We start from the raw sequence: 144,179 nt of genomic DNA, 5'->3' as shown, positions 1-144,179 counted from the left end.
GGTAACATAAAATATCCATAAAGAGGCTACCAAGCAGTCCTTGATCTCATTTATCCCTCCTGGGGACCATGAATTGAGACCAAGGCACACTTGCTGCCACAAAAGCATTGTTTTTGCCTTCCAATGCAATTGCTAGTGTTAGATTTTGATTTGGAATAGTTGATATCAGTTGTGTTCTCATGTTTAGATCTATTCTTGCTCAGTTTACATAGCTCTCTTGCATGATTTTCTATCTATAAACCTTTGTTTATCACATTTCTAGTTTTTAGGGCAGATTAGGTCAAAATAGATAAATCTCTGTTTTTTTTAGTCTTTGTTTGGATCAGTTTTGGAAAGTAGTATGCATAGCACCTGTAAGACATTCCTACCTACCCTTCCTACATCATACAACCTACTCCAGTCCCTCACTCAAGATTTCTTTCCTTCATTTTCCACACTTTCCCAACTTGCCCTAATTTCGACATTTTTGTGCAACATTGCTTTCTTCATCCTTGAACAAATACAACCATCTTCATCACTCCCGAGCTTCATTTACCAGGTCCTAGATCCCTTAACATCCTTATCCATCCTTCATTTCCACTTTCCCACCATTTTTCCACCATCAACCCTCTAAAAACCACTTTCGGCCTATTCTTGTAGAATGTCCTATAGATCCCCTGCAACCTCTTGTTGAAGTTCACGCGAGTGATTTTTCGAGATCTGAGCGTAGTGGAAATCTTCAAAAGGGTGCTAGGGAGCCCTTAGGTCCTCTCCACACCATCCCAACCTCCTGAAAATTCACACGCCATTCCCTTTCCCCAATAAACCGATGCACAGTCAAAAATAGTTAAAACACATGCATAATAATTCTGCATAAAATTACTCAAAAATACAAAAAGATGATTTTTACGTGTTTACCTTCAAAAGTAGCTTAAACACATGCATTCTACCTTTGCAATAGTCAATGGCATCCATTTCAGTAGCTTACATATCTTTTCTTGCACAAGTAGGGTTAGTCGGTAAAACTAGGGTTTGTGTTTTCTTTCAGCTTTCATCTTCTTTATGCAAGTAGACTAGCCTCTTTTGAGTTAGCTTTCGTCTATCACAGTTAAAATCTTCTTCTAAGAACTCATAAAATTTTGCTTAAGCTCCTAGTGAGCTTGTTCCAGCTGATCAAGTGACAGCCTGCAGTAAGAGCTAGTACTTGTGCATATAGCACCGTCACTTCCAAGTTTGTTACGAACTACTGGGTTGATAAAAGTAAAATAGGGAGTCCCAGGAGTTGCAGCATCATTGCTGCAATACTGGAGTTCACCACTCTTGTATAAATAAACATGTAAAAGATCTCATGAATATTCAAATTTTGTTTTCAGGTAGGTAGTAATTGAGATCAAGTACTTGGCACTATTATTTTTTACTATTAAGTGATGTATTAGACATTGATGCAATGATAATGAGAAGTTTCTTATTGTTTCTTCACTAAGTTAGTTCCAGAGGGATGAGGCTCTTGGGTTTGGCCCCAACCCCAATGTCTTAGGTACCTCTTGTGTATTTCTACCTCTTTTTAGTTTAGAGTCCTTATTATTTTCTTTCACTGTTTTGAAGACAATCCCTTCTATGGATGTAAGTGATCTCTTTAGTCCTGTGAGAGGATCTAGCAACAAACCAGACAAACAAGTGCATGCTTTCCTATTTTATGTTGGAAAATGCAAAGTAAGATAGATAACCTACCTCACTCTGATGCTAAGCATTCATTGATGTCATTCTCAGCCTTCTCGCTTCTGGGTTCAATCCTCTTTATACCATCGTGGATGAGTACCTGCAAAGAATATCAAACAAGAGAGAAAAAAGAATACATAACCTAGTTCACTCTAACATAAACTACATGAAAGATCAAGGAGCGTCATGCTAAATGAATACTGATTTAAACACTTATGGAAAATAAACACCAGATGTATTTATTAATAGAAATGAGGGAAGCATACAACCATAGGTTCCTTGATGCTGGAAGCCTCCTTTGTGGTGGATTTCCAAATCCAAGCCAAGACCATTCAAACACTCCTTCTCCTTAGTTAGATGGGAAGCATTTAGGCATAGTTTCAACATAGGAACGCAACCAATCAATGACCAACCAGTTGGGGGTAGAAGGGATTTCCTTTACAAGAAAGGAGAGGGAGTTAGGGATCCACAAAAGAGGGAAGAAGGTCCACATCTCAAGGGGAAGATCCCCAGAGGCAGGATCAAGGACTCAAAATGGGAGAAATCCACCATATCCTCGTTCAACAATATCCAACTCGTCATTCTCCAGGCTTCTAGTAAGAGAAGCTTCTCCTCCACTTTAGGAAAAATTGCCATAACACGTTCAGTGTAGGTTTTCCTATCAAAAATTGCACTAGAAATGCTAGGTCAATATGCTGCAAAACTCCATTAGCACAGGCCAGCAGTAATGAAAAACACATTGATCCTGAAAACCAAGGTTTTAGGCAAACGTCTTCAGAATTATCTCAGGGAAACTTTTCTTCTCTTATTCAGGGATATTTTTTATGTGTTTCATGGTGATTACACTAACATCTTACGTCATTTTGATGCTTTAGGATATGGGATGGGAAGTGTGAAAAAACACCGTGTAATAGATATCGCCAAAATCATGAAGGTGGAACAGGGAGTGATGGGTTAAATGCTTTATAAGTCAAGGAAAAGACCTGCAGAAACATCGTCAAGAGACCTACAAATCAAGCATGATACAATATAGATATCTGACATCTTTGATGTAAATATGCCTAAAAATACATCTCTGAATAGGCATCTAACAATACATGAATCCATGGCATGGACACAACCATCTGAATAGAAGTGATCATGTGTAAGGATTAACGGCATGGACACAACCATCTGAATAGAAGTGATCATGTGTAAGGATTAACGACATGGACGCAACCATCTGAATAGAAAGGATCATGTGTAAGAATCCACGACATGGACATAGCCATCCGAATAGAAAGGATCATATATATGGACCCACGGTATGGTTGCATCCATCCGTATAGAGGGAATCATGTGTACAATCATGAATAGCTCAAAACTCTACGCAACCTAGATTTATCAGATGAAACCCAGGGTCTTCACCTCCATCTTGATCCAATAAATCTATGAATTATATCATGTGAATAGATGTGTCGGGTTCGAACATGATATAAAACCACCTAATTACTGGTCAATGATGTAAATTATTAACAGACACGAGAGCAACCACCAATAATGAAAATGGCTCTCAAGGTACAATAGCACAATCCACGAGTGTGAGAAATGAAGCTGAATTTGAACACTCGTAGAATGATTTGATGGAAGGCCAATGATGTGAACCTATCGTCGAATGAGAAGAACCTCCCATTGAGGCATGCAAGCTCCAATGTACTGAAAGGGAGTTTCTAGATCATTTTCTTGGATAATGAGTTGAAGTCGACAGGAAGTGATCCATCGAAGGAAGGCCATAATGTATCCCACATCATCGACATGAAGAAAAAGATATAGCAAAGTAGGTAAGAGTGATTCAATATTGGCACAGAAAGGTAAGACAAGGTATAGGTGGTAAAAATTGGAGATGGGACTTCTCTTGAACATATACACGACATGACTCCAGAGTTTGGCAACATTTGACTCAACATGGGATGAGGAGTCATGATGAAAATATGGTATAATCAAATGAAAGCCAATTGGATTCCCAAAACCAAGGAAAGTCATGAACTGAGGATAACCCAAACCTGACACGAGCGACAAATAAGTGTCATGTTCAAGAGCGACTTGTTTCCTTTATACAAAATACAAGATGTGTTCACTTTCATTTTTCCCCAATATTTCTAGCGAGTACCTCTTTATTTTTTATTACAAGCTTGAAGAGGATAGCGTATGCCTATCGTATAAGTTCATCATTCGAATGAATCCATCCTAGTAAGTTTAATGATTCAAAGGAAGGATAAAGTCGATCTCATTATGGTGACAAGTCCTATGTCGTTTAAGTTTTATGAGTCCGACAGAGGGGTAACTCGACATCTTTTTCATGTTTATAGAGTTTGAAAAAGAGGCAAAAAGGAAAATCCAAAGGTCCCTTTTCGTAAATAGTCTCTTGAATCTGAAAAGGTAGAAAACAATATCCAAGAGAACCTCTTAGCCATGTGTGACTAAAGTATTCCCTTTTTGTACAATAGTCTATCTCCGTCCGAAAAAGGGTTAAACTTATACTGAGTAAACATCATTTAATTTACTTTAACGAGTTCGTAACAACAAGTACTCAACAATATTTTCATATCTTGAGAGTTAGAAAAGAGTTGAATGATGACTTCAGGGGTTCCTTTTTCATTTATTTTTAATGAGTTTGAAAAAGTGATAAAATAAAACTCGTTGATTCAATCAAAATTAATCAATGTCACCATTTATCCATGACATGACACTGCACAAGTGAATGCACATTACTGATTTTCGAGAAAAATATTAGAATAAAAGAAAAATGTGCCCTAAATGGTAAAAATATCTCAAAAAACTTATAGAAACTCAAAAAGTAAAAAAATATTACCATTTGACATTTGGTAATTTGGAGAGCACTTTTTACCCCAATTTTCCCCAATCTTAAGGCAAGGAGTGCAACCAATCCATGACATTGTTCATTGATCCATTTGTTGTAGGTAAGAGATCTGTCCTTCCTCTTCATTCTAGTTGTAATTTTAGGTGTTTTCATCCATAAAAAAATGGTAAGGAGGACTGGTAAAAAAATTATGTCGAGGGTGATCAGCAAGGGTTTTACCCATCTAAACTGCACTGCTCACCTTAAGCTCAATTGTGTTAGCACACTGGAAGAAAAAAAAATAGGGAAATAGATACACTGGCGCAGAGACATAAAATTTTCGAAAAATCCTCCATGTTTAATGACTTTGTCCCGAATTTCTTTCCATAGAAGCTCATAAAATCTTGGTTTATGGATGTTCCATAGGTTAATCAGTGAAAAATTGTGATCAAATGGAATGACAGAGGGAATGAAGTAGAAGATCATCAGGAAGCCTAAGACCCAAATTACATAGTGGCCCTTCAGGCATGTGGGTTACTGAAATTCTTCCGTAATCCTGGGATTAGGACCCAAATTGAATTATTGCAATATTTGGTTGGTTGGTGGGATGTAGACAGTCAATTGTTTATAAATGGGGACCAGGAACTTGAGATAGATATTGCAAACATCTATTTCATTAGGGGTTTTTCTAGAAGGGGACAACAAATTTTGATATCTAGTCCTCATACTAGACGGGGGAGTACATATATGTTGATCGTGAGACATTGCCCAGGCTCTCAGAAAACTAAGAGTGGGAAGATAGACATACAAACTATCACAAATATCCTGCTAAGAACAATTCTCCATACCATGGCTCGAATAATAGGAGCTCATGCCTTGTATGAAGTGACTAAATCTCATTTCCAGTATGCCATAGATTGTCTAAGTCCCATAGTTCTTAATTGGTGTGAAGGATTGTTGGTCATCATGAAGGACCAACTCACGAAATGCAAGACATGGAAGTTGAAACGGTTTGGCTATGGATATATCTTGGTGAAATTATTCTTAGAATGTGTACCATTGTTCACCTATCAATGAATAGAGGTGGAGGCTCCAAGGCCCAGGGATCCACGGTTGCTTAGGTGGGGTGATTTGATGCCTCAACATGGAGGTGGTCAGCAAATTTCTTTTCCTCGAGCATTCTTTGTATGGTTGCATCAATAGCGAATCATGGTAGATGATTGGGCATATGTCGGTATATATTTCTGGGGAGATCCAAACCTCCACTTCTACCTAGTACATAGTGGACTGATGTAGGTAAAAAGATATTTTTTAAGTTTTTCAAGTTTTTGATGTTTTTTTTTTATGTAAACTGAGATTTGAAACTTATGATTTTTTGCAAATGTTAGACCAGAGAGACCTTCAGGGGTTTATCCAATAGCTAGGAGGGTGGCACGATAGATCAAGGATGCACCCTACGAGGAAGGAGCTGACCTGATAGTAGAGGTGGAATGTAACCTGGAAACCTTAACAAGAGGCATTCCAGAGTATGCGTCTATTGATGAGGTGCAACTGCAGTATGAGAGGCATATTATAGGAGTGTCATCTAGACTACATCAGTTTTTTAACTGACTCATCATATTTGTTTTGTCCTACCAAGAGCACCATGTTGGCGGATTTGAATCTCTAGTTTTCGTATTTCTGCACTTATGTAGGCCTGAGAAGCCATGTCTCTCAGAATACAGATTTTGATATTTTGATGTAATAGACATTGTGTAAACTCTCTCTCTCTATATATATATACATGATTTTAAGGGTTATTTTTACTGTTCCTACTATGTGATGGTTTTTTTTACATATGTCGTAGATGTATATCTAATACATAATTTGCCAATGTATCTGTTAATGAATTTAGATGTCCTGGAATATGTTGATAAGTAATGTAATCAAAATATATTTCCAAGAGATGAACATGTAAATACATCCTTAGAATATTAGGGTTTATGACAGAATAATTCTCGTTTAACTGTAATACAATGAGTTGCGAGTCAATTTGAACAACTAATGCCCTAATACCAAGGGCAATAGCTTCCGAAAATAGTTTGATAATCGCACTATATGCAGAAATATTTTTAGTTGTATGACCTAGACATATGCCCTGTAAACTCACTAACTTACCATCGAGAGAATAGAGTTCCCATGCAGCGGAAGAGAGATTTTGTATACTACGAAAAGCGTCATCAGTGAAACCGATATGAGGAATAAGGTTCGTCGACATCTGCAAACCAAGTGGAACACACAGTAAGAAGGGAAAACATGTTCACAAGAATGCAAACATTCATGCCAAAAGAAACGCACTAATGAAAAACACGCTAATGTATAAGGTATCTATGCAAAATCTAGGCATAATATTTTTTGAGGTAGATCCCATTGCGGGACTCAAACAACTGATTTCCATCATAGTAAACTAACTCGTATGCACCCTTTTGTAATACATGTTTAAAAATGTAGGGTCCATGCCACACATGCTCAAATATCTCGGCTCCTAATTTGTCATTAACCTAATAATATAACAGGACTAAGTCATCTTCTGCATATGAACGAGGGGTCACAATTTTGTCATACTGAATTTTAACTCATTTTTTTCTGAGGCTCAGTTACTAATGCAAAAATTTGACGAGCTTCACCAAGATGTTATAAATTAAGTAACCACTCTTCCTCACATAAGTACCAAGAAGTAATTCTACAACTAGTTTTAAAGATGGGATTTCACATTTGATATGTAGGGTGGCATCCCTACCATAAACCAATTGAAAAGGTGTGAATCCAATCATCATCTTGGCAGCAATTTGGTATGCCCATAATGCCGAAAAAATCATGAGATATCAGTTCTTTTTTTGCATCCAAATGGTTCATTGAAGCATTGTAACCAAAACTTTGGTAACAATCTCAACTTGGCCATTGGCCTATGGGTAGTAAGGAGTTGAGCTATCATGACGTAATCCCCACTGAGCAATAATTTTTGTCATCATGTGATTTGGAAATGGAAGCCATGGTTGGTGACTATGTCTTGTGGTACACCAAACCGAGCTATGGCATGGTTGAATAAAAGGAAAACCTCAGTTTCACCGTAGGAAGAGTAGGTAGGCATCGTCTCAGCCCATTTTGTAAAATAATCAATAGAAACGACGATGTATCCATGCCCCGCAACCGAGTGAGGGTTACATGTCATAAAGGTAATTCTTCATTTGGAAAATGGGACAATAGTGATAACTAAGTGTAAAGGAGTAGGTGGGGTTCGCAACTTCTAGTTGTAAATATGGCAAGCATGGAATTTTTGGACTGTAAGAGTGCAATATTTGAAAATATATGGCCAAAAATAACCAGTGTGAAGGATCTTTTGAGTAGTAGCATATCCTGAAATATGACGGCCACAGGATGCAGAGTGGCAGTCATTCAAATCTTTCTCAAATTCCTCATGCGTTAGATACCATAAAATTACTAAATATACGCCAAGTCAGTATAAGGTATCCCCAATAATGCGGTAGGGTTGGGAGTGGTACCGAATTTGATGCCTCTTAGAGAAATATAACTTTGATCGAAAAGTATGAGTTTGGAGGTATATGATGATATATCCATACCATGGATCAGGGATTCTAATGAGGAAGAGAAACTCGTCAGGAATAAGCTCATCAGACCCAGTAGTTTTGTTTGCAGAGGGAAGGTCACAAATTAACTCAACAAAAACGAGTGATTTCTTTGACTTAGCTTTGGTGAATTCGAAGTCAAACTCTTGCAGGATAACAATCCATTTGGAGGATTTTCCCCCAAGTGACTAATGAGACAAAATGTAGGTCATGGGGTTTCAATTAGAGACCACTATAGTTTTGTGCAGAAGAATATAGTGACAAAAACGTTGGACAACATGAACTGCAACCAACGCCAAATTTTATACATGAGCATATAGAGTCTCAACATAAAAAAGGTTATGAATCAAGTAATAAATAACATTCTCATTTTTTTCATCATCATCTTGAACCAACACCATACCAATGGTCTTATTAGCAGTGACCAAGTACAAGAGATAATCATGATGATAATTTGGAGGATGCATCAAAGGTGCACTAATGAGGGAAACCTTCAAAGCATCAAAAGACTTCTGAGAAATGTCATTCCAAATGAATGGGACTCCTTTCTTCAGAAGGCAAGCAAAACCATTGGCAAGCTTGACATAATTAGGGATGGAACGACGAAGAAAGTTTTCTTTACACTACAAACTATGGAGTTGATGTAAGGAAGATGGAGGTGGAAAATTGATAATGGCCTCCACCTTGAGAGGATAAATGTGGATTCCCTCTTTAGAGACTACGAAGCCTAGGACACGACCTGATTCCATGCAAAAGACACACTTATAAGGATTCAAAGAATATTGTAGTGTTGATAGTGAAGAAAAATCGCATGAAGGTGAGCTGGATGGTCTTGACATTTAAGCGAATGTGTAGGTAAGTCATCAAGATATGGTTGATCGATATTTTTAATATCATGGAAGGCATAAGACATAGCTCATTGGAAGGTTGCACGAGTGTTTTTCAAACAAAAAGGAAGGTTTTTGCAGGTGAAAGTCCCCCAAGGATAGATAAAAGTAGTTTTGTGATGATCAACAGGAAGGATATTAATCTGAATATATCCTGAGAATCTGTCCATGAAGGAAAAAATTTCACTCCCAACACATTCATCGATAATCTGGTAAATGAAGGGACTAGGATAATTTTCTTTAGGACAGGCTCGGCTGATATCTCGATATTCAACACAAACTTGTATGGTTCCTTGTTTTTTAGTTACCGAAACGATGTTGGAGACCTAATCTGTCAGCAGAATAGGATAAATAAAGCAAATTTGAGAAGTTTTTCAACTTCTCCCTCCATGGAAACTACCTTCTATGGGTACACTGGACGAAGACGTTGTTGTACAGGTTTCACATCCAGATAGGTGGGAATCTCATGTACCACGATACTAGGTGTTACAGCCTAGATTTGCCTCAGGCTGAAAAGGAAAGGTTCTAGGTCCACATCAAACCACGCTCAGGCTCATAGCTAGCCCTACGAGGACAGGAGAGGGCTCTCTCCGGGTCAATCTCAGCGAAAGATAATCGATGGGGCTTGAGATGACTGAAATACAAACTAATTTTAGGCTAGGTATGAAGTGCAAAGATTTGATTTATGTTTTTAAGGGTTTTGTTGGAAAAAAGGGAAAGGCAAATTTGGGTCCGGGGATGAGGCCAAATTTTTGCAGAGTTCTGGTTGGGGCGAGGTAGGCAGTAGGTTTAATGCTTCAGATTAAATGAATGGATGGAAAAGACCGTTGAGGAGCTGAAGAGGGCGTGAGGGTATCAAGAATCCTCCTCAAACTGAAGAAAACATTGAGAATTAAACAAAACTACAGGCAGAGCACAACAAACTCATGGATTCTACATTTGTCACTTAATTTGTTTAATTCAGAAGCAAAGAGAAGGGAAATGGCATACATAAAATATCAATAAACTTACAATTACATGAAGAAACACACCATCAAAACACAGAGCCACAAGGATCCCAACAAGTGCTGCAAAACCCTGGTCTTTCCTTTGCCAAAATTGCAGAAATGAAATGTCCAATAGGGTGCCAAGCAATCCCAAGTATCCAACCATGAAAAATGACTGAGAAATTACATGATATAGACAAGTTTAACTCCTTCCCATGCCTCTAGGGTTCAAGCTTATCATTCTAGGAGTTGTTTCAACCATATCTAAACAAGGAACTGAAAAATAGGCAATGAAACAACTTGCCCCTATATGAAAGGAAACTGATTCATTCAGTTGCTTTTCACTTTTTAGTGAATGAATCTACCAAAACAAGTAAAAATGTGCCCAAAATTACATCATGGCCATCAAAGTACATCATGGTAGATCAATAGTTACATCAAAAAGTAAAACTAGTCAAAACTGGGTGAATTTCTAAGCTGTACAGTGAAAAAATGGGAAAAAATCCTCTATGCACCGCGCCTGATTCTCTATGTGTTGCGCCACTTTGAAGCTAAATTTGAGGCTCTTTCCAGAGTCCACATTGAGCCCAAGATAGCTTGTTGGAAATCCCTGCCTGTCTACTTTCCAACCCAAGTGGAATTTCTGAATTTGGATGTCATTTGCCCCTCCAAAATTTCAATCTCCCAAGACTACTTCCTATGTGTCAAAATAAGGGCAGTGAGGTCATTTTTTGAGTGTTTTTGACCTCTCGAGGGCTCAAAACCTGCCCAAATTTCTTGGCCATGCACGAGCAACCATAATTTTTCATGCCAAATCCAAAAATGTAAAGTTTTTGAGATTTGGAGCCCTCTAGCAAAAGCGAGCGCCACGTGGCGCGGCGCATTGGGAGGCAAAACCTGTTTTTTAGTGCAAAAAATTTCAAAATGCCAAAAATTTCTCCAAATTTATTGAAATTTGGACTAAAGGTTTATCATTGAGTTTCATGCTCAGCCAAAGAGGGTTCGCCCAAGATTTGGAGCCTATCATCCTTTTTGTGTCGTCTCAGTGCCTTCTTCATCCATGTTGCCAGAGGTAAATATGAAGAGTTTGGTGTCTTGTTTTGATTTCCAAATGTGTGCCAAATAGAAAAGGACCATGAGCAGTGGGTGCCATGGAATTTTTTCAAGTGAAAATTGGAGTGTGGGGACAGTCACTTGACTGTTTGGGAACTTTGGGCTTTAGGGATCTTTTATAAGTGAAATAGGAAGTGGTAGGGTTTAGGGATAGGGACTTTCAAGAATGAGTGATAATGGGATTATAAGGGAATAAGAGAGGAATATTAACAATGATGATATTACAATGACGGGGAACAAAACCATAGGTGAGGAATGGTTTTTGAGCTATTTGGCACAAAAATCAAACTTTTGAAACTTGAAATCCAAACCATAAGGAGCAGTTTAAAACAAGGTAATAGGGTTTGCAATTTGACATCACAAACTCTCATAATCCACTTCAATGAGTACCAAACATGTTAATGGCAATTTCATAAACTTCTTGGAGCGAGAAGAACCAAGTGGATTGGAGTTTTTGAAACAAATGACAAAAATTTGAGTTCTGGCTCTGTGCACCGTGCAACAGCCCAACGCGTCGCACATGTCATGTGTGCCACGCTAGTGTATTTTTACACTGCGGAAAACTGCCCAATGCGCCGCGCACGCCATGTGTGCCGCGACACTCAGCCTATGCACCGCGCTCTGCAACTGCAACACATTTTCGGCCTTCAACGTGATTTCTTCACTCCTCCATGATTTGTCTTGGTTTCACTGATGTATCTTGGCATGAAATTGGATTATTGGAACACAAACATATCTCTTATGACAGGGATTTTGATTTTTGATTTGGGCACACCCACTTTTTCAATTTTTGAAACCTTTGACACTTCACTCTAACTCTGTTTTGCTTGATTTGTGATTTTTTGACTTGAATGATGAATCTTGTCTATTTTTGAAGGGATAGATGGCATGGTGTAGTGATGAGATAACAGTGATGGGAGATGGGAAGAAACAAGGTGGAAAGGTGGGATGATTGACACCAACAAGTTGCAAAACCCTAAGGAGGCACTTCTCAACAAGATAGTAGGGTTTAGTTTTGTACTCAAATCTTCATAATCAAACACATAATCAACACCAAGCACGCATTATGAGCAATAGAGGAGTGGCTTTGACTTACTCAATCATGGAGAAACCAAGAAAATTTGATGGGTGAAAGGAATGGCAAAAATCTTGTGTTCTGGCCCAATGCGCCGCTCATAAACCCAATGCGCCGCGCATAAACCCAATGCGCCGCACCACCAAACCCTGTGTGTATCACATCGTTCAGGAGACATTTGGAGGCCTTCCTAGTGTCTAAATTGGGTGTAGGATAGCTCGTTGGAAAGCTATTTCTGTATACTTTCCACCAAACTATAATTTCTCAATTTTGAGTTCATTTTCCCTGTCAAAAATTAAGTCTCCCAAGACTGGTAAAAATGTGCCAAATGAGGCTGCCTCAAGGCAGAGTGCTATTGCAGGCAACCTTTGAAGGTCTTCTTCAACTCCAAATTGAGCTCATGATAGCTCATTGGAAATATATTTGTGTCTAGCTATCATTTGACTCATCAAGAAAGTCATTTGGCCAACCAAGCTAGGAGAAATCTTGATTTTCCCAAGGTCACTTCAGAGGTGCATTCAACTCTCCTGAGGCAATGGTAGTTTTGACATTTCTCTAAAACCATGACACCTATGTAAAACGTGAAGGAGATTTTTCTTCCTTGGCCTATTTTGGAAAAAAACCTCTCTCAAGTTTCCCAAATTCATCTTTTATTGCTCAGAAACATCATTTGAGTGAAACCTACCTTAATGTGTGGAACAAGGGATTTGTTGAAATGGATCGAAATGAAAGGGATAAGGGGCTTCTAAATCTTGAGAAAATTTTGGGAGGTGGGGAGGGATGTTAGGAAGCAGGAGAAAGTGGAATTTTAGAGATTTAGTGAGGGGAAGGGGTCCAAAAGGGCAAAACACAGGCCTAGCCTAGAAAATTGCCAAATTGTAGCAAGAAACTAGGGTTTGTGCGAAAATGAGGAATTTTGGGAATTTTAGTGATGGGAAGTGTTTAATAAAAGGATAGGGGAAGGTGTATGAACATCAGGATACAAGTTTTACTGATGGTTTGACCATCCAAGAGAAATTACCTCCAAAACCCTAGGAGAGGGAAATGAACCTTACCTAGGCACAACTAAAGCATGAATAAGGTGTAAAATGACCCATTGGAACCTGACATGATGATGACAACCATTTGAATGATGGTACACTCAGTTGAATGGTGACATGGACCGACATTTGGACAACTTTGAAAAGAGTGAAAACAAACCCTAGACCTAATACCTAGTGACCAAATTTTTCTTGAAAACTCACTAAAATGACAAAATTTGACCTTGACACCTTAAAATCACTTTGTAAGAGCAAGTTTGATCACTGGACTAAGGCTACAAAGACTGACACTAACATTGGCTCCAATGGGGATGGTAGCTCCTTGGATGTGCCAAGAACCGCAGAGCTTTGGGAGAGCAGACCAGTGCCTTATCCATTGGGCAATGGAGTCAAAACCCAAGCTGAAATGCATGATTGAAAACTGATGACTTGATGACACAAATTGACTCTCACTCAATTATAAACTGACTCGATACTTAAAAACAACCGACAAACTGGAAAATATGCTCAAAATGGAGCTTATTCATCAAAACATACTCTAACTGTTCTATTTCACTACTAGATCAAGTGAAATGAAACAGTCAATGCAACCATGTTAGCATCTTCGTTGTTATTTGTTTTCTTCCCAAATGCTTTCTGATGCGCAGGAAAAGGGAAGAATCGAAAGGCAACTCCCATGGAAACTTGGAATCAAGTTGACTGCTGATAAACTTGCAAAGCATGAATTGACTGGATGTCTTCAAGAATACTGCGAAAGGATCTTCATAAACATTTCTATTGATTTCCATTAACACATTACTGCTCTGGTCCAAGTAATCTTCATATCTGGATATTAAGATTTTCCTCACATCTGTGTTGTCTTTCTTTGGTGATTGTAGCAAGCTGCCAAAAGGGTCCTGAATTTCGTGAATAACCAAACTCTGTTGCTGATTCCAAACAGAACAAAAATCTCCTTTATCAATCTCCTCATATGACTGCAAACCTTGGTATGGGGTATGCAATGAACAATCTGTTAAACAAGACAATGAAGGCGACTTTTGAATAAGATTATTATCAACATTCTTTTCTGGCACATGGTTAGCCAATGGGGAAGAACTTTTACAGCAAACATCATCCAACACACGAGCAATAGGATCATCAAAAATTTGAGAAGACTGTTGCGATGTATCCATTAAAACTGTATGACATCCTACTGGTTGTTCATCTTTTTCTTTAGAGATATTATGAAGATTCTGCCTTATAAACTGAAATGCTTCGAAACAAAAGGGTACAGAATCCTCTTGCATCATTAAATCATGTATTTCGGCTACCACACCTTCATCTGTAATCTGACCTTCATCCTCAACATTAAAGCTGAGAGATTGTTGATTTCCTACAGGCTGCTCTTTCGAAGATTTACTATGCAATTTACCCTTCAAAAACTGAAATGATTCAAAACAGAAAGGTAGGGAATCATCCTGTATCGTTTGATCATATGTGCCAGCTTCCATGTCTTCATGTGCAAATTGACAATCAATGGCATTTGGGGGCTGGAAATCTGAATATGAGAGGTTTTGAACAAGGTTTTTATTGCCCTCAAGATGGTCCAGATCAAGACTTGTTGACAGTTGATTTCTGATTGCATGGAAATTGTCTCTGATGAACTGAAATGAAGCAAAACAAAAAGGCAAAGATCCTTCACTTACTTCAACATTTGCTGCACTTTCCTTGTCATTTTCATAGCTAATATTCATCATTTGATCATTGTACTCAAGCTGCTGTAAGTGAACTTCCTCCTCCCACAAACTAGCTGTTGATTTGTCTGCAAGATTTGCTTCTGTTTGGAGAACATAATCATCATCATACTAATCAAACTGAGGCAAATCGTCAATATAAAACACATCATCAAGCATAAATGTCATATCAACAGATCTCTCTTCTCCAAGATGATCTATAAAACAATCACTATGATGTTGGTCACTTTAATTGTTTAATAATAAAACAGTCGAGTGCCACATTAATTATCAACCCGGGAAAGTCTGATTATTCCCAAGGTGACTACGTACTGTATGTACGCAATCTTAATGGTATTAAAAGTTGTAGTATAAACAGTCTACTTATGAAATGAAATCCCTACTCTGTGTTACAGTAGTCACTGTAGTTACAGCCTATTGCAGAAAATGGAGTAAGAACAAATAAATTAAAGGAAACAAATCTGCAAAAGGAAGTGATGGCTGTCCTGCAACAAAGGATCAGGACCCTATCCTCAGAGTAAGGACTTTCAACACCTGCCTCTGTTGTCTAGTTCACACATACACTCTGTAAATCCTAATCACCGGTGAGGCACTCATATGCAACATCAATCAGCTAAAAGGAAAACAGAGTTTCAACAAAAGTGAATATCATTAGAAGCAGTAACCGTAATATAACCAGAAGTCACACACACACCACACAATAGAAAGAAGATGGGTGAATCTTGTGATGAAGGTGGGCCCTGTCCTTCTCACAAGATTCCCTAGAACACAGGGATTAAAATAAAATACTCATAATAGGATTGTATTCATCTGCCAATAAACCATATTACAAAAAGAGATTCAGTCTCATCCCTTCACTACAAGTTCTGTGTTACAATATGTTTCCCCTCCTTTTTCCCCCCTTCTCTAATGTAGATGTCTCCTCTTTATAGGGGAGACATCTATTATAATAGATTTTCATACATTCGGATTCAACCCTTTTGTACCAAAAATAAGAAAGTCAGTTCTTGATAACAAAATATTGTTACATCCATGAGGATCATGATCATTACGACCAATATAGTAATCGGTCAGACTCCTTTGCCGATGCAGATTTGTTATGCAAATCCCAACTGTTCCTCAAAGTGCACATGTTGTTTGTGCTGTTTCAGCATTGAGGTTCATGTTGTTCTTACTGTTTCAACTTCACAGTTTGTGCTGTTTCCGTTGTTTCAGCAACGACAAAATGTGATCCTGCCAGTTAGGCAGTTTCAGAAATTAGTCAACACTTTAATCAACTTCAGGGAATAATTATAAAGATAGCATGATTACGTGTTAAATAATTAAACATGTAGCAATGAGGAAAGTTATTTTGTACCTTTTGGAGTGATTAAGCTAAAACACTAGCAAAGGCTTTCACTTAAGGGTTGAAGAGGGTAATACAATGGCAAACATACAGTCAAAAATAGACAAAATGGGAACCTAACATATGACAACTAGGATAAGAAACAAAATGTTTTGGATCAGCCACTTGTTCATGAACGTCATTTTCATTTTTTGCAGTCATCTTTTGCACCATCTCTTCTACTACACTCACCAAAATGTCAAGCTTTTCCTCTGAAGGTGTCCATTTCTCTGGATCCACATTTTTCATCTCTTCTTCCTTCAACCTTGCGCTTCTGATCAGAAAATGAGCCTCTACATTTACTGCACTGTTCTGCATCTCTTCAAGTGTTACGACATTCCTTTCCCTCAGCTGAAACTCCATTTCCGGATCAAAGGCACCCAGATAGTGCAAGAGAGCAGATCTAGGAGGAGGCCTTATATCAACTGGCATCGAATAATAAACTTGATTAAATATGGCAGAAAAATGTTGTAATGTCTCCCCTAGCAATCTTTTCAGCTGGTTATACTCTTCTATAATCAAGAAAGGGTTCTGCCCAATCACCCACCTGTTGAGGAAAGCTTTGACGAACTGCTGGAAATCTGAGATGCTCGCATCAGGCAGGGTTTTGAACCAACTCTTGATTTTGCCTTGCAAAGAAAGAGCAAAAAGCCTTATACTAACAACTTCTTCATCAACTTCAAAAAGATCAAGAAAAGTCTCAACATTCTGCACCTGTTTCTCAGCGTTGACATTCTTACATTCACCGTCAAATCTCGGCAAATATAGATCATAGTTTTTGGGTAAAGCATGGAGAACATAAGGTAAAACAAGATTTTTATACCTATCTGGGACTATAAAAGGTGTAGGAGTATATTCAAGAGCTATGGGATCAGTTTTGTTTTCTTTAGGCTCATCACGCTGAAGAGGGTCATCATGAGATGTGGGAAAAGTAAGGAGGCCAGGATCAAAGGGAAACTCAGTATTTACACTTTTTGAATAGGTCAAGGGAAGATTTTGATCACCTTTATCATACAACAAATTCTGAAAAACTTTCAGGACAGCTTCAAGAACAGCAAAGAAGTAATTTACAAGAAAGCAAACTAGATCCTGAATACCATTCCACTTTGGATACCCGAACTTTGTGTAAGATCCTTCCATTTTCTCAGAGAAAGAGTTAGTCCTCCAGTGGAGTCTCTACATTGAGTTGGAGTCACCAGGTGAATGATTTCAGCCTTCTTATGTCTGATCGTTGTCCACCATCAACCATCAGATCTGAACTTGATACATGTACTAGGGTGATCGTTTAGATCAGATGTTCAGCTTATAAGACTAGACTGGAGATTGACTGAAGCAGCTTTTATCTACTTGCGCTAATGCAAAGAAAAAGCGTTTCGAAGGCTACCTGGCTAATCTTTAGGCTCCGTCTGTAGTCTACAAAGCCAAACAATGAAAATAAACTTTCTTCCCCAGTATGGTCGCCACTATGTTAGAGCCTAGATTTGCCTCAGGCTGAAAAGGCAAGGTTCTAGGTCCACATCAAACCACACTCAGCCTCGTAGCTAGCCCTACGAGGATAGGAGAGGGCTCTCTCCGGGTCAATCTCAGTGAAATATAATCGATGGGGCTTGAGATGACTGAAATACAAACTAATTTTAGGCTAGGTATGAAGTGCAAAGATTTGATTTAAGTTTTTAAGGGTTTTGTTGGAAAAAAGGGAAAGGCAAATTTGGGTCCAAGGATGAGGCCAAATTTTTGTAGAGTTCTGGTTGGGGCGAGGTAGGCAGTAGTTTTGATGCTTCAGATTAAATGAATGGAAGGAAAATACCATTGAGGAGCTGAAGAGGGTGTGAGGGTATCAAGAATCCTCCTCAAACTGAAGAAAACATTGAGAATTAAACAAAACTACAGGCAGAGCACAACAAACTCATGGATTCTACCTTTGTCACTTAATTTTTTTAATTCGGAAGCAAAGAGAAGGGAAATGGCATACATAAAATATCAATAAACTTACAATTACATGAAGAAACACACCATCAAAACACAGAGCCACAAGGATCCCAACAAGTGCTGCAAAACCCTGGTCTTTCCTTTGCCAAAATTGCAGAAATGAAATGTACAATAGGGTGCCAAGCAATCCCAAGTATCCAACCATGAAAATCACTGAGAAATTACATGATATAGACAAGCCTAACTCCTTCCCATGCCTCTAGGGGTCGAGCTCATCATTCTAGGAGCTGTTTCAACCATATCTAAACAAGGAACTGAAAATTAGGAAATGAAACAACTTGCCCCTATATGAAAGGAAACTGATTCATTCAGTTGTTTTTCACTCTTTAGTGAATGAATCTACCAAAACAAGTAAAACTGTGCCCAAAATTACATCATGGTAGATCAATAGTTACATCAAAAAGTAAAACTAGTCAAAATTGGGCGAATTTCTGAGCTGTACAGTGAAAAAATGGGCAAAAATCCTCTATGCGCCGCACCAGATTCTCTATGCGTCGCGCCACTTTGAAGCTGAATTTGAGGCCCTTCCTGGAGTCCAGATTGAGCCCAAGACAACTTGTTGGAAAGCCCTACCTGTCTACTTTCCAACCCAAGTGGAATTTCTAAATTTGGATGTCATTTGCCCCTCCAAAACTTCAATCTCCCAAGACTACTTCCTGTGTGTCAAAATAAGGGTAGTGAGGTCATTTTTTTAGTGTTTTTGACCTCTCGAGGGCTCAAAACCTGCCCAAATTTCTTGGCCATGCACAAGAAACCATAATTTTTCATGCCAAATCCAAAAATGTAAATTTTTTGAGATTTGGAGCCCTCTAGCAAAAGCGAGCGCCACGTGGCGCGACGCATAGGGAGGCAAAACCTGTTTTTTAGTGCAAAAAATTTCAAAATGCCAAAAATTTCTCCAAATTTCTTGAAATTTGGACTAAAGGTTTATCATTGAGTTTCATGCTCAGCCAAAGAGGCTTCGGCCAAGATTCGGAGCCTATTATCCTTTTTGCATTGTCTCAGTGCCTTCTTCATCCATGTTACCTAAGGTAAATATGAAGAGTTTGGTGTCTTGTTTTGATTTGCAAATGTGTGCCAAATAGAAAAGGACTGTGAACAGTGGGTACCATGGACGTTTTTCAAGTGAAAATTGGAGTGTGGGGATAGTCACTTGACTGTTTGGGAACTTTGGGCTTTGGGGATCTTTTATAAGTGAAATAGGAAGTAGTAGGGTTTAGGGATAGGGACTTTCAAGAATGAGTGATAATGGGATTATAAGGGAATAAGATAGGAATATTAAGAATGATGATATTACAATGAAGGGGAAGAGAACCATAGGTGAGGAATGGTTTTTGAACTATTTGGCACAAAAATAAAACTTTTGAAACTTGAAATCCAAACCATAAGGAGCAGTTTAAAACAAGGTAATAGGGTTTGTAATTTGACATCACAAACTCTCATAATCCACTTCAATGAGTACCAGACATGTTAATGGCAATTTCATAAACTTCTTGGAGTGAGAAGAACCAAACGGATTGGAGTTTTTGAAACAAATGACAAAACTTTGAGTTTTGGCCTTGTGCACCGCGCAACATCCCAACGCGCCGCGCATGTCATGTGCGCCGCGCCAGTGTATTTTTACACTGCAGAAAACTATCCAATGTGCCGCGCACGCCATGTGCACCGCGACACTCAACCTATGCACCGCGCTCTGCAACTGCAACACATTTTCATCCTTCAATGTTTTTTCTTCACTCCTCCATGATTTGTCTTGTTTTCACTGATGTAGCTTGGTGTGAAAGTGGATTATTGGAACACAAAAATATCTCTTATGACAAGGATTTTTATTTTTGATTTGGGCACACCCACTTTTGCAATTTTTGAAACCTTTGACACTTCACTCTAACTCTGTTTTTCTTGATTTGTGATTTTTTGACTTGAATGATGAATCTTGTCTATTTTTGAAGGGATAGATGGCATGGTGTAGTGATGAGATAACAGTGATGGGAGATGGGAAGAAACAAGGTGGGGAGGTGGGATGATTGACACCAACAAGTTGCAAAACCCTAAGGAGGCACTTCTCAACAAGATAGTAGGGTTTAGTTTTGTACTCAAATCTTCATAATCAAACACATAATCAACACCAAGCACGAGTTATGAGCAATAGAGGAGTGGCTTTGACTTACTCAATCATGGAGAAACCAAGAAAATTTGATGGGTGAAAGGAATGGCAAAAATCTTGTGTTCTGGCCCAATGCGTCGCGCACCAACCCAATGCGCCGCGCCACCAAACCCTATGCGTAGCGCATCTTTCAGGAGACTTTTGGAGGCCTTCCCGGTGTCCAAATTGGGCGTAGGATAGCTCGTTGGAAAGGTAATTGAGTCTAATTTTCAAATCAACTAGAATATTTCGATTTGGATTTTATTTTCCCTATAAAAGAGTAAATCTCCCAAGACTGGTCAAAATGTGCCAAAAGAGGCTGCCTCGAGGCAGAGTACTGTTGCAGTCAACTTTTGAAGGTCTTCCTCAACTCCAAATTGAGACCAGGATATCTCATTGGAAATATATTTGTGTCTAGTTATCATTTGATGCATCAAGCAAGTCATTTGGCCAACCAAGCTAGGAGAACTCTTGATTTTCCCAAGGTCACTTCAGAGGTGCATTCAATTCTCCTGAGGCAACAATATTTTTGACATTTCTCTAAAAACATGATACCTGCGTAAAAAGTGAAGGAGGTTTTTCTTCCTTGGCCTATTTTGGACAAAACCCTCTCTCATTGTTCCCAAATTCATTGTTTATTGCTTAGAAAGATCATTTGAGTGAAACCTACCCCGATGTGTGGAATAGGGGATTTGTTGAAATGAATTGAAATGAAGGGGATAAGGGGCTTCTAAATTATTGAGAAAATTTTGGGAGGTGAGGAGGGATGTTAGGAAGCAAGGGAAAGTGGAATTTCAGAGATTGAGTGAGGGGAAGGGGTTCAAAAGGGCAAAACACAGGTCTAGCCTAGAAAATTGCCAAGTTGTAGCAAGAAACTAGGGTTTGTGCGAAAATGAGGAATTTGGGGAATTTTAGTGATGGGAAGTGTTTAATAAGGTACATTAAGGATAGTGGAAGGTGTATGAACATCAGGATACAATTTTTACTGATTATTTGACCATCAAAGAGAAATTACCTCCAAAACCCTAGGAGAGGGAAATGAACCTTACCTAGGCACAACTGAAGCATGAACAAGGTGTAAAATGACCCATTGGAACCTGAAATGATGATGAAAACCCTTTGAATGATGGTACACTCAGCTGAATGGTGACATGGACCAACATTTGGACAACTTTGAAAAGAGTGAAAACAAACCCTAGACCTAATACCTAGTGACCAAATTTTGCTTGAAAACTCACTGAAATGACAAAATTTGACCTTGACACCTTAAAATCACTTTGTAAGAGCAAGTTTGATCACTGGAGGAAGGCTACAAAGACTGACACTAAAATTGGCTCCAATGGGGATGGTAGCTCCTTGGACGTGCGAAGAACCACAGAGCTTTGGGAGAGCAGACCAGTGCCTTATCCATTGGGCAATGGATTCAAAACTCAGGCTGAAATGCATGACTGAAAACTGATGACTTGATGACACAAATTGACTCTCACTCAATTAAAAACTGACTCGATACTTAAAAACAACCGACAAACTGGAAAATATGCTCAAAATGGAGCTTATTCATCAAAACGTACTCTAACTGTTCTATTTCATTGCCAGATCAAGTGAAATGAAACAGCCAATGCAACCATGTTAGAATCTTGGCTGTTATTTGTTTTCTTCCCAAATGCTTTCTGATGCGTAGGAATAGGGAAGAATCAAAAGGCAACTCCCATGGAAACTTGGAATCAAGTTGACTGCTGATAAACTTGCAAAGCATGAATTGACTGGATGTCTTAAAGAATACTGCGAAAGGATCTTCATAAACATTGCTATTGATTTCCATTAACACATTACTACTCTGGTCCAAGTAATCTTCATATATGGATATTAAGATTTTCCTCACATTTGTGCTGTCTTTCTTTGGTGATTACAACAAGATGCCAAAAGGGTCCTGAGTTTCATGAATAACCAAACTCTGTTGATGATTCCAAACAGAACAAAAATCTCCTTTATCAATCTCCTCATATGACTGCAAACCTTGGTATGGGGTATGCAATGAACAATCTGTTAAACAAGACAATGAAGGCGACTTTTGAATAAGATTATTATCAACATTCTTTTCTAGCACATGGTTAGCCAATGGAGAAGAACTTTTACAGCAAACATCATCCAACACACGAGCAACAGGATCATCAAAAATTTGACAATACTGCTGCGATGTATCCATTAAAACTGTATGACATCCTACTGGCTATTCATCTTTTCTTTAGAGATATTATGAAGATTCTGCCTTATAAACTGAAATGCTTCGAAACAAAAGGGTACAAAATCCTCTTGCATCATTAAATCATGTATTTCGGCTGCCACACCTTCATATGTAATCTGACCTTCATCCTCAACATTAAAGCTGAGAGATTGTTGATTTCCTACAGGCAGCTCTTTCGAAGATTTACTGTGCAATTTAACCTTCAAAAACTGAAATGATTCAAAACAGAAAGGTAGGGAATCATCTTGTATCATTTCATCATATGTGCCAGCTTCCATGTCTTCATGTGCAACTTGACAATCAATTGCATTTGGGGACTGGAAATCTGAATATGAGAAGTCTTGAACAAGGTTTTTATTGCCCTCAAGATGGTCCAGATCAAGACTTGTTGACAGTTGATTTCTGATTGCATGGAAATTGTCTCTAATGAACTGAAATGAAGCAAAACAAAAAGGCAAAGATCCTTCACTTACTTCAAAATTTGTTGCACTTTCTTCGTCATTGTCATAGCTAATATGCATCATTTGATCATTTTACTCAAGCTGCTGTAAGTGAACTTCCTCCTCCCACAAACTAGCTGCTGATTTGTCTGCAAGATTTGCTTCTGTTTGGAGAACATAATCATCATCATACTAATCAAACTGAGGCAAATCGTCAATATAAAAAACATCATCAAGCATACATGTCATATCAACAGATCTCTCTTCTCCAAGATGATCTATAAAACAATCACTATGACAACTGGGATAAGAAACAAAATGTTTTGGATCAGCCACTTGTTCATGAATGTAATTTTTTGCATCATCTCTTCTACTACACTCACCAAAATGTCAAGCTTTTCCTCTGAAGGTGTCGATTTCTCTGGATCCACGTTTTTCATCTCTTCTTCCTTCAACCTTCCCCTTCTGATAAAAAAATGAGCCTCTACATTTACTGCACTGTTCTGCATCTCTTCAAGTGTTGCAACATTCCTTTCCCTCAGCTGAAACTCCATTTCCGAATCAAAGGCACCCGGATAGTGCAAGAGAGCAGATCTAGGAGGAGGCCTTATATCAACTGGCATCGAATAATAAAATTGATTAAATCTGGCAGAAAACTGTTGTACTGTCTCCCCTGGCAATCTTTTCAGCTGGTTATACTCTTCTATAATCAAGAAAGGGTTCTGCCCGATCACCCACCTATTGAGGAAAGCTTTGACGAACTGTTGGAAATCTGAGATGCTCGCATTAGGCAGGGTTTTGAACCAACTCTTGACTTTGCCTTGCAAAGAAAGAGCAAAAAGCCTTATACTAACATCTTCTTCATCAACTTCAAAAATATCAATAAAAGTATCAACATTCTGCACATGTTGCTCAGCGTTGACATTCTTACATTCACCGTCAAATCTCAGCGAATATAGATCATAGTTTTTGGGGAAAGCATGGAAAACAGAAGGTAAAACAAGAGGTTTATACCTATCTGGGACTATAAAAGGTGTAGGAGTATATACAAGAGCTATGGGATCAGTTTTGTTTTCTTTAGGCTCAACACGCTGAAGAGGGTCATCATGAGATGTGGGAAAAGTAAGGAGGCCAGGATCAAAGGGAAACTCAGTATTTACACTTTTTGAATAGGTCGAGGGAATATTTTGATCATCTTTATCATACAACAAATTCTGAAAAACTTTCAGGACAGCTTCAAGAACAGCAAAGAAGTAATTTACAAGAAAGCAGACCAGATCCTGAATACCATTCCACTTTGGATACCCAAACTTTGTGTAAGATCCTTCCATTTTCTCAGAGAAAGAGTTAGTCCTCCAGTGGAGTCTCTACATTGAGTTGGAGTCACCAGGTGAATGATTTCAGCCTTCTTATGTCTGATCATTTTCCACCATCAACCATCAGATCTGAACTTGATACATGTACTGGGGTGATCGTTTAGATCAGATGTTCAGCTTATAAGACTAGACCGGAGATTGACTGAAGCAGCTTTTATCTACTTGTGCTAATGCAAAGCAAAAGCATTTCGAAGGCTACCTGGCTAATCTTCAGGCTCCATCTGTAGTCTACAAATCCAAACAATGAAAATAAACTTTCTTCCCCAGTATGGTCGCCACTATGTTAGAGCCTAGATTTGCCTCAGGCTGAAAAGGCAAGGTTCTAGGTCCACATCAAACCACGCTCAGCCTCATAGCTAGCCCTACGAGGACAGGAGAGGGCTCTCTCCGGGTCAATCTCAGTGAAAGATAATCGATGGGGCTTGAGATGACTGAAATACAAACTAATTTTAGGCTAGGTATGAAGTGCAAAGATTTGATTTAAGTTTTTAAGGGTTTTGTTGGAAAAAAGGGAAAGGAAAATTTGGGTCCGGGGATGAGGCCAAATTTTTGTAGAGTTCTGGTTGGGGCGAGGTAGGCAGTAGTTTTGATGCTTTAGATTAAATGAATGGATGGAAAAGACCGTTGAGGAGCTGAAGAGGGCGTGAGGGTATCAAGAATCCTCCTCAAATTGAAGAAAACATTGAGAATTAAACAAAACTACAGGCAGAGCACAACAAACTCATGGATTCTACCTTTGTCACTTAATTTGTTTAATTCAGAAGCAAAGAGAAGGGAAATGGCATACATAAAATATCAATAAACTTACAATTACATGAAGAAATACACCATCAAAACACAGAGCCACAAGGATCCCAAAAAGTGCTGCAAAACCCTGGTCTTTCCTTTGCCAAAATTGCAGAAATGAAATGTACAATAGGGTGCCAAGCAATCCAAAGTATCCAACCATGAAAATGACTAAGAAATTACATGATATAGACAAGCCTAACTCCTTCCCATGCCTCTAGGGGTCGAGCTCATCATTCTAGGAGCTGTTTCAACCATCTCTAAACAAGGAACTGAAAAATAGGCAATGAAACAACTTGCCCCAATATGAAAGGAAATTGATTCATTCCGTTTTTTTTCACTTTTTAGTGAATGAATCTACCAAAGCAAGTAAAAATGTGCCCAAAATTACATCATGGTAGATCAATAGTTACATCAAAAAGTAAAACTAGTCAAAACTAGGTGAATTTCTGAGCTGTACAGTGAAAAAATGGGCAAAACTCCTCTATGCACCGCGCCTGATTCTCTATGCGTCATGCCACTTTCAAGCTGAATTTGAGGCCCTTCCCAGAGTCCAAATTGAGCCCAAGATAGCTTGTTTGAAATCCTTTCCTGTCTACTTTCCAACGCAAGTGGAATTTCTGAATTGGGATGTCATTTGCCCCTCCAAAACTTCAATCTCCCAAGACTGCTTCCTGTGTGTCAAAATAAGGGTAGTGAGGTCATTGTTTGAGTGTTTTTGACCTCTCGAGGGCTCAAAACCTGCCCAAATTTCTTGGCCATGCACAAGCAACCATAATTTTTCATGCCAAATCCAAAAATGTAAAGTTTTTGAGATTTTGAGCCCTCTAGCAAAAGCGAGTGCCACGTTGTGCGGCGCATAGGGAGGCAAAACCTGTTTTTTAGTGCAAAAAAATTCAAAATGCCAAAAATTTCTCCAAATTTCTTGAAATTTGGACTGAGGGTTTATCACTGAGTGTCATGCTCAGCCAAAGAGGCTTCAGCCAAGATTCGGAGCCTATCATCCTTTTTGCGTTGTGTCAGTGCCTTCTTCATCCATGTTGCCTGAGGTAAATATGAAAAGTTTGGTGTCTTGTTTTGATTTCCAAATGTGTGCCAAATAGAAAAGGACTGTGAATAGTGAGTACCATGGACTTTTGTCAAGTGAAAATTGGAGTGTGGGGATAGTCACTTGACTGTTTGGGAACTTTGGGCTTTGGGGATCTTTTATAAGTGAAATAGGAAGTGGTAGGGTTTAGGGATAAGGACTTTCAAGAATGAGTGATAATGGGATTATAAGGGAATAAGAGATGAATATTAACAATGATGATATTACAATGAAGGGTAACAAAACCATAGGTGAGGAATGGTTTTTGAACTATTTGGGAAAAAAATCAAACTTTTGAAACTTGAAATCCAAACCATAAGGAGCAGTTTAAAACAAGGTAATAGGGTTTGCAATTTGACATCACAAACTCTCATAATCCACTTCAATGAGTACCAGACGTGTTAATGGAAATTTCATAAACTTCTTGGAGCGAGAAGAACCAAGCGGATTGGAGTTTTTAAAACAAATGACAAAAATTTGAGTTCTGGCTCTATGCGCCGCGCAACAGCCCAACGCGCCGCGCATGTCATGTGCGCCGTGCCTGTGTATTTTTACACTGCGGAAAACTGCCCAATGCACCGCGCATGCCATGTGCGCCGTGACACTCAACCTATGCGCCGCTCTCTGCAACTGCAACACATTTTCGGCCTTCAACGTGTTTTCTTCACTCCTCCATGATTTGTTTTGGTTTCACTGATGTATCTTGGCATGAAATTGGATTATTGGAACACAAACATATCTCTTATGACATGGATTTTGATTTTTGATTTGGGCACACCCACTTTTGCAATTTTTGAAACCTTTGACACTTCACTCTAACTCTGTTTTGCTTGATTTGTGATTTTTTGACTTGAATGATGAATTTTGTCTATTTTTTAAGGGATAGACGGCATGGTGTACTGATGAGATAACAGTGATGGGATATGGGAAGAAACAAGGTGGGGAGGTGGGATGATTGACACCAACAAGTTGCAAAACCGTAAGGAGGCACTTCTCAACAAGATAGTAGGGTTTAGTTTTGTACTCAAATCTTCATAATCAAACACATAATAAACACCAAGAACGAGTTATGAGAAATAGAGGAGTTGCTTTGACTTACTCAATCATGGAGAAACCAAGCAAATTTGATGGGTGAAAGGAATGGCAAAAATCTTGTGTTCTGGCCCAATGCGCCGCGCACAAACCCAATGCGTCGCGCCACCAAACCCTATGCGTAGAGCATCATTTAGAAGACATTTGGAGGCCTTCCCGGTGTCCAACGTAGGCACAGGATAGCTCGTTGGAAATTTCTTTGAGTCTAATTTCCATCCCAACTACAATTGTTCAATTTGGAGTTCATTTTCCTTGTCAAAAATTAAAGCTCCCAAGACTGGTTAAAATGTGCCAAATGAGGCTGCCTCAAGGCAGAGTGCTGTTGCTATCAACTTTTGAAGGTCTTCCTCAACTCCAAATTGAACTCAGGATATCTCATTGGAAAGATATTTGTGTCTAGTTATCATTTTACGCATCCAGCAAGTCATTTGGCCAACCAAGCTAGGAGAAATCTTGATTTTCCCAAGGTCACTTTAGAGGTGCATTCAATTCTCCTAAGGCAACGGTAGTTTTGACATTTCTCTAAAACCATGACATCTGTGTAAAAAGTGAAGGAGGTTTTTCTTCCTTGGACTATTGTGGCCAAAAACCTCTCTCATTGTTCCAAAATTCATCTTTTATTGCTCAAAAACATCATTTGAGTGAAACCTACCCCGATGTGTGGAATAAGGGATTTGTCGAAATGAATCGAAATGAAGGGGATAAGGGGCTTCTAAATTCTTGAGAAAATTTTGGGAGGTGGGGAAGGATGTTAGGAAGTAGGGGAAAGTGTAATTGCAGAGATTGAGTGAGGGGAAGGGGCCCAAAAGGGCAAAACACAGGCATAGCCTAGAAAATTGCCAAGTTGTAGCAAGAAACTAAGGTTTGTGCGAAAATGAGGAATTTGGGGAATTTTAGTGATGGGAAGTGTTTAATAAGGTACATCAAGGGTAGGGGAAGGTGTATGAACATCAGGATACAAGTTTTACTGATGATTTGACCATCCAAGAGAAATTACCTCCAAAACCCTAGGAGAGGGAAATGAACCTTACCTAGGCACAACTGAAGCATGAACAAGGTGTAAAATGACCCATTGGAACCTGACATGATGATGAAAACCCTTTGAATGATGGTACACTCAGCTGAATGGTGACATGTACTGACATTTGTACAACGTTGAAAAGAGTGAAAACAAACCCTAGACCTAATACCTAGTGACCAAATTTTGCTTGAAAGCTCACTGAAATGACAAAATTTGACCTTGACACCTTAAAATCACTTTGTAAGAGCAAGTTCGATCATTGGAGGAAGGCTACAAAGACTAACACTAACACTAGGATCAATGATATGCATCTATTCGTAAGACCAGGCAAAGACATCATGAAATTCTTTGAACAAGGTTGTGTAAATGTTAATCTCATCAAGAGAATAGGCAGCTCCTATGTGAATTTTTTTGACAACCCTAGGTTTAACCGAGATGTAAATGGGCATGGTTGATGAAATGTTGCCTAAATTACCTTACGACAACACTTCATGAAGGAAGATAGGTGTCTGAAATGGAGTAGTTATTTTAGAAGAAAGAAAAGTACCTAAACAAGTAGGAATTGACCTAGGGCTAGGGAGAAAAGAGGAACGATGATGAATATCATTCCAAGGGGTTTCTTCTATCGACATGACTTCAAAAATGCTTTCGTTAGTAAGGAACATCTAGTTCAAAGGATCTTCGGAATTAGAAGAACCAAGCCAAGGATTTTGTAGATATGAGTCTAGGGAAAACCTTAATTTATCATGAGTTGTGGATATAACCATAGAAGCCAAAAGGATAGTTTGAGAAGCTTGCTCAACTAGGCTAAGCGGCATGGTGTTAGCAAAATCATTGATCTGTTCAGGACTAGGAATAATCCTTAGGTCATAATGAGATGAGATCTTGTTAATTAAGGCAACATTAGAGGGAGAAGGACGGGAAAAAGTTCCCATTAAGGCAGGATCCTTGAAAAGACCTGCTCCAACACTTTCGTAAGGGATGTTGGTTTTCCCAACATAAGGCACATTACCTGTTGTAGAATTAGATGAAAATAAAGCTAATTGATCAGCAGTGACTATTTTCCCTTAGTGGGGATAACAAAGCACACTGAAGAGAGATGAGACCACACAAAACATTGCATGAGTCTAGCTCTGACCAAGTAAAAGTTTGTAATTGATATTGGCGTCAACAACGTCGACTTATAAATTAACTGTCTTTCCCTCCAACCGAATGGGTAAGGAGTTGAGAATACCATATGATCGGAAACCTCGACCATAAAAAGCTTCTAAAGTGTTCAGGGATTGGTTGAGAGGAGGGCATCCAATGGCTTTCCAACATGAGATGGACATGATGCATGTGGATGCTCCTTCATCAACGACAGTCCGATGGGTAGTCTTTCCCTCAATTACAACTTGTATAAGAAAATCAAGTTGAGGTGGAAATATAGGAACATGGTTTTCGAGATCAAAAGTAATCATATTAGATTTTGTGGGATCAACTCCTCCAATAGTGGATAACAAAGCCTTCCTTTGTGATAGACACATCTGAAGGACTTCCAAATCTGACATCGCAAAGGTGCTTGAGCCAAGTATTCTGCACTGATGTAGTGTTGGGTAGCTCAAGCATTTAGATTATAGGACGATTTTTGAAGAACACCTTTAGGGGATGGTCGGATGATGGAATTAGTGCTAGGTTTCTCAATGTGGAGAGGACCGAATTTGATGGAGTGGAGGAAGAGGGTACATCAATGGTATCTTTCTCCACCACAGGTTTCTCGAGAGGTGGATAATCTTTAGATCACGTGGCTACAGAAATCTGTTCTGAGCCAGTCATAAACACTTGAGAGCTTCCAGAGGCTTGGGCATGGGCTTTGTCTACCAGTTGTGTCTACTAAGATGGGAAAGGTTCCTTAAGCATAACTTCTATCCTTGTAGTGCCTTTCAGAATATGACTTACTTCTGCATGATGAGGGAAATCCTTGGTATAATGGTCTTCATCACATATCAAGCAAGGATATTTAGGCTTTAGTTTGGGTGTGTCATCAGTCGACTGTTTTTGGGAATCTTGTTAAGGGTATCTTGTTTATTTTTTCCTTACCCTTCTTCTTTCCTTTTGAGGATTTATCTGTTGTGGTAGACTGGACAACATTTACCTCAAAGGCTTTACAAGGATTCTTAGGAGTATCAACAGTTTTTGAAGTTGCAACAGCCATAGTAGATATAGGTTTTGAATAAGTAGCCAGAGCACTACTAGACCATTGTGCCACAGATCCAATGATGCCATCAGTAGGTGGTGAATATGCGGGTTGGGAAGAGGCAGGGCCAATTGAAGGTCGCTAGGTAATAGGTAAAAGTTCATATAATGTGCTAGATTGTGAATGAACCAAATCCAAATATTTGGCATGAGTGATAGCTTGTTCCTTAGTCACACAGCCACCCATGGCTATATCTTTGGCAATAAGTAGGATTTAGTGAACCATTCAGTCAAGAGCTGCTCCAAGATATCAAATTTGATAAGATGATGCCTACTCCTCAATTCATGGATGTGGATCACAGATGTGAGAAGAATTCGTCTATTGCGAAGACGTTAGGAGATGTGTTCCAGTTTCATACTGGACCGGTAATTGGAAACAAGTGAGGAAAGCCATGGCTAAAGTATTGAAGTATTGAAAATCACCATGACGGAACTCTATGTACCATTTAGTAGAAACATCTGTTAAAGTGCGTTGGAAAAGACGTAATCAAATAGAATCATCGACCTAAGAATTAGAGGAACACCATAAATGGTAAACCATAACTTGTGCTTGGGGGTCTTCTCTAGATTTACCTTTGAATTTGGGAAATTCAATATGAATTTTGGTTGGTACCAGAGGCCAATACGGTGAGTAAAGTATTGGGTCATTCATGAGTCTTGACACATTCGGTAATTCCAATGTTTCCAAAAAAGGCAGGAGTATAGGGTCTCTAGTATGTGCTAAACTGATTATTCCAGCCTTGCTGAGTTTTGGTTGGCCCCCATTGAGGTAGATTTTTCCCATAAGGACTTTGACCATAAGGATTTTGACCATATCGAGTTTGAGCATAAAGAGGTTGAACATAAAGAGATTGGCCATACTGAGTCTGGTGACCATATGGGACGTAAGGATTTTGTGAAGCAAATTGACCATATTGTTGTTAGTAAGGTCCTTGTTGCATCTACTGTGACTATTGCAATGGTCATTGGTAATATCCCTGTTAGGATTGGTAAGGAATATGTTGTTGCGAATGTGAGTAAGGTCCTTGCTAGGGTTGAATAGGATTTTGTTGTTGGGGTTCATGATAACGTGGTAAGAAACCTGTTGTTATGGCTATGAGTAAGATAGATGCGGCTGTGGCTGCAGGTAGGGTACCTGTTGCAGTTGAATAGGAATTTATGGCCATAGAGGAGGATTACTAGTCCCATAAGCATATTTCATTTGAGGACCATACAGCATTTGAGGACCTTCTTACCGATATGGAGTTTGGAGCTATTGTGAGCCTATAGGAGTATAAGTCTGCTGATAAGAAGGTTGAGAAAAAGGGACTTGCTAACCTTGTAAAGGTGTCCCTCCAACATTTCCTGATACAGATGGAATTGATGTTCCACCTGGGTTAGAAACAACACCAATGGGTTGACTTTTCCCCGGAGGGGGTGTGTAGCTTACACTAGAAGCAACAGGTGTATAGGGTGGAGGATATTTCCCCCCAGACATTGGGACAGATGAATTTGTATGTTACCCACTCACATTATGAACCACAGTTACTATGGCTACAACAGGAGGAGAAGAATAATTAAGGGGAACATGAGTTTCACTTACTGACTGTTGGCTTAGGGGGTCTTGATCCAGGTTCTTAGTTAGTTGCACCAAACAAATCCATACACTACTAGCCCTTTCAGCATCAAACCATAGTGCACAAACTGAAGTCTCACCCGAAGAAGTATGGGGGGGTGTTGGAACCAGGTTTCCGCACCCAGAGATCAGTGTGATGTCTTTTTGGTGACCTAGATCTGCCTTCGCGTAGACCTCTATGCTCCTGCAAGCTATTGTTGTAACTTCCTCTAATCAGCCTATAGACATCTGCGCGATCAGCTTTTGTGGACCCTGAATAGGAGAATTAGCTACTTACGTGCACCATAGATTACTCTTAGACCATTATTTGCTCAGATCTACTTAAGTGTTCAATAACTTTAACATAATTCGTTATAGTCTTCGCCTAATCACTTAACATTAATTGTGTTCAGATAACAATGTGAAACAAGTAAAGTCGTGCATGAATACATAACAGAAGTTAATAGATAAAACACAGGAATTTCTGCAACAATCTTCTTTATTGATATTCATTTAAGCTTATATAATCAATACTTCCCTACGCACTTAGTTGCGGACACTACTCTAGGCCTTTGCGCACTCAACTGCAGAGTCTTTCCCTCCTCTAAGACTTCTACTTCTACGCTAGAATTATTCGCTTGTACCCATAGAATTCTTCTTACTTGCCTTAGACATTCCTATGACACACCTATTTATACAATCCCATGGTCCATGGACCATGTGTAGATCTTCAAAGCCTACTCAAGTTACATAAAAGAAGGGTAAAACTCTTTTTTATTCTTTAAATAACTACATGATCCACGACCACAACTTGTGGAGACATTACATCTTTTTACATCAAAATTTGGGCATTTACCCCAAAACTAACCAGGGGACCCCATCCCAATAGGACCCCAACACAAAGATCGTGACTCGCCCTCGATTCACTCAGCTAGTGCAAAGATCTTGTTGCGAAAATCCCCCATCTCAACTTGAACCACTGGTACTTCAGCCACGCTTTGCATGGCTGCCTGCTTCACCTATTCGACCAACTGCTCTATGGCTGGTCCTTTGTTGTCCTACTTGATATTCTATTATGTAAGCTACAGGTTTTCCAACTTGTCCTGTATGTTGGCGGAGACTCATTAGGCTTCTTCCAACCAAGGGTCCAACTGTACCTTAAGGAATGCCTCTTTTTTCTGTGCGACTTCCACTTGTACAAGGAGTTTCTCATCCTCTTGCAACTTGGCGAGGTGCTGCACTATAGCCACTATGCGTGTCATTACCTGCACTTCATCTTACTGCTATTGAAACTCGTGGGTCTCTGTCTCTGCAAGTTTGGATCTTTCTGCAGGGCCATCACTACTTCCATGGCTTGATCAAACAACGTTGTCTAGTCCACCACCACAGCATTGACAGTAGCTAATCAATCCTTAACAACTTCTTTACGTTGTTCCCTAACTTTTGGCGGAGTCGAAGGCTGTGACCTGATTTCTAGTTCTATGATTTTCAAGTTGAGTTCGAACTAAACTCGAGCCACCTCTGTCTTGGCATCACAGACACCCGCTACAAGTTTCTTGATCTTGGCCTCAAGTAGTGCTTCATCTGGTATGTGCAACTCCAGCACTGTCCTACATGCTTATGCCACAACGACTGCCAGCTAGGCACTTTACGCCTAGATTGTCTCCTTTGCCTTCAATGCCTCTATCTTCTCGGCGAACATTTTCTCAGTGTTCATCCAATATTCACTAATGAGGTAGAGAGCGCACTGCTCTCACACTTGTAATTCCACAGTCACACATGTCTGTAGCGTGTGAAGATACTCGTTAGGGAGCGTTGTGAGGTTGAGGCCAATATTGTTCAGCGCACTTATGATGACCTTGTCATCGGTCGATTATGTGCTCAACGAACCATCTTGTAGTGCGACTTCTCGGAGATCGACCAATCTGACCATTTCTGCAACCTGACTAGTCCCTGGTGCTAATCTCGCATGTGTGGCACTCACTTGCACTATGCCCACCTAGATCCTGTTGGTATAGATCTACAACTCACACAGATTCTTCTGAAGAGAGTCCAGCGATTGCAGGTGATTTTGTTGGAACTGTTGCAATAATTCTATTGTGGTATCGCACACCTTATCTCTGATCTCGTCAAGATTGCCTTTTGTGAGTGTGATGGGATCCAAAGGTGGCTTCATTTCTTTTGACTTCTTCTGGGGCCCCTCCTTATATTGTTCCCTATACCTCTTCACCTGGAAGGGGTTTCTTTGTTCTTCATCTCCACCCCCTCCCTGATCTGACTGCTCCTCTTCCTCAGTCTGGGGCAAAGGGGTTTATTGCTCCACTCAAATTCACGCTACTCATGTTCAGCTTGCTGCTTCGCAGCATGCTATGTTTCCAGCTGGGCCTTCTCCTCGATGTACTTCCTCCACTTTTTGGCCAACTGCTAGACTACCTACTTCACTGCTTCCTTCTTCTTTTTCTCCATGGAACTCCACGCGAATTTGCTACTACCTATGGCCAGATCAGATGAAGAATGCCAATCTATCGGCCATCACTTGATAACCTCCTGAATGGCATCATCTATGGCAAGATAAGGCAGGTCAAACCATTTCTGTTGTGGATCCTTCTGTGCCTTGATATATATGTGGTGGAAGTCTTCCTTAAACTCCACGTACTTTGATAATTGCTCGAACACCATTGGGGACAACCATGGCTTTTGGTTGATGGCCATGCGAATGCTTGCCTCCATGAACACCCTGAAAACTTTGGTCTCCATGACCCACATGGATTCCTTTGTGGTGCAAATGGAGGCAAATTGTGCAGCCTCTGGCAATCCTTTCTCCAAGGGTGGAAACTAGTTGTCCTTCGGCAGCTCCCAAGCTACTAGCACGATGGAGAGAAAAAACCATGCGTAGTGGAAGGTTTTTCTGGTCACTGCAGAGGTAGCGCGACCAGTTAAACTGCATGCCTTCCGCACACTGTGCAGCTAGCGAGATTACTGGCGCTGGAACCTCGTCTGCATGGAATTTCCTCATGACCTTACCAGCGAGGATCTGTGTGGAAACTTGCACCGTGGGGTCAGTGATAGACGTGATGGAGTACCCTTGCGGCTTCTTAACTAGCTTAAACTTCTCCTTCATCCTTTCTGTCATGTCACACTCACTAGTTTTTTCAGCAAACTCCTTGGCTAGATTGAACCCTGAATGTGGCGAGAGCATGATTTGATGGATCAACATGTCTGTAATAGGGATTGGTGCACTCAGCCACAAACATCCATCATGTACCAAGGTCAGCAATTTCTTGATAATGAAGATATTGATGTTGGAGCGGTGGTAGTGCGGCACCCACAACAGGTTTAACAACCCCGACCGATTTACTCCGCGAATCAACTTGACTGGCTCCAACATAGTGATATCGGATACTTTATACTACACTAACTTCATGTAGTTCTTCGTCACGAGGTGGGGGAACCACTCATGGTTTGCCAAATCCCAGTATTCCATTTTCAAATGGGGAATTAGCACTAGACATGGGCCCTCAAAGGTGATGCCCTCTGGTAGCAGGGGTGTATTTAAGAGGAATTTCACTGAATCTGGGTCCTTAGTGACCTTCACCTTTCCCTTACATGGAGGAATGTAATACAGTAGTTTGGAGATGGGATCACACCCTCGGCATCTATATCCTATGCACCCTCTTTGACCTTCAAATCTACAACTTTTCCCTTATCCTTCGCCGACTATATATCTTTCTTCTGACCTTGGGTAGCAGAGTGCTTCCTTGGTGACTCACACACTAGAATTGGTCATTTCTACTTGTCCCTCTTGGGATTTGGATTCTCACGCACTAGAGTGGGCTTTAGCCTAGGTGACCTTGGCACTGTAGGGACAGGAATCAAAGCCTCCATAATTACAACTTCCGGAGTCACTCCCTTGGAGGCAACAAGTCCTCTGGTGCTTGCAGTCTCACCTGGTCTAGACATAGTGTTGAGAATAAACTACTAGGTATCCTTAGGAAATGTTTAAAACACAGAGTTGGCGACTAAATCTGCAAAAAACTAAGGATTCATAAACAATGGACAACACAACTCAAAAATTCTAAGGATGCAAACTGTTCTCTGTTGGACAGCCATGTGTAATTTATATGAAAATTTGAATTCAAATTCGCCTGTTGCCCACAAAATCTGTCCATAAATTCTAATTTAACAGCATATATTCAAATATTTCAGCCTTAAATGCCTTAAATGTTGCCCCCCCTCTCCTCTTAACCATATCATGGTTGTAAAATCATGAACAGTGATTGTAACAGTCATTTTCTAGTGGTGTTGCATGGTATCTCCCCTCATAGTGCAACTCCCTTTGCGCACCTTTTGATATTGTGACATTACCCTTTTCCGCGCAGCCCCTTTGACACGTAGTTCCACCAAACAGTAGTGTAGTTTATAGTCTCGTGCTCCCTTGCAGCTGCCTGGAGCGCTAAGACTATCCTGCCATCATGTAGTCATTGGGCCGGATCCCCTGTGTATGGATTCAACCAGCTTCCATTTACCCTTCCCGTTAATGGTTCTCCATTCAACTTTGCGAGCTGAACTATGCCACCATCTATAATTTCCTTGATGACATATGGGCCTAGTGAGTGCATCTGAAACTTTCCTGGAAAATTAGCAAACTTGCTATCATATAATAAAACCAAGTCATTTACCTTGAATGTGTGCAGTTTGATGTGCTAATCATGCCAAGATTTTTCGCATTCCTTCTAAACTTGCTAATGGAATCCAGCCAGAAACCTATCTTATTTGAGCTCCATTAGTTGTGTTAGACATTATTCTAAGGCTCCGCGGTCTGCCATTCCTGTGAAAACCGCTATGCGTAGACTCAACATGAAATATTCCGACGGCATTACAACCTCTACACCATAAACTAATCGAAAAGATGTCTGACCTGCTAGCTTTTTGCAAGTAGTTCTGTATTGCCATAACACCGCTAGTACACGCAGGTCCCAATCATTCCATTGTGCGTTGCATATCTTCATCAGTACATTTTACAATATCTTATTGAAAGCCTCAATTGTTCCATTGGCCTGAGGATGATATGGTGTACTTTTCTTATGGTAAACCTGCAACTCTTCTGTCAGCGTATTGATCATTTCATTGAGAAAATGTGTACCGCAGTCACTCATCAATAACTTCAGGCAACCAAACCTATTCAAAACATATTCAAACAAAAAATTTGTTTTTGTTTCCCCTGTATAGTCCTTCACGAGTTGCGCCTCCGCCCATCTGGTCAAATATTCTGTCGTGGTGTTGATGTAGCACGCACCTATTTTCTTACCTGGGGGCTAAATCAGTCCTACAAAATCAATTTCCCATTTCTTAAATGGTTGCAATAACACCTGCAGATTCAGCGGCAGCTCATCCCTCCACGACGGCCTACCCGTCCTCTGACATGCATTGCATGCCTTACAATATGCTTTAGAATCTTTATGCAGTGTCGGCCACCACAACCCAGCGTGCAAAACCTTCTGCACTATTTCTTTCCTTGCATAATGTCCTCCCATAGCTCCTTCATGAGCTTCAACGAGTATACTATTTCGTCCAAAATCAAGCACATATCGTCGAAGTATCTTGTTCAATCCCATATTATACAAATGGCCTGTAATTACTGAGAAATTGGTCGCGCACACCACCAACTCTTTCTTTTGCTGACTGGTGTATCCTTTTGGAACCGTCCCTATAGTTAAGAATTGGATAATATCCATGAAGTTGTTATCTGCTATGTGCACCGCAAAGAGCTATGCGTCAGGAAGCCCTTCCTAGAAATTAGTAGGCTCCTCCCTTGTCTCAATGCACAATAGATGGTCAGGTCCTGCATTCAACCTTCCTGGTTTCACAATTACCTCAAAATCATATTATTTGAATAACAACAGCCATCTGAATATTCCTACCCCCCCCCCACCAACACAGGCTTATTGACTAGGTACTTCAAGGTGGAGTGGTCTGTGTACATCTTGAAATGTCCACCCATTAGATAGTGCTTGAAATTTTGGAGCGTGTACACCATAGCCAATCCCTCACATTCTATTGTGGAGTAATTCTTCTCAACCTTTGACAATTTTATGCTTCCAAATGCTATAGGGTGATCGAGTTCTCCTTCCCTAGCCTATGTCTACACTGCTTCCAATGCAATACAAAAGGCATCAACGTGCACATGGAATTCTTTCTTTCAGTCTGGGAAGACCAAGATTGTCGCAGTAACCATTTTCTCCTTCAAGACATTCGGATTGTGCTGACATTCTTCATTCCAATGGAATGTAGCATAATTCTTTAGCAACTTTTCCATGGGCATGGTAATCTGAGCATAGGCCTTGATGAATTTCCGATAATACCCGGTATGGCCCAGTGTTGCGCGCAAATGTTTAACACTCCTTGGGGCTTCCAAATTGATTATTACCATGATCTTGGCAGGGTCCACCATGAGTCCTTGCCTACATACCACATGACCCAGCAAAATCATCACTTCTTCAGGTTCAGCACCATATGATACCTTCGACACGTATCCAACGTTAAGCGCAGACTGTCTACATGGTGCTTGAATAGCCCAAACACTATCCAGTCATCGAAATAGACCTCCAAAAATTTGTGAATAAACTCTTTGAATGTCGCGATGACTATGCAAGAGAATATTGCCGGTGCATTCTTGAGTCCAAATGGCATTAATGTATATTGGAAACAACCCAATTCCGTTGTGGAGGTTATCTTACTTCTAGCCTCTAGTGCGATCTTAATCTCATGGTATCCAGAGAACCCATCAGTGAATGAATATGCTTCCTGTCCTCCCACATTGTCTAGTGCCTCATCAATAAATGGTGTCGAAAAGGGATCATGGACACAGGCATCATTAAGCTCTCTGAGAGATACGCAAATCCTTATTTCATCCTTTTGCTTCTTTTCCTAAACTACCATTGGGATCACCCAATCAAATTCCTCCATTGGTTCAATAATACCTGCTTCAAGCATCTTGTCCAACTCCGAGTGAACCTTTTCCTTGTATTTGGGATTAAGGCGATATGCCCTCTGCCTAACGGGCTTCGCGTTCGGTTTCATAGTTATCTTCATCACTCCCAAATCACTTACGATGCCTTTCAAGTCTGAAAATTTTGTAGGGAATAAATCTTGATATTCGTGGAGCAACTCAACGACTTTATCTACTATAGCATCATCCCAGTAATCCCCAATCTTCACAAACTTCAGCTCTGCCTCTATGCCAATGTTTACTTGCCTAGTTTTCAATGGCGCGGTGATGTATGGATTCTTTATCTACAGTCCCTCAATGTCACAGTGGCCTTCTGCTTCTAGGATGTTAATATTTCTTGGATCCTCATCCTCTCCTTCAGCAGTCATATTATATCATTCCAGTGCATGGCACAGCTGAGTTCTCCAATTTGGTTGAATCAATTCCAAATGATCTTGCTAGATTCGGAAGATCGTTGCCTTAACCTCCTACAGCGCCCCATCAATGCTTTCGAACTCATCTTCAAAGCTAAATGTCCTCATGAACCTTCTCTTAATACATCCCACTCCACGGTGCCATGGAGGAGCTCTGTTTCCAAATATCAATTCATAGGGATTATGTCCAGAGTGCGACAGAATAAATGCACCCATTCTGGTTGTGGTTTCGTTCCATATACCTTAGTCCATTTGGCCAAATGATCGCCCAGATCATTCCTCCCATCATACTTCTCAATTACCCGTACTTTAGGATGACCAAATAACATCCTCATCATCCTTCTATAATTGTGCCATTCATCAAAGTTGTCTTTGTGTGTTACCCACCACCGAGCGGGCTAGCACGCAGTGCCCAGTCCAACACCTAAACGCAATAATCCTTTGGAACTTCTCTTTCAAAAGCATCCAAAAATTTATCCATGTCAATTAAACCATTGTAATAAGGAAAATTTCTTACCTCCGATGACACACAATACAACGATTTGGTCATCATGTTGCAGTCCAGTGTGGATACTTCGTGCAACTTATTTTGCCAATGTTCCAACTCTTCGTCTGAATCCGAGGTATAGGAACTTTCGCGGTCCCATGCAATTCGTCCATCAGCTGTCGGATTAACCTAGTCTTGGTCTTGCGTTAATATTTTATAGATCTGATCCAAATCATCATCACTCTCCTCATAGTTGCAGACCAGTTCAGTATAGCACGGTCCTTCTGCAAGGTCCAATGGTACTACAACGTGGAGTGATTTCCTTTCAAACAACATTGTCCACTTCTTCAAATTGATTACCCCATTCATGTCGATAGCCCAATCAATTCCCAAGAGCGCAGGGTATGGGTTGCTATCATCAACAATCTCTATTACCTCAAAATCATCCAGCACGTTCACACCTTCTATATCTATGGTAACTCCCTACAATCATCCCATAGGGATAATCTTCTGTTGGTTCGCCATCCTCAGTTGAATAAGAGACCATTGAAGCACAAGTCTCCCCATTCTCTCCCAAGTTTGTCTAGGCAGTATGCTCATGTCAGACCCCAAATCCAGAATAACCTGATCCATCTCATAGTCTCCTATTTGTGCGGAAAGCCTCATTTCGCACCCTGTTCTTGCCTCATGCTTACCAATATTTCTAACTACTCGTGGTCCATCAAGAGAATTATCCTTATCGGCACACTTTTTTATCAACTCTTGTATCCCTTTCATAGCCTTGTTGTCACGCAGTAGTTTCATACAAGTTTCCAAGAATGTCATAAGCACAGAGGGGTCAACCTCTGTAGGCACGCTGGTATCTGGTAGTTCGTTCTGACCCCCTGAGGTAGAGGATTCGTCGAAGCTTTTATTTGCTTCCATGAATGTTTGCTTCACATGCTCTAGATCAAACTCAACGTCCTTTTCTAGGGCCTTGCAGACCCATCCACCTTATTCGGGTTGCTTTCCCTTATCGTCACTAGTCGTGATCCCGCTTCGCAGTACAATATTCACATTCGGGTCCTCTTTGCATCATCTATAAGTTCTGGGTAGGGTGTTGAGGCTACAGCTTCTTCTCCTCCATCTTGGCCATCAGTACAAGACATTCTTCAATTATGTGGTCAAACTGAGTGCAGTATTGACATGAAGGGCATGTCTGATTCATACACTCCTATGCATAGTTTCCTGGCATCCCTCAGTTGTAACAAATGACCTACCCCCGACCCCTACCAGGTCCTCCTCCACCTTAGCCTTGTTCGTGCCCCTGATATCCTTCGTGCTTCCCCCACCACCTTGATCTGGAGGCCGATTTTATGCTTTCATTCAATACGTAGGCATTCTCTCCATCATTAATTCATAGCTCCAAAAGTGGCGCTCATCATGGCCAACCGACTTGCAGAAATCACAGAATAATTGTTGTGGTGTCTGTACAAACTTTTGTAGCAAATGACAATTGTCTGTTACATGCTTTCCAGCTACTTGAAAAATAGCATAGGCTTCGCACTTGGTCTTGCTAGAGCTTCTTGCCTTAGGGGCATAGGCCCCCTTCCTGTGATGTAATTCATGAAGACAGGGCAGTGATCTTTATCATGCCCCTAGTTTTGACACTTGAGACACCAAACTTCTTCGCATACCTTCGACCGAGTTGCTTTTTCCTTTTTCAAGCTCTGCAACTCTAAGCAAAGGTTCTGCAACTCCGCATGAATCTATTGAACTCCTAAATAAGCATCCTAAATAGGCATTTCATGCAATCTCCTCACAATTTCCAGGACTTCCACCTGAGTTCCTATCTTTTTTTGTGATAAAGTAACCCTTAGGTGGGGTAGGGGCAAGGCTACAAACCATTTGCGGAGCTGACTATCCGTGAGATTCATATTAGCTTCCCAGATCTCTCACTTCAATATTTGACCTAATTCCCAAGCACGTTTCGTTGGGCCTCATCATGATTTCCTTGAATCCAATTCCCGATTGCAATTCAGACTTAGGCTTACCGAATTCTTTGTTCAGAACGACTTGAGTGTCTGCTAATGATGCCAGTAGGTTATCGGTGCAGTACTTAATGTACCATGTCATCTTGCGATCCTATAGAGTAGTAAACAACTGCGCCTTATTTATGTTATCATCCGTAATTTGTTGTGCTGTCTAGACAGCCTTCGCAACAAACGAAAACTGATCTGGATCCTCACTTTCTAAGCCTTTGAAAATTGGAAACTTCATCGTATTCGATGTGTTAGTCAGCGGCGGTGGTGGTGGCACTGTGGGTGAAGGTGTATGTTGTGGAGGCGAAGGTGGAGGTCATGTGGGCAGATGAGATATCTACAGAAAAGCCTGCCTTATCAATTGGACAGCGCTCTGCGGTGAAGCCTGTGTTGCTCCCTCGTCATCACTTGAAGGAGGTCCAATCAATGGACTATATTCAGGACCTATTTTTCCTTGATTTCTAAAGCTTCATCCACTTCGCGTAGATCCAAACATCAAGGTAATGGCATAACCCACTTTTCACACAAGAGCATCTTAATCCAAGTATTCAAAGATCTCAAGTACTTACCTCGCGGTCCCTTGAAGAAGCGTCGCTCTGCTTCGCTGTAACTGACTGAGGTATCAACCACGAACTCTGTAACAAATCCTCTAATGACTCGATCAAGCTAGTGATCAACTATGCGCGCGATCTTATCTTCAGAAGCTTCAAACCTTCACACGAGCTCCAAGGTCCACACTATCAGACCGTCAAGCCTCCACCTTCCTTGGTCATCTGCCAATTTAGCGATCCACTCGTATAGTTCAATCGGGAAGGTGCAGAAGAAGATTTCATGTATTTCTGTGTATAAATATTTGTCCAACCATTGTTCTTTTGTCAGGCGCGGATTCCTATTTTCTTGCACTGCAAATTTGTGGATCTTTCTATCCAACCACTTCTCAATTTCCTTCTTGGTCGGATTCCATTGATGCGACATCACACATCTCTTTGTGCATATCACGGTCCCAGAAACAGAACCATTTGTTGGCTTAGGGCATCCTGACCCAGGTTAGGAGTTAGTTGCACCAAACAAATCCCTACACTACTGGCTCTTTCGGCATCAATCCATGGTGCGCGGACTAAAGTCTCACCTGAAGCAGTATGGGGGGGTGTTGGAACCAGGTTTCCACACCTAGAGATCAGTGTGATGTCCTTTTGGTGACCTAGATATGCCTTCGTACATACCTCTATGCTCTTGCAACATATTGTTGTAACTCCTCTAATTGGCCTCTAGACCTTCACAAAAGTCTACGATCGGCTTTTGCAGACCCTAAACAGGTGAATTAGCTACTTATGCGCACCATAGATTACTCTTAGACCATTATTTTCTCAGATCTATTTAAGTGTTCGATAACTTTAACATAACCTGTTATAGTCTTCACGTAATCACTTAACATTAATTGCATTCAGATAACAATGTGAAACAAGTAAAGTCACGCATCAATACATCATTATTTCATAAACCCATTATTCATCACAGCATAAAGTACATTCATACATAACATAAGTTAATATATAAAACACAGGAATTTCGGCAACAATCTTCTTTATTGATATTCAGTTAAGCTTGCAGACTCAAGACTTCCCTACGCACTCAGCTATAGGGGTCCGTGCACTCAGCTGTGGACACTACTCTAGGCCTCTACACACTTAGCTGTAAAGCTTTTCCCTCCTCTAAGACTTCTACTTCTACACTAGACTTCTTCGCTTGTACCCATAGACTTCTTCTTACTTTCCTTAGATATTCCTAAGACACACCTATTTATACAATCCCATGGTCTACGAACCATGGGTAGATCTTCAAAGCCGACTTAAGTGACATAAAAGAAGGGTAAAACCCTTTTTATTCTTTAAGTAACTACGCACTCCATGACCACAACTTGTGGAGACTTTACATATTTTTACATCAAAATTTGTGCATTTTCCCCAAAACTGACCATGAGGACCCCATCCCAACACCGACATTGTAGGTTGAGTAGGGGTTTGTGTAGTTACTAGCATGTTTGGGACAAAGGAGATGGTAATAGGCATAACACCAAAAGACCAAATCGGATTGTGAAATAGTGAACTTGCACCATAATTATCTAAAAAAGCATCGCCAAGAGAGTTATAACCCAACAGAACCAAGGGCATACTACTATAACAAGGAGGTGTACTTGGCCCCATTGTCATGTAGGGAGCAGAAACATAAGGAAAGCCTTCAGGTGGAAACAATGACAAAGGATAAACCTCTGTGTTGGGAATGTCAGTTCCAAAAGTTTCCGCTGGAATACCTTGGGTTGTTGAGACTACAGGTGGGTTATCACCTTCTGTTGCCATGATTGGTAACAAATATCGGTTGGGAACCCAAGTCGGTCTAGGAGGAGGACTCAGAGGTACGTTGGGAGTATAAAATGGACTATACATATGCGGAGGTGATAAATATAGAGAAGAATCTGATTCAAAGAGTGAATTAGGAGGAAAAAGTAAGTAATTTGAAACAGAATGAGGACCAGACAGGGGAGAGTCCTGGGATGAACCTACCGACTCTAGAGGTGGTTGGGAAGCAAGGGGTTGGATGCTTAGGACAATACCAAGTTCAACTCCTTGGTTTTCAAGAGATTCAGTCTCAACGTTATCGGTACTTACAACTCTAGGTGAATCTAGTGCATTAGTATTTCCATGAATATACGGGGTCTCATTTGGAACTCTTGGTGGTTCTTCCATGATGTATTTTCAAAGGATGAATCGTAAATGTGTGGTGGTGAATTCTTTCGGCTTAAAACCAATTTTTACAATTAATCATTAATGTTGAGGACAAAAGGAGGTTTTCATTTGAAGGGTAATTGGTGATTCCGTGGTCGATTAATTTTATTATAAAAAAAGAAATAAATAAAAAAGGGTTAAACCTAGGCATAAAGAATTACAAAGCAACCATGAACTGTTATGTACACCTTGGAAGAACCAAGGACTCAACCTACAGCAGCCAATCTCCCTGAATTCTTTGTTCGGTGTATCATGGTATACAAGGTGGCAAACTCGGTTACCTATGGCTGGATAGCAACCTATAGGAGGCTCCCAAAATATACATGATAGTACATGGGAGTGCTAATATGTAGTAGCATTATCTAATACATAACTATTCGATGAGCGTTTCCATATACTTACCATGCATGGAATGCCTCTGACATACCCAAAAGTACTGGAGAACAGTCCTATACACTTTTGTACATGGAACGGGATTTCACGCTTGGGATGCACTGCTGGAAAACAATGATAGTCGCTATGTCTTGCAATGCCAAAACAAGTCTCTAGCATAGACCTCTAGATGTTTTTCGTTAGTGAGAAATGACCCTTATGTTAATTGAATTAAATTTTAATTTGATCTTCAATTAAGTTTTGGTTTTATGTCTCAGAGATCGATGTCACCTGAACACCTATGATGCAATCTAGCATGAATAAAATGATTCTTTTCAGTTCGATGAAAGTTATCTAACATAAGGAAGAGGTTCACACAGTGATGCAATAATCAAGAATGCAACAAACAAATCTTCCTATCTTTCACTTTCACTTTCACTTTCACTATTTCAATAAACCCAAAAAAAGCAAGATGAGATTCAATCTGTTAATATGCAGCTATATGAATCTTTCACTTTCACTTTTCAATGCACTCAGCAAAGTAAAAAGGAATGTGATTTTTTTTTCACTTTTCTTTTCAAATGAATAACAATGCACTTCTTTCAGCTTCAGAATCAAGCAATGTGATCTATGCTTAATTATGGACCAAAAATGACTTTCTAATGCAAATTAACCTAATGCAATTTGAAAAGCAAATTTTGAAGTAAAAGCTAAAAAACATGCAAGTGTTTTTTCTTAATGATTTCCAAAAGAGAAAAAAATGATTAATCGACAGAAAAATCAGTATCCCAATGACACAAATAAGAAGAAAATGATGAATCCAATTAACCTAAAACCCTAAGAACTTAATCAAACCTCACTTCTAGTGCTTCAAAGAAAATGTGATAAATTTTGCAAATAATCAAGACAATCAGCCAAAACACTGAAAAATCCAAGAACACGAGATAGGGAAAGACCTTGGAGGTCAAGACACACTGGACCCTACTAACAAAACCCTAAATTTTATCAACTTTCAGGGATCAACGTCACTGTTACAGTCAAACTCATGGTGTTAGGGATTTCAATGTGGCTATTATTGAAGAATCTGCACTAGCAGCACAACTGTTCTAGGAAAAATAACAATGGATGAGAAAGACTCGGAAAAACACAAAGAATTTCAAAAAGTAGTCCAGAATTAACACTCTAAAGGAATGATCACTCAATTGTAGACCTATACAGAATCAAAATGATTGATGACTAAACGGTGGGCCAAAGTGATCAAATAGACCACATAAAAGAAAGAGGTTTAAAGGGCTATAGGGTCCCTAGTGGAGTTGCCATTTTGTTGTGAAGACAATCCCTTCTGCAGGCAGAAGTGATCTCTCTAGTCCTATGAGAGGATCTAGCAACAAATTGGACAAACAAGTGTAGGCTTTCCTAGTTTATGTTGGAAAATGAAAAGTAAGATAGATAACCTACCTCACTCTAATGCTAAGTGCTCGTTGATGTCATTCTCATCCTTCTCACTTCCAGGTTCAATCCTCTTTATGCCGTCATGGATGAGTACCTACAAGGAAGATCCAACAAGACAGAAAAAAGCATACACAGCATAGTTCACTCTAACATAAATTGCATAACAGATCAAGGAGCATCATGCTAAATGAATAATGATTTATACACTTACGGAAAGTAAACACCATATGTATTTACTAATAGAAATAATGGAAGCATACAACCATAGGTGCCTTGATGTTGCAATCCTCCTTTGTGTTGGATTTCCAAGTCCAAGCCGATACCATTCAAGCACTCATTCTCCTTAGTTAGATGGGCAACATTTAGGCATAGTTTCAGCATAGGAATGAAACCAAGCAATGACCAACTAGTTGGGGATAGAAGGGATTTCATTTATAGGAAAGGAGAGGGAGTTAGGAATCCACAAAAGAGGGAAGAAGTTCCACATCTCAAGGGGAATATCCCTAAAGGTATGTTCAAGGACTAAAAATGGGAGAAATTGACTGTATCCTCATTCAACAATATCCATCTCGTCATTCTCAAGGCTTCTAGTAAGAGAAGCTTCTTCTCAACTTTAGGAAAAACTGCCAAAAGAGGTTCAATGTGGGTTTTCCTATCAAATGTCATGTTGGCAGTGCTATGTCAATATGCTACAACAAGCCATCAACATAGGCCAGTAGTAATGCAAAATGCGCTGATCCTAAAAATAAGGTTTCATGAAAACTTCTTCAGAATTTTCTCGGGGAAGTTTTTGTTCTCTTCTTCACGGATATTTTTGTATGTGTTTCATGGTGATTACACTGAAAACTTTTGTCATTTTGACGCTTTAGGATATGGGATGCGAAGTGTGACAAAATATTATGTAACATGCATTTCACTAGAAAATAACCCATCAAAATTTTTCGATTGAAACCTCTACCTCATCTCTCCCATTGGGGCATGAATAGAAGGATCTACAATCATAGTCCAATAATACTATGTTTATGATTTCTTGGAAGAAGATTTATGTTATTTGTCTTGTTTTTCATGTGCTTACTGTAGCTTAGGAGTTGATTTATTGACTAGATCAGAGTTTTTGGCATAGATTAGATGGAATTTAAATTCAACTCATCTTTTCCGCTATTAGTTGTTTCATTTTCTCAACGATAAAAGGGTATATGCATGTGATGATTTCATGGTTACTTGGATCTTCAGGAAATGGAACCTTCACCACCTCCATCTTGGACTTCCTCACCCTCTTTTACAAATACCAAATTTTGTCTTCAAAGTTCTATTCTTGAAATCATTTTCCTAGACCACCGTGAGCAGCTCTCCTAGTGCAAAATAGGACTTCAAAATGTTCTCAGCTTGGCTAGGGGCTTTGGCCACCCTTCATCCATTTACCTAAACATCCATACACCTTGTCATCCCTTGAACCCATCATTTCTACCTCCTAAACCTTCTCGGTAGCCTTCCTGTAGAATTACAAGCCTTCCTGTAGCAATATAGGGCACCCGTAGGAGCCTCCTTTAACACACCTATAATAGCCTATTTCCTCACCTGTTTTGAACTTTTCTGCAATTGACTTAGCTTTGAAGTAGGCTTACCCCCAGCTGTGACTCCATGATCAAGGGAAACTCCTAGGCCACTCCAAACCCTCCTTTTCCTTCACTGCAAAATATAATAGTGTTAGTTTCCTTATCACAGATTTGGCACAAATGGAACATTAATTTACAAGAAAGTGTGAGCTAGATATATGATACATAGACTCTTGAGTTTTGATTTGATAGGTTAGTGTTGTTGGGAAAAGTATCCAATTCGGAATGCCCCTATCCCACTCTAAGAGGTGATAGTGCCTTAGCAACAAACAAGGAAACTTATTCGAGTATTCTTCTTTATGGAATGTAAATGAGGAAGCAAGATCTAACTAACCTGTGTCTTTCGCAAGTTTGTTGATCCAATCGCTCCTTCCTTCAGTAGCTCCCAGCTCCCAGCTCTCTCACCGGCCCATCTTCACAGAATTCCTGCAAGATCACAAGAGAGGGAAACTACAAGAAGATACAGATATACATTCATAAAAAGCTCAAGATCAGATTAAGCTAAACATGTAAGCATAACAAAACATCATTGGTATACAGCATGTAGGAGAAACTCAAATAGTTTATTGATAGAGTAATAAATTCCAAGAGGAGATACAACCAAGTGAGGCCCGATCCAGCATCTACCTCCCAGCAAAGGAGTCCCTTCCTCTCCTCCAACAAAGCATAAATCACCCAATGTACTAATCTCAATCTCAAACCAACAACAATTCTCTGCAAATACCCAATTCCAGCCTCCTGAACCTCTGGGTGAGAGATCCATATATAGATGTGAGCAGAGAGGATGAGTCAGCTCATGTTTTGACTTGTGGCTTCTCACTGTCAGTTCTTGCTTCCACTTGGAGGTTGAGAACCTCTTACTCATCACTAGTCGAATTCATTGAGGCAAGTGTCATTGAGGAAGATTCTGGAAGCTTCCAGGGTCTTTCCACCTCGTTGAATGAACTTGCCATTTGTCAATTCCCGCTCAGTGCACCCTGGTAGTGCTTCTACCTGCGTTGCAGTGCAGGTAGCCAGTGCAGACTTTGCATTTCAGCGCAGACAGCTAGCGGAGCTCTTGAATTGATCCTGATTTGACCATTTCTGAGTGGTTTTTGGTGGAGAACTTCTAGGAGAAGCTGTCATTGGTTGACCTTGTTCTTTTAGGGGTAGGAACAACTCATTTAGGGACTTTGGATCCCTTGGATTATGGACATTTCATGCTCAATGCTGTAAGGCACAAAAATGTCTATAACAGTTGCCCCCTAAAGTATGAGGCCGTTTATCGGGTGAAATGCTTTATTAGGAGGATCCGAAGTTCTTCCAATGCTGGGAGGAGACCTGTAATAAGATACAATACAATACATTATTTTTCATACTGCTTTCATGATCTAGCTGAGGCGGGCATTCCCATGCTCAGCTTTATAAATTCATTTTTCTGTACATAGAACAGACAATCGTCTGATGGTAGACTGATGATTTTGATGAAATCATCATCCTTTTGGTAGGATGATTATCTGCTGTAATGCTGTACATGTCAATGTCTTTATTTTTTCTGAATATATATCGCAGCCCGGATGGATGAAACTAGATCCGGGGTCTTCAATCTCGTCCGATCTTCACTCTAAGTACAAGTCAATCCATGTGAGAAATGTTCTGAAGTCGAACATGGAAAGACATCGCTTGATTACCGGTCAATGATGTAAACCGTTAACAAGCGCGAGAGGAATCACCGATAATGATAATGACCCTCAAGGTATTGCAGTACAATTCACGTGGTGTGAATAAAGGACTTGGCGTCGAACACCACGCAAAATCTTTCGGTCGAAGGTCATTGATGTATACCTGTCGCCGGAAGTGAGAAACTTGCCATTGAGGCATGCAAGCTTCAAAGTACTGAAGGGGGTGTTCCTAGATCAACTTCTTGGATAATGAGCTGATGTCGACAAGAAGTGATCCGTCAAAGGAGGGCCTTAATGTATCCCACATCAGTGACACGGAACGGAGCAAATGATTTTGATGGAGGTGAAAATGATCTGATGATATATGGTTCAGGGTGGCGGTCATGAAAGAATGAAGGATAATGTATGGTAGTGGATGGGACACGGTTGACTTCTCTGGATGACTTCTCTTGAACATATTGGCGACACTTATGTGATGGATTGGTAGCATTTACCCCAAAGATGGATGGTATGGCGAGACCATGGCGATGTGACCGGTGAATGAAACAACCCAACCCGACTCAGGCGCGGAGTGGAAGTGTCATGTTCAAGAGCGACTTGCTACCAATAAAGTTCTTTGAGTTTCTTCCCAATTTTTCCCCAGTCATTGCTGACCAGTACCTCTTTATTTTTGTCAAGCTTGAGGAGGATAACATATGCTTGTTCTATAATTTTCCCTTCGGGCAAACCCATCGCTATGTTTTAACGAGCCTAGCGATAGTGAAACTCGTTCTTGTCTAAAGACAAGTTTGTCGCTATTAATGTTTTTTAACGAGTTTAACGACAAAGATAACTTGGTCCCTTTTCATTTTTAGAGAGTCTAAAAAGGTACGTAAAGATAACTCCAAAGTTCCTTTTTCGTCATCTAATCCCTTAAGTCCGAAAAAGTATAAAACAATACAGAAGGGATGAGTTTTCGATAGTTTTAACGAGCCGAATAAAACAAGCGCTCGATCTTTTTGTGCAATAATCCCTCAGGTCCAAAAAGATTAAAATCTAGAGGAGGGATAGCACTTCCGGTTGCTTTAACGAGCTGGAAGGCCAAAACTCGGCAATCTTTTCATATTTTACGAGTCATATGAAAATAGCTTAAAGAAGACTCGTCTTTTGAGGAACGAGTGATAAACGGGTTAGCAGCTGATTCCAGGTAAGGTTTGGAATTTTCCAATCACGGCAGTGTCACAAGGATGGCTAAGTGAGATCACTCTTCGTAGCTGTTCCTCAAAATGGGTAAACAATCAAATGGAGGTGAATGATCGGCCAATGGAAAAGTGGAGGTGATGGTGCAAACACGACCAAGGCTTTAATGGCTGATAACTCTACATTCGCAGTGGTTATTTACCGGGTAGTTCATTTTTTAACGAGCTTAAATGCAGATTGAAACACTTGCTCGATTTTATGTTTATTTTTTAACGAGCATGAACTATACGCTAAAACTGCTCGATTTTATGTTTATTTTTTAACGAGCATGAACTATACGCTAAAACTGCTTGATTTTATGTTTGCATGCCCCTAGCATAATAATGCAAATTGAGGTGCATGCCCCCCAAGCTTCATTGCATTCAACTCGATGGTTGGAATGAAGGCTTACCTTTGAGATTTGAAAAGGGGATTTGTTTCATTTTTTTAATGAGGTTGACACAGCAAAAGAACTATCCTCATGACTCCTTGTTTCATTTTTTAACGAGGTTGACACGAGATAAGAACCGTCCTCGGAGCCCACTGTATTTACAGTATTTGATAAAAAAGCGAAAATTGAAGGATGATAAAGGTCATCTTGAGTATCTTCTTCATATTCTGGAAGAAGGGAACGATGGTGGCAATCATTCCATGGTGCCCCCTCAATCAACATTGATTGTAGAATTCCTTTGTCGGTTCCATGCACTCTCGACCAAGGATTTAAAGGGGTACCATATTCTCTAGACCTATCTACCAAAATGCTTGACGAGCGTTGATTTGGTTTCGCCTCCCATGCCCGAAACATTGATTGCTACAATATTTCTATTGGGCTTGGGGGCAACACCATTGCATGATCCATGTTGATATCGTCTTCTGAGATCTTCGTGGAAGATATCATATTGCAGGTACCTATCGACGCTACTTCTGCCAAATCAATTGGAGGTGGAAGAGCGAAAGTTCCCATCAATATAGGATCTTTCAGTAGGCCTACTCCGATATTCTGAAGCGAATGGGGGCTTCCATGGATCATGGGAATGCTTCCTGTAACTTGTGAACCATTGGGGAGGAAGTTTTGTTGGTCGACGATCGTAATTCCCCCTTGGAAGGGGAATGCGATCTTTCTAAAATAGGTCGACACAACAGCTGCCATGGCATAGATCCACGGTCTTCCTAGTAGGATGTTGTAATCAAGATTCCCATCGATGACTTCAACATCTATTTCTACTGTTTTTCCCCCTAGTTCAACCTTCAAGTTATTTAGGATACCATATGGGGTATATGTCCTTCCGTCGAATGCTTTTAATGTTGTCGAAGATCGTGACAAGGTTGGAGATCCTAAAGTTTTCCAGCAACTCATCGACATAATACATGTAGATGCCCCCTCATCAATAATCGTTCGGTGAACAGTTTTGTTGAGGGCTTTCACTTGAATAAGGAAAGCTAGTTGAGCTGGTAACTGAGGATCGTATCCTTTGTGGTCAAAGGATACAAGATTGGAATCCTTAGGATCAACCCCACCAATTGCCGATAACAAAGCCTGCCTTTGGTGTTGGCATTATGATTCAAGTGTTGTCCTTGATGGCAACTCACTCAGAGGTTGGTACAGATGCTCAGAAGTTGGTACAGGTAATGGCAACTTAATCAGAAGACAGATCCTAGTACAGCTTACCAAGGAAGTTCATACACGCAGGTTTGTTAAGCCCAAGTCGCGTGTACACGCAGGTTGGCTTCAGAAAAAGCGCGTGTATGTGGAAAAGTACCTTTGGTCCATGGCGGTTAGTCCTTGGAAGTTGTGCCTATGGTTTCGGACCATTGTGTCTCGACGGGCGTGTCGATCCCTAGTTTTGAAGTTGATGGTATTGTGTTTCTATGGTTTTGGCTCTTGGTATTGAACAAGGCCTAAGGCTATATAAGGAGAAGATCACTAGGCAAAGAGAGGTGTGTGGGTGTCTGACGCAGTGAGAGGATCTGGTATTGCTGGTTATCTGTTCGGGACGCTTGGCAAGGGTCGGATCTGACAGCAAAGGCAGAAGTAATCATTTCTAGATCTGCACGCGGGTTTCCTTTGGAGAAAGCGCGTATACACGCGGTTTTGGTACAGTGAAGTAGCGTATGCATGATAAGGGTTGATATTTCAGGTTGTTGCTGATTCTGGTGGTTGTTGCAGAGTTCTAGATGCTGGTTTGGGTTCTGTGTTCTTGATGACAGGGTTTCAGTGATTCGGTATTGGGTTGTTTAATGAATTATGATGCAAGTATAAGTTGATGATTGTATTGCGGTAATGTTTGCTTTGTACTCTTGGATCCAGTCTGAAAATTGATGAAACGTGGTCCCTGAAGGTTGTAGGGTCAGCACCTACGTACTAGTAAATGGATCAGCTAGTACAAGAGCTGAGGGAGTTGTAGCTCCCTTCCAGAAGTAGTTGGAAAACGAAAGAGAGGGTTGTAGCCCTCTGCAGGTTGTAGCCTGCATACTGGTAAAGGACTGCACCAGTATATTGTAAAAGAAGTTTCTCATTAAAGAAGAAAGAGACGAATTGCAGCAGGTGGTTTTCACCCACATTGGGTTTCCACCTTATATCATGGTGTTCATGTGTGTGGCTCTTGTGTGATGTTCTGTTCTGTTATACTGCACCTGTTTACTGTTAAATTGCTTAATAATGTTCTGATGCATTTACTGAAGATAAGATTAACTAAATCATAAGATATCTGCATATACGCTAGTTGCTTTAGACACAGTCGCGTGTACACGCGGATTCACTTAACTGAAGTCGCGTATATGTTTCTGAGTATGAAATTGAAAAGGTTTTATTGATCTGATAATACTGATTCACCCCCCCTCTCAGTATTATTTCCAACAATTGGTATCAGAGCAGGTCCTTCAGAGGAAGCTTGATCGCTTGAAGGAAAAGATCCATCAAAATGGCTAATCCAGAAAGAGAGGCACACATCAGGCCACCAGTCTTTGACGGGAACAATTTTACTCACTGGAAGATAAGAACCACTGCATATCTACAGTCTCTTGGAGCAGAAGTTTGGGGACTCGTAGAAGGAGGATACAAATTCCCATCAGCAACTCCTACAGATCCAGCAGAGAAAAAGCAATATGAGCTCAATGCCAAAGTAGTTAATGTCCTATTGAGTACTTTGACTCAATCAGAATTTATGAAGATCATGCATCTCAAATCAGCTAAGGAAATATGGGACAAAATCGTTACAAGCTACGAAGGAGATGATCAGGTAAAAATAGCGAAGCTTCAAACTCTCAGAATCCGGTATGAAACTCTTAAGATGCGAAGTAATGAAAGCGTAGCTAATTATTTCCTGCGTATGGATGAGATTGTGAATTGTATGAGGGATCTGGGTGAAGAATTTGAGGAAGTTGTCTTAGTTCAAAAGGTTTTGAGATCTCTGTCTACTAAATTTGATTCTAAAGTATCTGCCATAGAAGAAAAGGAGAATGTGCGGAAAATTACCATGTCACAGCTTCACGAGATCTTAACTGCTTTTGAAATGCGACAAGAGGTACCACCAGAGGCCGCATTCGAAGTGTCAGAGGAAGAAGATGAGGTAAATTTTGTCAAGAATCTTGAACGGGGAACTGGACGGTTCAAAGATAAGCTGCCTTTCAAATGTTTTCTATGTGGTAGAGTTGGTCACTATGCTGCTAGATGTCCTCATAACAAAGAAAGGATATATGAAGAAGATGGTAGAAGCTATTATTCCCATATTAAAAGTTCATTAAATGATAGTGAAGATATTAGAAGTCTCATGGCGCACAAGAAGAAGAATGCTTCATCCAATAATAGCGAGGATATTAAAAGTCTCATGGCACATGAAGAGAAGAATGCAGAAACTGAAGAAGCTGCCAAATTAAAAGAACTATTGGAAACAGAAACCAGGGTAAGGGAGAGATTGCAGGATATAGCAAAAGATCAGAGCACAACTATTCAGAGACTTGAATCAAAGATCCTCTCTCTAAAAGAAGATCTTGAAGATCAAGAACATGAAGTGATCAAACTAAAGCGACAAGTGGAAGAAGGGAGAAAAGTTGAAGAAGACCTAAGGAAGCAGTATCTGAAAAAGGAAGAACAACATCAGGTTGAGGTAAATATCTTCAAAGGTAAACTAGAAGAAAAGGATAAGCTCTTACGATTTCAAGATAGTTCTAAAGTCTTGGATGATATTCTTAATAGTCAAAGATCTCCTGCTATCAAGACTGGTCTTGGTTTTCATGAATATGGTGAAGGTGAATCTAGTTCACAAGGTGAGGCAAGAAACTCTAATGAGAAATCTGAAATGCTCAAGGAACAACCAAGGAAAGAAATTCCTCAAGGAAGATCCTTTACTCCTAACTATGGACGTGATAGACGATTATTTCCTCCGCTGAATAATGTTGAATGTTATGTATGTCATAATCTTGGACATGTTGCAGCCAGATGCAGAAGTAGAATGGTTCAAGAAAGATCATCGCATCCCAAGTATTTCAGAGGGTATTGCTTTGCCTGCAATGCATATGGACACAAAGCAATTGATTGTGATAGAAGGAACATGAAAAATATAAGGTGTTATACATGCAACAACTATGGGCATAAAGCAAGGGAATGCAGGAGCAGATTTCAAAATTCAAGACAAGGGGACCATACATCATCACAGTTGCAGGAATTGAAGAAGACAGAGACAGAAAGGTGTGGGACAACTCAGTCAGCTGACATAACAGACACAGGGGAATCTGAAAGTGATGAGATTCAGTATTCCATCCTGCATACGCTGAAATAATGAAGACAAGTCGCGTATATACGCGAGTTACAGGCTGCAAAGTCGCGTATATGGAGAAAGGGCAGCAGAACAGACTCAGGAAATGGTTCAGACATGGTTGGCTCACACTCAGGGGGAGAATATTCTTCAAATAATGCATTGTTGGCATTATGGTTAGAAGTTGTTGATAAAGTCTATGAAGCTAAATGATACATCTTACTGTTTAGGAATGGGATTGCAGGCTGATGCTTATGGTACAGATCATGATGCTGTTGGTGGCTTTCATAAGTCTTGGTCTAGATATTTCGTCTCTATGTCATGTATCTCTTGTGATATCTCTTTTTATGGTGTCAAGGTCATGTAACGGCCTATGTTGGTTTCCCCACTATGCCTGGGATGAATGATGAATGTATGTTGAGTCTTTTGGTGATAGGAAGGTCTTCTATGATGTATAAGTCCTTGTTCTTCTTGAAGAACATCTTTTGCAGATCTTGCCTACAGTCAAGGGGAGCATGAACAGCACAATTCAGCAAGAGCAGGATGGATAGATTGGTACACTTTGGCATACACAAAGGGGGAGCACAGTTGGAGATTTCAGCAAGTACTCAGGGGGAGTATGGACAGCAGAAGGTATACCAAAGAAGAGAATATCTTGGTCCGCCCTTTGCCCTTGATGTCAAAGGGGGAGAGTGACTTGGTGTAGTGGTTGCCATCAAGTCCAAAGGGGGAGATTGTTGGCATTATGATTCAAGTGTTGTCCTTGATGGCAACTCACTCAGAGGTTGGTACAGATGCTCAGAAGTTGGTACAGGTAATGGCAACTTAATCAGAAGACAGATCCTAGTACAGCTTACCAAGGAAGTTCATACACGCAGGTTTGTTAAGCCCAAGTCGCGTGTACACGCAGGTTGGCTTCAGAAAAAGCGCGTGTATGTGGAAAAGTACCTTTGGTCCATGGCGGTTAGTCCTTGGAAGTTGTGCCTATGGTTTCGGACCATTGTGTCTCGACGGGCATGTCGATCCCTAGTTTTGAAGTTGATGGTATTGTGTTTCTATGGTTTTGGCTCTTGGTATTGAACAAGGCCTAAGGCTATATAAGGAGAAGATCACTAGGCAAAGAGAGGTGTGTGGGTGTCTGACGCAGTGAGAGGATCTGGTATTGCTGGTTATCTGTTCGGGACGCTTGGCAAGGGTCGGATCTGACAGCAAAGGCAGAAGTAACCATTTCTAGATCTGCACGCGGGTTTCCTTTGGAGAAAGCGCGTATACACGCGGTTTTGGTACAGTGAAGTAGCGTATGCATGATAAGGGTTGATATTTCAGGTTGTTGCTGATTCTGGTGGTTGTTGCAGAGTTCTAGATGCTGGTTTGGGTTCTGTGTTCTTGATGACAGGGTTTCAGTGATTCGGTATTGGGTTGTTTAATGAATTATGATGCAAGTATAAGTTGATGATTGTATTGCGGTAATGTTTGCTTTGTACTCTTGGATCCAGTCTGAAAATTGATGAAACATGGTCCCTGAAGGTTGTAGGGTCAGCACCTACGTACTAGTAAATGGATCAGCTAGTACAAGAGCTGAGGGAGTTGTAGCTCCCTTCCAGAAGTAGTTGGAAAACGAAAGAGAGGGTTGTAGCCCTCTGCAGGTTGTAGCCTGCATACTGGTAAAGGACTGCACCAGTATATTGTAAAAGAAGTTTCTCATTAAAGAAGAAAGAGACGAATTGCAGCAGGTGGTTTTCACCCACATTGGGTTTCCACCTTATATCATGGTGTTCATGTGTGTGGCTCTTGTGTGATGTTCTGTTCTGTTATACTGCACCTGTTTACTGTTAAATTGCTTAATAATGTTCTGATGCATTTACTGAAGATAAGATTAACTGAATCATAAGATATCTGCATATACGCTAGTTGCTTTAGACACAGTCGCGTGTACACGCGGATTCACTTAACTGAAGTCGCGTATATGTTTCTGAGTATGAAATTGAAAAGGTTTTATTGATCTGATAATACTGATTCACCCCCCCTCTCAGTATTATTTCCAACATTTGGGATGGACAATTTTGTAGTACTTCAAGAGTTGACATAGCGGATGGCGATTGTGCCAAATCTTCCACTATGTTATAATGTTGCACCGCTCTGGCGCGAGGATTAAATGTCGACTTGTGTACTACTCCCTTTGGCGGTTTTATTGTTAATTCAGGAATGATGGGTGGTACAACTTCTGTCGAAGTTGTTGTCGAACTACTAGGTTGATCTTTACCTTTGTTGTTCGACAGCTGTGGATTCCCGTAATCTTTGTTCCTTGTCGAAATCAAAGGATCATTTTGTTGCTTGGAAATCGACAACATTAGTACTTGCGACGGGGAAGCATTTCCACTATCAACCAGATTTGTGCCTGGATTTGGAAACGGATCAGTCAACACAGCTGAGGTTTTCGAACTTTTAAAGAATTTTTTAAGCTCAACTCTGTATGGACAATCGGCTGTCCAATGATCCTCATCACATATGTGACATCCCATGTAGGGTGGTTTCCTATTTCCAGGAGGGTTTGAAGAAGTTTTTTCAGGAGATGACTCTCCTTGTTTCTTCTTCTTCCCTTTGCTTTGTTTCTTCTTGCTTCCTGGTTGTTTGGTTTCTTTGCCTTTATCTGCTGATACGGCATTTACTTCCGAAGCAAGAATTTCGTCTTTTGCATTTTGATCTGAAATCTTACGGGCTTTCTTTGACGAAGCCTTTGTCGATTTCACGTTTGTCATGCCAATCACGCCGTCGCCGGCATGAGAGTCATTATTTGATTTAGGAGGAGGAGGAATTGATAATTCCGGTTTAGGGGCGTCAGGTATTTTGTCGTAGAGAGTGCCAGACTGGGTATAGACCAAGTCTAGATATTGTGCACGAGCGATAACTTGCTCTTTCGTTACGACTCCCCCCTTCGCCACATCTTCCGTTATGGCAGGAAGTAACGACTTGATAAACCATTCAGCTAATAGCTGATCGGGAACATACGTTTTTACCATCCTACGACGACGTCGCCACTCATGTATATGATCAGATATGTGAGTGGCCGTTGTCTGTTTGAAGTTGGTTAAGATTTCGGTTCCCGTTTCATACCTTATCGGTAATTGAAAATGGGTTAAGAAAGTCGTGGCTAAGGTGTTGAAATTGTCGAACGAAGCTCTAGGTAATTCAATATACCATTTTGCCGCTGGACTTGTTAACGTCCTCTGAAAAAGGTGAAGCCTTATCGAGTCATCGTTTAGGGTGTTTGATGAACACCACAGATGAAATGTCATTACGTGATTCGATGGGTCTTCACCTGGATTTCCATTAAATTTAGGAATGTCCGATGGAAGTTTGTGACGAATCGCTGGCCACCAAGGGGCGTAAGCAATTGGATCGTTTGTTAACTGATGTAAATCGGGTAACTCTAAAGTTGCCACAAATGGTAACTGTTGATTCAGGTTAGGTGAAGCATACCCAGGGTACGATGGAATTGCCTGAACAGTTGGCCTTTGCATACCAGGATAATGTAATTGATGCTGGTATGACTGATACGGTTGGTGGACTTGACCACTGTAAAGTGGTTGATTTTGACCATTTTGGAAGTACGGTTGTCCACTGTTCGCAAAGATCTGCTGCTCAGAACCTTGGTACACTTGTTGGAATTGTGGTTGTTGGTATTGCACCAGCCACAGTTGTGAAGCCATGTTCTATTGCGCTATACTAACCGCCGGACCAAGATGTGGGGTAATTGTACCCGTTTGAACCTGTGTTGCCCCACCAGTTGGCGATTGTGGTTGAGTCACAGGGTCAAGGGGCTGTTGCATTACAACCTGAGAAATCTGAGGTTGACATACAACAGGCATCGTTTGAACTTGTGACACTGTTACAATAGCTGGCGTTGTCAGGATGTTCGACATAGGTACACATTGTTGCATAGAATACACAACTCTTGGTTGTTGGGGTAGCATAGGTACCCAACCACTCGTCGTAACTCCAGTATAACCTGAATACTGTTGAGAACTCCCGTATGGATATCCTCCCGGAGGGGGTAATGAAAGGGCATACTGCCCCCCGTACGGTGGTAATCCGGAGCTCAAGGGGATTGATTGCCCTTGGGGACTGGATGGCCCAAATTGACCTCCAAATGGATCAATTTGTCGAGTCTCAACATAAGAGTTGCCGGATATTATTCCGGAGGAACAAACAGGAATGGACCACACTGTCGAAATAGTCCCTGGATGGACTCCTTCTAGCGGTTGTGAGCTAGTCGGGACAGATGGTATGCCGAAAAACATTGTCGGAGTGACGTCAGGGAGTTCTGTTGTCGTTGTGTCATTCGGCACAGTCCTAGATGTTGACGGTTGTTCAGACATTTTGAGTCTATCCAATAGATTGCCTAGCGATTCTACAGGAACTTCCACTTGTGGTAGACTAACTTCTGATGTCGAAGGAAATAGAGTGACCCCGACTCCAAAATGTGTTGGAGTACTTGCTTGCGGATCTTCTATAATTTCCTCTATCGCAATCAAACTAGGTGGAAGGGGAAGACCGTCAGGTCCGTAAAATATTTCTGGTGCCGAAGAAGGGGTTGAATTGACAGCGACAGATGTTTGAGGAGCAAGACTCTCTGAACCGGTTGCGGATGGAACTGGTTCAGTAACGCAAGTAATTGCTCTCAGACTAGGATCAATATCACTATCCCTCTGTGGCTGTTGAACTTCTTCTATAGGGGCAGGGGTCCCAGAAATGTTTGGAGTAACCGGAATCTCAGATGTCGTTGGAACACTTGTTCTAACTTTGATAGGAGATTTTGAACCGGTTAAACGAGTTCGCTTTGTCCGTACTGTTTTCGATTCTGGAGACAAAGACGGTTGACTCGTAAGCCTCCGCGAACGACGGGGTTTCAATTGACTTTCTTCCACGATTGCGGATTACTCGATCAACCAAAATACAAAAAAGGGGAAAATGTGTTTCCGAATTAAATGAATTTTTAGACGCTTTAGACACAACTTGCTTTTTCACTTTTAAAGAGTCGAGAAAAAGCTAAAGATGACTCTAGTCTCCTTCGATGTTTTAACGAGCCCGAAGTGACAAATGCTCGGATGGACTTTTTCCGTTATAGAGTCTGAAAAAGGCCAAAAGGAACTGCTCTGGAGTTCTAGGTAAAGGGTGTGCCAAACTTTTCGCAAAACCGCAGAATACTTTTTAAGGTACGGGCGGTCAATCTTCCTGAATGCTGTGTTCAGTGCATTGCGATCAGTAGGGCGGCCGACACGGCTTCCTAAGGATAAAGGTTTTATGCCTATAGGGGTCTCCCAATATATACTTGACGGTACGTGGGAGCACAATCCGTACTGGCGCTATCGTCCCTCAGGAGGAATCACCCACCATCAGCGAGATCGACAGTCACCAGGCTTTACGACGCCGGAACACGTCTCTAGCCTAGACCTCTATGTTGTGCGTTAAGTTACAAAGCGTTATTAAGTTCATTCAATTTATTTTAGGTTGATCTTTCTTAGAAGTTTGCCTTTTTGGATCACCACGAGATGTATGATACAATTCCTAAATGCAGTCTAAAGATGATAAGCAAGCTTTTATATCTTTTCAACAATGAAAATCCTAGCTACAAGGGGAAAAGAAAGACACCATCTTTTCTCAAAGAGCATATAGCACACTGTAATGCACTTTTCCTAAATCAACATGCAAACTATCAAAAAATGCAAATGCACAAATGCATGTATTTCTTTTCGCTTTCTTAATATTGATGCCTAAAAGAAAGCTGTTGTACAAATTTGAATTCGATTTCAAGTGAAAACATAAACAAGTTCCTTTTTCAAAATCAAAAAGACGATTACGACACTTTATGATTTACTTGTTTCGACACTAGAAATGCATAAATTCAAACCAAAAGACAAAAGTAAAAGCTAAATCAACTGTGAACAGCAAACAAACTCACTCCTAAGATCAAAACGACACTTACGACAGGTCTAGATCTAAGGGCGACAGTATGACCAATTTACTTTTGTAATGGGAAACTGCAAATGATGTAACAAATACACAAAGAACAAATACAGTTTCTTTATACAACTGAGGCGGAATTGAGGCAAAGAAAAGGGGTTTCAGATAGGCACACTGACTGATAACAGGCTGCAAAAATAGAGATAAAACTGAGCAAAAGGAAGCAGGGAACCACAACTGCACAGGGCAATGACTGATCAGCGCACTCCTAACACAGAGGTTTTGACATTCAGCGCAGGTAGCCTTCACGGGACCTGCGTTGAAATGCAGAACCTCTTCATAGAGTCTGCGCTGAAGCAGAAACGAGAGTTGTTTCTGGGTTCTGGGTTACGGTTTGCAGTTTTTTCTACAGTTTTTGGCCGGATAAAAGCTATCAATTAGGTACAATTAGGAGGATGATTTATAGGAGGACTAAGATCTATCACAAAGGGCTGTTAGAGCACTTGTGGATCAGCTTCTCAGATCATAAACAGGCCCAGTGGGAGGGCTAGAGTAGCTGATCTCTACTTTGCATTTGTAAATAGCAAATGCAGTTCGATTCAACACTCTTGAGTTTATGGAATGAATAGCAATAGAAACACAAGTAAACCAACAAGATACTCTCCCCAATGGAGTCGCCAATTTGTTTTTGGGAAAAGTATCCAATTCGGAATGCCCCTATCCCACTCTAAGAGGTGATAGTGCCTTAGCAACAAACAAGGAAACTTATTCGAGTATTCTTCTTTATGGAATGTAAATGAGGAAGCAGGATCTAACTAACCTGTGTCTTTCGCAAGTTTGTTGATCCAATCGCTCCTTCCTTCAGTATCTCCCAGCTCCTAGCTCTCTCACCGGCCCAGCTTCACAGAATTCCTGCAAGATCACAAGAGAGGGAAACTACAAGAAGATACAGATATACATTCATAAAAAGCTCAAGATCAGATTAAGCTAAACATGTAAGCATAACAAAACATCATTGGTATACAGCATGTAGTAGAAACTCAAATAGTTTATTGATAGAGTAATAAAGTCCAAGAGGAGATACAACCAAGTGAGGCCCGATCCAGCATCTACCTCCCAGCAAAGGAGTCCCTTCCTCTCCTCCAACAAAGCATAAATCACCCAATGTACTAATCTCAATCTCAAACCAACAACAATTCTCTACAAATACCCAATTCTAGCCTCCTGAACCTCTGGGTGAGAGATCCATATATAGATGTGAGCAGAGAGGATGAGTCAGCTCATGTTTTGACTTGTGTCTTCTCACTGTCAGTTCTTGCTTCCACTTGGAGGTTGAGAACCTCTTACTCATCACTAGTCGAATTCATTGAGGCAAGTGTCATTGAGGAAGATTCTGGAAGCTTCCAGGGTCTTTCCACCTCGTTGAATGAACTTGCCATTTGTCAATTCCCACTCAGCGCACCCTGGTAGTGCTTCTACCTGCGTTGCAGTGCAGGTAGCCAGTGCAGACTTTGCATTTCAGTGCAGACAGCTAGCGGAGCTCTTGAATTGATCCTGATTTGACCATTTCTGAGTGGTTTTTGGTGGAGAACTTCTAGGAGAAGCTGTCATTGGTTGACCTTGTTCCTTTAGGGGTAGGAACAACTCATTAGGGACTTTGGATCCCTTGGATTATGGACATTTCATGCTCAATGCTGTAAGGCACAAAAATGTCTATAACAGTTAGCTTCTTGTATGCAAGTAGATTTGGTAGCTAGATGGTTGATTGCAAGACAATGTAGTTTCCTTTCTTCAAGTAGTGTAACTCTTATCTTTTCATGAATTGATTCAATAGCATTTGCAAGTTGAAGTTCATATCATTTTCCTTTTCATGGTTAGAGGTAGCTTCAAAATTAAACCTTCATTAACTAGTTTTCATTCTAATTTAGTAGGAGGAATGGTCTTGGAGAACTATTTATCAAATGTCCTAGTTCAGGGTAGCATGAGTGGAATCACATCTATTGTGCATATAACATTGTCACCTTGAAGTTGCAGCACTATTGGAGCAATACCAATGCTCACTGGTATGCATAGTTTTGAAGCCTCCAAAGCCACATTAATAGCCGACCAATAATGCCTCCCTCTTTCCAAAAAACACTAGACCCACGCACAACTAGAATCTATAACACTCACAAAACTTAAGTGTATATGGTTAAAATTCCCCATCCACCAACAAATAACTAGACTACCCACCTTTCTTAATGCAAACAATAAATGCACACTATTGTTGAACGACCACTTCCCCCAAACATACATGGTGAATCTAAATAATTTAATCATGAACTTAACTAACACAAATTTAAGAGTTAGGCTTAGAGCTTTATACCTAATATGGATAACCCACAACAACTCCATAATCGAACCTAGAGAGACAATATTAATAATAGAGTGTGTTTGTTCCTTGAGAATTCTTCAACTACACAACTTAATTCCAAGTTTCCAATTACCCTCACACTAAAATTCCTGCTCACTCTAGCATTAAGGGAAAAAATTTCTCTGAATTTCCCTTACTGCCATTGGACTAGTACAAGGAGCCTTCCCCTCATACTTCTTTGCTCACCTCCACATACGAGCATATAAACTAACATTCACCCTCCTTCCCATTTTACCCTAAAACATAAGCCATCATCAAACATACCATCAGTCACTCCTATAATACAAAACACCAATGAACAACATGAATAACCTTAATAAAATTAATTTCCATCCCACAGTGCATTGGGGCTTCATACGAGAGTGCATGCAAGACATTTCTTCCGAAACAACTTAGAAGATGTTGAGAAGATGCGTGCAGCGGTGAACCCCAACTACAAGCCACAAATCCCTATGATCTCACACCCCCATCAAGGACTCTCAAAGAATATTTCAATTGAACTCTCAATTAATATTTTTCATGGTTAAAACTCCAATGTAGAGTTTATTTAACCATTAACGAATATTTTTGACATAAAAAAATATTTATTAATAGTTTAAATAAACTTTCAATCAAGAAATAATTTGAATAAGAAAATATGTTGACTATAATTTTTGGTCAACCATAGTAGCCAAGGTTAATCTAATTTTTAGAAAGACACAACTTTGATAGAGAGATTGTTTAATGTTTAAAGATCTTATGTTAGATATGCTATTAGTGAATTATCCTAGATATGCTATTAGTGAATTATCCTTTAGATCTAGTTTGTAATAATAGAAGAATTTGGCCCGTAGAAGGGTAGATTCGTTGCCGATTAACTGTATTATTAAGATTCTCCTTGTGACGTTGCTCGTTCAAACTCGCTTGAACCAGGTGTCATTATTGTGGGGTGGGTATTTTCACCTAGAGTTTATAGTGGTAATAATTGAAATCAACCCCATATCATGTGAGTAAAAACGCGACCTAGTTGCTAATTCCTTTAGTTAAAAAAAATAAAAGGAATAATTTAATATTTTCATAGGAAATTATTATTTTTTCTTAAATTTATGAGTTAAGAAATCTACTCTTTATTGAATAAAACCTAAATAGCATTCAAATCACAAAAAAAACAATCATCTCACTCTTCCTTGCATTGTCATTTTCTGTGGCCAATTGAGCTATGGAGAGTTCTAGTGTAGTTGTGTTGAACATAGGGGATACTCTCATTCCATGTGTGTAGATGCTTGGAGTTGTATATGTGCCAAATTTCCATGATCATCTTGTTGACAACCTCTATCTTGTCAAGTGTAGACACCCATTGGATGTGGAATCAAATTCCACATACAAGAAGTACCCACTTTGCATACTTCCGAGTAAACCCACATCAAAAAAAATTGAAATGCATAGAAAAATATGTTGATATTTTGTCTTTTTTATCAGTATCATAAAACAAAAAATTAAGAATAACATAAATATATAAATACAATGCAATTATTTTTTACTCTATTCTCAAAAATAATAAATAATATAACTTCCATTAATTAAAAAAATAAATAAAAAAATTATTGAAATCCCAATTGTAATTTGTGTAGATTTATTTACCCTTAAAAAAAATAGATATCTCGGTAAAAAAAATGTGATTAAATGTCTCTAAAAGAATTTGATTATCCTTAAAGCTTTATATATATAATCTTATTTGTATAGTAAATTTAAATTTCCAATTTATATATCAATTTTGATCACCTAAATTTAGCAAATAATGGCTTTTGCCAAAGAGTGTTACTCATTTTCATGAGTTCATCCCTAGGTAGCTTGAATTAGGTTCAAAGCTAAGTTTTTTGGACTCCATTGAATCTCAATGATGCTTATAAAAAGTTTATATAGGATTTTCATATATTACTTACTCTACATGTGTGAGTTGTGAGGCACTAACATTAGTGACACTTGGACTTATAGAAATAAATTACATTTTACATTAGTAACACTAGGACTTATAGAAAATAATTACATTTTACATTAGTAACACTGGGACTTATAGAAAATAATTATATTTTACCTTGTAAAAGCATAATGTTTTCCTATGAACTTTGATTAACAAAATTGACCAACTACTAAAAGGTTATCAATGGTAGAATTTGGCGACAACCTATAAAACATAAGTCCCTAAATTTGAAACCAAAATTTATATTTGTATGACTCTAAACTAGAGGTTTTCTAAATTTTGATTTATGACTATATTTTTAAAATAGAATACAACTCAACCTTTCTTAGTGATTATCCTTAAAACTTTAAAGTAGATGCAATAAATAAAGAATAATTTTTCCAACTTTATATATATGGAGGCAACATAGTTCATAAATCTTCTTTTATCGTAAACTTAAGATTTCAATTTATATATCAATTTTGATCACCTATGTTTAGGAAATAATGACTTATTCCAAAGAACATTACTCATTTTCATGAGTTCATCCCTAGGTTTTATATAGCTTGAATTAGGCTGAGAGCTAAGGTTTTGGGACTCCAATGAATCTCAATAATGCATATAAAAATTTATATAGGATTTTCATACGTTACTTACTCTACATGTATGAGTTGTGATGCACTAACATTAATGATACTTGGGACTTATATAAAATAATTACATTTTACATTGTAAAAGCATAATGCTTGCCTATAAACTTTGTTTAACAAAAATGACCAACTATTAAAAAGCTATCAATGGTAGAATCTAAAGATGACCTAGAAAACACAAGTCCCTGAGTTTGAAACCAAACATTCTATTTCTAGGATTCTAAACCAAAGGTTTTCTTAATTTTGATATATTACTATATTTTTAAAATGGAACTCAACATTCTTAGTGATTATCCTTAAAACTTTAGAATAGATGCAATAAATAAGTAATATTTTTTTCCAACTTTACATGTGTGTGTGGAGGCAACATAGTTCATAAATCTTATTTTTATTGTAGAACTTAACTTTGCAATTATATATCAATTTTGATCACCTAAGTTTAGGGAATAATGGCTTCTACCAAAGATTGTTACTCATCTTCATGAGATCATCCCTAGGTTTTATATAGCTTGAATTAGGTTCAAAGCTATGTTTTTGGGACTCCAATGAATCTCAATGATATTTATAAAAGTTTATATATGATTTTTATACATTACATACTTTACATGTGTGAGATATGATGCACTAACATTATCGATGCTTGGACTTATAGAAAATAATTACATTTTACTTTGTAAAAGCATAATGCTTGTTTATGAACTTTGTTTAACAAAAATGGCCAATTATTAAAAGGCTATCAATGGTAGAATATGGTGACGACCTATAAAACACAAGTCTTTGAGATTGAAACCAAAAATTCTATTTCTATGACTCTAAACCAAAGGTTTTCTCAATTTTGATTTATGGCTATATTTTTAAAATAGAATTCAACTCAATCTTTCTTAATTTTGAATTCTATATTCCCTGCGCTATAACGTATAAAATTACATAATAATTATGCAAATTTATTTTAAATCAGGCATGAGTATAGTCTTTCTTTTTTCCCAAATTTACTTTATGAATTTTCTCAAATCAAAACTTTTATTTATGAAAGACATAGTCTAGCTAACAGATGAAATGGTAATTTATTTATTTATTTTGCTAGAATTCAATAATACAATATACAACAAAATTATGATTTCTTATTATTTAAAATACATTTTTAAATATATAAATAAATTCAACACCTTAACAAATTTCACAAAACACTTGAAATTTTACAAATTAAACTATACTTAATTTTTTTAACCAAATCCTAAAATTTTTTACCAAAAACACGTCATTTAGTAATATAACTACCATATTATTATTTATTTACCACGTATAACATGCAATAACATTTTCAATGCTTAATAATCACAATTTTAACATGTCAACTTCATGAGGACAATTTTATCAGCATAACTTTACCATTGATAACATTTTTCTAGTAATGCCTACACGATTAATAATTAATAGTTATGGGAATGAACCCATGCCCATTTTCATAATGTTTTGAACAAGACTAATGAACGACCACATGCTCATGTTCATAGCTTACTTTTCCTAGCCAGTTTTCCTTTAGGACCACTTACTTTTCCAAGTCTTTTTCCAATGTTACTAGGAGTCTTTTCATGGACATTGAAGGCAAATATTTACACAAAAAATATCATAGAAACTATTTTAATATTATTTTATTATTGGAATAAAGTAACTTAAAAAAAATTAAAAAATGATTTTAGTCATTAGGGTACAATCACATGCTCATGTTCATGGCTTACTTTTCCTAGCCAGTGTTCCTTTATGACCACACAAAATATATAAATCGGACCCATTGTTTTATATATGAATAGCCATTAGGGTAGGACAACAAGTGAACATGAATAATCATTAGGACCACTTACTTTTCCAAGTCTTTTTCCAATAATGTTACTAGGAGTCAAATATCATAGAAACTATTTTAATATTATTTTATTATTGGAATAAAGTAACTTTAAAAAAATTAAAAAATGATTTTAGTCATTAGGGTACAATCACATGCTCAGCTCGTGAACATGAATAATCATTATGCGAACACCACTTACTTTTCCAACGTTATTAGGAGTCTTTTCAATTACATTGAAGTGAAAAATATCATTATAAAGTTCATAATATTATTATATTTATTGCAAACCAGTTATATTGTTTTTTTAAGTAAAAAAAGAGATTGATTTTTATTTAGTTTAATTTTTAAATAGATTTTATAAAGCTTATTAAAGTTTTGAAAAATTAATATTAAATTAAATATTTTGAAAATATAAAATAAAGTCTAAATTTTTTTAAATTTGAATTTTTATTTTCTGATTGGTTTATTTATATGAAATAACTAATTTTATGGTGTTTAAGATTGAACTAAGAAAATAAAATTATTTATTTTTGTATGTTTTTATATGAAAAATATTGATGTTGCATTTTAAAATTTTAAAATTTTTAATTTTTAATATAATTTTTACATAATAATAATTTAATATTAAGAGATATAAATATGATATTATATGTAAGACTATTTTAAATTGGGGCCTACGATTAATATGTAGCATACTTTATATATACATGGTTTTGCAGGTTTTTAACTATGACCTTTCTCTAACTATGACCTTTGAAGTAGATGGAGTCTGAGTTATACAACCATTGGATCCTTATCAAGGTCTAAGGTTTACAGAGCTTGTAGATGATGGTGAAGAGCCTAATCTTTTGGATTAGTTATATCAGCTCACAGTGACAAAAAGTGAAGATTATATAAATCCTACAACAAATGGTTCTATCAGTTGGAGGAGTGTTTAGAACACAAAAGATAGTTTAGACGTCATGATAGACGATTGGAAACAAGGAGATCATGAGTTGCACTCTAGACGTTGTGTAGTTGTTCGTTGTGGCTACTCGATTCATATTGAGCTAAGGGATTACCCTACTTTCAATGGTATTGGATTTGTTTCTAAATTTATTAGAGAAGTTGATTCGAATATTGAAGAGATCTAAATAATTCCTCTATTGGATGTTGCTCTACAAGCAACCCCCGCGAGATGGTGGGGAGCTCACCACAACCAGCTTCAAAACTGGGAATTAGTCAAGTTTTCTATGGCATGTCAGTTTGTTGTTCCAATGAAGTCTTCAAATATGATTATTTTATAGGAAGGGTATACTAGTCCACATAAGCATGTTCAGACTTGCAGTGTTTTTTGGACAAAAAATGGACTTCCTATTGAAATGTGGACACATCAATTTATCCATACATTGGGGACATTTCTGCAAGCCTATTACTTCAAAAAAGAAATGAAAAGATAGCCAACTAACAAGGAGGCATTGGTAGCTCAGTTGAGGAGTTAATACATCTAACATTTAAAGAGTCTAAAGGTGAAAGGAATATCAAATATGACCCTGTTAAAGATGCTTTACATCTAAAACCTTTGAAATTGCGAAAGCATAATATCAGGGCTAAGGAAAAACCTAAATTAGCCTCTATGTGTGAATATTGTGATCCAGGTGGATATTGGTGGCCATCCTCCTATTCCACTTGAACCCCCAACACTGTCTCTTCCAGTTTTCCAGTTTCCTTAATTGTAGCACAATTTACTATTTTTGGCAGTTTTTTGGGTCCTCAACTTTTGGAGCCGTTCTGATGCCCTAAAAGACGTTTTGAGGGAAAATAGAGAAACCAAAAATATCCCAAATCTTCAAAACGAGGTATTCTAATAGTCAAACGGAGACCGTATGCCAAAGTTATGACCCCGGGAAATTGATGTACCAATTTACCCAAACGGAGCCCACAGTTTTGGCACCTCGTCTCCTAGGGTTAGGTTTATGCACGTTTAGGGTTTTCCATTGCTTATCAATAATAAATAGGCCTTGGAGCCTCATTTTAACACAGTTCAAAGGCATATAGCCGCCACATCTCTTCTCAAAGATCAAGCTACCATCACCCGAGCTAGTTTATTTCCTCTCTGTTTGTAAGCATAGTTCAGTATTTTTCTATTAATGAAATGAAGTGTTTTTTTGTTGCATCTCTGTATTTATGATTATATCTGTAATTTTTTGTGTTCCTTTTTAATTTTGGATCATACTGGGATGAGCAAACCACAAAGAGATTTTTTATCTGTTAAAAGAATATGAAGATTTGTTCCCTGTAATAGTTTCAGAGCTTAAAGGAATCAAAGGAGATTTGGGAGAGATGAAAATAGTTCTAAAACCAGATGCAAGGTCAATTAATCATCGCCCATATCATCTAAATCCAAGAGTGAAGGAAAAATTTAAGAAGGAGATAGATAAAATGTTAGTTGCAAGTCTTATATTTCCAGTTGATGAGGTTGAATGGATTAGCCCTATTGTCATTCAAGACAAGAAATATTCAGATGAAATTAGGGTGTATGTAGATTACAAGAGCCTTAACAATGCTTGTGTCCATGATTCATTCCCGACTCCTTTTAGCGAGGAAGTGTTGGATAATGTTGCGGGTTAGGAAGCCTATTCTTCTACAGATGGGTTTTATGGTTATCATCAAGTTATTATTGAGGAGGATAAGAAGAAGCCCACATTTGCAACTAAGTGGGGATCCTACGCTTATCATGTTTTTTCATTCAGTCTTAAGAATTCTCTAGCTGTGTTCTCTAGAATTATTATTGTTGCTTCCAAAGATTACATTCATAAATTCCTTGAAGTCTACATGGATGATTAGATGATTTATAGCCTTCTAAAGGACCACTCTAGCTTATTGCAGGTGATGATTGATCATTACTGACAGTTGTAGATCTCATTGAATCTAAAGAAATGAATCTTTTTTATACCCTTTGGTATGTTGTTGGTCCATATTGTTCACAAGGATGGTGCATGTGTAGATCCATCCAAAGTTGCGGTGATTTTAAATATGTTTTCACCAACAACTCTTAAATAGTTGTAGTCAATGTTGGGACATGCAGGGTATTACAGAAGATTCTTCTGCAACTATGCTTTAATCATTGCGCCTTTAGAGAAGCTGTTGAAGAAGGTTGAGCACTTCATGTGTACTAAGGAATGTAATGCTACTTTTGATCTGCTAAAAGAAAAGCTTGTTAGTGCACTAATCTTGATTTATGTAGACTGGAAGAAAGAATTTCACGTTAATATAGACACCTCTGGTATCACTTTGGGTGCTATTTTGGTGCAACCACGTGAGGGTAACCTTTATCATCCCATTTGTTTTGGTAGCAAAAAGATCTCTAATGTTGAGATAAAGTATACGAAAACCAAGTGAGAAGCTCTAGCTATGGTTTACTCACTTCAAAAAATTTGACATTATCTGCTTGGAGGTCTATTTAAATTATTTGCTAATCACTTCACATTAAAATATCTTATTTATAATCTCGTGCATGAAGGAAGGATTTGCATGTGGTTATTATTATTTCATCATTTTTGTTTTGAAGTTTTTTTCAAGCCAGGTCAAGCTAATGTGGGTCCAGATCACCTTTCTTGCTTTGAGTATGGAGAAGCAGGAGGATCTCTTGACGATCAACTACCTGATGTGTTGATTTGTATAGCTTGGGAGGTACCCCAAGCCCTAGGGTTCAGGGTTTGAGGAAAATGTGCCACAAGGGTCACTTGTGGACTTGGAACCAAGGATGGGCTTTTTCACCCAATCATGTTTGGGGCAATTCTAGAAGAGCATTTCTACATGTGATGGCATGAGATGATAGAGGGCAGAAAAGAGAATCCAATGCTTTGAGAATCTTCGAATTCCAAATTATATAAGTGGAAAAATGAATTTTTGAAGTTGACAGGTAATTATTGGTTTTTAAGTCATGTAGGCTTGAAGTAAAATTCCTCCAATAGATGTGTCTCTTCATCAATTCGTGGAGCCCCTTTATTGGATATAAATAAAGGGTGAAGGCAAGTTGTTTTAGCTTCCACTTGGGAAATACATACCTAAGAAAAGAACTTGGATAGATATTATTTGAGGATGCCGCTTGAAGGCCAATATAGCGAGGAGGAAGAGTATTGTTCACAGCTAAATAGGGGTCCAAAATATTCTAAAGGAGGTTGGGTTGTTGTGTGTGGGTGCAGATTGTTTTAAGGGTAATGCAGGGCCATTAAAAGTTTTGTTTTGAAGGGTCACAACCCTATTTGTGGAGGTTGTAACCACAGGAGGAGCAATGAAGAAGTTTTGAGCTATTGTGGAGGATGGACAATCCTCACTAGAGGCTATCACAACCCTATATTGGACTGCTGAAGGGTGTCGCAATCCTCTTAGGGTGAGAATCCCATGTTTAGGGTTGTAACTACCCTAGGAGAAAAGCACAAAGGAGAAGCAACACTTGGAGGAGGAATCGTAGCAAGAGGAGAAATTTATGGGCTTGTTTCTTGGGTGGTCAGGGACTATGATCAGTGCCCTAACCAATCCAAGAAATTGCAGCATTGCAGGAGTCACAATAACAGTGTTTTGGTATGTGTTGGGTCATAGTTTGGTGATCAGATTTGGATCATTGAAGCAGCTTGTGGAAGCCAATTTGGAGGCAAAATTGGGTGATTGCGTGTCTTCATCAGTGCAGATTCCGCAGTGGTTGGATTGGGTGCCATTGATCTGATTGGAGGGCAGGGGATACCCAAAGTATCCTTAGAGTAGCATATAAGAAGGCGTTGTTTGGTGCGTGATTGGGTGAAGCTTGTAGCCTTATGAGTAGCTCTTTGATGGACGAAAGAGGCTACTAGAAGGAAAATTGGAGCTCAGTAATTAGGCCTACCCAGAGAGTAGATTTATGAGCTCGTGTACATGCAACATTGTTAGGTGGCAACCCTCCTGGAGTCTCGATGTGTTTTCTTTTGACGAACTAAGGGGAAACTACTGAGAAGTACAGAAGTGAAGGACCCACATGACAAGATACAACATCAAAGCTGCAACGAAGCTTGTCATTGTATCTTGTATACCATAGACTGTTGTATTATTCCAAAAAAAATAATATAACAAAGATTGGTGATTGTACATATTTTACAATTTTGTTAAAAACTGTGTATATTTGTGTGTATGTGATTTACTACTTTATATTTCCGATGTGCAAAGTAGTTTATGGTTGAGATTCTTGGTTTGGTAGCATCAGTGATTTTAAGACTCTAACCTAGACCTACGGTCATGGAAATTCAACATGGTATCAGAGCGTGTCTGAGCTACTTTGGAAGTCAGTGAATCAAATTTAATGCACAATGAAGTACAACGTGAGAGGGAGTTGGTCACATTGTAACTGAAGGGCTCACTACAATGTCAAAATTGCAGGTAGGTCTCAGGTAAACAGGCCATGGGAGTTCGCCGAGAAAGAGATCAAGAATCCAACCAACCCTAAGGAGCTGGAAATATATGAATATTTGGATGCGAGGGCGAGATTGATCATCCTAGATGGTGTGAAGGATGCCCTAATACCTCATTTGTTCGGGGAGAACAATGTACATGAGATATGGATGGCTCTTCAGAATTTGTTCCAGAATAAGAACGAGAACCAGGTACTAGTATTGGAGGATAATTTGAAGTCGACCAAGATGATAAAGGGTGAAGGTGTGACATCGTATCTAACGAGGTTGCCTTAGGTCAAAGATGAAATTGTTTCAATCGGTGTGACTATCTCAGATGGAGATATGGTAACAATTGCATTGAAAGGGTTCACCGAGGAATGAAAGCCCTTCATCAAAGGAATCGTTGCCAGGCAGAAGCTACCAGACTAGGATAGGTTGTGGGATAACTTCATTCAGGAAGATTTGCGAGATCAAGATCTTTATCCAAAGAAGAAGTCTTTCGATGATCACGTGGCACTTGCAGCATGAATGAAGGGTAAGCATAAGGACTCGAGTAAAGTAAAGTGTTTCAACTGTGTCGATATGGGTCATTATTCGTCAAGATTTTGGATGAAGAAAAAGGGAGATGATGAGAAGAGGAAAGGAAAGTAGGCCACTGGTGTTTCCACTTCAGCTGAGATAGATGATCTCTCTAGGAGATTGGAAGAAGAGGACTTTTCTATGATTTCTCATTTCTCGGAGGGTACTATCAATGAGTATGGATGGTACGTGGACAGTGGTGTGACAAAGCATATGACAGGGTCACAGGAGGTTTTTGAGACTCTAGCTGAATGGGTCTCGAAGTTGGACATGGTTTTGGGTGACAAGAGTCAGTTGGAGATCCGAGGATTGCGAGTTGTGCCATTTAGGATCGAGACAAGACTGGTGATGTGGGTCCAGGATGTAGTCTTTGTACTGGGACTCAAATATAGCATGATTTTCACCTCAGAGATTGAGAGGAAGGGGTTTGAGGTCTTGTTCAAGGATGGGAAGGCAAGACCCAGGCCCAGAGGCTCTAAGTCTGTTGGGATTGTACTCAAAGTTAGAGAGTGTTTTCACCTACTGTAAAATATGCTTTCAGCTATCAAAAGAGTACAAAAGAGAAGATACGTTTGCAGTCATCCTCCAAGCCTGCAAAGGACTCAAAGTATAAATCAAACCCTCTCCATTGAAAAGTTCTCTGAACAAGATTTCCAACGATATGTGGAAGTCTGAAAATGGACTCTTAGATCAAAATTTATGGTCTTTTGAAGTTCAAGGATTAAAGTCTAAGGAAAGAAGGAAAATCGGAGGTTCGATATCGAAGATCGCATATCAGAGGTAATGCAATTGTGGTACATTGGCAACTCACATGTCAGAGGTGCAACATTGGAGATTGTAATTAGAGGTCCCAGCAACATGGCATATCAGCGCATCAAATATCAAAGCTCTGATATATCGGAGGTCGAGCAGCATAGAATATCGGTGATCACAATCAAAGGTTCCAGTAGTTAGGCATATCAGGGATTAGTGATCGCACATCAGAACTACAAGCACATCGACATATCACATTTCAGAAGTCTGATATATCAGTAATCGAAAATAGAGAAGGAAGTATCAGAGTTCGGTGGTTGGCATATTGCAACGTCAAGAAGATTGGCACATCGACGATCGGAGGATCGCAACTCATGAACGCATGAACCTTGAAAATGTGCCAATAGTGTAAAATTATCGGGGGACACAAAAAAAATTACAAAGGATTTCCCCACAAACCCAAGGGAGGACGAGCCATTTTCTCTCTCCTCCAGCAAGACGTGTGGTAGCATTTGGTTAGTCCCGATAAGCTACATGTGGCATCACAAGATTGGCTGCAATAAGGACATGTGGAAGATGACATCAGTATGATGTGAAAGTACAGAAGGACACATGTCATGTAGTTTTGGCATTTTGAAGGGGCCTATGGGGGTATATCTGGGTGACACATGTCACCACTCAGGAAGTGCAATGTTGCAGTGATTGTAGGTTTTAACCTCGTAAACGATGGTGAGAGCATAACACATAAAACAAATATACACAGAGATTTCCCCCTAGATCCCAAAACCAGGACTACCAGATTGATTTTCCATTATGTTCCTTTAAATGTTATAATACATATATATACGTGATGAAGCATCCATAAACCCCAATCCATTAACCCTGTATTAGAACATAACTGTATTTCCCTTGACCAGATCTACAAAATACCATGGACTGAAAACCATCGTGCCCAAAACCATGTGTGAAATCCATGCACAAAACCATACGTAGGTCCTCCCACCTAATATAGGTCTAAAAACAAATTCCTGGGGCATTTTCCTCGACCCTGTAGAGGGGGGCTACCGGCCCCCTCAAACCCCCTGACAGGGGGGATTCCATCCCCTCGCTTGACTACTGGGGCTAGTTGTGGAAAGAATATAACACAACCCAACATTCTCCCACTTGTTGTTTTCTTTCCACAGGGGGGCCACAGGAGAGCTTAGTCATTGATCCAGCCCTGCAGCACCCATTGTTTCTCTACACCAAGAGAACTTTTCAGAGCTCATAGACTTTTCCAATGCATCTACAGTATTCTTCAAAGTCCACCTTTACCAACAACACCTTTTTGTCTTCTACCATATCCCTCACAAAGTGATATTGAACATCAATGTGCTTTGTCTTTGAATGATAAGAAGAGTTCTTTGCCAAGAAAATTTCAATTTGGCTATCACAGTCTATCCTTATAGCTCGATCTACTAACCCCATACTTGAACATAGTCTCTGCAACCAAACTGCTTCCTTGCTTGCATGAATGGCTCCCATGTATTCTGCCTTTGTAGTTGACAGTGCCACTATAGATTGTCTCTTACTCATCCAACTGACTGCACCTCAAAATAGGTTAAATACATACCCACTTGTAGATATTCTCTGATCCATATCTCCAGCCTAGTCTACGTCAACAAATCCACAGACGTCTCAAACTCTCTCCAATCTTGGTCTTCCTTGGTAGCACAAACCAGAATCACTAGTGCCACGTAAATACCTAAAAACCCACTTCATTGTTATCCAATGTTCCTTCCCTGGTTTTGACATAAACCTGCTCAATACTTCCACTGCATGTGCAATGTCTAGTCTAGTACAAACAATCGCACACATCAGGCTACTGACTGCACTTGCTGATCTGAAAATCACTCATGAGTGATATCAGTTAATTAATTAATGAATGAAGGTATTACAGACTCATGTGTTGGTGTGTGTCTATGTTATCTTAGGCAACATATTGATCAGATTGCAAAATACACAGACACTGGAAAATGGAAAACAGTGAGAGAAACACAGTAAGAAAATACAAGAACACAACAAATTAATAAGGAGTTCACCCAATCCTCCTGGGCTACGTCTTCGGTCCAGCTTTCAGTGGTGGCCTTTTCTTATTGTGTCTTTAAAGCAGAGTTTTTACAATGAGGAGCTCAATTTGAGTCTCCTAAAATAGATAATTCTTAGTAGGGTGGTTCTTGGATTCCCCAAGCCACTAGAGTGCATAAACTCTTCCTTACTAAGTCTTGACCTCAACTGGTCTGAATGGGATGAGTCCAATCTGGTACTCAGTTCCTAACAAATATCCTCACAGGGATCGCTTGAACCTCTCAAGCCTGGTTTTGTCTGCTCGATGCTGCCTTAAGTCAGCTCGGCTCTCTGTTTTCTGCTTCTTGCTTTTTCTCTGTTCTGTCTCTCTATCTCACTGTCTCCTTCTTCTTACAGTGCTCGCTTGTCTTTGTTCTCTATTTGTTCATGGTTTAAAGCCAATACGTCCTTGACTATTCACTTCCTCTTCCGCCTCTTCAGATCGTCTACTGCTGTTCACTTGGAATTCTCTGCCTCTACATCATCGCCACTGTGTAATGCCTCATAGGGAAGTGGCCACTTGTCCTCTCACGAACTGCGCCAGCTCTTCCTCAAACGGTTCAGTATTTCGGTTACGCCGTGAAATGATTCATCTGCCAACTCAGCGGTGAAATCGGACTTTAGAATTTTATATGCCGCAGCTTAATTCCCACTCCAGATCCAGTTTATCCTCGGGCACAATCTCTGTCGTTAGATCTGGAGCCCCCAGATCCTACGATGTTCCCACTTATCATGCGGTTGACTTGCTCGAACGTTAGCCCACGATGAGAGCAGTTTTCTCTCTCATCCGCTGGACACGCGTCATGCAATGTGTGGAATCGCTCGTTCTCCTACCAAATCCACTTACCGCCCAAAATGCCTCCGATATTCCACCGGTTTTTTAGCGCGGGACCCGCCTTTCACTTTTAGTGCTTTTCCCATGGTTTTTGGCTTCCCTTGTGACCGAGCACTCAGGGCCTTTCCACTTCGAGGGGTTTTGCCCAGCGATGTGCAATTAGCACCAGAAACGGCCTCCGTTTTCTGATTCAGACTTCCTAACTGCTAGTTTGCATCCTATGCGATCTCCATGGGCCTCGTTCAGCGCGCTTTGACCGAGGTCCTCGTCGTTCCTTGCTGGCTACAAACTGCCACTGTCCAGAGGTCCTTCCTGATAGCTCTTTGTTCACAAGTTTTTGAAGTCTATCATGATTTGATACAATCATAGAACTTTGATAATTTTCATGGATCCAATTCGGATCACTTACATATGGAACAGGAGACATGTCCTCTTCCTCTTCTTGTGTCTTGAGACACTATTTAGCAGATAACTTTACACCTACAGGAATAGGAATCTTCACTGGTTTACTATCCAGCACATTAAACCTCTGCAATATTTTCTCGACATACTTCCTCTGGTTTAACTACATCTTCCTCTTTTCTCTATCTCATTTAATTTCCATGCCCAAAATATAGTTTGCAACACCAAGAGATTTCATGTAAAATTTGGAGGAAAATTGGGTCTTCAAATCCTGGACAATTTCTTTGTCATTTCCAACCAACAATTTATCATCCACATACAAAACCAGATAAATAACACGGTCACCAATTAATTTAAAATACACACATTGATCTGCTTTTCTTCTGGTGAAGCCAAGTCCCCATATAAATGTATCAAATTTCTGATACCACATCCTTAGTGATTATTTTAACCCATAAAAAGAATTTTTTAACTTGCATACCAGTTCTTTCTTACCCTTCACCGCAAAGCCTTCTGGTTGCTTCATGTAGATCTCTTCTTCCAAATCCCCATGAAGAAATGTTGTCTTCACATCCATTTGTTCTACCTCAAAATCAAAAACAACAACAATAGATAAAAGTAATCTAATAGAAGCTACCATGGCAACAGGATAAAAATTATCACCAAAATCAATTCCCGACACCTAGGAATAACCTTTTGCTACCAACCGAGCTTTGTATTTCTCCACCTTTCCTTTTGCATTCATATTCTTCTTGAACACCCATTTGCTTCCATTGGGTTTCCTTCTAGCCGGCAACTCCACCAGATCCCAAGCCTCATTTTTGTGCAAAGATGCCATTTCATCAACCATGGCCTTTTTCCAGAGTTTGCCATCCTCTGAATCTACTGCTTCCTTCACAGTTGTGTGATCATCATCAATAATATATAAAGCAAAATTTGAACAAAAAGAAGATGGACTATACCTTTTTGGCTGCCTTCTTTCTCAAATTGATCTTCTCACAACCGGAGTTTGTGGCTCTTCATCTTCTGATTCCTCTTCTGCTGTAGAGTCTAATTCTTCCTCCTTTAGCTCAAACTCTATCTTCTCAGGTTCCTTTGGTAGGACTTCATGTTTAATAACATCTTTCACCTCTCTAAACACCACATCTTAGCTGTACACAACCTTCCTTGTTACTGGGTTCCAAAGCTTATAACCTTTTAAACCATCCTTATACCCAATAAAGATGCACTTTTTAGATTTACTATCCAACTTTGTTCTTTTCTCCTTTGGAACATGTACATATGCATCACATCCAAATACCCTCAGATGTGAAAGAGAAGGTTTCTTACCAGTCCATACCTCTTGTGGAGTCTTATCTTCCAACGTTGATGAAGGTGATCTATTGACTAGGTAACATGCAGTCTCCACCACCTCTGCCCAAAATTCTTGTCCTAACCCAACACCACTGAGCATGCTTCTTGCCCTTTCCATCAACGTCTTGTTCATTCTTTCTGCAACTCCATTTTTCTGAGGTGTGTATGGAGTAGTCTTTTGTCATGATATACCACACTTCTTACAGAACTCTTCAAATTACTTCTAGAAAAACTCTCCACCATTATCTATCCTCAACACCTTTATCTTCTTCTTAGTCTACTTTTCCACCAAAGCCTTAAATTATTTAAACCTGTCAAAGACTTCATATTTCTTCTTGAGGAAATATATCCATGTATTCCTTGAGAAGTAATCTATAATTGATACATACTACACAGAATTATCCAGTGATGGTACCGACACAGGTCCAAACACATCACTACGCACAAGCTCTAACATATGTTTCGCCCTCTTACCACCAGAGGAGAAACTCACCTGATTCTGCTTCCCATATACACAATTTTCATAGAAATCAAATCCAGAGAGCTATTAGACATACCTTCTACCATACCTTTACCATGAAGTATTCAAAGGCCCTTCTCTCCAATATGTCCAAGCCTTTGATGCCATAGCATGGTATTTTCTCCAGAGACCACTAGATTTTCTACTCCACTTCCAGGAACCACAGAACTGTTGCACCCATCAATAACAATGCTACCTTGCAACTTGTATAGAGTTCCAATATGAACTACCCGCATCAATACCAGTGCTCCCTGAACCATCTTGCAGGTATCTTTCTCGAACACTATTTTTACATCTACATCATCCTGCTTGCTTACAGAAATCAGATTTATGGCTAATGCAGGAATATGCAGAACACCCAAAAGTGTTCTAATCCTTCTACCTTGCAACTTCAACTTGAATTTTCCATGACCATTGATTCTAGCCTTCTTTTCATCCCCTAAGAAGACATCACCACCATCATATTTCTCATACTCACATAACCACTCGCTATGGGGAGTGAATTGAAAGGATGCACCTGAGTGAATCAACCATGCCTCATATCTACATGTGTACTTGAACAAGAAGCCAAGTACACATCCCCACCTTCTTCTGAGGTGGTTTTTGCCTTTGTAGAAGGAGCATCATCAAATCCTTTTCATTCCTCCAGAGCTTTAGATTTACAGTCCCTTTTGTAGTGCCCTTCCTTTCCTCATTTCCAACACACCTTTACAGGTTTTCCTAGAGATTTATATCTTCCTCTAGATTTAGATCTCCCACTCGAGGACTTATTTTTGTTTCTGCTCTGGGAATGTCCTCGTACAGACAAGGAATCACCATTATAGCTCTCCATATTTTTACCATCTCATGTTCTCCGTTGACAAGGATGAGACTATTTCATCAAAGTACAAGGCAGTTGCATTGCTACCTATTGCAACAACTAGACTATCCCACGAATCTGGTAGAGAACACAACAAACTGATGCACTTATCTTCATCTAAAATTTTAATATCAACAAATAATAACTGGCTTACCATAGTATTAAATGCATTCAAATTCTCTATCACCAAGTCTCCATCTTTCATCCTCAGGTTATACAACTTTTTCTGTAAGAACAATTTATTCACCAGAGACTTAGATTGGTACAAAGTCCCTAACTTGTACAACAAATCCTTCATCGTAGCTTCCCTTGATACATTCAACAATACTGAATCTAAGACACACAATTGTATTGTGATTTTTGCCTTTCGGTCCAACTTCTTCTAGTATTCATCGAAAATTTTTGTTAGTTTAGTACCCAGATCTACTGCAATCCACTGATATTTATCCACCAATAGATCCTTCGTCTTGAGTTTCCACAACTCAAAACTCTAACCATTAAATTTCACGATCTATATATTTCCACTGCTTACCATCTTCTTTCACCACAAGGATCGATCCCGCAGATATCCCACTGAATAGGGTCTACCATAGGCCCGAGCAAAACCCGTCAGCAGTAAAGGTGTCCCCTTGAAGCCAAAAAACTCTGATACCAAATGTAGGTTTTAACCTCATACATAACTTACCTACATATGAATTCTAAAAACAAAAAATAAACAATGGCGAGAGCATAACACAAAAAACAAATATACACAGAGATTTTCCACTCGATCCCAAAACTGGGACTACCATATTGATTTTTCATTATATTCCTTTCAATATTACAATACATATATATACATGTCGAAGCATCCATAAACCATAGATTAGAACATAACCATAGTTCCCTTGACCGGATCTACAAAATACCATGGACCGAAAACCATCACGCCCAAACCCATGTGTGAAATACATGCACAAAACCATAGGTAGGTTCGCCCACCCAATATAGGGTCCAAAAAAAAATTTCTCGAGCTGCTACCCCAGACCTCGTAGAGGGGGGCTACTGACCCCCTTTAACCCCTTGACTTAACTACTAGGGTTAGTCATGGAAAGAATATAACACGACCCAACAGGAAGGAGTAGATCTTGCAAGTGAGGACTCATCCGTGGCAAGATGAGGCTCTCCAACTTTCACAGGAACTCGATGGAAGGCTCAAGAAGTTAAAGGAAAGGGAGAAAGAAATACTGGAAAAGACTGTTGTTCCAACTACAGAGGAATTCCTAGACGAGGTGCGCCAAGAGGAGAAAAAAGTAGCAGAAATAGTCCAACAGTACAACATAGTCTACAATGGTATTGTAGCGAAGATCAAGGGCATCGTAGCTGAGTGACTCAAGACGCGTCACACATGAGTGTTGGGGGCCTATTAGGTGCAGGCCAACTTGGTCTAGTTTTGGTCAAAGACTTCGTATTTTGAGGAGCAGAGCGTATGGATCCCGTGAAGTTCTATTCATCGCAAAGTTTTTAGGGGCTTTGGGGTGGGTCAAAGCCCCTTATTTTGTAATGGGTATTGAGTGTTCATTCAATTTTTTTTCGAATCCATGGTATGTGGACCATGGTCTTGTAGTAATGCAATTTATATAAGGACATATAGTGCCTTGTCGAAAGAAGTAAGAAGACGAGAAGTCATAGGTGAATCATTGATCATATATTATGTCTTTAGTCTATATTTTTGGGCCTGAAGGGAAGGCTCTACAACTGAGTTCATGGAGGCATGGGAAGAGTTTGCAGCTGAGTGCATAGACCACCTGCAGTTGGGTGTGCAGGTAAAAAGTTGTATATATTAAAAGATCCATATTAATAAAGAAGAAGAAGTTTTGGCGAAGTGTTATGTATCTTTGGCTAGAGATTATATTAGTGCATGATGATCAATCACTTTTGCTAATGTATCTAACACAACTTTCATTAAATTTCTTGTTTTAAAGATCAAGAAGGTGGTAGTACAAGCGATTCATCTTTAACAAACATGATTTATGTAAGGAAAACTCATTCTTGGTACAATATTGACTATATGTGAAAGTATAGAATGGGATACGGATACTAATTGAGGGATAAGGATACTCACTTTGCAGCCAATCAACCATTATGTTAATATGAGGCACCACTCCCTCATGGATTTCCCCATTACCATGAGGATCATGGTATATCAGGGTATGTTTCCAAAGGCTAATCCCCTCAACTAATGTGGATAATAAGTTTTTTAGGTAGGAGGGTATATAGAATTACTTTGGACAAATCCATCACAAAATTAGGATGCCCTAAGCTCCTTACTAATATGTATTGGTTGTTTATGCCTAGGGTTACATATGTGATGTTGTTAGAGCCCAAAGTAAAAGTAGGGGTATATATATTCTAATGAAGTGAAGGGATTAACAATAACTTAATTGTTGATTCTCTTCACTCTCTTGAAATTTTCTAGTACTTAGTTGACGAAGTGCTAGAATGTTTGGACACATTCTCCATGGAAAAAATAGTAATGGTTAGTGATTCCAAGATGAACTTTTCATTCATTGATATTGAAAGCCAAATCAACATGGTTGAGGATGCCTTGTCAACACACAAGGAATGGTAATAATGTTAATTATTTGGGATTTCCCTTTGAGGTTAACCTTTCTCTATCATCCATGTAAGAATGGTGTCTATAGAGACTTCAAGATAATTTGCGTGTATAAAGATCTTCCTTTGGGTGGAAAAATCACAATTGCCTTGAAAATTCTACAAACTCTTCATATTTGATATGTTTATTGTTAATCCCCTTAGTTGCTCATTTTAGTAAGCTAGAAAAAATAGAGGGGCTTACTATGGTCCAAGTTTTGGAGTAGCCACCCACTTCCTTTAATGCCTTGGAGATTTCATGCTATAACTAAACAAGGAAGCAAGGTGGAGCTTATTGTTATTATACTTCAAGGGGTTATCTTATCAACAAAATGGTTAATGAGATGTCTTTTTGGTGTTGAACCATGTAAATTACTATTTAGAAAACAAAATTTCTAATGGGAACACCAGGACATCATCAAGAGCCGCTTTTTGCTCAATGATTTTGTTATTGCTCCATAAGATTTCAATCTTGATTGATCACTTTCTTTAGGAAGTATGTGGAAGATTAAAAAAGGTTTGTTAATGCTCTCTTAGCATTGGAAGTGTCCTAAGAGAGGATTAGACATTGCTTGTCACTCCATTTGGACATGGAAGATTCAATGTTATACTCTTTCTTATGTGGAAAAATGACTCGCAAAGAGCTTATCCAAGAAAGGGATTTTTAGTTGGAGACATCTTTGGGATGAAGCTGTTAGATCATGGAAGAGTTGGTATATCTCTCACACAAATTTGTCTTGGTTTGGTGTGATCATCTTACTATCCAAGTTATACAACAACTTATTTCATTCTATGAGATATATAAACATAATATGCTTACTCTAGGTCCTTTTTGATGAGATACTTAGATGTCAAAGTATTTATAAATACATTTGATTCTCTAAACTTGAGAAGATATATAAGTATCTTAGAATACACATCTCTACTCAAGATAAGTTGAATAGTTGTTACAACCTTTGGGTGTAAAAAAAGAGAGGGTGGATTATCTAAGTACGATGTGGTCTTTCATATGAACCTACAAGTTGTAGGTATTTGAATGGATGCTAGTTTTCTAGGGCTTCCCATTTAAGGAACACCTTTTTCAATTGGGATTCACTAATTATACTTGTTTTCCTTGTAGTAATGTGGAGACTATATGATTTAATTTAGAAATGTAATGCCATTTGTGAATGTTGGAGCTTCGGTTATCCTTCCTCTAGACACATTTTCTTTTGTTATATCCATTTAGAAAACAACCCTCTTACATTAAATTAGCTCCATTTCTCCCCTATAACATAGAGGAGTGTGACATGGTATTAAAGTGCCCACTTTGTTTATTATATGGAAAATGTGGAGTGAACATGTGTTTAATGCTAGTGCATTTTGTTTTGTATCCTTTAGAGTGCTAGTTGGATGATCTATCCATGTAATTTATAGTTAAAAACACTCTCATTCTATGAGATGCACATGGTTATTCCATTGAAACACAATCATACCTAGAGGTTATTCTTTTGTCCTTTAAGAGGTTATACATATTGTCATGAAAAAGAGCCACATACCACAAAATTGGTGACAACCCAAGTTTCACAACCAAGCCTATGAGTAAACTCAATAGCAATGTACAAGACAAAAAATAGTTATATAATTCTAACTACCCCAAAATACAAGGAGTTCCTAATACTAAACACACACACAAATCAATAAACCTTTTAAAGGTTAATGGATATAAAAAATGTACATTTTAACCGTGTATAGAAATTACCTGCAAACAAATTCTTAAAACAAAAAAATACAACGGTGAGAACATAAAAAAATACACAGAGATCTTCCCCTGGATCCAAAAACTGGGAATACCAGATTGATTTTCATTATATTAATTTCAATGTTACAAATCATATATATACATGCCAAAGTGTTGAGAAGTGTAGCAAGAAAGTTTCAATTTGACTTTGCCTTGGTCAAATTGAGAAAATTCGAATTTCCACATCAACAGACGACTTAGAGGTAGTTAACTGAAGTGACATGGCTCTTGTCACTCATTTACCTTAGTAAATCCGAGTTATAGGGTTTGGAGTTCAATTATGCATGTGTGATTGCTAATAGCAATCCAGTTTAGTTATTTCCAGTTATATTCAGTTAACATAGTTGTAACTGTTGATAATAGCAATTATGCATGTGTGATTCTGGTGCCTTCTTCCACTTGACAGGGTGTAGAGAGTTTTTCAGTGACTTGGAGGAGAAAGATCTCCAGATGCATATTGAGCTTGGGGAAAACAGAAGGTAAAACTCTACCATGATTGGTACAATAAACTTTAAGAGGGAGTCGGGATCCCATTTTCACCTCAAAGATGTCATGTTTGTTCCAAGCCTAAAGAAGAACCTCATCTATGTAGCAATTTTGGAAGACCGCGGCTATGATGTAATCTTTAGTAAAGGTAAAGCCTTTTTGAGGCACATAACTACTGGACATGTGAAGAAGATCGGGGTTCGTGTGAAGAACCTATATAAACTTGATGTGGACGATTGTGTTGCATTAACCAGTAAGGCAGAGAGTGTAGAATCACGATGTCAGTGAGCTCTAGCACAGGATATTGGGCCATTTTCATCATGGCACCTTAAAAATTATGTAGAAAATAATAGCAAGCCTCCCTAAAGGATCACTTGAGCATAAGATATCTGCAAGGGTTTTACCTTGGGGAAGTATGTGAAATCCACATTCCATGATAGAGACAGAAAAGTACATGTACTCCTCAAGAGAGTCCACCTTGATGTTTGTGTACCCTTCTTGACAACCTCCACTGCGAGATGTAAGTATGATGCTATTTCTATTGATGATTTCTCAAGAAAGTGTTGGATATTCTTCATGCGGAAGAAGGATGAGACATTCTCAAAATTTGTAGAATTCAAGGCACTAGTTGAGAAAGAGACTGGAAAGAAGGTGAAGGCTCTCAGGAGTGAAAATGGAGGTGAGTATGTTTCGTTTGACTTCAAGGACTTTTGTGCCAAAGAAGGAATTCGAAGAGAACTGACAACTCCCCACAACCCACAATAGAATGGGATAGCTGAGAGGAAGAACCAAAACATTGTGGGAGTTGCAAGAGCTATGCTGCATGACTAAGGCCTACCATTACATTTGTGGGCAGAGGCATGTAACACAATGGTCTACTTACAGAATCAGAGTCCTCATCGGATTCTTGGTATGATTACACTAGAGGAGGATTTATCGGGGAGAAAGTCGGATGTGTCTCACTTCATAATTTTTGGAGCCTTTACTGCCATGTCTCCAAAGATTCAAGGAATAAACTTGAGACGAATAAAAAAGTTGGTAATTTTTGTGGGTTACACCAAAACTCCACACAATTACTGGGTGTACTTAATTTCCCTTAGAATGATAGTTGTGCGAAGGGATGTAAAGTTTGATGAGGAGAAAGCAATGAGATGCTCTCTTGAGAGGGATCTTCAGATCCAACCAGAAGAGGAGCTTTTAGCTCCAAAGGAGGAGCCTTAGGAAGTTGTCGAGCATCCGTAAATGGAGGATCAGAGAGGAGGTAGAGTGGAGACATACACTCAAGAAGAACCATCCAAAGAAGGTAGAAAAAGCACTAGGGAAGCTGATAGATTGGTCCAATATGTGAGGGATAATGTGGGAGCTCCTTCAAATTTGCATAGGCAAAAGAGGTCACATGAGAGGTACACTGGCTACATGGATCTAATGATTGATCTTGTAGAGACTGAGCCAACCTATTTTGAGGAATAAGTTGAGAAACCAGTTTAGGTTGATGCAATGGTGGAAGTATATGAATCCATCATGAAGAAAAGTGTTTGGGAAGTGGTCCCAAGACCACTAGATAAATCAGTTGTGAGTTCGAGATGTATCTTCAAGGTTAAGCATGCAGGAGATGGAACAATAGAGAAGTGTAAGGCTAGATTTGTGGCCAAAGGATTCTCTCAAGTTGAGGGAATTGAACATGAGGAAACCTTTGCTTTTGTATCAAGGTATTCATCCATCAAATCAATTCTTACACTGGTTGCGCAAATGGGGTGGAAGATCCACCAGATGGATGTAAAAACAACATTTCTCAATGGTGTTATTGAGGAGGAAGTGTACATAAACAAACAAAAAGGTTTTGAGACATTTGATTGAGAGTCTCTTGCATGCAAACTCAGGCAAGCATTGTATGGTCTCAAATAGGAAACCCAAGATTGGTACACTTGGATTGACAATTATCTCACTGGATTGGGCTTCACTAAAAGTGAAGTAGATGCAAACCTCTAACAAATTTTGGTAGAAGGTAATTTTCTTATCATTATTTTATATGTTTATTATTTAATATTAACAGGTGATGAGAAGTTGATCAGCTCTTGCAAGGGGGACCTTGCAAGGGAATTTGAAATGAAAGACATGGGTCTCATGCACTACTTGCTCGGGCTAGAAGTATGGCAAAGTGATGAGGAATTATTTGTGTCTCAAGGAAAGTATGCCACCAAGATACTGCAAAGATTTCACATGGAGAGTTGTAAACCCATGGAGATACCTCTAGAAACCAACTGGAGGAAGGAGAATGCACTTTAGGTGAAGCGGTTGATGCTACCATTTACCGACAGCTAGTGGGTTCACTAATGTATCTTGTGAATACACGACCAGATATGTGCTATGTAGTCAACAAACTGAGCCAAGTTATGGTTAGGATGACCAAATTGTATTGGAAGGCAACAAAGCATGTTTTACGGTACCTCATAGGCACTACCCAATATGGATTATGGCACAGACAGAAAGAGGGAGTGAAGATATATGGCTTCACAGATGCAGATTGGGTAGGGAGTCCATCTGACCAAAAGAGTACATGAGGTGGAATTTTCAATGTTGGGTTTGCAACAATTTCCTAGTAAAGCAGGAAGCAGAGGTCCATGGCACTCAACTCAGCAGAAGCTTAATACATGGCTACAAGTCAAGAAACATGCGAGGCTATCTGGATGAGAAAGATACATGTGGGAATGTTTGGTCAAGATATGGATCCAACTGTGATCTATTGTGATAAGCATAGTTGCATTAATATCTTTGAGAATCTGGTATTTAGTGATTGATCCAAGCATATAGATATCCAATATCATCATTTACAAGACTGTGTGCAGAGGAGAATAATGTTTCTACAATACATTCCAATAGAGGAACAAGATGTTGACATATTGACAAAGGCTTTATTAAGAGGGAAGTTCGAATTCAAGAGGTGCAGGATAGGGGTGGTTGAAAATCCATTTCTTGCTAAGAGGGAGTGTTGAGAAGTGTAGCAAGAAAGTCTCAATTTGACTTTGCCTTGGCCAAATAGAGAAAATTCAAATTTCCACATTAGCAGACAACTTGGAGGTAGTTAATTGAAGTGGCGTGGCTCTTGTCACTTAGTTAGCTCAGTAAATTCAAGTTAGAGGGCTTGGAATTCAGTTATGCATGTGTGATTTCTAATTTGTAGCAATCCAATTCAATTATTTCCAGTTGTATTCAGTGAAACTAGTTCTAACTGTTGATAGAACTAGTTGGAGGTCACTTTTGCAGTGGGACAATAGTCTAACTCAATGATCATCTAGTTAAATGATCAATCATCCAAAATATTTAGCGCATGCAGAGAATTCGAGTTCCCTAGATGTGGTGGAGATTCCAAGGCAGTGTACCATTAGTTATAGACTAGTATTGAGTGTACAAGTGTTGCATGTAGTCAAAGATCCAACCTTGGTAATTGTGCGATCAATTGGAGGAAAATTCCTAAAAAATAAGGGCCTAATTCCTCAGGATTTTCACAAAGAAATAGGGGCTCAAGCAGAGGGATAAATTAACTAATTCTAGGCCAGAGCTTCTCATTGAGTAGAGAGAAAGGTTATTCACTTACAAGTTAAGCTCAAAGAAAGCAAGCAATTGTAATAGATTCTCTATTCATCTAATTAATGCAAGAAGTATTAAGGGGTTTTTACTAGTTGGTTTCTTCTAGATAAATTTGTGTACTTGTGTATGTGATTTATGCATGTTTGTGAATGTTGTTCTAAATTGAAAATTAATTTCCATAGATAAGTAGAGTAGAATTGTGTCTCTTGATTTAGATTAAATTTCTTGAGAAATTGTAATTATATCACCATATTTCTACATGAAACATTTGTAAACCCCAATCCACTAACCCTAGATTAGAACATAATTGTAGTTCCCTTGATTGGATCTACAAATAACATGGGAAAAAACCATTGTGCCCAAAAAACCATGCGCGAACACCATGCACAAAACCATGGGTAGGCCCGCCCACCATCTTTGGGTCTGCCCCCCATCCTTGGGTCCACATAAAATAAAAAAATTTGACCCCGTGACACTTGGAAAAAATATAACGCACACCCAACATTCTCCCACTCGTTGTTTTATTTCCACACCGGGGGTCACAAGAGAGCTTAGTCATTGGTCTAGGGCCACAATGCCCATTGTTTCTTTACACCAAGAAAACTTCTCAGTGTTCACAAACTTTGTCAATGCATCTGCAACATTCTTTAGAGTGTCCGCCTTTACCAACAACACCTTTTTTTCTTCAACCCTATGCCTCACAAAGTGATACTGAATATCAATGTTCTTTTTCTTTGAATGATAAGTAGGGTTCTTTGTCAATAAAATTGCACTTTGGTCATCACATTCTATACTTATAGCTTGTTGTATCAAACCCATACTTGAACACAATCTCTGCAACCAAACTGCTTCCTTTCTTGCATGAGTGGCTGCCATGTATTCAACCTCTGTAGTTGAAAGTGACACCACAAGCTGTCTCTTGCTCATCCAACTGACTGGTCCTCGAAATAGGTTAAATACATACCCACTTGTAGATCTTCTCCGATCCAAATCTCCAACCTAGTTTGCATAATAAAAGCCATGTATGCCCAAATATCTATCCAATCCTGGTCTTCCTTGGTAGCACAAATCATAATCACTAGTGCCACGCGAATACCTAAAAACCTGCTTCACTGTTGTCCAATGTTCCTTCCCTAGTTTTGACATAAAACTGCTCGATACTCCCACTGTACGTGCAATGTCTGGCCTGATAAAAACCACTACATACCTTAGGATACCAATTGCACTCATTTATGGAACATGAGAAATGTCCTCTTCCTCTTCCTATGTCTTGGGACACTATTCATTAGATAACTTTACACCTACAGGAAAAGGAACCTTTACCAGTTTGCTATCCTGCAGATTAAACATCTACAATATTGTCTCAAAATACTTCCTCTGGTTTAACCAAAGCTCCCTCTTTGCTCTATCTCATATAATTTCCATGCCCAAAATATAATTTGTAGCACCAAGATCCTTCATGTCGAATTTAGAGAACAATTGGGTCTTCAAATCTTGGATAATTTATTTGTCATTTCCAATCAACAACATATCATCCACATACAAGACCAAATAAATAATATCATCACCAATTAATTTAAAATACACACAATGATATGATTTTCTCCTTGTGAAGACAAGTCCCCGTATATATGTATCAATTTTTTGAAACCACATCCTGGGTGACTCCTTTAACCCATACAAAGAATTTTTTAACCTGCATACCAGTTCTTTCTTACCCTTCACTGCAAAGCCTTCTGGCTGCTTCATGTAGATCTATTCTTCTAGATCCCCATGAAGAAATATAGTCTTCACATCCATTTGTTCTACCTCAAAATCATAAGCAACAACAACAAATAAAAATAATCTAATAGAAGCTAACTTGGAAACATGAGAAAAAATATCACCAAAATCAATTCTTGGCACCTGGGAATAACATTTTTCTACCAACTGAGCTTTATATTTCTCCACCTTGTCTTTTGCATTCATCTTCTTCTTAAACACCCAATTGTTGCCAATGGGTTTCCTTCCAGCCAAAAACTCCACCAGATCCAAAGCCTCATTTTTGTCCAAAGATGCCATTATATCAACCATGGCCACCTTCTAGAGTTTTCCATCTTCTGAATCCACTGCCTCCATGACAGTTCTAGGATCATCATCAGTAATAGATAAAGTGAAATTTGAACAAAAAGTAGATGGACTATAGCTCTCTAGCTACCTTCTCTCTTGAACTGATCTTCTCAAAACTGGAGTGTGTGGCTCTTCCTCTTATGATTCTTGTTCTGTTGTAGAATCTGATTCTTCCTCCTTGAGTTCAAACTCTATCTTCTCAGGTTCCATTGGTAGGACTTCATGTTTAATAACATCTTTCACCTCTCTAAACACCACATCTCGGCTGTACACAACCTTCCTTGTTTCTGGGTTCCAAAGCTTATAACCTTTTAAACCATCCTTATACCTAATAAATATGCACCTTTCAGATTTACTATCCAACTTGGTTATTTTCTCCTTTGGAACATGTACATATGCATCATAACCAAATAACCTTAGATGTGAAAGAGATGGTTTCTTACCAGTCCATACCTCATGTGGAGTCTTATCCTTCAACGTTGATGAAGGTGATATGTTAAATAGGTAACATACAATATCCACTACCTTTTCCCATAATTCCTACCCTAATCCAATGCCACTAGGCATGCTTCTTGCCTTTTCCATCAATGCCCTGTTCATTCTTTCTACAACTCCATTTTGCTGAGGTGTGTATGGAGTAGTCTTCTATCATGCTATACCCCATTTCTTACAAAACTCTTCAAACTACTTCTTGCAGAACTCTCCACCATTATCTATCTTCAACACCTTGATCTTCTTCCTTGTCTAATTTTCCACTAGTGCCTTAAATTCTTTAAACTTGTCAAAGACTTCAAATTTCTTACTAAGGAAATATATCCATGTATTCCTTGATAAGTCATTTATAAATGAGACATAGTACATAGACTTACCCAGTGATGGAACCCAGATAGGTCCAAACACATCATTGTGCATAAGCTCTAACATCCCTTTCGCCCTCTTAGCACCAGAGGGGAAGCTCACCTGATTCTGCTTCCCATATACACAATGTTCACAAAAATTGAAATTCCGAGAGAAATTAGACATACCTTATACCATACCATTACCATGTAATATTCAAAGATCCTTCTCTCCAATGTGTCCCATTCGTTGATGCCATAACATAGTCTTTTCTGCATAGACCACTAGATTTTTTGCTCCACCTTCAGGAACCACATAACTGTTGCACCCATCAATAACAATACTACCCAGAAGCTTGTACAAAGTTATAATCTGAACTCCCCACGTCAATATTAGTGCTCTTCGAACCATCTTGCAGGTATCTTTCTTGAACATTGTTTTTATACCTGCATCATCCATCTTGCTTACATAAATTCAGATTTCTCGCCAATGCAGTAATGTGAAAAACACCAGGAATTGTTCTAATCCTTCCACCTTGCAATTTCAGCTCGAATTTTCCACATCCTATAATTCTGGCCTTCCTGTCATCCCCTAGGAAGTCATCACCACCATCATATTTCTCATACTTGTAGAACCACTCCCTATGGGGAGTGAAGTGAAATGATGCACCTAAGTCAACCAACTATGCCTCATGATCTACATATGTATTTGAAGAAGAAGCCAAGTACACATCCCCACCTTCATCTGAGGTAATTTTCGCCTATGCAGAAAGAGTATCATCAAATCCCTTTCTTTTCTCAAGAGTTTTAGATCTATAGTCCTTTTTGTAGTGCTCTTATTTTCCGCATTTCCAGCATACCTATACATATTTTCTTGGAGATTTAGATTTCCCACTTGAGGACTTACTTTTGATTTTGTTCTAGGATCATCCTCTCACAGACAAGGCATCTCCATTCCGACTGTCCATATTTTTCTGTCTCATCTCCTCTGACAATAAGGATGATACTATTTCATCAAACTTCAAGTTAGTTGTATTGCTACCTATTGCAACATCCAAACTATCCCACAAGTTTGGTAGAGAACACAACAAACTGATGCACTTATCTTCATTTGAAATTTTAATATCAACAAATAACAACTGACTTACTACAATATTGAAGGCATTAAGATGCTCTGTCACCAAGTTTCCATCTTTCATTCTCAGGTTATACAACTTTTTCCACAGGAACAATTTTTTCACCAGAGACAGTTAGATTGATACAAAGTCCCTAACTTGTCCCACAAATCCTTCGCCGTAGCTTCCCTTGATATATTCAACAATATTGAATCTGAGAGACACAATTGTATTGTGCTCTTCGCCTTCTGATCTAACTTCGCAGTATTTTGTTGACATTCTTGTTGGTGTCATACCTGGATCTACAACAATCCATTGATCTCTATCCACCAACAAATCCTCCATTTGGAGCTTCCACAACTCAAAACTTTATCCATTGAATTTCTTAATCTCTATCTTTCCAATGTTCGCCATCTTCTTTCACCGCAAGAATCGATCTCATTGATTTTCCACTGTAACAGGGTCTACCATAGGCCCGAGTAAAGCCCCTCAGCAACAAAGGTGTCCCCTTGAAGCCGAAACATCTTTGATACCAAATGTAGGTTTTAACCCTGTACAAAAATTTCTTGTAAATGAATTATCAACAAAAAAGAATATGCAATGGCGAGAACAACAAATATACATAGAGATTTTCCCCTGGATCCCAAAACCGAGAATATTAGATTGATTTTCATTATATTCCTTTCAATGTTACAATACATATATATACATGCCGAAGCATTCATAAACCCAATTCCACTAACCTTGGATTAGAACACCACCGTGGTTCCCTTGATCGAATCTACAAATACCATGGGAAAAAACCAGCGTGCCCAAAAAACCATGCACAAAAACCATGGGTAGGTCCGCCACCATCTTTGGGTCCGCCCCCCATCCTTGGGTTTGCCCAACTATTATTAGATCTGCATAAAATAAAAAAAATTCATGGGCATTGCCCTGGACCCCATGATTCATGGAAAGAATATAACACACACCCAACATTGCCCAAAAAATTCAAATTGAGACATGCAATTAGATTATCACAAAGTTATGTATTAATCCATAATTCAACTTTTAACTTTTTCCACCAACAAAATCTCTTTTTCTTTTTATTAGAAAATAATTGAAATAATCCCTCAGGTGCGCTCTATTGGCCAGTGAACATGCTGCTAAGGCGTTTGTGCCATTGTGCAAGTCACAAGTTCAATCCTTGGCTTAGCCGTGTGCCGTGCTTGGGGGTGGTGCGATTTCACTTGGAGGTTACAGTGGCAGTTGTTGGGGATCGACCCCGTGTCACACAAGTATGAAAACCACTACTACTCAATTAAAATATTTGAAAAGAACATATATGATTCAAAGTTATCACTTTGAAGTAGCTTCCAAACATTGAAGTGGGGATAACGTGAAGCAATATAAGTGCCTTCACATTAGTGCACTTAAAAGGTGTTTAAGGGTTGTGAGAGGTTGATGAGAAATACACTTTGCATGCGATTTGCAGTGGTAGTTAGTGAGAAGGGACTAAGATTATTAGACAATTTTAAATAATAATAAATCATTTTAGTGGGCTTAATGGTTAAGAGCATGTGTTTCCTCCTAAGAGATCACACGTTCAAAACCAAAGGGGGTAGAGTATGTATGCCTTCATAGACTTAGCAGTCAAATCGATGCTCGGAGATAGGTCTCTTGTCCCACAAACAAGGGGGTCTCATACACCAATTTGGTGTCTGACTTAGTCGTGACCTTAATATTAGATAACAATAATAATAAAAAAGAAACAATCACTTAAAAGGTATTTAAAGATTATGAGAGGTCAATGACAAATCCACTTCAATGCGATGTGGTTGTAGTGAATAAAAAAAGACAAAGATTATTGGACATTTTTAATAATAATAATAATAATTATAAAATACTTTGTGGTGGTAGTTAGTAACCGTGGTTAGGATTATTAGAATTTTTTAATAATAATAATAAAATTAATCAGGAAAAACTTCAATCCCCACTGGGAAGGAGGAAGTTGGTAATCTTACGGGAGGCAACAACCTACAAACATATGGAAAGACCCAACACAAACTCACATATATACACTTCAAGCTTTTCGTTTTTGTTTTTCTTTACCATTCCTTTTTTGAAGCTTGTTATTAGCACTCGTGGCTACTAGAACAAAAGTGCCTTAACCAAAGTCAGAGAAAGGGTATTTAGTACTCATCAAACATATTTAGAAGAAAAAATGCATAGGTAGAGGAATGGAAAAGACTATGATGGGAAGTATTTTTTTAATGTAGGAATATGTCGAATATGTCATTATCTATATATGGAGTATTCATATTGGGTTAAAATAGGATTATAATAATGTGTCACTATCTATTTTCATAAAATAGGATTATAATAATGTGTCACTATCTGTTTTCGTAGTTTTAAAAATTGTTAATAGTAATGAGTGACCATATATATAAAATTCAGGTGATTTTAGATTTTTTTTCCCAAAAATGATATGTTTTTTTTTTAAATTATATATGAATTTTGAAAGGAATCAAATATGTAGAGCAACTTGTTGTTTATAAATATTAATGTGGGATTAATAAAATGTTATTATATTTTATTATATTTATAAATTATAAACGAAGATCGATTATATTTCTCAAACACATCTAAATATTCAGAATTTTTAAAATTCTCATTATAAAAATTATAATAACACTAAATTTAAATGTATAATTTAAATAATAAAATAAATTTAAAAATGAGTTGATATTCACATCTTAAAATTGTAATTGATATTTATATTTTATAATGATAATGATAATGATGATTAATATAAATTAAAATTAATATGGTTTATCAAACTTAAAAAGGTAGGAGATTATTTGGAAGCTTTTAGCATTTTATTTTTATGTTTAAAAAACATTAAGAGAAGTGTTCCAACATGGTTATAATTTTGTTGATTTGATAAATCAAAACAACTAGTATTATGATATATATTTTGAAAATTAGATCAATTGTAAGTATAAGATTTGATAATTTACGAGAGTGCTTTTCATCTTGAACTTTCTTAGTTTTTATTCCATGGTGTTTTGGGAATTGAACAATGCTCAATTTTACTTATGAAATTCATGAAATTTTGTTTTTATTTTAGTCACATTCAATTTCTTCTTAACATTAATCAAACAGATAGATATTTTTTATTTTCAAAATTAAAATAAGATAAATCATTGTAATAAAGTTGATCATATCATTTTATGAGAATTGATCCTAAATAGAAAAGATAATAATCATTATTTCTTTAAAAAAAGCACAAGAATAAAAAATAATATGTAGAAAAGACTATTTTAATAATAAAAATATTTTAATAAGAATAAAAATATTTTAATAAGAATAAAGAAGAATTTGTATAAAAGAAGAAATCCAATAATAGATTTTTTTAAAGGTTACTTTTCCCTTTTTAATAACTAAGGTATTTATTATTATGTAACTAATGTATAATGGAAAAAGTTTTAGTGTTTTTAATTATTGTATATGTAATTTATCTAAAAGGAAGTTTGATTAAATATATATTTTTTTAATTTAATTTATTTTTTATAAAATGTTTTAATTTTATAAAATGTGATGTTGAAATGTAGTTTGTTAATAATTTTTTTGAGAGGGAAAAAACCGTTTAATATATTAAAAACAAAAGGAGTATATATTGCATAAAGAGTAATATATAACTATATAATAACTTATCCAATGATCAATATATTTTGGATGAATTTATACATATAGTAGTTTTTATCAAAAACTTATGATACTCAAGCACCAAGAAACATATTTGTTATCAAAGAGAAAACATATAGAAAAAGCTATAAAGTCTACCAACAAGACATACAATTTTTAGGATAAGACAAAGGTCCATTATTGAACAATAAAAAATAGATCCAAAGATATATAACTAGAAAAACTACCATGATGAAGTGTTCATATCTAAATATGTAGTGACATGAGGTCTAATGGAAGTTTGATCCTGCAATATCCAGACATGAAACCTGCAAAAATTTCTCCAATTAGATTAAGCCCTCCACCCCCGCAGTCATTTCTTTGAGAATGAATCAACCTTAACATTCCTCTCCCTATGTAGTTATAAGTTAAGTTAAAAAGATTTTGAAAATTTATATGTAATTTATTTTTATTTTTGTCGTTTTAATTAGAAAAAGAATTTTGTATTTATATGCAAATATTTGTTTGGATCGTAACAAATACATTAAGTAGTACATAACTGTATCTTCAAAAATAATTTTTGAGCCTTCTTATCTAGAAAAATTACAATTTTTTCAAGAGAGACTCCAAACTAGATGACAAAAAAGGGGGTTTTCTATGTATATACCTTACAAAACTGACCCATAAAAAAACAAAATTTACATGCCATACTATTTCTGGTTGATAATGCAATCCTTCATAATTGTGCAATGCCAATCCATTTAGCTCTAAGGAATAGGAGAGGGTCTGATTTGGCCATTGATTTTTAAATCCATCAATCTTAATTTACACCCTTTATTAGCTCATAAGTCCACTTCTTTATTGAGACCACGAAGAACATGGAAATATGTTACTGAAGAAAATCCTTCCGTTGCTTTCCTAATTTTATTCATAAGACTTTCTAAAGTTTTGTCCCTCAGATAGGATCCCTTCACCAAATGTTGAATAAGAAGCAGGGAGTCTATAAAACAATGATAAAAGATACCTAATTTTCTTTGGTAACTGAATCCCTTAATAGAGGCCATAAGCCACAGCTTGGTTATTTGTCGTATATCCTAAGCTCCATGAATGCTCTACAACTTTAAATTCCTTAGGGCCATAGAACACAACTCCTCCTCTTGCAACCCCTAAATTATATGTAATTTATATAAAAGGAAGTTTAATTTTAAAAAATGTTTTAATTTAATTTTATGTTCTATACAATGTTGTAATATTTATAAAATGTGATGTATTCAATAATAGTTTAAAGACATTTCATTTTTCAAGTTTAATAAAGAGAGATGTTCATATTATCGAGTTTTGTATGAAAATTATGATTTTAATGAATAGAGTTTTGGCGAGATTTATCATGATCAGATTTTGAGTAACATTCAAGTTTCCAAAGTCTATAATTAAACTAACCTAGATCCATCTTAACTTCAGATCTAACAACCACCGAGAGGGATCAAATCTCTTGATATGTAAAGAGATTTGATCTCTCTCAACACTTGGTACATAGTTAAGATGGATCTAGGTTGGTTTAATTCCCCACTTTAAATAGGCTATATTCCACATGAATAACATGGGCCAATACCATGAGTTCTCATAAACAAGAAGCTTAAAAACCACCAGTAACTTGACCAAACAAAATTTACCTTAGGTACCCAACAAAAAATAATAAAATTAAAAATAATAACTTAGTATTTTTATTTTAGCATAAGGTTATTTTTATTTTATTTTATTTTGATTGAGTTAAATGTTTACAGGGTATTACATTACATTACAACATCTCTACCATATTGGGTTGGAGTGGTGCAATTAATGATTTAATTAACTAAGTATGGAATATCTAACATAATTTTCATTGATGTACTTACTGTGTGTTAAAGGTTTAAGGTCTATTAAGATGGATATGACTTATGTAGCTATCTATGAAGAAAAGCATGAGGGGAATGCACCAAGTAGGGAAAAATAAGTTCATTGAGAAAGGGGCCCAATACCAAGCAAAAATGTAACAAGTAACATTGATTATATTATTAGCAAAGGATTCCTTTCTCAACAACAAGCTAGAGGTTAGGATCTTTAAAGACCGCACTCCAAATACCAGAACAGTCCTGGCCAAAACTTGGAGCATGTCATCTGAGTTCATCAACTCTAAAGGAGCTAAAGCAATAGATGTCCAACAAATGTAACATGAGGAAAGAGTTTGGGCTAAATTCGTGATGAGCAAGCAACAAAAAATACACATCAACAAATCTCCTAATAATATGCAGAATTGGAAAATAAGAATGAAACAAGAGGAGTTCAAAACATGGACAAAAAGTTTAAATAGGCACTGCTTACTATTTGATGGTGCTTCAAAGTCTAACCCAGGCAAGGCTAGAGTGGGAGGTGTTCTTTTTGACCCAGGAGGGAAAAATACTATTACTTTTGAATGGGGATTAGGAGAAATATCCAATAACAGAGCTGAAGCATATGGCCAACAAAATATGAAGAATCCGATCATAATGGGGATTATTCAATAATAATCCATTCAATGGTGGAAAGAAGAAGCCCCAAGAACAAGGTGCTGAGACAAATAACAAAAAGGGTGGAAAAAAACTTGTTGTTTCTAGGTGAAGTTACCTTCAAGCATATTCTTAGAAAAAATAATCGTACTGCTGACATGCAGGCGAACCTAGAAGTCAACTGTCGTATGGGAGAATCTAGAATTGATAATGTGATTGCTCAGAAACCGATTCCATAGGAACTCCCGCTACAATGTGTAGAGAATAAGAGTCAAAGAGGGAAATTCAAGTTGGACAACAGTCACTTCGGCTCGTATGAGTAGATATCTGAAGATCAGGAAATCAAAGTAAATCACCAAGAATAGCCGTGACAGTGAGACTATGACTAACAAGCGTCTGGCAACTTCTCAAGCTTCCTGTGAATTCTCATCTCTGTGGAGGCAAGCTTCACAACTATATATTCTCCCCCTCAGTTCGTCTTATCCTACCTATGCCATATTTGCGCTCCCTCTCCTTCCCCTCAGTTTCAGTAATAACCTTATCTTTTCAAATAGTCATAGTTGCGCCCCTTTGGGGTCTGAGCTTATCTACTTTGATTTCTCCTTGCCTCATTACTTCGCACAACTTTGGTGGGTATTTCCTTGTGCCATTAGCCTCTGTGCTGCTTTGGAGGCGTCTACAATATTTTTGCCTTCGCGCAGCCCTGGTGCCCATGCTATTGCGCAGCTCCTGTTGCCCCCACCTTCGTGCAACTCTTATAACCCCCAACTCTGCACAACTCCTGTTGCCTCCTAGTTTCTTATGATTTTGCATCGCTCTTGCTGCTTCTGCTTTCGGTGCCAAATCTCCCTTCCGGTAGCTGTGGGTATTTGTGAGACTATTTAGTGAATGCTTTCGTCTCTTCTCCATGTTTCCTATTTTCCATTCTTTGATCTATTGGATTGATCGCCCTCTCCCTCTAGGAAATATGGAACATAATCCACTTGCAAATATACCAAAGTGCGAAAACTACGCAATTTGTCAAGCTAACAAATTCATGATTGAGCAGGTCAAAGAAATGGTCAAAGACTACAAATATGAAGCAAAATATGAGAATTTCTTCCTAAAGAGACAAATAGAAGAACACACGAAATAAATGTCTACGCTAAAACACAAATGCAGACATTTGGAGGAAATGATCAATTATCTGAAGAGCTTATTTATTACTCAGATCGGAGAAAAATCCAACGTTTAGAGCAGCAAGAATTCGCCTCAGGAACCCTCAGTCAACAAAAATTAATTGTAAATGCCTCAATCATTTCAGTACTGTTAAGTCTTTCTACTACTAGCTCTTTATGTTCTGTAGGTGTAAATTGCCGTTGAATCAGTATGTAAGTATTTATAAGGATAGTGCAATTTGTAATCTTAGAAACAAAAGGGGAGGAGCTTGGAAGAAAAGGACTGTTGGTCCTTTATTTCTCTTCACAATGCCCTCACTCATTTTGGCTTGATGTAATGGGAGCTTGTCTCCCTCCTTTTCTTTCTTTGGAATAGAAAAGTAACCGACTTTGTTAAAAAAAACAAGAACAAGTTAGAGGTTAATGTTCAACAAACATAAAGGTGAAGGAATGATGTGGACAATGAGTAAGGACTTGAAGTGAGCTTTGAGCAAGGAAATAAGTGTATAATTTTAGAAGTCTAGGTTTTAATCCCATTCAAAAATTACTTGCATACGAATTCTAAAAGCATAAAATAAACAATGGCGAGAGAATAACACATAAAACAAATATACACGGAGATTTTCCCCTGGATCCCAAAATCAGGACTACCAGATTGATTTTTCATTATGTTCCTTTCAATGTTACATACATATATATACATGCCAAAGGGTCCATAAACCCTGGATTAGAACATAACCGTAGTTCCCTTGACCAGATCTATAAAATACCATGGACCGAAAACCATCGTGTCCAAAACCATGTGTGAAATCCATGTGAAAAACCATAGGTAGGTCTGCCCACCTAATATAGGGTCCAAAAAAAATTTCCCCGGGGCACTTTCCAAGACCCTGTAGAGGGGGGATACATTCCCCCTCTATGACCCCCTCGCTACGCTTGGCGCAACAAAGGGGGGAGCTCCACCCCCCCTCTAATCTCTCGGTTTAATTACTGGGGCTAGTCGTTGAAAGAATATAACACAACCCAACATTCTCCCACTTGTTGTTTTCTTTCCACAGGGGGCCACATGAGAGCTTAGTCATTAATCCACCCCTACAATGCCCATTGTTTCTCTACACTAAGAGAACTTCCCAGTGTTCACAGACTTTGTCCATGCATCTATAGTATTCTTCAAAGTGTCCACCTTTACCAGCAACACCTTCTTTTCTTCTACCATATCCGTCACAAAGTGATACTGAAAATCAATGTGCTTTGTCTTTGAATGAGAAGCAAGGTTCTTTGCTAAGAGAATTGCAGTTTGGCTGTCACAGTCTATCCTTATAGCTCTCCGTACTAACCCCATACTTGAACACAATCTCTGCAACCAAATTGGTTCCTTTCTTGCATGAGTGGCTTCCATGTATTCTGCCTTTGTAGTTGACAGTGCCACTACAGATTGTCTCTTACTCATCTAGCTGAATGCACCTCCAAATAGGTTAAAAAAATACCGACTTGTATATATTCTCTGATCCAGATCTCCAACCCAGTCTGCATCAACAAATCCATAGACATCCAAAACTTTGTCCAATCCTGGTCTTCCTTGGTATCACAAACCATAATCACTTGTGCCACGCAAATACCTGAAAACCTACTTCATTATTTTCCAATGCTCCTTCCCTTGTTTTGACGTAAACCTGCTCAATACTCCCATTGCATGTGCAATGTCTGGTCTAGTACAGACCATTGCATACATTAGACTACCGACCTTACTTCCATATGGAAAACGGGACATGTCCTCTTCCTCTTCTTATGTCGCGGGACAATATTTAGCAGATTACTTTACACCTACAAGAATAGCAACCTTCACCGATTTACTATCCTGCATATTAAACCTCTGTAGTATTGTCTCGACATACTTTCTCTATTTTAACTAGAGCTTCCTCTTTGTCCGATCTTGTTTAATTTCCATGCCCAAAATATAGTTTGCAGCATCAATATCTCTCATGTCGAATTTGGAGGACAATTCGGTCTTCAAATCCTAGATAATTTCTTTGTCATTTCCAACCAGTAACATATCATCCACATATAAGACCATATAAATAACATGGTCACCAATTAACTTGAAATACATACAGTGATCTACTTTTCTTCTGGTGAAGCTAAGTCCCCATATAAATGTATCAAATTTTTGATACCACATCCTCGGTGACTGTTTTAACCCATACAGAGACTTTTTTAACTTGCATACCAGTTCTTTCTTACCCTTCACTGTAAAGCCTTCAGGTTGCTTCATGTAGATCTCTTCTTCCATATCCCCGTGAAGAAATGTTGTCTTCACATCCATCTGTTCTACCTCAAAATCAAAAGCAACAACAACAGATAAAAGTAATCTAATAGAAGCTACCTTGGCAACAAGAGAAAAAATATCACCAAAATCAATTCCCGACACCTGGGAATAACCTTTTGCTACCAACCAAGCTTTGTATTTCTCCACCTTTCCTTCTACATTCATCTTCTTCTTGAATACCAATTTGTTGCCAATGGGTTTCCTTCCAGCCGACAATTGCACTAGATCCCAAGCCTCATTTTTGTGCAAAGATGCCATTTCATCAACCATGGCCTCTTTTCAGAGTTTTCCATCCTCTGAATCTACTACTTCCTTCATAGTTCTGGGATCATCATTAGTAATAGATAAAACCAAAATTTGAACAGAAAGCAGAGGGACTATACCTTTCTGGTTGCCTTCTTTCTCGAACTGATCTTCTCACAACTGGAGTTTTTGGCTCTTCTTCTGATTCCTCTTCCGCTGTAGAGTCTGATTCTTCCTCCTTTAGCTCAAACTCTATCTTCTTAGATTCCTCTAGTAGGACTTCATGTTTAATAACATCTTTCACCTCTCTAAACACCACATCTTGGATGTACACAACCTTCCTTTTTACTGGGTTGCAAAGCTTATAACCTTTTAAACCATCCTTATACCCAATAAAGATGCACTTTTCAAATTTACTATCCAACTTTGTTCTTTTCTCCTTTGGAACATGTACATATGCATCACATTCAAATACCCTTAGATGTGAAAGAGAAGGTTTCTTACCAGTCCATACCTCTTATAGAGTCTTATCCTCCAACATTGATGAAGGTGATTTGTTGACTAGGCAACATGTTGTCTCCACCACCTCTGCCCAGAATTCCTATCATAACCCGACACCATTGAGCATGCTTCTTGCCCTTTCTATCAATGTCTTGTTCATTCTTTCTGCAACTCCATTTTACTCAGGTGTGTATGGAGCAGTCTTCTATCGTGCTATAACACACTTCTTACATAACTCTTCAAATTCCTTCTTGCAAAAATCTCCATCGTTATTTGTCCTCAACACCTTTATCTTCTTCTCTATCTGATTTTCCACCAGAGCCTCAAATTCTTTAAACCTGTCAAAGACTTCAGATTTCTTCTTGAGGAAATACATGCATGTATTCCTTGACAAGTCATCTATAAATGATACATAGTACATAGACTTACCCAATGATGGAACCGACACAGGTCTAAACACATCATTGTGCACAAGCCCTAATATATGTTTTGCCCTCTTACCACCAGAGGGAAAATTCACCTGATTCTGCTTCCCATATACACAATTTTCACAGAAATCAAAATCCAGAGAGCTATTAGACATACCTTCTACCATACCTTTTAGCCATGAAATATTAGAAGGCATTCTCTCCAATATGTCCAAGCCTTTGATGCCATAGCATGGTCTTTTCTCCAGAGACCACTAGATTTTCTGCTCCACTTTCAGAAACCACATAACTGTTGCACCCATCAATAACAGTGCTACCTTGTAGCTTGTACAGAGTTCCAATTTGAACTCCCCACATCAATACCAGTTCTCCCCAAACCATCTTTCAGGTATCTTTCTCAAACACTATTTTTACACCTGAATCATCCAACTTGCTTACAGAAATCAAATTTCTGGCTAATGCAGGAATATGAAAAACACCCGGAAGTGCTCTAATCCTTCCACCTTGCAACTTCAACTTAACTTTTCTGCAACCAACGATTCTATCCTTCCTGTCATCCCCTAAGAATACATCACCACCATCATATTTCTCATACTCGCAAAACCACTCTCTATGGGGAGTGAAGTGAAAGGATGCACCTGAGTCAAACAACCATGCCTCATGATATACATGTGTACTTGAAGAAGAAACCAAGTACACATCCCCACCTTCACCTGAGGTGGTTTTTGGCTCTGTAGAAGGATCATCATCAGATCCCTTTCCTTTTTTAGAAGATTTAGATTTACAGTCCCTTTTGTAGTGCCCTTCCTTTCTGCATTTCCAACACACCTTTACAGGTTTTCCTGGAGATTTATATCTCCCTCTAGATTTAGATCTCCCACTCGAGGACTTATTTTTGTTTCTGTTATGGGACTGTCCTCATACAGACAAGGCATCACCATTATGGCTCTCCATATTTTTTTGTCTCATCTCCTCCGTCAGCAAGGATGAGACTATTTCATAAAACTGTAAGGCAGTTGCATTGCTACCTATTGCAACAACTAGACTATCCCACGAATCTGATAGAGAACACAATAAACTGATGCACTTATCTTCATCTAAAATTTTAATATCAATAGATAATAACTAGCTTACCACATTATTAAATGTGTTCAGATGCTCTATCACTGAGTCTGCATCTTGCATCCTCAAGTTATACAACCTTTTTCGTAGGAATAGTTTATTCACCAGAGACTTAGATTGGTACAAGGTCCCTAACTTGTCCCACAAAGCCTTTGCCATAGCTTCCACTGATACATTCAACAATACTGAATCTGAGACACACAATTGTATTGTGCTTTTTGCCTTCTAATCCAACTTCTTCCAGTCTTCATCAGACATTGCCGTTGGTTTATTACCTGGATCTACTGTGATCCACTGATCTTTATCAACCAACATATCCTCCATATTGAGTTTCCACAACTCAAAACTCTGACCATTAAATTTCTTGATCTCTATCTTTCCATTGCTTGCCATCTTCTTTCACCACAAGAATCAATCTCGCAGATCTCCCACTGAACAGGGTCTACCACATGCCCGAGCAAAACCACTCAGTAGGAAAGTCGTCCCCTTGAAGCCAAAAAAACTATGATACCAAATGTAGGTTTTAACCCCATTCAGAAATTACCTGCATACGAATTCTAAAAACAAAAAATAAACAATGGCGAGAGAATAACAAACAAAACAAATATACACAGATATTTTCCCCTGGATCCCAAAATCGGGACTACCAGATTGATTTTTCATTATGTTCCTTTCAATTTTACAATACATATATATACATGCTGAAGCATCCATAAACCCCAATCCATTAACCTTGGTTTAGAACATAACCATAGTTCCCTTGACTGGATCTACAAAATACCATGGACCAAAAGCCATCGCGCCCAAAACCATGTGCAAAATCCATGCACAAAACCATAGGTAGGTTCACCCACCTAATATAGGGTCCAAATTTTTTTTCCCCAGGGCATAGCCCCAGACTTCGTAGAGGAGGGCTACCTCCCCCCTCAAACCCCCCGACAAGGGGGGCTGCCACCCCTCCGCTATGCCCAATGGAACGAAGGGGGGGGATCTGCCCCCACTCTAACCCCCCGGTTTAATTACTGGGGCTAGTTGTGGAAAGAATATAACACAACCCAACAAGAAGATAGCTGAGGAAAAAGTGTCAAAACAATATTGGTCTATCATTAGAGTTTTTCTTGGTGATGAGTGTTGGGCATGGCCCAACCTAGTCCAAGTTTTGGGTAAAAGACCCCGCAAAAGAAGGAGCAGACCGCACAGAGCTGGCGAAGATACAATCATTCGTGGACTTTTAGGGATTTTTGGGATGTGATAAAGCCCTTATTTTGTAACGGGTATCAGGTAGTAATCCTTGTTTTATGGATCCATGGTATGTGGACCATGGTTTTTGTATAGATGAATTGTATAAAAGGATATATAATACTTTGTAAAGAGGATAAAATTAATGAAATATCATAAGTGAATTAAATCTTTGTATTTCTGTCTGTAGTTTGTAGTTTTGGGGAAGGATCTGCAACTGAGTGAGCAAAGACCTTGAAGAGTCTGTAGTTGAGTGCGCAGACCACCTGCAACTGGGTGTGCAGGTCAAAAAAATGAATGTAATTGAAGATCTATTAATAAAGAAGTTTTGGCGAAGTATTGTATCTATGTATTTGCTAATTGTCTACTGTTATGTATTTGATTATGTATGCTTATTACTGAATGATGTGAAGACCTGTAAGATATATTGTCATGTATTAGAGTTCATGCGTTTCTGTAAACTAATCATGTACGTGAAGTTATTATGCATGCGAATTTGTAAGATTGATAGACAGTAGAAGTAAATACATGATGCCACTTCGCGAATATCCCTTTGGTTGCGGAAAACCAGTTCTGCAACCTCCCATAGCTGCCTTGGGTGAGACTGTGACCTACTTGCAGGTCATTACGAATGGGCCAGTAGTTGAGGGTTTTTTTGGTGTGCAACACACTCAGAACCTGGGTCAAGCCCCCTCAAACCAACAAATGGTTTCATTTTCAGGACCGGGCTCTGCTTAAAGGGATATGATTTGGTGTCTGTCAAAGAAATAACTATAGGAGTTGGTCAAATAGAAAGAAAGAGAATTTGTAGAAAAAGAGAACAGAAACCCACATTTATCTACTGAAGCTTGGTTGTAGAGATATATATATATATATATATATATATATATATATTTTAAGATCAATATGATATTTTCTTTGGTTCATTCCACATTGAATTTATTGAGTATATATCTAAGTTAGTTGAGCATAAGAATTGTTTCAAAGGTGACAAACCTAAGAAGTGGAACCCATATTTGATACATCGGATCAAGAGAATTGATAACAGTATCTCAAGGGCTGTTGATTTCTGGATCGATATAATTTTGGGAGGATTTATCACTGAGTTTGTAATCGACCAAATCATGTCCTATAGCAAAGCTGAACAAATATTATTCAAAGGACCACAAGGTAAGTTTTTAAATTCTCTAAAGTTATGGATTAAAATTTTATTGTGTGAAAAAGGGATTCTACGGATGTAGTTAGATTAATGTTTGGGAAAAGAAGAAATAAGCCAAAACTAGGAGCTACGTGAAGTGGAAAATGATATAAAATAGATACAAAGAATTTTGTTGAGGCTGACTATAGCCCTTTGTTGGGATCTGAGAATGAAGAAGAAAAAAGTAACCCTACAACCCCGCGATATTCCCCCACACATCCTAAAGTCACGTCGAAGTCAGGGGCTGAAAAGATTCAAGTTGACTTTAGGATTCCCCATCCATCCACCCCCCCACACCCCATCCCCCTCCCCATACTTCCCCTACACCTCCACCTCCACCTCCCTCTCCACCTAGCCCCCCGAGAAGAAGAATGGATGATGACATTAAGCTACCTGTCTTTAGAGGATTGGGAACAAAGGACCCTGACCAGTTTTGGTTCGTAGTTGATGTAGTATGGATGGCAAGACAGATTAATAATGATGATGTAAATAAGGCGCAACTCGTCACATTGCTGAGGGAGAGGGCACTAACATGGTATATGAAATACTCTGCGAGTAAGCCGAATGCTACGTTTGATGAAATTAAGAAGGCCTTGGTAGTAGAGTTCAAGAAGCCAAAATCAAAATTGCAGTGTATCACAGAGCTGAAAGAGATCAAGAAAGCACTGACTGAATCTATGTGGGAATTGGATCAATGATTCAAGGTTTTGATGGGTCAAGTGAGCTTTGAGATACCCCCACAACAACATAAGGAATGGTTCATAGCTGTGCTACTACCACATATTAGGTTACCATTGACACAACAGAAGATCAGGACGTAAGCTGAAGCACTGGAGATTGTGATGAAGTTGGAAGCCTCACTGGTTGGAGATACTCACGCAGGAGTACAATAGATACAGAATCAACTAGATACGTTGACCTTGGAATTGCAAGATCTGAAGAAAGGTAAAGAATTCAGACCAAAAGTATCAGAAGTGTGGTGTACGAAGTGCAAAGTGGAAGGTCATTGAAAGGATCAATGTCAAGTATTTTCAGATTATATTGGAAGTGGAGTGCCTAATCTTGTAAATTTGGGTCTGTGGTGCGAAATTTCGAGGATGTGAGACCAGAATCTATTGGGTCCCTATAATACTAGTGATTACCCCATTAATATTGTAGTTGTACCCCTTATTAATATTGTTGTGCCCCTATTGTTCCCATATTGTTATTACTGTGCCCCATAGAATCCCTCTATTGTTATTTTTATGGCTTTATATTATTATTGTTAGGTTGGCTGGGTTATATTGTGACTCCTTAGACTCCTATATATAGAAAAGAGGTTTTGTCATTTGAATCATCAAAGAATTGTTCATTTATGTAATGTAAAGGATGTTGACCCCTCGAAGAGGCTGAATTCTAAGGCATTGATCTATCTTTTCTATGTTTTTCTTGAGCTGGTTTCATAACATTTGGTATGAGAGCTTTGGATTCTAGGGTTTCGCTGCTCCGAATAGGTCATCGCGGAATGTTCGCTATAACTTTTTTTATGTCACGTTTCAGAAGCTAAAAAAAACCCCATTTGAGAATACATCGCACTAAATCTCGGGTCCGAATTTCAGAGCTTTTCGCCCTATATTTGCGGAGATATGATCTGAGGAAGTTGGTCTTTTTGCAGACTCCTAAATTACATTCCAAACAGGTGACTTGGGGAAAATCATCCTAACTTTCTCTCTGAGCATCGGATTGAAATTTCATAAGAAGGTACAGAAGAGGACGGACTGTAGTTTCTTGTATATATTTTTTAGTGCCAAAGGTCGAAACAGTGACTCATGGCACGTCGTACAAGTTCGCTCTACTGAACTAGTCTATAATCAGGTCACTGTGGGAGATTTCGCATAACTCTTCCTTGGAGAATCCAATTTGGATCACACTAGTGGCATTGGAAAGAGGACACAGAGGGCTACTGCAGGTCACAATTTCAGAACTGGATGATTCGAAAGTACAGAGATACATCAGAGGCAATATCGAGCTCCTACCAAGTGAAAAAAGGTGTGTAGATTTTTTTAAATTTTTGCTTAAGCTTGGTTTGAAAATTTATTTTGAAGGAATTCAAAGGGCTTAGTAGAGCATTATTATCGGTAACTGATGCCCCGAGGAAAGAAAATGCAAACACCTAGTAAGCAACCTAAAAGCTCTAGCATGACTCATGAAGAAGAGGAAGAAATGCTACATGATATATCAAAATTACAAGACCAGGTGCAACAAATGTCACTCTCACAAAAGCTAATAGAAGCTAAGATAAAGGGTGTGGAAGCTAAGATGGATGATTTGAAGATAGATTTGAAGACAGTTTGAAGAGAGACATGGCAGATTTGAAGACAGATTTGACAAATTTTCTACAAGAAATACTTACTAATGGTGAAAAGGTAGTAAAGGAAACTCATGATGTGAACAAAAGAAATGTTAATCATGATTTCATAGACTCTAATGTGGGATCAAAGACCCACCATATTCTAAAAATCGATATGAGGAAGTTTGATGGCAAGGATCCCACAACATGGATATTACAGATGGAGCAATTTTTCGATCTCAATAATGTGCAAAACACACAAAAGGTACGTATTGCAACTTTATATTTGGAACCAAATCAGTTTGTATGGTATCAATGGCTTTGCTCTCGTAAACAAATTATCACTTGGGCAATTTTTACGGAAGAATTGACAGCACATTATGAGGATACAAAAAGAAACACTTTTTTTAGCCAATTGATAAGTCTCAAACAAAAGGGTTCAATAATGGAGCACATTGAGGAGTTCCAAAAATTGAACATAAGGGTAAAAAATATTCCAGAGGAGCATAGGATTGATGTGTTCATAGGGACTTTAAAGGATAATATTCAACATGATGTTCGCCTTTGGGAACGTGATTCATTAGAGAAGGCATTCAGGTTAGCAAGAAAAATGGAAAGCAAAATTATGGCAACCAGGAAGCATACCACTCACAACTATAAAGATGGAAGTGTTGTTGCCCCTAGTCTTCCACAACCTATAAGGTTGAGACCACAGCAATTGGAAGAAAACAGAGAAAAAGGGCTTTGTTACAGTTGTGATAGCAAATACACTAAAGGTCATAAGTGTGCTGAGAATAAATTATTCTACATAGATTGTGAAGAGGAAGAAGAAAAGGAGCAAGAAAGGTCAAAAGAAGAGGATATACTCCAGGAACAAAGCCTAGATAAAGAAGAAATGAATCCAACCATATCTTGTAATGCATTGGCGGGAATTACCACTCCTCAAACCATCAAGATAGAAGGACAAATCAAGAAGAAAAAGTTAATAGTGTTGATTGATTCAGGAAGTACCCACAATTTTATTCATAGTAAGGTAGCAAAAGAATTGAATTGCTTCTTATATCCAGCACCAGAGTGTCAAGTGATGGTTGCAAATGGAGGAATAATAAATTGCTCTGGAAAGTGCCATTATATCAAGCTATCCATGGGAGAATATGTATTGACTAGCCCAATGCTTTCCATTCCAATGGGAGGTGTTGATGTTGTACTAGGAGTCCAATGGCTACAATCCTTGGGTACAATAGCTTTTAATTTTCAAGAACTTTTCATGAAATTTTTTGTGGAAGGAAAGGAAGTTGAATTAAGGGGTATTGTAGGGAAGCTGGGAAAGATAATCAGCTCTAATGGTATGACAAAGCTTCTAAAAAAGGAACAAAGAGGTGTAATTGCACAATTATGTTCACTAGATGTTTCCAAATTGGAATCATCTATTTCTCCAGATCTCCAAAAGGTCTTGGACAATCATTCCAAGGTATTTGAGACTCCCAAAGGTCTCCCACCTATTCATGATCATGATCATGCTATTCATCTGATTCCAGGAAGTGTTCCTCCAAACATCAGGCCGTACAGATATCCCTATGCCCAAAAGAGTGAAATTGAACGTATGGTTGCAAAAATGCTAGAGGCTGGTATAATTCAACCGAGTCAAAGTTCTTTCTCTGCTCCAGTAGTATTGCTGCACAAGAAGGATGGATTGCGGCGCATGTGTCTAAATTATAGGGAGCTCAACAAGCTCACTATTAAAGATAAGTTTCCCATTCCTGAGTTAACAGGGTACTATAAAGAATCAGGAAATAGAATTGGTGTTGTTTTAATGCAAGATGAAAGACACATTGCTTTTGAAAGTCGTCCAATCAAGGGAAAGTTTTTACACAAAGCTATTTATGAGAAGGAAATGTTGGCAATACTCCATGCACTTAAGAAATGGCGAACCTACCTAATGGGAAGACACTTCAAGGTAAAAACTGATCATGATAGCCTTAAATACTTTTTAGAACAAAGATTATCCTCTGAAGAGCAACAAAAGTGGATCACAAAGATGTTGGGTTATGACTTTGAAATCATCTACAAAAAAGGGAAGCAAAATGTGGTGGCAGATGCACTCTCAAGAAAGGATGAGGATGTGGAAGCATTGTTGTGCGCCATTTCTATTATCCAACTAGATTGGATAAACAAAGCAAGGGAGGAATGGAAGAATGACGAAGAAGTGTGGGCACTTATTCAAAAGTTACAACAAGATTCCAGTACGTCTGATACATTTAGATGGCAAAATGATTTGTTATGGTACAAAGATCGCTTATACCTCTGTAAGAATTCCCAGCTAAAACAAAAGATTCTTATGGAATTGCACACTTCTCCCTTAGGAGGGCACTCGGGATTTTTAAAAAATTACCACAGGGTTGAAGGAATTTTTTTGGGGTGGCCTTAAATCAGATATTCAAAAGTTTGTGGCGGAATGTTTGGTTTGCCAAAAAAATAAAGTTGAAACAATTAAGACATCGGGTCTATTACAACCTTTATCCATTCCAAGCCAACGTTGGGAGGAGGTTTCAATGGATTTTATCACAGGTTTACCCAAGTCTGAGGGAAAGAGTGTCATCATGGTGGTAGTTGACAGACTTACTAGGTATGCACACTTTTGTGCATTATCACATCCATTTAAAGCCAGTACAGTTTCTACTGCATTTATGGAAACAATTCAAAAGCTACATGGAAACCCAAAGATTATTGTAAGTGACAGAGATCCCATTTTCACTGGAAATTTTTGGACAGAATTATTTTCTTGTCTTGGTACTCAGTTAGCTCATAGCTCATCTTATCATCCTCAATCTGATGGGCAAACTGAGATAGTAAACAAATTTTTGGAAGGATATCTTTGTTGCTTTGTATCTTATAAATAGACATAATGGGTCAAATGGTTTCCTCTGGCTGAATGGTGGTATAACACTTCCTTCCATACAGCAACAAAAATGACCCCATTTATGGCACTTTATGGGTAACAGCCACCATCCATCACATCATATTTAAGAGAAAATTCTAAGGTTCAAGTAGTGGAACATCACATCAAACATCAACAACAAGTCCTCCAACTCTTAAAGGATAACCTCGTGTTGGCACAGAATAGAATGAAACAACAGGCAGATCAACATCGCAGCGAAATAAGTTTTGATGTAGGTGATTGGGTATTCCTACGACTACAACCATATAAGGAAATGTCCCTCAAGCAAGCTAAGAAGGATAATAAATTATCACCAAAGTATTATGGTCCGTACAAGGTGTTGCAAAAGATTGGTACTATGGCATACAAATTGGAGCTTCCTGCAGCTTCTCGATTGCACCCAATTTTCCATGTTTCATGTTTAAAGAAGGTTATAGGCGACAAGCTCCTAGTTTAAACAATATTGCCAGAACTTGATGAGGAAGGAAAAATTATATTGGAACCGGAAACAGTCACAGAAACAAGAACTTGACAGCTACGAAATCGATCAATTTCGGAGTATCTTATCAAGTGGAAGAACTTATCCGCTGAAGATTCCACATGGGAGGATGAGAATTTTATACAGAAGCATCTAGAACTACTCAAGCATTGAGGACAACACTTTTTTAAAGGAGAGGGGCATGTTGGGTCCCTATAATACTAGTGATTACCCCATTACTATTGTAGTTGTACCCCTTATTAATATTGTTGTGCCCCTATTGTCCCCATATTGTTATTACTGTGCCCCATAGAATCCCTCTATTGTTATTTTTGTGGCTTTATATTATTATTGTTAGGTCGGCTGGGTTATATTGTGACTCCTTAGACTCCTATATATAGAAAGGATGTTTTGTCATTTGAATCATCGAAAAATTGTTCATTTATGTAATGTAAAGGAGGTTGCCCCCTCGAAGAGCCTGCATTCTAAGGCATTGATCTATCTTTTCTATCTTTTTCTTGAGCTAGTTTCATAACAGAATCGCTCTGCAGACTGATATCTATTACAAAAATATATACAGACCCTGAAACAACTATTTTGTAACTTCTGTAGATCAGTAGGCCATGACGAGAAAAATTGTTGAAGTTATGACTTAATGATGGAGCGCACTGCTGATAGTTATAGACTGCAAGCCGAAGGACATGCACATGAAGAGAAAGGACAACACACTAGACAAGGAGGAGGATCTAGTTGAGGATGAGGCCATATTATTTGTTATAATTGTGGACATGTAGGACAATTTGCGAGAGACTATCAGAACCCGATGACAGCCTACAATTACTGTAAGGCTTTTGATCATGTCATAGAAGAATGTCCTGTCCTCACTATGAAGATGCAGGAGAAAAGAAACTAGTAGTCGGCAACAAATTTCCAAATGATGGCCACTGAGCTAAGAGAAGATCAACTGTGCATCAACATTGTAACAAGAAGTGGAACCACGATTGAGAATGATAAGGCCAATGGGAAAAAGGAAGTTGAAGCCACATGGATAAGGAAAACCACCAAAAAGGTTTTTGTATTTGATATCTTGAAGGAAAATCAAGCATTCATGGAGGCAAGGTGAAGCTTTATGGATGATGGGGCCTCAACCTCTACCACAAAAACGACTTAGAAGGATAACCACGAAATAGTATCGGTTGCAACACAAGAGGTGGATCCAAATGTTTTGAAGTCTTTTCTACAGAACTACATGAAGTTGTTGAGGAATCAGAAGGTTGTGGAGGGATTACATGAACTGATAGACTCATGTACTTTTAGGGAGATACCACAGAGTGAGATGCACACAGTTAATAATTTTCATAGACACAAGAAAATAACATGGAAAGAAATGAGGCTTACATCACAAATTGGATAGTATGTCATGGATTAGGTTATCTTAGATCTGGGATCTGATGCCAATGTCTTTCCAAGGAAAAATTGGGAGTCAATCGGTAAGATGAAGTTGCAATGGTCTACTATTCAGCTGAAGATAGAAAATCAACAGAAAATCTTACTGTTAGGAAGGTTGTCTAATGTCACAATGGACATTGATGAAGTGCACACTACCAATGACTTCGAAGTGATTGAGATAGTAGATGATAGTAATCCTTACCCCGCGTTGCTTGGATTAGATTGGGATTTTGACAACATGGCTATAATTAATCTGAAGAAAAGGTAGATGGTATTCGAAAGAAATAATATGAGGGTTATTCCTCCATTGGATCCATCATAAGGGACGAGGTATAAAGAACCTACCAGAGAGGAATATAACACGGATGACGTTGATAATATCTATCAGATCACAACGAAGGAAGAAGAATGGATCAATCCCACTACAGATGGAAAGTTGACTTGGGAGCAAGATAGTTCCTGTACCTTGGATTCAGAAGAAGAATTGGAGAACTGGTAGAACAAATTGCATGAAGTGTCTACAAGGCGATGTGCAAGGATCACCAAAGTAGTCCACTTCATAACAGCTGAGGTACGAGATTTACCTTTATATGATGGTTTGGGTGATGTAAATACTTTCTTTAAATATTATGAAAGGCAGGTACTAGAATGTCAGAGGCTATTAGCACTGGATCAAGTGCTGAGGGCTATGCCTGCTAGATGGTGGGGTACAAATAAGAGGAATATAGGAGATTGGAAGAAATGTAGAAGGTTGATGTGGGCCATGTAGATGATCACTTCGTGGATATTATTCATTTTTTGTCCACAGGAATGGTGCCCGCGGAGTACACTACAAAGAAAAAGAAGGAATTGGTGGTTCGAGCAACTGATTTCTCGTTGATTGCAAGACACTTGTATAAAATGGGATAGGATGAAGTATTGCACAGATACATCCCTGAGCATGAAATATAGAACATTATGACGAAAGCTCATGGAGGAGTCGTAGGTGGGCATTATGCAAGAAAAGCCACTGCACATAATATTTTGAAAGTCAGGTTATGTTGGCCTACAATGCATAAGGAAGCAAAATAATTTTGTCAAGCATATGATGTATGTCAAAGGATAGGAAAGCCATCTAGAAGATATGAAATTCCACTAGTACCCCAGGTGACTTTGCAGGATTTTAATAAATGGGCAATTGACTTTGTTGGACCGATCAGTCCACTAGGGAAAAAGACTGGTGCAAGGTATATCATCACCACGACCGATTATTTGACAAGATGGGTCGAGGGGAAACTGTTAAAGGATTGCAGCGCAAAAACTGCTATGAAGTTCATTTTTGGGTATATATTGTCTAGATCTAGCTGTCCGAAGATCTTGATGAGTGACCAAGGGACACATTTTTTGAATAAGATGATTGAAGCACTAATTGAGGAATTCCAAGTTTACCATTAGAAGAGCACTCCCTATCATCCTCAGGAAAATGGGACAATGGAAGCTTTCAATAAGATTTTGGAAAATGCATTGATCAAGGTGTGCAACATAAACATATATGATTGGGACTTGAGGATTCTAACGATGTTGTGGGCATATAGAATGACATGCAAGAATTGACAAGGTAGACACCTTTTAGGTTGGTATATGGACAAGAAGCATTTATGCAAATGGAATACATTGTGCCAAGTTTGAGAATTGCAATTGTCACAGATATGACAGACCCCAACATGATGAATGAGAGAATGTCGTAGATACTAGCTTTAGAAGAAGACAAATTCATAGTAGGATTCCATCAGCAAGTGCAGAAAGTAAGGGAGAAAGCCTGGCATGACAGGAACATCAAGAAGAAGATATTTCATGAAGGGGACCTTGTATTATTATATGACAGTAAGTTTGCGAAGTTCCTGGGAAAATTTAAAACGCATTGGTTGAGGCCATATATCATCAAGAACATTATAGATGGTGGTGTTGTTCAACTCGCGAAGTTAAATGGTCAAATGATTGTAGAACGAGTGAATGGTAGTAGATTGAAAATATACAGGGGCAATTATGTCCCTGGGTTGTCGCATTGAAGAATGAAGGGAAGGAAGTCTTAGTGCCACCTATAGTTGAAAGTGGGCACGGGAATATAAAATACTCTGCAGGAAGGGACTTTGCTGAAGGAAGATTGCTGCATGATACTCAGGAGTATGACGAAGTCCGTAGGAGCTGTGACGAAGAAGAGGTGACTATGCCAAAAGGTAATTCAGACGAAGTTAGCCAGAAATATGACCATTGGAAGGAAAAAGGGCATCGTTAAAAAGAAATTACTGTTGAAGGGTGTGGGAGAAAATCATTTATGAATCACAACTAGATGTATATAGCCCATACCCGAATTAATGAACCAAATCTAGAGCCAATCATGAATCTGGGAATTCAAAATTGTTATGAAAATTGCATCCCGCACCACATTTGACACTTTGTTGCCTAAGAGAGATCATAAATTGCACTTAAGTGAAGAAGATGTATTATATGTCTAAGAGGAGCTGGGTAGAGTTGGTCAGAATATTTAAGAAGAAAGGGCTAACTGGTATCTCACAAGCATGAAAGGTTGTAGGAGAAAATGTACCTATGTCCCCGATGTGCTTAAGATCACCAAGGAAGGTGCCACAATTGCAGCCAAAAAAGACGAAGGAGAAGAGACCAACTGAGGTCTCCGTAGTAGAATTGGGAACGTCACCATGGAAGAAGAAACAAAAGGAAGTGCGGTCGAAGAACGCAAAGGATAAGGGAAAAAAGCCCATGTAGAAAGGAAAGAGACCAATGTAGGAGGAGGGACCTTAGCAGGTCCAAGGTAGTGAGGAAGAAGGTGAGTTTAACAGGAGGGAGACAGAGGATGTGGAGACTCCCTTTGTGTTCCCAGCATACATGCCGTCGAGAAAATTGGGCGTAAAGCTAGTTATGGAGCCAAAAGAAGGGAAATTTGCTACTTAAAAGCCATTGTTGCCAGAAGAGGTGCCTTTTGAAGGAGAAGTGTTGGGGAAGATTCCCCAACTCAAAATGGAAGATTGGGATTTCAATGATAGAAGAAAATACCCACAATTTCAGCCTAGTAGGTAATTGAAGAAAGTCCACTACCCGGAGAGCCGAGTTACAAGATTGGAGATGCAACAATGGGTTGCGGGAGTGCAAAGAGCAAGAAATTTGAATATGTTGAATGTGCCACACTTTGGCTGAAGCCCATTTAGTAAAATCTATGTGTCACAACTCCTCCCACTAGTGCATGATGATTGCATTTGGTTAGCAATGAGGATCCCAATTCATGAGATGCTCATAAGGAAAATAATATCACTGCCATATCAAGAAAAGGACCTCACGGATGAATTCATGGGTAAAAACAAAGACAAGGAGATGGCCAAGATGATGAAAGAAAAGTCCAGGTTAGTAAAGAAATACTGCAGATACGAGATAAACTCCATCGAGGATCAGGGTGTGTGCTTCGCCACACATATCTTAAGGGGGAAGATCATGAGGAAGTGCAGTGCCAATGAAGTGCCTGCAACAGTAGCGTCATTAGAAGAACAATGCAGTGCGGGGGTCCAGTTCAACCTGGCTTCTTATCTATGTAAGGAGTTTTAATGGATTGCAGGGAAGCAAAGGACGAAGGCAAGACCTTCCACTATGGCTGGTCGTTAATTATTATTACACTTATAGCATGGAAGGAGCCGAAAGATTCTCAATTTCTGACTATTGAGGTGGATGTATGCGAAATAGCGAGGTATGCTTCGCTATGATTTATGAAAAAGCTGACACGCGCAATAGAGAACAAGGTGTTCTTTGTAGTCACGACGATAAGGAAACATAAGAAAAAGGGGGAGGGTAGGAACACGAAGAACACCTCAACGATGCAGAGGTATCAGAAGATTCGCCCTTTGTAATAAAAATGTGGCCAAGAAAGAAGTATAAGGTAGATAAGAGTAAGGGCGTAGTGTCACTTGTCCTTATTGATGGGGACATCGATGAGATAACCGAGAAAATCCAAGAAATTAACACAAAGACCTAGGACAAGATTGATGATCATTGCAAAGTGATATTGGCTGAGGTATAACAGGGCATCGCGGAGCTGAAGGCATTGCCACAAGTAGTGAAGCAACCAGAGAAGGAAACCCAGCCATCGCAGCAAGAACAAAGACTGGAAACACACTTTGGAATAAGGATGTTACATGTGCCAGCTGGGGCAATGGAGTTTGAAGCAACAATAGATAAACATCAAGACAAGGTGTGGCGTAGTATTCAGATGAATGCTGCTGCGCTAACCCTCCAGGTGCTACATGAATTTTATCAAGGAATCACCGCATAAATGAAGGAACGAGAGAAATGTATGTTGCTGTTGAAACAAAATGCGGAATTAGAGAAAGAAATGATGCAAAAGGAGCTGAAGCAAGTGGCCAAGGAAAGGGAGGAAGCAAGGAAGCAACGAGAACAATTGGAGAAGGCCATTCCAGAGACTTGCAACACAGTTCCAGATGTGAAGGTCTGCGATGATGAAGCACCAATAGTGATCCGTTAATTAAAAAGGTATTACAGACTTTATGTGAAGTTGCTTATGTTACTTAGTGCAATGGATTGAAAAGGTTGCAAATAACATAAACACATAAGAAAATTGAAAACACATTCAAACACATCGACACAACAACGTTTAATATAGGAGTTCACCAGACTTCCTGGCTACATCTCCTGGTCCTTTAGCTTCTAGTGTTGACCTATTTATTTTGTATTCAAAATGATGTTATAGGTATGAGCTCAAAAACAGAGACTCAAATGAGAAAATGGACCTCACCATTGCATTCAGCTCGAAATTTTGAGTCAAACAAGTATAAAATTGACCATATTTGGTCACTGTGACCTCCGTACCCCCTGGAATGATCCAAAACCACCTCTATCCCTGCAAAACCACTCTCTGCTGACAAAAACCACCTTGGCCTGCTCAAAACTGCCTTGGTCTACGCGCTAGTGGTATGACAGGTTCGACACCTGCAATTGTTTAAATAAAATTATGGTGTCTTGGTTAACCAAGTCCCACCCTTGACATCTTGGTTAGCTTGAATGTTTGAAGTCGTTGGTATATAAGGTTGGAGGTCAGCAGGTCGAAACCCCCACCCGACACTCCCACCGTTTTACATTAGATATACATAGATATTCACACTATATGATAAGGTTTCGGGCTATATGGTTCCGCTTGCCATTTCTTGTTATATGGTTTTTTTGGTTCATATATGGTATAAGGCTACCACTGCCCCTTGCATGTGGGATATTACATTAATAAAATTAATGGTTCCGGTGGTCGTAGGGTTGACCCTGGTCGTCGGCCCTTTTTTCCGGCAACCCAAGTCCCACACACCATAAATATAACCTAATCACTTTCATTAACAATACCTATGGTAGCCCAATCGGTGAGCTAGTTATGACGAAGACTTAGCCATTCTAGGAGGTCAGGGGTTTGATCCTCCCTGATCCCCAAAATTTTGGAAATAAGGCCACATTGGGCAAAATCCGGGCTGCCACGTGTCAGCACCAGATTGGCCCATATCAACCAATCACACCGCAACACGTCACCTCCTCTGTTGATGTCATCCAGAACAAATGGTGTATTCCCGAAACAACATGTGTCTTGTTGACATCATCTAGCTGATCATTGACTGTCGACCTTTGACTTTTTGACTTTTTGCCCTAATTTTTCATAAACTTTGGCTGGCTTTAACTTCTTCATTCGAACTCAGATTTACACTCCTTTCGCACCTTTGAAATCGTATCGACGAGAACTTCAACTTGATCCCACTTTTATCTACATTTGAAGACTTTGATCTGGAGGCAAAACCAGATCTATTTTGGATCACTCCTCCAAACTAGAAGCGTTTGGACCACCAAAAGTTGGTTTTAGCTGTCGAGTAAGTGAGGATAAAGTTCCCTCACTTTTCCAATCTCAATCCATCGTGCTTTACTTAGATTTGTACCTTTGAGTCCAACTTGAAGATACTCAACATTTCCCCGTCATGAAGTCCTTATCCTTCTATCAAGAACTGTGTCCTCCTGTAGCTCATTGAGATACTCGGGAAAAATATCTTCAATGGAAGGTAGCTGACCTTGCTCTTCAGGATCTTCAATCAATGAAGGCTCATACAATCGCAAGTTCTCAACATTTACGACAGAATAGATTTGCATATAAGCTGGTAGATCTAGGCGGAAAGCAATTTCACCAATTTTGTCAAGTATTTTGAAAGGAACATATCTAATTGGTTTCAACTTCTTACCTTCCCCTTGCAGTCTTTCTTTACTGATGTACAACCAGACTTGATCACCAACTTGAAAACTATGCTCAACTTGATGCTTGTCATGTTGCGCCTTATTCTTTACTTGGCTTCTTTCCAGCTGTTCCTGTACTGCTTGGTGAATTTCCTAGATTTGTTCAATGAACTTGGTCGCTTTGTCCACATCATTGTGTCCATCATCTGCTATGTCTTTACAAAAGAAAAAATCCAAGGGAGACTTTGGTATAAAACCAAAACAAGTCAAAAGGAGATCTCTAAGTAGAAGAATGTTTTGCATGGTTGTAAGCATGCTGCACATAACACAAATGCTCATCCCAAAGTTTGTGATGCTTGCTACAATATCCTCAAAGCAACTGTATCATTGTCCTATTGACCACTTCTGTCTGACCATCTGTTTTCCGATGAAATGCCATGCTCTTATTTAACTTTTTGTCCATTAACTCCCATATACTTGACCAAAATTTCCCAACAAATCGAGAATCTTGATTGGATACAATAGAAGTTGGTAACCCAAAATGAACCCATACATTTTGAAAGAAAAACTTTTCAGTTTGTTCAACTGTGACCTGTTTATTACATGGTGTCAAAATACACATTTTACTGAACCTATCCACAACTACATACAAATGATCATGACTCTTTCTAGACTTTGGCAATCCCCCAATAAAATCCATGGATACACTTTCCCAAGGATGAGAAGGAATTGGAAGTGGAGTATACAAGCCTAATTTTCTATTACTTGGCTTGCTTGTAGCACACATAGTACATCCTTTAATATACCTAGAAACTATCTCATTCATTCGTGGCCAATAGAAGAATCTTTGTAATTGTGCAACTGTTTTACTTACACCAAAATGCCCTAATATGAGAGAAGTATGTCCTTCTCAAATTATATTAACTCTTTCAGTTTGAGGAATGCATAACTTTCCCAAATGATATAAGAGTTTGTCATTTATTAAATAATCCAATTCTTCTATCTGCTTGCCATGACTTAAAGTTGCATATACATCCTTAAAATCAGTGTCTTGAGCATATTGTTCAATCTAACTTTCATGAATTACTAAATTATGCTTAAGTATTGTGGATGCATTTATAATTGGTCTTGATAACATGTCTGCAACCTTATTATGTATGCACTTCTTATATCTGATAACAAGATGAAATTGCTGTAGAAAACCCATCCACCTGTAATGTCGTGATTGTTGCAATTTAGTTTGTGAGTGTAAATATTGAAGTGGTTGATGATCTATGTGTATGATTTTTTCTTTACCCATTATGTAATGTTTCCACTTTTTGACACTCTGAACTAATGCATACAATTCTTTATCATATGTAGGATAGTTAACTACTGCTGATGTGAATGTCTCAGAATGAAAGCATATAGGCTTCCTGCGCTGCATCAACACTGCCCCCATGGAATATTCACTTGCATTTGTCTTGATCTCAAATGGATGCCGAAGATCTGGCAGTGCTAGTACTAGTGTTGTATTGATCCTTTCTTTCAATGTGTCGAAGGCTTTTGTTGTTTTCCTCCCCACTAAAACACTGTTTCACACTTGTCAAAGCATGTAAAGGAGTTTCAATCAAAGAAAATTTAGCAATAAATTTTCTCCAATATTGTGCTGCCCCTAAGAAACTTCTAAATTCTATAGCAATATTGTGCTTAGGCCAATTTGCAATGACTTTGACCTTAGAGGGATCTATCTTCAATTCACCACCCCCTATAATATAACCCAAATGATTTAAAGATGTTCTGCCAAATTCACATTTTGACAGTTTTACATAGAGATTTTCTCTTTTCAAAACATCTAAAACCTTATTTACATGCTTTACATGTTCATCCCATGTTCTACTGAAAACAAGAATATCATCTAAATAGACTATTACAAAATCATCAATGAATGGTCTAAATACATCATTCATGACTCGCATGAATGTAGCTGGAGCATTAGTTAAGCCAAAAGGCATAACCATCCATTCATAGAGTCCTTGCTTTGTTTTGAAAGTAGTCTTCCATACATCCTATTTTGCAACTCTGATATGATGGTAGCCGCTTCGCAAGTCCAATTTGGAGAAGTAAACTTCAACTTTTAACTGATCTAACAAATCATCAATATGAGGAAGAGGATAACGATTCTTTATTGTGATTTTATTTAATGCTCTAAAATCAATGCACATTCTCCATGAACTGTCTTTATTTCGCACTAACACAATAGGTGATCCACACAGTGATGTGCTTGGTCAAATAAACCCTTGATTGAGCAACTCCTGTACCTGCTTCTTTATTTCTGCATTCTCTAGAGATGATAACCTGTACATTCCAATGTTAGGTAATGGAACATCTTGCTGCAAATAAATATCATTTTCTATCTCTTGCTTGGGTGGAAGCCCTTTAGGCTCTTGAAACAGAATATCATAATAGGAAACAACTTTAACTAGATCTACTTTCTGTTTAGGATTACAGCCTTGGAAAGCATTGCATTTATCAAATACACTTTGCTTTTACAATTGTTGGGCCACTATTTTTTCATTATTATTATCACCTTAACGCCTACTTCATCCATTTCTACCCTTCTTTATCACATCATTTATCATAATTTATCATATAATTCCATTTTATAATTATTTATGCTCTTTATGGATAAATACTATTTTTCTCCTTCATTTTTAATATATTGATGATTATTATACATGACTTTACCAATAATGGTTTATTAATGGATTTTTTGTAACACCACTCATGATTTTAGCCTCCAAGATCTTTTTCAGATTGCAAATTTGATCTCCAACTCACAATTAAATATTCCAACTCAGAAATTCGCTGGAATAAGAAGCGACAGTTTTGCATTGGACGTTTCGGACAAGTGAAGGAGAATATAAAAAATCTGAAACATGGGTTTTGTCCAGAACGGACCAAATTAGTTCTGCACTAAGTAGTTTTCCAAAATTAGATATGTATTAAGAGAAATGGAAGGTTATTTGAAGACAATTTTCTTAGATTTGTTGTCGCGGCCATTTTCCAAATTTTTCCAGATGTAATACTAAATTCGACTTGTTCCTACTGAATGTTGATGGAAAGATCTTTCAAATATGATCTTGTTGATCAATTTATTTGGCATAATCCAAATTTGTAATGGAAATCATTTTGTAATCAGCTTTGTTGTAACTTCCCTTTGCTCTCTGTGTATTTAAATGAAAATAGAGATCAAACGGGGGGGAGAATAGAGAGGAGGAAACTTCTCACCTTTTTACTTCAATTATAATTTTAATATACAGAGCGTTATTTTGAAGGAAACATCGTGTTGTAATGACATTTGGATCTGATGAATAATACATAATTCATGTTGCTGTTCATTGGCGATATTCTGAAGTAGTTAAGCAGTAATCACTGGCGGCTTGGGCCTAGTCACTAGTGGATTTCACTGTTGTTCCCTGTGTTATATTTTTACTTTTCTTTTACTGCAAGTTTAATTATTTTGTTTTACAACTTTACGATTGATTTACTTTCATCAATGTGGAGTTTGTGTATTCATTTAATTAATTCTTAATTCTGTCAATTGATTTCATTTATTTATGTTGTGGATTGATTTAATTATTAGATAAGAATCATTTCTTGTTAATTGAAAGCCAGAATTGATTAGATCAGGTGCTTTATTTCTATGCAGTAGTTTAGATTCAGCTGAAAGAGCTCTGTTATTGCTACGGTGCACTCGGTTGATGTAATTGCAATTAGAATCTCTTGATTAAGATTGAGTTTTGATGCTTAGATAGATTACTTTCCTTGAAGTTCCAAGCTTGAGATTTATGGTTTGATCCGTTTACTTTTGTATTGAAATTGATAAATTATCTTAAAGCATTACTCTCTATAGATATAACGATTTCCATCACTTGCACATATTGTGTACACTCTTGAAACAAAAAGACTTACCCAAGTTGATAATTAATGTGAGGCAATTAGGAGTTCTAAAAGACACATTATATGCACCCAACATTTTGGCACCGTTGCTGGGGAGAGTGTTGTTATTTCGTAGAAGTGATGTATGTTTGATATTTGTTGCTGGGAAAGAATTGGGTATTAAAAATGGAAGGTAAGAACCTACGTACGAGTAAGTAAAGTGCTTGCTCCCTTGCTCGCTTTTCAGCACAATTGCGTAGGAATTGAAGTAGAAATAAAAGTTTGATGTTTGTTTGCTGTGAAAGAACTGGGTATTAAAAACAGAAGGTAAGAACCTGCGTATGAGTAAGTAAAGTGCTTGCTCCTATGCCCGCTTTTTAGCAAAATTGTGTAGGAATTAAAGTAGAAATAAATCTTTGAATTTTTGTGTGAATGACTAAGAAAAAAAAGGGGTATAAATTTTGAAAAATAAATCTCAGGATTTCACTTAAGTGGTGATGTAAGCACCACCCATTTCACTAACCAGTTGATAGGAACATTTGAAGGAGGAGTCTCAAAGAAACACATGAAGAAAATCTTCTATTACGGTAAGAAATGGCTCACATTTCTACTTTTGAATTCCCTATCAAAGATGTAGGAGGAGTGACACAAACGCACATAATTCCCCCATCTTCTCTACCAAATTTTCATGGTTTGGCAAACGAAGACCCATATACATTTTTATTTGAGTTTGAAGTGCTTTGTAGAGGATACGATTATTGTACTAATGATCAAAGGTTGAAAGTGTTTCCTCTTACTCTAAAGGGAGCAGCTCTCCGATGGTTCATGAGCCTTGGTGGGAACTGCATCCAAACATGGAGGACATGAAGAATGTATTCTTGAAGAAGTACCAAGGCTATTGCAAGGTTTGTGAAGATTATTTCAATATGATACAAGGGGAAGATGAAAGCTTGGAGGACTATGTAGAGCGATTTCATTACAACCTTGAAAAATCAAAGCATAAGCATTTGAAAGAAGAGATATTAAAAACACTCATTCTTAAAGGAATCAAAGATGAATTTTTAGAACTCTTAAATCTAATGGGAAAAGGTGATATTTTTTTAGTTATCATATGATGATGTTTGTGAATTATGCATAAGGTATTCAAGAGGAATCTTTAAGGCTAGTAATAATTCTAGAGAAGTTTCTTCTTTCTTTTCCAAATGCACTACAAGAACATGAGATATAGGAGTTGAAATCAATGATTTATTTGAACATTTTAAAATTTATTTTATTAGCTCTCTAAATTCACAATTGGATGTTTTGTAGGTTTAGAAAAATCAAGAAATTGAAGAAGTATTTTTCCCTCATTGCCAAAAGGAGCATCCCATAGATACTCACTCTTCCTTATCTAGGATGGAAGTAGCATATCAAAGAGATGGGGAATCTGCAACAAGGTCAAAACCATGGAAATCGTGGCATACATGTATGGTTCAAAAGACTTCCTCTCAATTTTCTTACTTGCATAATCCATTATGGAATACTCATGTGTTAGGGCAGCCATGTCAATCTCAATATAACCCCTGCCAATTTTGTCTACAAGTTTGGCATGATTCATCTTATGATTGCATGACTACTCTCCCTCACCTTGTAGCACAAAACATCATCCATATTCTTCACCAACTCTTCAACAACATCTTTCTTGCATATCAAAATCATCCACACAACCCAATCAACTACATCATCAAAATCCTCGATGCCGTACACAATTTCCTGCTCAACTCATTCCACACCCTCATCATAATAAACTAGTACAACATGCTTATAGTGTTGAATCGCAAAATTTACCTACCCATGCCACCCATTCTATCTCACATGCACCATTGCAGAAAACTTATATTGAGATTGGGAATGTTTCAAATCCAAAAATTGTAGAAGTTATGAAAGAAAATGAGGTTTCTTCTAGCTTGCATCAACAAGCCATTTTAAAAACTCAAGAACTTCATGATATGACGGTTATGCGAAATCAGGAAAGTAAGAGATATATTGAAGATTGGTTTCACTACATCATTTGTTTGCAGCCTCACTCCATACTTCAACAATTTTTGACACCATCTTTTCAAGGGAAGTTGGCTGCTCATACCCTACTATTTATTAACATACATTTTTCAAATTTTGGTATGCACATACTTGAAGCCTTACTTGGAAAATGGCTCCATTGGAAGTACTATTATACGTAAGCATATTCATTTTTCAAAGCAGAGTAGGTTAGTGTAGAAAATAAAATAAATAAGAACATAAATAAATACATTTTTTATTATTCTGTAAAAATAGTTGTTTTTGTTGCAACACGCTATGGAAATCAACATTGGTGATAAATATCTTAATTTATTTGTGTATGTAGATGTATTATATTGAAAATAACAGTTATACAAACACTCATATTCATTTTCGTCACCAATTTGGAAAAATTGCTTGAATATCATATTTTTTGGTTTGCAGGCTTGATGAAAATTCTGAAAACACAGTCGGGACAGTCATGTTTTGAGGGATCAAAAGTGAATATTTAAAAACCTATTTCTATCTTAAATATCCCTTGATGTCTACTTCCCAACGCAATTTATTCACTCCATTTGGATTTGAAACGAAAAATTTATAACCAAAACATTGACAGGGTGTTCAGTAGTCAGCTCAGGAACAGAGTTGGGACAGTTAGTTTTTGGAGGCCTAAATGATTCTATTTTTAAAAAATGTTTCTATGGTATATTTCTCTATGAATCTAGTTTACAAGGCAATTTGAATCACTCGATTTTGATATCGTATTAGAAAGTTATGACCCAAATACTGACTGTCTATCCTAAATCAACACTCTTAAAACTTTGTTTTCCCAGCTGTTCATTAATGTATTTGACCCATCAATTATTCTTGTATTCAAAACATATTTCTACTGGAGATAAATAAATTAATCTACTTTCATTTCCAATTTGAATAAGCTCAATCCGTAATCAAATGAAAAAATTATGCTTAAAATATCAACTGTTGGTCTAAGCTGGGAAATCGAAAATGACTATGTTATGTAGGTCGTTCTAAGTAAAATTGGCATATCTTATCATGGAATTTTTAAAACCTATTTTAATTAGAGATATCCCTCTGAATTTAATTTCATTTGGCTTTGGAATCACTCAAATCAGACGAAAAACAAAGAAGTTATGATTAAAACATTGCAGGTTAGCATGATTGGTCAGTACTCTCTCGCAGGTAATAAAATAATTTTATTTTGTTATTTTCTCCATGGATTTGTTTTACAGAGTAACTACTTGTTATTTTTTTTACATAATTCTTGGATTAGGGGAGCCTGATCACCTCTTTTCCTCCATGATTTAATGTTTTATTGCAGTTAGACACTCGTTTTTTGTAGGTCCTAGGAGAATAAAGAAGGTCAATTTATGAACGAGCAATTCTTGAAAGAATTTTAATGAAACAAGGGCATCTCATCCAATTCATTACCTAACGGATTCATAATAGAGGAAATAGAGAATTGATTTCTATTTGAAGATTCATGTCACTACTGCCAAACCATTTTTCCAAGAGATCATTTTTTTCCATTGAAAAATTGATATTCCCTTAAGAAATAACATCATCGCTGTTGTAACTTAATTAATTTATTTATTTACTGTTTTCAAATAAAGTGTTGTTTCTTTTCTGGCTTCTCTTATGTTTTTTTGTTTCAGGTGTTGCTTCCTTCAAATTTGTAGTTTCCGCTCCATTGGCAATTGAACAACACTTTTGTGTCTTATTTTCATTGTTCAAACGATTGAACGATTGTTGTTCAATCAATTGAACAAAACTTTTGTGTGTTTTTTTTTTGCTGTTCAAATGATTGAATGATTTTCGTTCAATCGATTGAACAACACTTTTGTGTGTTTTATTTTTGTTGTTCAAATGATTGAACGATCGTTGTTCAATCAATTGAATAACACTTTTGCGTGTTTTTATTTTTGTTGTTCAAATGATTGAACGATTACTATTCAATCAATTGAACAACACTTTTGCATGTTTTATTTTTTCTGTTCAAATGATTGAATGATTGTTGTTCAATCAATTGAACAACACTTTTGTTGTTCAATCTGTTGGCATTATGACACAGGTTTGGCACTATGGCACAGGTGTTGTCCTTGATGGCAACTCACTCAGATGGAAGGTCTCAGTTCAGGCTCACAGAATGAAAGAAAAAGAGATATACGTAGGTTCCTCTTAACCAGATCGTGTATACACACAAGATTGCCAATCAAAAGGCACGTATACGTATGCACGCACTTTCATGCAAGGAAAAGCACATACATGTGGGAAAACTTATTTTTGGTCCATGGTATTTAGTCCTTGGTATTTGAACCTATGGTTTTGGACCTTGGTATCTCGTCCAAAGTATTAAACCCAGGTATTCCACCCCAAGTATTGGTTCTCAGTGGTTTTGGACCATGGTATTAAGTAAGGCCTAAGACTATAAAAGGGGAAAGAGATCATTAGGAAAAGGCATTCACTCAAGTATTGAATATTTGATGAAGTGAAAGATCTAGAATATTGGTCATTAGGTTATGGTGCATAGCTGGATCTGAATCTAGGAGGAACCTAAGCGCAAGGAGAAGGATAAGTTCTATTGATGGGTCAAGATCTTAAGGCTTGAATAATAGTATCTTTGTGTGATTTTGATTTGTTATATTTGGCACATGACTTGATCTATAAATCTGATAATCTGGGTATAACTGATGTCTGAATAAGTGAAAAGGATAAATTATCTTTTATAGATTTGTACGCAAGTTCAACGAAGCAAAGGCACAAATACACGCTGGCTAGGTAATTCAAAATAGCGTATACGTTGGTTGGCCTTAATTCAGCAGCATATGCACACAAGTTGTACACATTGAAGTAGCGTACGTCTCTTGAAATATGTGTTAGCTACTTCTGTTTATTGCTGTAGTGTTTTGGGTTCAGAATTGGTGTCTGGTTACTGTTACTGTGTTCTGGGTACAACATTCAAAGAAGTGACTATTTGATTCAGTTTTGTTTGGTGCAAAGGAGATTGGTTGATGCAGATATACTTGATGTTTGATTGGTGTTATTCATAGATCCAATCTGAAAATTTATGAAACGTGGTCCCTGGAAGAAAAGAGAAGGTTGTAGCCTTCTGTAGGTCAGCACCTACGTACTAGTACCTCAACTATTACAAGAGCTAAGGGGGTTGTAGCTCCCTTCCAGGAGAAGCTGGAGAACGAGAGAAGGTTGTAGCCTTCAGCAGGTAGCAGCCTGTGTACTGGTATAAGACTGCACCAGTACAGAAACATTGTAAAAGGAAGTTTCTAATTAAAAGAAGATAGAGACGAATTGCAGCAGGTGGTTTTCACCCACATTGGGTTTCCACCTTATATCTTGTGTTCTTATGTGTGACTGTCTGTTCTGTTTTACTGTTCCTAGTTACTGTTTATATGGTTTGATGCACAGATTAATGAACAACATCTGAAGAATATTTTAAATTACAAGTCTGCTGGTTATACGCTAGTTTCCTTAACTGCAGTTGCGTACATATGCGGTTTTTACTAACTGAAGTAGCGTATGCAAATCTGATTGTGAAATGAAAAATAATTGACCTGATAATACTGATTCACCCCCCCTCTCAGTATTATTTCCAACAATTGGAATCAAAGCAGGTCGTTTAGAAGAAGCTTGATCGCTTGAAGGAAGATCTATCATCATGAGAAACTACGAAAAGGAGGCATCGATCAGGCCACCAATCTTTGATGGGAGCAACTTCGTCTATTGGAAGGTAAGAATCACAACCTATCTTCAATCTCTTGGTACAGAAGTTTGGGATATCGTGGAAGCAGGATACACATTTCCATCAGCAACTCCTATAGATACAGCTGGTAAGAAGCAGTATGAAACAAATGCAAAGGCTGTTAATACTCTATTAGGGAGTTTATCTCAATCAAAATTTGTCAAGGTTATGTAACTCAAAATCGCAAAAGAAATATGGGACAAGATCGTTCTGAGCTATAAAGGAGACGATCAGGTAAAACGTGAAAAACTACAAACTCTCAGAATTCAATATGAAAATCTCAGAATGTACAATGATGAAAGTGTGACTAATTATTTCTTACGTATAGATGAGATTGTTAATCGTATGAAAAACTTGGGTGAAGAGATAAAAGAAGTTACGCTAGTTGAAAAGGTTCTAAGATCCTTGTCTTCTAAGTTTGAATCAAAAGTCTCTGCCATAGAAGAAAAATAGGATCTACAAAGTATTACCATGTCACAGCTGCACAGAATCCTAACTACTTTCGAAATGAGAAAAGGGGGACCATCAGATAGGAGAGAAGCCGCATTTAAAGCTTCAGGAAAAGGAGATTACAATGAGTCAGGACATATGTTAGAAGGAGAGGAAGAATCAAACTTTGTCAAGAACCTTCAACGAGGTTCTGGAAGATTCAGAGGTAAGCTACCTTTCAAATGCTTTTCTTGTGGAAGAGTCGATCACTATGTAGCCAAGTGTCCTCATAAAGATAAGCTTGATAAGGATAATGAACCAGTTAGATGGAACAAAAAACATAATGTAAATAAGAAGAGCTATTATACACATGAAGACAGTGATGGATTTTCAATTAGTGATGAACATGAACAATGTAATGATTATAGACTTTTGATGGCTTTTGAAGATGATGATTTCTTGGATGCTATAGATGAAAATGATCTCTATGAAGAAATTTCTAAACTTAAAATCTGTTTAGAAGAAAAGAGTATGATCATAGATACTATAACATTCCAACTTGCTGAAAGGGAAAAACACAATGAAAAGTTAGAATGTGAAATTGTGGGACTTAGAAAAGATATTGAGAAAACAAAAGCTCTTAATCTTAGATTTGCTAAAGGATCTGAAACTTTAGATGAGATTATCAAAGTGCAGTGTTCTCCACTAATCAAGACAGGTCTTGGATATACTAAAGAAGCATCTCAAGCACAGAAGCCATCCACCTCCAAAAGTTATCTTGATGCAACAAGGAGAAGTGAACAGGTTGACAATCGACAGCAAAGGCATAAAGCAAATCATTAGGTAAATCAGGGTCAAATTACCTCAAGGATGAACAGAGATCATCAAGTACATCAGGGACAATCTACTTCAAGGATGAACATAAGCTACAACCATCCGCAGGTAAATCATTCTCAATTTGCCTCAAGAATGAATGTCTATGGAAACTACAATCACCTGGACGGAAGGTTTGATAATCGCAGGAATTTCTTCAATGGCCAATGTTTCTGTTTTCATAATTTTGGACACAAAGTAGCTCAATGTGTTGCCTACAAGTCCATCATGACCAGAGAAGAACGAAATCAAAGGAGTGTGACTGGAATCATGCAAATAACCTACAATAACTTTTCTGCTCTTGAAAATGAAATAGAATGTTCTATTTGTAACAATTTCGGTCATGAAGATTATGAATGCAGGAGTAGGTTTTGGCAAACAACTCAGAAGGAGCAAGCTTCATTGAGTCCCAAAACATGGAAAAAGAAAGAACCGCAACCAGAAAGATGTGGTATAGCCTTATATGTGGAAGGACATGAAAATTAGTGGTACATTGACAGTGGATGCTCGAAACATATGACAGGTGATAAAGAAAAACTTCAGTCATATAGTGCCTTCGAAAAGGAAAGGAAGGTCTCATTTGGAAATGACACCCCTGCATTCATAAAAGGTAAAGGTTCTGTTATTTTGAAAGAAAAAGTCAAAGCAGGAAATTTTATGTATGTTGATGGCTTAAAACATAATCTATTGAGTTTCATTCAAATGTGTGATCAAGGAAATGAGGTAATATTTCAATCAAATGGATGTATTGTTTGTGAGCTTGATATAGGAGAAATAGTGATCAAAGGCATAAGAACTCCAAATAATTTATACATACTCAAGGGAGGACAAAAACAATGCTATCTAAGCAAGAATGATGAACACTAGCTATGGCACAGAAGATTGGGGCATCTAAGCTTCTCTCAGATAAGGAAAGCATGCAAATATCAGGCAGTTCGTGATCTCCCTGACATCAGAATTCCAGACAATACAATATGCAAATCATGTCAGTTTGGTAAGCAAACCAGAACTAATTTCCCTGAGAAGGAAGGATCAGCAAGTAAGCCACTTGAACTTGTCCATACAGATGTATGTGGTCCATCCAGGAAAAGGTCACCTCGAGGAGAAGAATACTTCATATTGTTCATTGACGACTTTTCTAGGATGTGTTGGATAGGACTTCTGAAGCATAAAGACGAAGCTTTCAAAAAGTTCAAAGAATTCAAAGCCTTGGTTGAAAACGAATCAGATCGCAAAATCAAATGCCTCAGGTCTGATCGAGGAGGGGAATTTACCTCGGATGAATTTTTCGATTTTTGTGAAGAACATGGAATAAGAAGGGAATTCTCTACTCCAAGGACTCCTCAGCAAAATGGAGTAGAAGAAAGGATGAACAGAATAGTTCAACAAATGGCTCATGCTATGCTTGATGAGTCTGGAACTCTTGCAACCTTCTAGGGTGAAGCTGCATTTGCTGCTGTTACTATTCTCAACAAGACAAACATCCAAGTGAATAGCACTCAAACTCCTCATGAACTTTGGTATGGTAAGACTCCTACGGTAAAATACTTCAAAATTTTTGGAAGCAAATGTTACATCAAAAGGACTAATGAAAACCCTGGCAAGTTTGAACCTAGAGCAGATGAAGGAATTCTCCTTGGTTACTCTCCCCATAGCAAAGGATATAAGTGTTACAATAAAAGACTTGGAAAAATTGTTGAAAGTGTTGATGTAGTGGTTGATGAAGAAGGAAAACTCCAAGGCAGGTAAAATCTAAAGATTTCGAAGATGATGAGGACCATCCTTCTACATCAAATCAGACTTATGATGAAGAAGAAGAAACCTATGAGGCACCAGAAGAATAGATAAGGGTAGAAGAAAAGACTCCATCCAGGTACGTCCAGAAGAATCATCCAGAAACTCAAATTTTGGGGCAGAAAGAGGTAGGTGTACAAACAAGAAGAAATATTTCAGAAGCTTCAATTTATCTAGCATTTCTCTCCTCCACTGAACCACAAAATGTAAGTGAAGCATGCAGAGATGAATGCTGGGTCAAGGCCATGAATGAAGAACTTGAGCATATTGAAAAGAATAACACTTGGGAGTTGGTTCCTAGACCAAATGATAAGAATGTCATAGGGACAAAATGGATATTCAAAAACAAGCTAAATGAAAATGGAGATGTTATTAGAAACAAGGCTAGACTTGTTTGTAAAGGGTATGCTCAACAAGAAGGTATAGACTTTGAAGAAACTTTTGCACCGGTTGCTAGACTTGAGGCCATAAGAATGTTCCTTGCTCTTTCTAGCTTTTAGAAGTTCAAAGTATTTCAAATGGATGTGAAATCTGCCTTTTTAAATGGAGACTTAGAAGAAGAAGTGTATATTGAGCAACCAGATGGATTCATCCTTGGAAATGATCCAAAACTTGTATGCAGACTTAAGAAGGCACTCTATGGTCTTAAACAGGCTCCAAGGGCTTGGTATTATCGTCTGGACAAATACCTCCATCAACAAGGTTTTTCAAAAGGATCAGCAGATAGCAATCTATATATAAAAATTGATAATGATAAATTGCTAATACTTGTTGTGTATGTTGATGATATCATCTTTGGTAGCAATGAAGAAGCCATGAGTCAAAACTTTGCCTTGGTGATGCAGAAAGAATTCGAAATGTCCTTGCTTGGTGAGCTGACATATTTTCTTGGTTTACAAGTCCAACAAAATAAAGACGATATATTTTTATCACAAACCAAGTACCTCAAGGAGATCTTGAAGAAATATGGCATGGAAGATTTGAAACCAGTATGTACCCCTATGGTAACAGGATGCAGCCTCGACGCAAATGATGACTCAACAACAATACATCAACCAACCTATAGATTCATGATTGGTAGTCTGCTCTATCTGACAGGTACCCGACCAGACATCATGCATGCAGTGGGAATAGTTGGAAGATTCCTGGCAAATCCAAAAGAAGCACACATTCGGGGAGTTAAAATAATTTTCAAATATCTTCAAGGGACACAAAACTATGGCTTATGGTATCCTAGAGATACAGATCTCACACTTCATGCATATACAGATGCAGATTGGGCAAGAAGCGTGGATGATAGAAAAAGCACTAGTGGTGGTGCATTCTTTATGGGTTCTAGATTAGTATCTTGGTTCAGCAAGAAACAAAGTTCAATTGCTTTATTTACAGCTGAAGTGGAATATGTGGCTGCTGCATCTTGCTACACACAACTCCTTTGGATGATGCAAATTTTGCAAGATTTTCAAATCACTTGTACTCCACCTATCTCCATTTTATGTGATAATACAAGTGCAATCAGTATTTCAAAAAATCCAGTCATGCATTCAAAGACCAAGCACATACCTATCAAATATCATTTTCTCCAAGAACAAGTGCTTGAACAAAAGGTCAAATTGGAGTATGCTCCCTCCAAGGAACAGGTTGCTGATATACTCACCAAACCACTGCCCAAGGAGACTTTTGAATACCTCAGACAGAAGCTGGGAGTGCATCATCATGCTGTTCAAACTTGTCTGTTTCAGAGAAAAGTGGTTGTACGCGAGTTTAATAAGGAGGATTCACGTACATATGCCAGTTTAAGTGGATACAGTCACGTATATGTTGGTTTGAAGACAATCAGTGGGCTAGGCTCAGGATGAAAAGAGTCTGATATGGGTCTGACAGAGACCATCTGGCATAGGTTTAGAGGGAGCATATATTCTTCTAATAATGCATTGTTGGCATTATATTAGAAGATATTGGTTCATTTTTCATATTTGTTGATTGGTTTCAGGTGGAATAGGGGCAGAGGGAGATCATGGTTGCTGGTCTGAATGATGATTGACAGATGCTGCTAATGATAGTTGTTGATAACTATCATAGTCTTGTTGTAGATATTTCGTCTCTATGTCATGTATTTCTTTTCTTATCAAGGTCATGTACTGGCCTACTTTGGTTTCCCCACTATGCCTAGGATAGTTGATGTAATGCTCTTGTATAAACTTTTGGTGTATCCCCACTTGGTTGGGTGGATGAGTCAATATTGGTATATCTCCACTTGGTTGGGAGATGGATGTATGTATGAGTCTTTGGTGATAAGAAGGTCTAAAGTCATGTATCTTCTTGTAGAATATCTTCTTACATACCTTGCCTACAGTCAGGGGGAGCATGGACAGCATAGCAGAGCAGAGACTTTAGCATGTACTCAAGGGGAGCATAACCCTTTGCCCTTGATGACAAAGGGGGAGACTGACTTTGAGTGACTTGGAGTTGCCATCAAGTCTAAAGGGGGAGATTGTTGGCATTATGACACAGGTTTGACACTATGGCATAGGTTTTGTCCTTGATAGTAACTCACTCAAATGGAAGATCTCAGTTCAGGCTCTCGGAATGAAAGAAAAAGAAATATACGTAGGTTCCTCTTAACCAGATCACGTATACACGCGGGATTGCTGATCAAAAGGCACGTATACATATGCACGCACTTTCATGCAAGGAAAAGCGTGTACATGTGGGAAAACTTATTTTTGGTCCATGGTATTTAGTCTTTGGTATTTGAACCTATGGTTTTGGACCTTGGTATCTCGTCCAAAGTATTAAACCCAGGTATTGCACCCCAAGTATTGGTTCTCAGTGGTTTTGGACCATGGTATTGAGTAAGGCCTAAGACTATAAAAGGGGAAGGAGATCATTAGGCAAAGGCATTCACTCAAGTATTGAATATCTTATGAAGTGCAAGATCTAGAATACTGGTCATTGGGTTATGGTGCATAGCTGGATCTGAATCAAGGAGGAACCTAAGCGCAAGGAGAAGGATAAGTTCTATTGATGGGTCAAGATCTTAAGGCTTGAATAATAGTATCTTTGTGTGATTTTGATCTGTTATATTTGGCGCATGACTTGATCTATAAATCTGATAATCTGGGTATAACTGATGTCTGAATAAGTGAAAAGGATAAATTATCTTTTATAGATCTGTACGCAGGTTCAGCGAAGCAAAGGCGCGTATACACGCTGGTTAGGTAATTCAAAATAGCGTATACGTAGGTTGGCCTTAATTCAGCAGCGTATGCACACAGGTTGTACACATTAAAGTAGTGTACGTCTCTTGAAATATGTGTTAGCTACTTATGTTTATTGCTGCAGTGTTTTGGGTTCAGAATTGGTGTTTGGTTACTGTTACTATGTTCTGGGTATAGCATTCAGAGAAGTGACTATTTGATTCAGTTTTGTTTGGTGCAAAGGAGATTAGTTGATGCAGATATACTTGATGTTTGATTGGTGTTATTCATGGATCCAGTCTGAAAATTTATGAAACGTGGTCCCTAGAAGAAAAGAGAAGGTTGTAGCCTTCTGTAGGTCAGCACCTACGTACTAGTACCTCAGCTAGTACAAGAGCTAAGGGGGTTTTAGATCCCTTCCAGGAGAAGCTGGAGAACGAGAGAAGGTTGTATCCTTCAATAGGTAGCAGCCTGCGTATTGGTATAAGACTGCACCAGTGCAGAAACATTGTAAAAAGAAGTTTCTAATTAAAAGAAGATAGAGACAAATTGCAGCAGGTGGTTTTCACCCACATTGGGTTTCCACCTTATATCTTGTGTTCTTATGTGTGACTGCCTATTCTGTTTTACTATTCCTGGTTACTGTTTATATGGTTTGATGCACAGATTAATGAACAACATCTGAAGAATATTTTAAATTACAATTCTGCTGGTTATACGCTAGTTTCCTTAACTGCAATTGCATACATACGTGGTTTTTACTAACTGAAGTAGCGTATGCAAATCTAATTGTGAAATGAAAAATAATTGACCTGATAATATTGATTCACCCCCCCTCTCAGTATTATTTCCAACACAATCTTTTGAACAGCTGTTGTTCAAACTTTTGAACAGTTGCTGTTCAAACTTTGGAACATCACTTTTTTTCTTTTCATGTTCTGCTGTTCAATCTTTTGAACAACACTTTCTTTCTTGCATGTTTTTTTTTTCAAACTTTTGAACAACTACTGTTTAATCTTTTGAACAACACTTTATTTCTTGCGTGTTTTGTTGTTTAATCTTTTGAACAACACTTTCTTTCTTTACGATTGTTTTACTATTCAAATCTTTTGAACAACTGCTGTTCAATCTATTGAACAAAACTTTTTAAGATTGTTTTTCTGTTCAATCTTTTGAACATCTGCTATTCAATCTATTGAACAACACTTTTTACGATGCCATGCTATTCAAACTTTTGAACAACACCTTTTCTTCTTGTGATTATTTTGTTGTTCAATCTATTTTTTTTTTTTTTCTGAATCAGACTAATCTATTATATTACAAAAAGGTCAAAATTTACATCATCAGTGTTACAACAGAGCCGTAGCCCTGTGTTTCCTGTCGAGAGAATGACAGAATGCTCAGGAATAATCATGTCCAAAATTACATAAGACCGACACTGAACCATATCGACAGTACATAAGACCGACACTGAACATACATGGATAGCCGACACTGAAACACTGAAACACATAAGGACTGGAACAAATAAGGATATCCGTCACAGAAACATATAAGGACTGAAATACATAAGGACTGAGTCCTGACACATACAAGATGGCGGTGAGAGCAAACAGAGAAAAAAGTCCTTTCTCAGAGACTAGTGGCGAACTGCAAGTCGATTTAGTCATCATCGGTTGTGTGCGGATCTTCCTCCGCTTTGCATCTGAATTGCTTGGGGATGTCCGTTTCGGGGAGCGTGTTCCTCTGCGCAGGTTCACTTGGGCCTGCCCGAGGGTCTGGGGAGGAACTGTCTATGACGGGGCGCAGCATATCAACCGCAGGAACTTGCATGTCGACTGTGGGAGCCAACCCAGGAATCCGAGGAGGGCTTGCTTGCAAATCTTCTTCCTGACCACCAGGATTGCTACAATGCTCCACCGAAACCGTAACTATAAAAGTTGAATTTGACAGAGTACATGGAATACGATATCTCACCATGGGATGCGCAGAGTGCCCACATTCCATAATTTCTCGATGTTCCATCGCTCTACCTCGGCCAACTGCACGTCCTCTGGAGCGACTGCGGTCGGAAGAAACCTCAATTGAGGAAGAGGGGGAAAGAGCTTGCCTCTGTGACGAAGCACGACCTCTGGAGCTTCCGCGCCTGCTGATCATCCTTTGGCGCTCACGCTGCATCCCCGGATTGTCCAAAGAGCAGGAATGCCCCTTCGAAACCTCCCTCAGAACCAGAGAGTGAGCCAACGCAACCTCCGAGCACCCAAACCTTAAGCAGAACTGCGGGAGAATGACAGAGGTGCCAAGCCTTTGTAACTCCATTTTCCCGCTACCAAGGAGAACAGTAAATGCTGAAGGGACTCGTCTTAAAACGCGCAGATGGACATTCGCCGCCGCCCTTAAATGAACACCGGTTCTGGAATACGTGGCTCGTCCGGGCTGACACATGCCCATGTGACGAGCCACTGATCTACTACACATTAAAACCACCCGCATCCGGGATTGTTGTTCAATCTATTGAACAACACCTTTTTCTTGCATTATTCTGCTATTCAATCTATTGAACAACACTTCTTTTCTCTTTTGGATTGTCTACTATTCATTTAATTGAACAGCTACTGTTCAACCTATTGAACAGCTATTGTTCAATCTATTGAACAGCTGCTGTTCAATCTATTGAACAACACTTCTTTTCCTTTTGTGTGATTGCTCTTAGCTTATCTCAACCCCATTTTTCTTTTATTCTTCATTTTGTTTTCTTTTCATGGCATGAAGTACAATTCAATCAATTGAACAACACTTTTTCATGTTTTATTTTTGTTGTTCAAATAATTGAACGATGGCTGTTCAATCAATTGAACAACACTTTTGCATGTTTTATTTTTGCAGTTCAAATGATTGAATGATTTCTATTCAATCAATTGAACAACACTTTTGCATGTTTTTGTTGTTTAAATGATTGAATGATTGTTGTTCAATCAATTGAACAACACTTTTGCGTGTTTTATTTTTGTTGTTCAAACGATTGAACGATTGCTGTTCAATCGATTGAACAATAGTTTTTGTGTTTTTGTAGGAATAACTTTGATTTCTCTTTACTGTCTCATCGCTAGTCATTTTGTCATTTTTCTTTCTCTTTTATGTTTTGAATAAAAAAACCACCTGGTTGGATTTGTGCCTAGGATAAAGAAAAACAGTAATATTAATACCATTATGACTTGTAAAACTTTTGGATGGTCATCTTTATTCTGAAGCTGACATGGTGCACCTATATAATGACTGATTGAATATCTTCTCTTTGGACACATCATAAAATGATTCATTATTCTAATACCATGCCAGTTTATCTTTTACACTTTAAAAAGGATAAATACCCTTGATATGATGATATGGGGGGGAAAACATAACTTTCATTGGCATTTTTTTTTACTTCTTACGCCATCCCTAACTCTTAAGGAGTAAATGAGCCCCCCTCACTTTACAATAAAACCATTAAAATATAAATATATGAAGATGTAACAAGCATTGTCTTAAAGAGGATAGGGGGTCTCATCACGAGCCAGCCTACCATGATCATAAGGTTGTAACAGGTGAGATTTCATTATGGACACCACACCAAGGTAATGACCTTCTTGATGGTTAAAACCGTCATAAGGACAGGGGGTCTCATCACGAGCCAACCTGATCACTTTGTTATATCTTAGTGAATGACACTATGATTATTTGGTTACCATGCCAGCATAGTGGTCTCTTTATAAAAAACCGAAAACCATCTACATACTAAATGGAGAACTCTGGCCCATTTTTTGGTTTAAAAAGCAACCCTGTCGAGGCTATGCATGCCTGCTGGTAGTAGTGGCTCTGCTTGTGGTATTGAAGTACTATGTTACACTGCCAAATACTCTCTATCCTATTACCCCCTATGGATTCATTTCTAAAGGAAAATTTACCATTTGAACAACATTTCTAATTCAATTAGCCAACATGCATGGTAAACTATATCTTTATACGCATTATATCATTATTGTCTAATCACTCTACCACCAGTCATTAACATTTATCGCTAGTCATGCGTTCGTCACTTTTCCACCTAAGGTAAATATCTATTTACATAATGATCTAATATCTGTTTTTTTTGGGGGGGGCATTTGAAATCTTTTGATGTGTAATGCTTTAATTGCCTTTGTCATATTTTATGTCATTTTTATTTGATTGGTCACCTGCATTTATGAATCCTCAACGTCCTTTTCTCTTTTTCCTATGCTTTATGGTCATGGACACCCTTTTTGTATTTGAGGGGGGAAGATATACATTATGGAATAGCGTGTGTAATAATTACCGAACTCCGCCAGAACTTACTAATTTGACAAAATATTATTATTGCATCTATACGAAAGTTTTTTCTGATTGAAATTTTTGCATGCGGCTTATCTGTTGCTGTTCAAAACTAAAACTGTGGATTCAAGAAAATTGCATATAGAGTAGTGAATTGTTTACAGGAGAAAAACATGGGGGGCAACTCTATTCGTAGCGAGTCCACACTATTGCAACTAATAGAAGAGGCTCAAGAAACTCGCAGACAATATGTGCTTACATGGCTTCCACCTTTTGCATCACTTTTAGCATCCACTCAGCCTACATCAGCTTCAACAAATACCAGTCCATACATATCATTCCCCATTTTTCTGGAGGTAAAACTTGAGGTAAAATAACATAAGTTTCTGACTGATTAAAAGTTTAGGATAATTTCATGAACATCCATTGAGCATCATTTATCATCATTCATTCCACATCTTTACCACTTCCCATTTTTCAGAGACATGGAAGCTTTCAGTTTGGAGGACTGTTACTTTCATTCATTTATTTATTATGATCATGCCATCATCCACTGATCTCCTTATTCATTCTCAAAGCCTCTCTTATTCCATGTTGTTTTACACCAAGCATAGATTTCAACCACAATTGTAGCAACCACCTCAATTTTTTTTCTAGTATTGCATGAGGGCATGCTAATTCTCCAGTTTTGGGGAGGAATTGCTACACATGATGGATGTTTTCTACTTTTTTTTTTTTTTTTAAGGCATACAATTTCATTTTTATACAGTGCAGAAATTGATTTGCGTATATCTTTAAAACTATGAACTAAATTCTTGTGATCTTTGGAGCATTAATATAGTAGAAATCTTCTTGCCAAATTTCAGCAAAATCTGGTTTGTAGTTTTTTGGTTAATGAAGTTTGCTGTTACTTATATCATATTTTGCTGCAACTTCATATACATATGGTTGATAGCCAATGTGAAAATTGTTACGCCTTCATCAACATTGCTAAAATTAAATATTCATTATTTGAGGAAGAACTCATTTGTTCCATCACTTTCATGACTTGGGATGAACATTTCTTATAGCTTGGTTAATACAGAGGCTTTGGTGTTGCATGAGGACATGCAACATATTTAGTTTGGGGATATGTTGGGCCACTATTTTGTCATTATTATTATCACCTTTTAATGCCTAATTCATCCATTTCTACCCTTCTTTATCACATCATTTATCATAATTTATCATATAATTCCATTTTATAATTATTTATGCTCTTTATGGATAAATACTATTTTTCTCCTTCATTTTTAATAAATTGATGATTATTATACATGATTTTACCAATGATGGTTTATTAATGGATTTTTTGTAACATCACTCATGATTTTAGTCTCCAAGATCTTTTCCAAATTGCAAATCTGACCTCCAACTCACAATTAAATATTCCAACTCAGAAATTCGCTGGAATAAGAAGCGAAAGTTTTGCATTGGACGTTTCGGATAAATGAAGGAGAATCTACAAAATCTGAAACATGGGTTTTGTCCAAAACGGACCAAACTAGCTTTGGATTGAGCATTTTTCCAAAATTCTATCTGTATTAAGAGAAATGGAAGGTTATTCAAAGAAAA

This window comes from Pinus tabuliformis, chromosome 2_2 (genome assembly GCF_031772625.1).
Source record: "Pinus tabuliformis cultivar Carrire ecotype Pingquan chromosome 2_2, CPIR1, whole genome shotgun sequence".
Taxonomy (NCBI): Eukaryota; Viridiplantae; Streptophyta; class Pinopsida; order Pinales; family Pinaceae; genus Pinus; species Pinus tabuliformis.
This window is presented reverse-complemented; position numbering follows the sequence as displayed.